Raw genomic sequence first — 144,179 nt, 5'->3', positions numbered from 1 at the left:
TCTATTCCGGTTGACTCGATTCCATTCCATTCCATTCCATTCCATTTCAGTTGATTCCATTTCATTCCAATCCATTCATGTTGATTCGACTCCATTCCATTCCATTGAATTCCATTCCATTCGAGTTGATTCCATTCCATTCCATTGCATTCCATTCAGGTTGATTCCATTCCATTCCATTCCATTCCATTCCATTCCATTCGGGTTGATTCCATTCTATTCCATTCCATTCCATTCCAATCTGGTTGATTCCATTCCATACCATTCCATTCCATTGCATTCCATACCATTCCATTCCATTCGGGTTCATTCCATTCCATTATTTTCCATTTCATTCCTTTCCATTCCATTCCAATCCATTACATTCTATTCCATTCCATTCCATTCCATTCCTTTCGGATTGACTCCAATCCATTCCATTCCATTCCATTCCATGCCATTCCATTCCATTCCATTCCATTCCATTCCATTCGGGTTGATTCCGTTCCACTCCATTCCGTTCCATTCCATTCCATTCGGGTTGATTCCATTTCGTTCCATTTCATTCCATTCCATTCAATTCCATTCAATTACATTCCATTCCACTTAGGTTGATTCCATTCCATTCCATTACATTACATTCCATTCCCTTCCATTCCATTCCATTCGTGTTGATTCCATTCCATTCCATTCCATTGCATTCCGGTTGATTCCATTCCATTCCATTCCATTCCATTCCATTCCATTCCATTCCATTCGGGTTGATTCCATTCCATTCCATTCAATTCCATTCCGTTCGGGTTGATTCCATTTCGTTCCATTTCATTCCTTTCCATTCCATTCAACTCAATTACATTCCATTCCATTCGGGTTGATTCCATTCCATTCCATTCTGTTCCATTCCATTCCATTCTGTTCCATTCCATTCCTTTCGGGTTGATTCGATTTTGTTCCATTTCATTGCATTCCATTCCATTCAATTACATTCCATTCCATTCGGGTTGATTCCATTCCATTCCCTTCCATTCCGTTCCATTCCATTCCATTCCATTTGGGTTGATTCCATTCCATTCCATTCCTTTCCATTCTATTCCATACCATTCCATTCCGGTTGATTCCATTCCATTCCATTCTTTTCCAATCCATTCCATTCAGGTTGAGTCCATTCCATTCAGGTTGATTCCATTCCGTTCCATTCCATTCCGTTCCAATCGGGTTGATTCCAGTCCATTCTGTTCCATTCCAATCCATTAGATTCATTTTGATTCCGTTCCATTCCAATCCATTCCATTCCATTCCTTTCCACTCCACTCCATTCGGGTTGATTCCATTCCCTTCCACTCCATTCCATTCCATTCCATTCCATTCCATTCCATTCCATTCCATTCGGGTTGATTCCATTCCGTTCCATTTCATTGCATTCCATTCCATTCCATTCCATGCCATTGCATTCCATTCCATTCGTGTTGATTCCATTCCATTAAATGCCATTCAATTCCATTCCATTCGGGTTGATTCCATTCCTTTCCGTTCCATTCCTTTCCATTCCATTCGAGTTGATTCCATTTCGATCCATTTCATTCCATTCCATTCCATTCCATTCAATTACATTCCATTCCTTTTGGGTTGATTCCATTCCATTCCATTCCATTCCATTCCACTCCCTTCCATTCCACTCCATTCGTGTTGATTCCTGTCCCTTCAATTCCATTCCATTCCATTCCATTCCATTCTGTTTGATTCCATTCCATTCCATTCCATTCCATTCGGTTTGATTCCATTCCATTCCATTCCATTCCATTCCATTCCATTCCATTCCATTCTATTCTGGTTGATTTCTTTCCAATCCATTCCATTCCATTCCTTTCCATTGCATTCCAGTCGGGTTGATTCCATTCCGTTCCATTCCACTGCATTTCATTAAATTCGTGTTGATTCCATTCCATTACATTCCATTCCGTTGCATTCCATTGCATTCCATTCCAAACCATTCGGGTTGATTCCATTCCATTCCATTCCATTCCATTCCATTCCATTCGGGTTGATTCCATTCCATACCATTCCTTTCCATTGCATTTGGGTTAATTCCGTTCCATTTCATTCCATTCCATTCCATTCGGGTTGATGCCATTCCATTCCATTCCATTCGGGTTGATTCCATTCCATCTCATTCCACTCCATGCCATTCCATTCCATTCCATTCCATTCGGGTGGATTCCATTCCATTCTATTCCATTCCGTTCCATTCCATTCCATTCGGGTTAATTCCATTCCATTCCATTCCTTTCCATTCTTTTCCATACCATTCCATTCCGGTTGATTCCATTCCATTCCATTCTTTTCCATTCCATTCCATTCAGGTTGAGTCCATTCCATTCAGGTTGATTCCATTCCATTCCATTCCATTCCATTCCATTCCATTCCGTTCGTGTTGATTCCATTCCACTCCATTCTATTCCATTCCATTCCTTTCCATTCGAGTTGATTCCGTTCCATTCCATTCCATTCCATTGCATTCCATTCCATTCGTGTTGATTCCATTCCATTCCATTCCATTCCATTCCATTCCGGTTGATTCCATTCCATTCCATTCCTTTCCATTCCATTTCATTCCATTCCATTCGGGTTGATTCCATTTTATTCCATTCCATTCCATTCCAATCCGGTTGATTCCATTCCATTCCATTCCATTCCATTGCATTCCATACCATTCCATTCCATTAGGTTTGATTCCATTCCATTATATTCCTTTTCATTCCTTTCCATTCCATTCCAATCCATTACATTCTATTCCATTCCATTCCATTCCATTCCATTCCTTTCGGATTGACTCCATTCCATTCCATTCCATTCCATGCCATTCCATTCCATTCCATTCGTGTTGATTCCATTTCATTCCATTCCATTCCATTCCATTCGGGTTGATTCCATTCCACTCCATTCCATTCCATTCCATTCCATTCCATTCGGGTTGATTCCATTTCGTTCCATTCCATTCCAGTCCATTCCATTCCATTCCATTCCATTCCATTCCATTCAATTATATTCCATTCCACTTAGGTTGATTCCATTCCATTCCATTCCATTCCATTCCATTTCATTCCATTCGGATTGATTCCATTCCATTCCATTCCATTCCATTCCATTCCATTCCATATCATTCCATTCGCGTTGATTCCATTCAATTCCATTCCATAACATTCCATTCCGTTCCATTCCATTCCATTCGGGGTGATTCCATTCCATTCCATTCCATCCCATTCCATTCCATTCCATTCCATTCGGGTTGATTCTATTCCACTCCAGTCCATTCCATTCCATTTCCTTCTGGGTGATTCCATTCCATTCCATTCCATCCCATTCCTTTCCATTCCATTCCATTCGGGTTGATTCTATTCCACTCCAGTCCATTCCATTCCATTCCATTCCACTCCATTCATGTTGTTTCCATTCCATTCCATTCCATTCCATTCCATTCCATTCCATTCCATTGCATTCTATTCCATTTCTTTCCATTCGGGTTGATTCCATTCCATTCCATTCCATTCCGTTCCATCCCATTCCATTCCATTGCATTCCATTCCTTTTCTTTCCATTCGGGTTGATTCCATTCCATTCCATTCCATTCCGTTCCCTCCCATTCCATTCCATTCTGGTCGATTCCATTCCATTTCATTCCATTCCATTCCATTCCGGTTGATTCCATTCGATTCCATTCCATCCCATTCCATTCCATTCCATTAGATTCGTGTTGAAACCATTCCATTCTTTTCCATTCCATTCCATTTTATTCCATTCCATTCTATTTCATTCTGTTTGATTCCATGCCATTCCATTCCATTCCATTCCATTCCATTGCATTCGGTTTGATTCCATTCCATTCCATTCCATTCAATTCGGGTTGATTCCATTCCACTCCATTCCATTCTGGTTGATTCCATTCCGTTCCATTCCATTCCATTCCAATCGGGTTGATTCCAGTCCATTCCATTCCATTCCATTAGATTCATTTTGATTCCGTTCCATTCCAATCCATTCCATTGCATTCCTTTCCACTCCACTTCTTTCGGGTTGATTCCATTCCATTCCATTCCATTCCATTCCTTTCCATTCCATTCGGGTTGATTCCATTCCGTTCCATTTCATTGCATTTCATTCCATTCCATTCCATTGCCTTCCATTAGGGTTGACTCCATTCCATTCCATTCCATTCAATTCCATTCCATTCCATTTCATTCGGGTTGATTCCTCTCCCTTCCATTCCATTCCATTACATTGCATTACATTACATTACATTCAGGTTGATTCCATTCTATTCCATTCCATTCCATTCCATTCCATTCCATTCCAATCGGGATGATTTCATTCCATTCCGTCCATTTCATAGCATTCCATTCCATTCCATTCGGGGTGATTCCATTCCATTCCATTCCATTCCGGTGGATTCCATTCGATTCCATTCAATCCCATTCCATTCCATTCCATTAGCTTCGTGTTGAAACCATTCCATTCCTTTCCTTTCCATTCCATTTTATTCCATTCCATTCTATTTCATTCTGGTTGATTCCATTCCATTCCATTCCATTCCATTCCTTTCCATTCCATTCCATTCCATTCGGGTTGATTCCATTCCATTCCATTCCATTCCATTCGGGTTGATTCCATTGCACTCCATTCCATTCTGGTTGATTCCATTACGTTCCATTCCATTCCGTTCCAATCGGGTTGATTCCAGTCCATTCCATTCCATTAGATTCATTTTGATTCCGTTCCATTCCAATCCATTCCATTCCATTCCTTTCCACTCCACTTCATTCGGGTTGATTCCATTCAATTCCATTCCATTCCATTCCATTCCATTGCTTTCCATTCCATTCGGGTTGATTCCATTCCGTTCCATTTCATTGCATTTCATTCCATTCCATTCCATTGCCTTCCATTAGGGTTGATTCCATTCCATTCCATTCTATTCCATTCCATTCCCTTGCATTCCATTCCTTTCTGGTTGATTCCATTCCATTCCATTCCATTCCATTCCATTTGGGTTGATTCCATTCCATTCCATTCCATTCCATTCGGTTTGTTTCCATTCTTTTCCATTCCATTCCATGCCAATCGGGTTGATTCCATTCCATTCCATTCCATTCCATTCCATTCCATTCCATTCCATTCTATTCCGGTTGATTCGATTCCATTCCATTCCATTCCATTCTATTTCAGTTGATTCCATTTCATTCCAATCCATTCATGTTGATTCGACTCCATTCTATTCCATTGAATTCCATTCCATTCGAGTTGATTCCATTCCATTCCATTGCATTCCATTCAGGTTGATTCCATTCCATTCCATTCCATTCCATTCCAATCGGGTTGATTCCATTCCACTCCATTCCATTCCATTCCATTCCATTCGGGTTGATTCCATTTCGTTCCATTTCATTCCATTCCATTCCATTCCATTCAATTACATTCCATTCCACTTAGGTTGATTCCATTCCATTCCATTCCATTACATTCCATTCCCTTCCATTCCATTCCATTCGGGTTGATTCCATTCCATTCCATTCCATTCCATTCCATTCCATTCCATTCCGGTTGATTCCATTCCATTCCGTTCCATTCCATTCCATTCGGGTTGATTCCATTCCATTCCATTCAATTCCATTCCGTTCGGGTTGATTCCATTTCCTTCCATTTCATTCCATTCCATTCCATTCAACTCAATTACATTCCATTCCATTCGGGTTGATTCCATTCCATTCCATTCTGTTCCATTCCATTCCATTCTATTCCATTCCATTCCATTCGGGTTGATTCGATTTTGTTCCATTTCATTGCATTCCATTCCATTCAATTGCATTCCATTCCATTCGGGTTGATTCCATTCCATTCCCTTCCATTCCGTTCCATTCCATTCCATTCCATTTGGGTTGATTCCATTCCATTCCATTCCTTTCCATTCTATTCCATACCATTCCATTCCGGTTGATTCCATTCCATTCCATTCTTTTCCAATCCATTCCATTCAGGTTGAGTCCATTCCATTCAGGTTGATTCCATTCCATTCCATTCCATTCCATACCATTCCATTCCATTCCATTCCATTTGGGTTGATTCCAATCCATTCGATTCCATTCCATTCCATTCCATTCTATTTGGGTCGATTCCATTCCATTCCATTTCATTCCATTCCATTCCATTCCAATGCATTCAGGTTGATTCCATTCCATTGCATTGCATTCCATTCAATTCCATTCCATTCGTGTTGATTCCATTCCGTTCCTTTGCATTCCATTCTCTTCCTTTCCATTCCATTCGGGTTGATTCCATACCATTCCATTCCATTCCATTCCATTCCATTCCATTCCTTTTCATTCCATTCGGATTGATTCCATTTCATTCCATTCCATTCCATTCCATTCCATTCCAGATCATTCCATTCGCGTTGATTCCATTCAATTCCATTCCATAACATTCCATTCCATTCCATTCCATTCCATTCCATTCGGGGTGATTCTATTCCATTCCATTCCATCCCGTTCCATTCCATTCCATTCGGGGTGATTCTATTCCATTCCATTCCATCCCATTCCATTCCATTCCATTCCATTCGGGTTGATTCTATTCCACTCCAGTCCATTCCATTCCATTCCATTCCATTCCATTCCAGATCATTCCATTCGCGTTGATTCCATTCAATTCCATTCCATAACATTCCATTCCATTCCATTCCAATCCATTCGGGGTGATTCTATTCCATTCCATTCCATCCCATTCCATTCCATTCCATTTCATTCGTGTTGATTCCATTCCATTCTACTCCACTCTATTCCATTCCACTTATTTCGGATTGATTCCATTGCATTCCATACCATTCCATTCCATTCCATTCCATTCCATTCCATTCTTTTCCGGTTGATTCGATTCCATTCCATTCCATTCCATTCTATTTCATTTGATTCCATTTCATTCCAATCCATTCATGTTGATTCGACTCCATTCTATTCCATTGAATTCCATTCCATTCGAGTTGATTCCATTCCATTCCATTGCATTCCATTCAGGTTGATTCCATTCCATTCCATTCCATTCCATTCCATTCCATTTCATTCGGGTTGATTCCATTCCATTCCATTCAATTCCATTCCATTCCATTCCATTCCATTCGGGTTGATTCCATTCTATTCCATTCCATTCCATTCCAATCGGGTTGATTCCATTCCATTCCAGTCCATTCCATTGCATTCCATACCATTCCATTCCATTCGGGTTGATTCCATTCCATTATATTCCATTTCATTCCTTTCCATTCCATTCCAATCCATTACATTCTATTCCATTCCATTCCATTCCATTCCATTCCTTTCGGATTGAATCCATTCCATTCCATTCCATTCCATTCCATTTCATTCCATTCGGATTGATTCCATTCCATTCCATTCCATTCCATTCCATTCCACTCCATTCCAGATCATTCCATTCGCGTTGATTCCATTCAATTCCATTCCATAACATTCCATTCCATTCCATTCCATTCCATTCCATTCGGGGTGATTCTATTCCATTCCATTCCATCCCATTCCATTCCATTCCATTCCATTCGGGTTGATTCTATTCCACTCCAGTCCATTCCATTCCATTCCTTTCTGGGTGATTCCATTCCTTTCCATTCCATCCCATTCCATTCCATTCCATTCCATTCGGGTTGATTCTATTCCTCTCCAGTCCATTCCATTCCATTCCCCTCCATTCATGTTGATTCCATTCCATTCCATTCCACTGCATTCCATTCCATTTCTTTCCATTCGGGTTGATTCCATTCCATTCCATTCCATTCCATTCCATTCCATCCCATTCCATTCCATTGCATTCCATTCCTTTTCTTTCCATTCGGGTTGATTCCATTCCATTCCATTCCATTCCGTTCCCTCCCATTCCATTCCATTCGGGTCGATTCCATTCCATTCCATTCCATTCCATTCCATTCCATTCCGGTTGATTCCATTCGATTTCATTCCATCCCATTCCATTCCATTCCATTAGATTCGTGTTGAAACCATTCCATTCTTTTCCATTCCATTCCATTCTATTTCATTCTGGTTGATTCCATGCCATTCCATTCCATTCCATTCCATTCCATTCCATTGCATTCGGGTTGATTCCATTCCATTCCATTCCATTCCATTCGGGTTGATTCTATTCCACTCCATTCCATTCTGGTTGATTCCATTCCGTTCCATTCCATTCCGTTCCAATCGGGTTGATTCCAATCCATTCCATTCCATTCCATTCCATTAGATTCATTTTGATTCCGTTCCATTCCAATCCATTCCATTCCATTCTTTTCCACTCCACTCCATTCGGGTTGATTCCATTCCATTCCATTCCATTCCATTCCATTCCATTCCATTACATTCAGGTTGATTCCATTCTATTCCATTCCATTCCATTCCATTCCATTCCATTCCAATCGGGTTGATTCCATTCCATTCCATTCCATTCCATAGCATTCCATTCCATTCCATTCCATTCGGGGTGATTCCTTTCCATTATATTCCATTCCATTCCATTCCATTCCATTCCAATCCATTCCATTCTATTCCCTGCCATTCCATTCCATTGCATTCCATTCCATTCCGTTAGTAGTGACTCCATTGCATTCCATTCCATTCCGTTAGTATTGACTCCATTGCATTCCATTCCATTCCTTTCCATGCCATTGCATTCCATTCCATTCGTGTTGATTCCATTCCATTCCATTCCATTAAATGCCATTCCATTCCATTCCATTCTGGTTGATTCCATTCCTTTCCGTTCCATTCCATTCCATTCCATTCGAGTTGATTCCATTTCGTTCCATTCCATTCCATTCCATTCCATTCCATTCCATTCCACTCCCTTCCATTCCATTCCATTCGGGTTGATTCCAGTCCGTTCAATTCCTTTCCATTCCATTCCGGTTGATTCCATTCCATTCCATTCCATTCCATTCGGGTTGATTCCATTCCATTTGGGTTGATTCCATTCCATTCCATTCCATTCCATTCCATTCGTGTTGATTCCATTCCATTGCATTCCATTCCACTCCATTCCATTCCATTCTATTCGGTTTGATTCCATTCAAATCCTTTCCATTCCATTCCATTCCATTCCATTACATTCCATTCCATTCCATTCTATTCTGGTTGATTCCATTCCAATCCATTCCATTCCATTCCATTCCATTGCATTCCATTCGGGTTGATTCCATTCCATTCCATTCCACTGCATTTCTTTAAATTCGTGTTGATTCCATTCCATTCCATTCCATTCCCTTCCATTCCATTGCATTCCATTCCAATCCATTCGGGTTGATTCCATTCCATTCCATTCCATTCCATTCGTGTTGATTCCATTCCATTCCATTCCATTCCATTCCATTCCATTCAATTCCATTCCGTTCCTTTCCATTCTATTCGGTTTGATTCCGTTCAAATCCATTCCATTGCATTCCATTCCATAGCATTCCATTCCATTCGTGTTGATTCCATTCCATTCCATTCCACTCCATTTCATTAAATTCGTGTTGATTCCATTCCATTCCATTCCACTCCATTTCATTAAATTCGTGTTGATTCCACTCCATTCCATTGCATTCCATTCCAATCCATTCGGGTTGATTCCATTCCATTCCATTCCATTCCATTCCATTCGGGTTGATTCCATTCCATACCATTCCTTTCCATTGCATTTGGGTTAATTCCATTCCGTTTCACTCCATTCCATTCCATTCGGTTTGATGCCATTCCATTCCATTCCATTCGGGTTGATTCCATTCGATTTCATTCCCTTCCATGCCATTCCATTCCATTCCATTCCATTCGGGTTGATTCCATTCCATTCCATTCCATTCTGTTCCATTCAATTCTTTCCATTTGTGTTGATTGCATTCCATTCCATTCCTTTCCATTCTATTCCATACCATTCCATTACATTCCATTTGGGTTGATTCCATTCCATTCCATTCCTTTCCATTCTATTCCATACCATTCCATTCCGGTTGATTCCATTCCATTCCATTCTTTTCCAATCCATTCCATACAGGTTGAGTCCATTCCATTCAGGTTGATTCCATTCCATTCCATTTCATTCCATTCCATTCCATTCCAATGCATTCGGGTTGATTCCATTCCATTGCATTGCATTCCATTCAATTCCATTCCATTCGCGTTGATTCCATTCCGTTCCTTTGCACTCCATTCTCTTCCCTTCCATTCAATTCGGGTTGATTCCATACCGTTCCATTCCATTCCATTCCATTCCATTTCATTCCATTCGGATTGATTCCATTCCATTCCATTCCATTCCATTCCAGATCATTCTATTGGCGTTGATTCCATTCAATTCCATTCCATAATATTCCATTCCATTCCATTCGCGATGATACCATTCCATTGCATTCCATCCCATTCCATTCCATTCCATTCCATTCGGGTTGATTCTATTCCACTCCAGTACATTCCATTCCATTCCTTTCGGGGTGATTCCATTCCATTCCATTCCATTCCATCCCATTCCATTCCATTCGGGTTGATTCTATTCCACTCCAGTCCATTCAATTCCATTCCATTCCATTCCACTCCATTCATGTTGATTCCATTCCATTCCATTCCATTGCATTCCATTCCATTTCTTTCCATTCGGGTTGATTCCATTCCATTCCATTCCATTCCGTTCCATCCCATTCCATTCCATTGCATTCCATTCATTTTCTTTCCATTCGGGTTGATTCCATTCCATTCCATTCCGTTCCATCCCATTCCATTCCATTCGGGTCGATACCATTCCATTCCATTCCATTCCTTTCGTGTTGATTCCATTCCATTCTATTCCATTCCATTCCATTCCTTTCCATGAGGGTAGGTTCCATTCCATTCCATCCCATTCCATTCATTTCGGTTTGATTCCATTCCATTCCATTACATTCCAGTTGATTCCATTCCATTCCATTCCGGTTGATTCCATCCCATTCCATTCCATTCCATTCCATTAGATTCGTGTTGAAACCATTCCATTCTTTTCCCTTCCATTCCATTTTATTCCATTCCATTCTATTTCACTCTGGATGATTCCATGCCTTTCCATTCCATTCCATTCCATTCCATTCCATTCGGGTTGATTCCATTCCATTCCATTCGGGTTGATTCCATTCCACTCCATTCCATTCTGGTTGATTCCATTCCGTTCCATTCCATTCCATTCCAATCGGGTTGATTCCAGTCCATTCCATTCCATTCCATTCCATTAGATTCATTTTGATTGCGTTCCGTTCAAATCCACTCCATTCCATTCCTTTCCACTCCACTCCATTCGGGTTGATTCCATTGCCTTCCATTCCATTCCATTCCATTCCATTCCATTCCATTCCATTCGGGTTGATTCCATTCCGTTCCATTTCATTTCATTCCATTCCATTCCATTCCATGCCATTGCATTCCATTCCATTCGTGTTGATTCCATTACATTCCATTCCATTAAATGCCATTCCATTCCATTCCATTCGGGTAGATTCCATTCCTTTCCGTTCCATTCCTTTCCATTTCATTCGAGTTGATACCATTTCGTTCCATTTCATTCCATTCCATTTCATTCCATTCAATTACATTCCATTCCATTTGGGTTGATTCCATTCCATTCCATTCCATTCCACTCCCTTCCATTCCATTCCATTCGGGTTGATTCCAGTCCGTTCAATTCCATTCCATTCCATTCCATTCCATTCCATTCCATTCCGGTTGATTCCATTCCATTCAACTCCATTCCATTCGGGTTGATTCCATTCCATTCGGGTTGATTCCATTCCATTCCATTCCATTCCATTCCATTCCATTCCATTCAATTCGGTTTGATTCCATTCAAATCCATTCCATTCCATTCCATTCCATTCCATTCCATTCCATTCCATTCCATTCCATTCTATTCTGGTTGATTTCATTCCAATCCATTCCATTCCGTTCCATTGCATTGCATTCCTGTCGGTTTGATTCCATTCCGTTCCATTCCACTCCATTTCATTAAATTCGTGTTGATTCCATTCCATTCCATTCCATTCTGTTCCATCCCATTGCATTCCATTCCAAACCATTCGGGTTGATTCCATTCCATTCCATTCCATTCCATTCCATTCCATTCCATTCCATTCGGGTTGATTCCATTCCATTCCATTCCTTTCCATTCCATTTCTGTTAATTCCGTTCCATTCCATTTCATTCCATTCCATTCCATTCGGGTTGATGCCATTCGATTCCATTCGGGTTGATTCCATTCCATTCTATTCCATTCTGTTCCATTCCATTCCATTCGGGTTGATTCCATTCCATTCCATTCCTTTCCATTCTATTCCATAACTTTCCATTCCGGTTGATTCCATTCCATTCCATTCTTTTCCATTCCATTCCATTCAGGTTGAATCCATTCCATTCAGGTTGATTCCATTCCATTCCATTCCATACCATTACTTTCCATTCTGGTTGATTGCTTTGCAATCTATTCCATTCAATTCCATTCCATTCTGGTTGACTGCTTTGCCTTCTATTCCATTCCATTCCATTCCATTCCATTCCATTCCATTCGGGTTGATTCCATTCCATTCCATTCCATTGCCATCCATTCCATTCGGGTTGATTCCTTTCCATTCCATTCCATTCCATTCCATTCCATTCCAATCAATACCATTCCATTCCATTCGGGTTGATTCCAATCCATTCCATTCCATTCGGGTTGACTCCATTCCATTCCATTCCATTCCATTCCATTCCATTCCATTATATTCCATTTGGGTTGATTGCATTCCATTCCATTCCATTCCATTCCATTCGGGTTGATTCCATTCCATTCCATTCCATTGCATTCCATTAAATTCGGGTTGATTATACTCCATTCCAATCCATTCCATTCCATTCCTTTCGGGTTCATTCCATACCATTCCATTCCATTCCATTCCGTGCCAATCGGGTTGATTCCAGTCCATTCCATTCCATTCCATTAGATTCATTTTGATTCCATTCCATTCCAATCCATTCCATTCCATTCCTTTCCACTCCATTCCATTCGGGTTGATTCCATTCCATTCCATTCCATTCCATTCCATTCCTTTCCATTCCTTTCGGGTTGATTCCTTTCCGTTCCATTTCATTGCATTTCATTCCATTCCATTCCATTGCCTTCCATTAGGGTTGATTCCATTCCATTCCATTCTATTCCATTCCAATCGGGATGATTTCATTCCATTCCGTCCATTTCATAGCATTCCATTCCATTCCATTCGGGGTGATTCCATTCCATTCCATTCCATTCCGGTGGATTCCATTCGATTCCATTCAATCCCATTCCATTCCATTCCATTAGATTCGTGTTGAAACCATTCCATTCCTTTCCTTTCCATTCCATTTTATTCCATTCCATTCTATTTCATTCTGGTTGATTCCATTCCATTCCATTCCATTCCATTCCTTTCCATTCCATTCCATTCCATTCGGGTTGATTCCATTCCATTCCATTCCATTCCATTCGGGTTGATTCCATTCCACTCCATTCCATTCTGGTTGATTCCATTACGTTCCATTCCATTCCGTTCCAATCGGGTTGATTCCAGTCCATTCCATTCCATTAGATTCATTTTGATTCCGTTCCATTCCAATCCATTCCATTCCATTCCTTTCCACTCCACTTCATTCGGGTTGATTCCATTCAATTCCATTCCATTCCATTCCATTCCATTGCTTTCCATTCCATTCGGGTTGATTCCATTCCGTTCCATTTCATTGCATTTCATTCCATTCCATTCCATTGCCTTCCATTAGGGTTGATTCCATTCCATTCCATTCTATTCCATTCCATTCCCTTGCATTCCATTCCTTTCTGGTTGATTCCATTCCATTCCATTCCATTCCATTCCATTCCATTCCATTTGGGTTGATTCCATTCCATTCCATTCCATTCCATTCGGTTTGTTTCCATTCTTTTCCATTCCATTCCATGCCAATCGGGTTGATTCCATTCCATTCCATTCCATTCCATTCCATTCCATTCCATTCCATTCTATTCCGGTTGATTCGATTCCATTCCATTCCATTCCATTCTATTTCAGTTGATTCCATTTCATTCCAATCCATTCATGTTGATTCGACTCCATTCTATTCCATTGAATTCCATTCCATTCGAGTTGATTCCATTCCATTCCATTGCATTCCATTCAGGTTGATTCCATTCCATTCCATTCCATTCCATTCCATTTCATTCGGGTTGATTCCATTCCATTCCATTCAATTCCATTCCATTCCATTCCATTCCATTCGGGTTGATTCCATTCTATTCCATTCCATTCCATTCCAATCGGGTTGATTCCATTCCATTCCATTCCATTAAATTGCATTCAATACCATTCCATTCCATTCGGGTTGATTCCATTCCATTATATTCCATGTCATTCCTTTCCATTCCATTCCAATCCATTACATTCTATTCCATTCCATTCCATCCCATTCCATTCCTTTCGGATTGACTCCATTCCATTTCATTCCATTCCATGCCATTCCATTCCATTCCATTCGTGTTGATTCCATTCCATTCCATTCCATTCCATTCCATTCCATTCGGGTTGATTCCATTCCACTCCATTCCATTCCATTCCATTCCATTCGGGTTGATTCCATTTCGTTCCATTTCATTCCATTCCATTCCATTCCATTCAATTACATTCCATTCCACTTAGGTTGATTCCATTCCATTCCATTCCATTACATTCCATTCCCTTCCATTCCATTCCATTCGGGTTGATTCCATTCCATTCCATTCCATTCCATTCCATTCCATTCCATTCCATTCCATTCCATTCCATTCCATTCCATTCCATTCCGGTTGATTCCATTCCATTCCGTTCCATTCCATTCCATTCGGGTTGATTCCATTCCATTCCATTCAATTCCATTCCGTTCGGGTTGATTCCATTTCCTTCCATTTCATTCCATTCCATTCCATTCAACTCAATTACATTCCATTCCATTCGGGTTGATTCCATTCCATTCCATTCTGTTCCATTCCATTCCATTCTATTCCATTCCATTCCATTCGGGTTGATTCGATTTTGTTCCATTTCATTGCATTCCATTCCATTCAATTACATTCCATTCCATTCGGGTTGATTCCATTCCATTCCCTTCCATTCCGTTCCATTCCATTCCATTCCATTTGGGTTGATTCCATTCCATTCCATTCCTTTCCATTCTATTCCATACCATTCCATTCCGGTTGATTCCATTCCATTCCATTCTTTTCCAATCCATTCCATTCAGGTTGAGTCCATTCCATTCAGGTTGATTCCATTCCATTCCATTCCATTCCATACCATTCCATTCCATTCCATTCCATTTGGGTTGATTCCAATCCATTCGATTCCATTCCATTCCATTCCATTCTATTTGGGTCGATTCCATTCCATTCCATTTCATTCCATTCCATTCCATTCCAATGCATTCAGGTTGATTCCATTCCATTGCATTGCATTCCATTCAATTCCATTCCATTCGTGTTGATTCCATTCCGTTCCTTTGCATTCCATTCTCTTCCTTTCCATTCCATTCGGGTTGATTCCATACCATTCCATTCCATTCCATTCCATTCCATTCCATTCCATTCCATTCCATTCCATTCCATTCCTTTTCATTCCATTCGGATTGATTCCATTTCATTCCATTCCATTCCATTCCATTCCATTCCAGATCATTCCATTCGCGTTGATTCCATTCAATTCCATTCCATAACATTCCATTCCATTCCATTCCATTCCATTCCATTCGGGGTGATTCTATTCCATTCCATTCCATCCCGTTCCATTCCATTCCATTCGGGGTGATTCTATTCCATTCCATTCCATCCCATTCCATTCCATTCCATTCCATTCGGGTTGATTCTATTCCACTCCAGTCCAGTCCATTCCATTCCATTCCATTCCATTCCATTCCAGATCATTCCATTCGCGTTGATTCCATTCAATTCCATTCCATAACATTCCATTCCATTCCATTCCAATCCATTCGGGGTGATTCTATTCCATTCCATTCCATCCCATTCCATTCCATTCCATTTCATTCGTGTTGATTCCATTCCATTCTATTCCACTCTATTCCATTCCACATATTTCGGATTGATTCCATTGCATTCCATACCATTCCATTCCATTCCATTCCATTCCATTCCATTCTTTTCCGGTTGATTCGATTCCATTCCATTCCATTCCATTCTATTTCATTTGATTCCATTTCATTCCAATCCATTCATGTTGATTCGACTCCATTCTATTCCATTGAATTCCATTCCATTCGAGTTGATTCCATTCCATTCCATTGCATTCCATTCAGGTTGATTCCATTCCATTCCATTCCATTCCATTCCATTTCATTCGGGTTGATTCCATTCCATTCCATTCAATTCCATTCCATTCCATTCCATTCCATTCGGGTTGATTCCATTCTATTCCATTCCATTCCATTCCAATCGGGTTGATTCCATTCCATTCCAGTCCATTCCATTGCATTCCATACCATTCCATTCCATTCGGGTTGATTCCATTCCATTATATTCCATTTCATTCCTTTCCATTCCATTCCAATCCATTACATTCTATTCCATTCCATTCCATTCCATTCCATTCCTTTCGGATTGAATCCATTCCATTCCATTCCATTCCATTCGATTTCATTCCATTCGGATTGATTCCATTCCATTCCATTCCATTCCATTCCATTCCAGATCATTCCATTCGCGTTGATTCCATTCAATTCCATTCCATAACATTCCATTCCATTCCATTCCATTCCATTCCATTCCATTCGGGGTGATTCTATTCCATTCCATTCCATCCCATTCCATTCCATTCCATTCCATTCGGGTTGATTCTATTCCACTCCAGTCCATTCCATTCCATTCCTTTCTGGGTGATTCCATTCCTTTCCATTCCATCCCATTCCATTCCATTCCATTCCATTCGGGTTGATTCTATTCCTCTCCAGTCCATTCCATTCCATTCCACTCCATTCATGTTGATTCCATTCCATTCCATTCCACTGCATTCCATTCCATTTCTTTCCATTCGGGTTGAGTCCATTCCATTCCATTGCATTCCATTCCATTCCATCCCATTCCATTCCATTGCATTCCATTCCTTTTCTTTCCATTCGGGTTGATTCCATTCCATTCCATTCCATTCCGTTCCCTCCCATTCAATTCCATTCGGGTCGATTCCATTCCATTCCATTCCATTCCATTCCATTCCATTCCGGTTGATTCCATTCGATTTCATTCCATCCCATTCCATTCCATTCCATTAGATTCGTGTTGAAACCATTCCATTCTTTTCCATTCCATTCCATTCTATTTCATTCTGGTTGATTCCATGCCATTCCATTCCATTCCATTCCATTCCATTCCATTGCATTCGGGTTGATTCCATTCCATTCCATTCCATTCCATTCGGGTTGATTCCATTCCACTCCATTCCATTCTGGTTGATCCCATTCCGTTCCATTCCATTCCGTTCCAATCGGGTTGATTCCAATCCATTCCATTCCATTCCATTCCATTAGATTCATTTTGATTCCGTTCCATTCCAATCCATTCCATTCCATTCTTTTCCACTCCACTCCATTCGGGTTGATTCCATTCCATTCCATTCCATTCCATTCCATTCCATTCCATTCCATTACATTCAGGTTGATTCCATTCTATTCCATTCCATTCCATTCCATTCCATTCCATTCCAATCGGGTTGATTCCATTCCATTCCATTCCATTCCATAGCATTCCATTCCATTCCATTCCATTCGGGGTGATTCCTTTCCATTATATTCCATTCCATTCCATTCCATTCCATTCCAATCCATTCCATTCTATTCCCTGCCATTCCATTCCATTGCATTCCATTCCATTCCGTTAGTAGTGACTCCATTGCATTCCATTCCATTCCGTTAGTATTGACTCCATTGCATTCCATTCCATTCCTTTCCATGCCATTGCATTCCATTCCATTCGTGTTGATTCCATTCCATTCCATTCCATTAAATGCCATTCCATTCCATTCCATTCTGGTTGATTCCATTCCTTTCCGTTCCATTCCATTCCATTCCATTCGAGTTGATTCCATTTCGTTCCATTCCATTCCATTCCATTCCATTCCATTCCATTCCACTCCCTTCCATTCCATTCCATTCGGGTTGATTCCAGTCCGTTCAATTCCTTTCCATTCCATTCCATTCCATTCCGGTTGATTCCATTCCATTCCATTCCATTCCATTCGGGTTGATTCCATTCCATTTGGGTTGATTCCATTCCATTCCATTCCATTCCATTCCATTCGTGTTGATTCCATTCCATTGCATTCCATTCCACTCCATTCCATTCCATTCTATTCGGTTTGATTCCATTCAAATCCTTTCCATTCCATTCCATTCCATTCCATTCCATTCCATTCCATTCCATTCTATTCTGGTTGATTCCATTCCAATCCATTCCATTCCATTCCATTCCATTGCATTCCATTCGGGTTGATTCCATTCCATTCCATTCCACTGCATTTCTTTAAATTCGTGTTGATTCCATTCCATTCCATTCCATTCCCTTCCATTCCATTGCATTCCATTCCAATCCATTCGGGTTGATTCCATTCCATTCCATTCCATTCCATTCGTGTTGATTCCATTCCATTCCATTCCATTCCATTCCATTCCATTCAATTCCATTCCGTTCCTTTCCATTCTATTCGGTTTGATTCCGTTCAAATCCATTCCATTGCATTCCATTCCATAGCATTCCATTCCATTCGTGTTGATTCCATTCCATTCCATTCCACTCCATTTCATTAAATTCGTGTTGATTCCATTCCATTCCATTCCACTCCATTTCATTAAATTCGTGTTGATTCCACTCCATTCCATTGCATTCCATTCCAATCCATTCGGGTTGATTCCATTCCATTCCATTCCATTCCATTCCATTCGTGTTGATTCCATTCCATACCATTCCTTTCCATTGCATTTGGGTTAATTCCATTCCGTTTCACTCCATTCCATTCCATTCGGTTTGATGCCATTCCATTCCATTCCATTCGGGTTGATTCCATTCGATTTCATTCCCTTCCATGCCATTCCATTCCATTCCATTCCATTCGGGTTGATTCCATTCCATTCCATTCCATTCTGTTCCATTCAATTCTTTCCATTTGTGTTGTTTGCATTCCATTCCATTCCTTTCCATTCTATTCCATACCATTCCATTACATTCCATTTGGGTTGATTCCATTCCATTCCATTCCTTTCCATTCTATTCCATACCATTCCATTCCGGTTGATTCCATTCCATTCCATTCTTTTCCAATCCATTCCATACAGGTTGAGTCCATTCCATTCAGGTTGATTCCATTCCATTCCATTTCATTCCATTCCATTCCATTCCAATGCATTCGGGTTGACTCCATTCCATTGCATTGCATTCCATTCAATTCCATTCCATTCGCGTTGATTCCATTCCGTTCCTTTGCACTCCATTCTCTTCCCTTCCATTCAATTCGGGTTGATTCCATACCGTTCCATTCCATTCCATTCCATTCCATTTCATTCCATTCGGATTGATTCCATTCCATTCCATTCCATTCCATTCCAGATCATTCTATTGGCGTTGATTCCATTCAATTCCATTCCATAATATTCCATTCCATTCCATTCGCGATGATTCCATTCCATTGCATTCCATCCCATTCCATTCCATTCCATTCCATTCGGGTTGATTCTATTCCACTCCAGTACATTCCATTCCATTCCTTTCGGGGTGATTCCATTCCATTCCATTCCATTCCATCCCATTCCATTCCATTCGGGTTGATTCTATTCCACTCCAGTCCATTCAATTCCATTCCATTCCATTCCACTCCATTCATGTTGATTCCATTCCATTCCATTCCATTGCATTCCATTCCATTTCTTTCCATTCGGGTTGATTCCATTCCATTCCATTCCATTCCGTTCCATCCCATTCCATTCCATTGCATTCCATTCATTTTCTTTCCATTCGGGTTGATTCCATTCCATTCCATTCCGTTCCATCCCATTCCATTCCATTCGGGTCGATACCATTCCATTCCATTCCATTCCTTTCGTGTTGATTCCATTCCATTCTATTCCATTCCATTCCATTCCTTTCCATGAGGGTAGGTTCCATTCCATTCCATCCCATTCCATTCATTTCGGTTTGATTCCATTCCATTCCATTACATTCCAGTTGATTCCATTCCATTCCATTCCGGTTGATTCCATCCCATTCCATTCCATTCCATTCCATTAGATTCGTGTTGAAACCATTCCATTCTTTTCCCTTCCATTCCATTTTATTCCATTCCATTCTATTTCACTCTGGATGATTCCATGCCTTTCCATTCCATTCCATTCCATTCCATTCTATTTCACTCTGGATGATTCCATGCCTTTCCATTCCATTCCATTCCATTCCATTCCATTCGGGTTGATTCCATTCCATTCCATTCGGGTTGATTCCATTCCACTCCATTCCATTCTGGTTGATTCCATTCCGTTCCATTCCATTCCATTCCAATCGGGTTGATTCCAGTCCATTCCATTCCATTCCATTCCATTAGATTCATTTTGATTGCGTTCCGTTCAAATCCACTCCATTCCATTCCTTTCCACTCCACTCCATTCGGGTTGATTCCATTGCCTTCCATTCCATTCCATTCCATTCCATTCCATTCGGGTTGATTCCATTCCGTTCCATTTCATTTCATTCCATTCCATTCCATTCCATGCCATTGCATTCCATTCCATTCGTGTTGATTCCATTACATTCCATTCCATTAAATGCCATTCCATTCCATTCCATTCGGGTAGATTCCATTCCTTTCCGTTCCATTCCTTTCCATTTCATTCGAGTTGATACCATTTCGTTCCATTTCATTCCATTCCATTTCATTCCATTCAATTACATTCCATTCCATTTGGGTTGATTCCATTCCATTCCATTCCATTCCACTCCCTTCCATTCCATTCCATTCGGGTTGATTCCAGTCCGTTCAATTCCATTCCATTCCATTCCATTCCATTCCATTCCGGTTGATTCCATTCCATTCAACTCCATTCCATTCGGGTTGATTCCATTCCATTCGGGTTGATTCCATTCCATTCCATTCCATTCCATTCCATTCCATTCCATTCAATTCGGTTTGATTCCATTCAAATCCATTCCATTCCATTCCATTCCATTCCATTCCATTCCATTCCATTCCATTCTATTCTGGTTGATTTCATTCCAATCCATTCCATTCCGTTCCATTGCATTGCATTCCTGTCGGTTTGATTCCATTCCGTTCCATTCCACTCCATTTCATTAAATTCGTGTTGATTCCATTCCATTCCATTCCATTCTGTTCCATCCCATTGCATTCCATTCCAAACCATTCGGGTTGATTCCATTCCATTCCATTCCATTCCATTCCATTCCATTCCATTCCATTCGGGTTGATTCCATTCCATTCCATTCCTTTCCATTCCATTTCTGTTAATTCCGTTCCATTCCATTTCATTCCATTCCATTCCATTCGGGTTGATGCCATTCGATTCCATTCGGGTTGATTCCATTCCATTCTATTCCATTCTGTTCCATTCCATTCCATTCGGGTTGATTCCATTCCATTCCATTCCTTTCCATTCTATTCCATAACTTTCCATTCCGGTTGATTCCATTCCATTCCATTCTTTTCCATTCCATTCCATTCAGGTTGAATCCATTCCATTCAGGTTGATTCCATTCCATTCCATTCCATACCATTACTTTCCATTCTGGTTGATTGCTTTGCAATCTATTCCATTCAATTCCATTCCATTCTGGTTGACTGCTTTGCCTTCTATTCCATTCCATTCCATTCCATTCCATTCCATTCCATTCGGGTTGATTCCATTCCATTCCATTCCATTGCCATCCATTCCATTCGGGTTGATTCCTTTCCATTCCATTCCATTCCATTCCATTCCATTCCAATCAATACCATTCCATTCCATTCGGGTTGATTCCAATCCATTCCATTCCATTCGGGTTGACTCCATTCCATTCCATTCCATTCCATTCCATTCCATTCCATTATATTCCATTTGGGTTGATTGCATTCCATTCCATTCCATTCCATTCCATTCGGGTTGATTCCATTCCATTCCATTCCATTGCATTCCATTAAATTCGGGTTGATTATACTCCATTCCAATCCATTCCATTCCATTCCTTTCGGGTTCATTCCATACCATTCCATTCCATTCCATTCCGTGCCAATCGGGTTGATTCCAGTCCATTCCATTCCATTCCATTAGATTCATTTTGATTCCATTCCATTCCAATCCATTCCATTCCATTCCTTTCCACTCCATTCCATTCGGGTTGATTCCATTCCATTCCATTCCATTCCATTCCATTCCTTTCCATTCCTTTCGGGTTGATTCCTTTCCGTTCCATTTCATTGCATTTCATTCCATTCCATTCCATTGCCTTCCATTAGGGTTGATTCCATTCCATTCCATTCTATTCCATTCCAATCGGGATGATTTCATTCCATTCCGTCCATTTCATAGCATTCCATTCCATTCCATTCGGGGTGATTTCATTCCATTCCATTCCATTCCGGTGGATTCCATTCGATTCCATTCAATCCCATTCCATTCCATTCCATTAGATTCGTGTTGAAACCATTCCATTCCTTTCCTTTCCATTCCATTTTATTCCATTCCATTCTATTTCATTCTGGTTGATTCCATTCCATTCCATTCCATTCCATTCCTTTCCATTCCATTCCATTCCATTCGGGTTGATTCCATTCCATTCCATTCCATTCCATTCGGGTTGATTCCATTCCACTCCATTCCATTCTGGTTGATTCCATTACGTTCCATTCCATTCCGTTCCAATCGGGTTGATTCCAGTCCATTCCATTCCATTAGATTCATTTTGATTCCGTTCCATTCCAATCCATTCCATTCCATTCCTTTCCACTCCACTTCATTCGGGTTGATTCCATTCAATTCCATTCCATTCCATTCCATTCCATTGCTTTCCATTCCATTCGGGTTGATTCCATTCCGTTCCATTTCATTGCATTTCATTCCATTCCATTCCATTGCCTTCCATTAGGGTTGATTCCATTCCATTCCATTCTATTCCATTCCATTCCCTTGCATTCCATTCCTTTCTGGTTGATTCCATTCCATTCCATTCCATTCCATTCCATTCCATTCCATTTGGGTTGATTCCATTCCATTCCATTCCATTCCATTCGGTTTGTTTCCATTCTTTTCCATTCCATTCCATGCCAATCGGGTTGATTCCATTCCATTCCATTCCATTCCATTCCATTCCATTCCATTCCATTCTATTCCGGTTGATTCGATTCCATTCCATTCCATTCCATTCTATTTCAGTTGATTCCATTTCATTCCAATCCATTCATGTTGATTCGACTCCATTCTATTCCATTGAATTCCATTCCATTCGAGTTGATTCCATTCCATTCCATTGCATTCCATTCAGGTTGATTCCATTCCATTCCATTCCATTCCATTCCATTTCATTCGGGTTGATTCCATTCCATTCCATTCAATTCCATTCCATTCCATTCCATTCCATTCGGGTTGATTCCATTCTATTCCATTCCATTCCATTCCAATCGGGTTGATTCCATTCCATTCCATTCCATTAAATTGCATTCAATACCATTCCATTCCATTCGGGTTGATTCCATTCCTTTCGGGTTCATTCCATACCATTCCATTCCATTCCATTCCATTCCATTCCGTGCCAATCGGGTTGATTCCAGTCCATTCCATTCCATTCCATTAGATTCATTTTGATTCCATTCCATTCCAATCCATTCCATTCCATTCCTTTCCACTCCATTCCATTCGGGTTGATTCCATTCCATTCCATTCCATTCCATTCCTTTCCATTCCTTTCGGGTTGATTCCTTTCCGTTCCATTTCATTGCATTTCATTCCATTCCATTCCATTGCCTTCCATTAGGGTTGATTCCATTCCATTCCATTCTATTCCATTCCATTCCCTTCCATTCCATTCCTTTCGGGTTGATTCCATTCCATTCCATTCCATTCAATTCCATTCCATTCCATTTCATTTGGGTTGATTCCTCTCCATTCCATTCCGTTCCATTACATTGCATTACATTACATTTCATTCAGGTTGATTCCATTCTATTCCATTCCATTCAATTCCATTCCATTCCATTCCAATCGGGTTGATTCCATTCCATTCCGTTCCATTCCATAGCATTCCATTCCATTCCATTCCATTCCATTCGGGGTGATTCCATTCCATTCCATCCCGTTGGATTCCATTGGATTCCATTCCATCCCATTCCATTCCATTCCATTAGATTCGTGTTGAAACCATTCCATTCTTTTCCATTCCATTCCATTTTATTCCATTCCATTCTATTTCATTCTGGTTGATTCCATGCCATTCCATTCCATTCCATTCCATTCCATTCCATTCCATTCCATTCCATTCCATTCCATTCGGGTTGATTCCATTCCATTCCATTCCATTCCATTCGGGTTGATTCCATTCCACTCCATTCCATTCTGGCTGATTCCATTCCGTACCATTCCATTCTGTTCCAATCGGGTTGATTCCAGTCCATTCCATTCCATTCCATTCCATTAGATTCATTTTGATTCCGTTCCATTCCAATCCATTCCATTCCATTCCTTTCCACTCCACTCCATTCGTGTTGATTCCATTCCCTTCCTTTCCATTCCATTCCATTCCATTCCTTTCCATTCCATTCGGGTTGATTCCATTCCGTTCCATTTCATTGCATTTCATTCCATTCCATTCCATTGCCTTTCATTAGGTTTGATTCCATTCCTTTCCATTCTATTCCATTCCATTCCCTTCCATTCCATTCTTTTCGGGTTGATGCCATTCCATTCCATTCCATTCGGGTTGATTCCATTCCATTTCATTCCATTCCATGCCATTCCATTCCATTCCATTCCATTCGGGTTGATTCCATTCCTTTCCATTCCAATCCGTTCCATTCCATTCCATTCCTTTTGGGTTGATTCCATTCCATTCCATTCCTTTCCATTCTATTCCATACCATTCCATTCCGGTTGATTCCATTCCATTCCATTCTTTTCCAATCCATTCCATTCAGTTTGAGTCTATTCCATTCAGGTTGATTCCATTCCATTCCATTCCATTCCATTCCATTCCTTTCGGATTGACTCCATTCCATTCCATTCCATTCCATGCCATTCCATTCCATTCCATTCGTGTTGATTCCATTCCATTCCATTCCATTCCGTTCCATTCGGGTTGATTCCATTCCATTGCATTGCATTCCATTCAATTCCATTCCATTCGCGTTGATTCCATTAAGTTCCTTTGCATTCCATTCTCTTCCTTTCCATTCAATTCGGGTTGATTCCATTCCATTCCATTCCATTCCATTCCATTCCATTTCATTCCATTCGGATTGATTCCATTCCATTCCATTCCATTCCATTCCAGATCATTCTATTCGCGTTGATTCCATTCAATTCCATTCCATAACATTCCATTCCAATCCATTCCATTCCATTCGGGGTGATTCCATTCCATTCCATTCCATCCCATTCCATTCCATTCCATTCCATTCGGGTTGATTCTATTCCACTCCAGTACATTCCATTCCATTCCTTTCGGGGTGATTCCATTCCATTCCATTCCATTCTATACCATTCCCTTCCATTCCATTCCATTCGGGTTGATTCCGTTCCATTCCATTCCATTGCATTCCATTCCATTCCATTCCGGTTGATTCCATTCCATTCCGTTCCATTCCATTCCATTCGGGTTGATTCCATTCCATTCGGGTTGATTCCATTGCATTCCATTCAATTCCATTCCGTTCGGGTTGATTACATTTCGTTCCATTCCATTCTATTCCATTCCATTCCATTCTATTCCATTTCATTCCATTTGGGTTGATTCGATTTTGTTCCATTTCATTCCATTCCATTCCATTCAATTACATTCCATTGAATTCGGGTTGATTCCATTCCATTCCCTTCCATTCAATTACATTCCATTGAATTCGGGTTGATTCCATTCCATTCCCTTCCATTCTATTCATTTCCATTCCATTCGATTCGGGTTGATTCCAGTCCGTTCCATTCCATTCCATTCGGGTTGATTCCATTTCATTCCACTCCATTACATTCCATTCCCTTCGGGTTGATTCCACTCCATTCCATTCCATTCCATTCCATTCCATTCCATTCGGGTTGATTCCATTCCATTCCATTCCTTTCCAATCAATTCCATTCCATTCCGTTCCGTTCCATTGCATTCCTTTCCATTCGGGTTGATTCCATTCCAATCCATTTCATTCTGGTTGATTCCATTCCATTCCATTCCATTCAGTTCCAATCGGGTTGATTCCAGTCCTTTCCATTACATTCCATTCCATTAGATTCATTTTGACTCCGTTCCATTCCAATCCATTCCATTCCATTGCATTCCACTCCACTCCATTCGGGTTGATTGCAATCCATTCCATTCCATTCCATTCCATACCATTCCTTTCCATTCCATTCCATTCCATTCCATTCCTTTCCATTCCATTCGCGTTGATTCCATTGCATTCCTTTCCATTCCACTCCATTCCATTCCATTCCATTCCATTCCATTCGGGTTGATTCCACTCCATTCCATTCCATTCCATTCCATTCCATTCCATTCGGGTTGATTCCATTCCATTCCATTACTTTCCATTCCAATCCATTCCATTTCATTCCATTCCATTACATTCCATTCTTTTCGGGTTTATTCCTTTCCATTCCATTCCATTCCTTTCCATTCGGGTTGATTCCATTCCATTGCCTTCCATTCCATTGCATTCCATTCCATTCGGGTTGATTCCATTCCATTTCACTCCATGCCATTCCATTCCATTCCATTCCATTCCATTCCATTCCATTCCATTCCATTCCATTCTATTCGCATTGATTCCATTCCTTTCCATTCCATTCCATTCCATTCCATTCCATTCGGGTTGATACCATTCCAATCCATTCCGTTGCATTCCATTCCTTTCAGGTTGTTTCCATTCCACTCCATTCCATTCCATTTGGGTTGATTCCGTTCCGTTTCATTCCATTCCATTCCCTTCCATTGCATTCCATTCGGGTTGATTCCATTCCATTACACTCCATGCCATTCCATTCCATTCCATTCCATTCTATTCCATTCCATTCCATTCCACTCGCATTGATTCCATTCCATTCCATTCCATTCCATTCCATTCCATTCCGGTTGATTCCATTCCATTCCATTGCATTCCATTCAATTCCATTCGGGTTGATTCTATTGCATTCCATTCCATTCCATTCCATTCGGTTTGATTCTATTCTTTTCCTTGCCATTCCATTCCATTCCATTCCATTTCATTCGGGTTGATTCCATTCCATTCCATTCAATTCCATTTCATTCCATTCCATTCCATTCGGGTTGATTCCATTCTATTCCATTCCATTCCATTCCATTCCATTCCATTCCAATCGGGTTGATTCCATTCCATTCCATTGCATTCCATACCATTCCATTCCATTCGGGTTGATTCCATTCCATTATATTCCATTTCATTCCATTCAATTCTACTCCAATCCATTACATTCTACTCCATTCCATTCCATATCATTCCATTCCTTTCGGATTGACTCCATTCCATTCCATTCCATTCCATGCCATTCCATTCCATTCCATTGGTGTTGATTCCATTCCCTTCCATTCCATTCCATTCCATTCCATTTGGGTTGATTCCATTCCATTTCATTCCATTCCATTCCATTCCATTCCATTCCATTCCATTCCATTCGGGTTGATTCCATTTCGTTCCATTTCATTCCATTCCATTCCATTCCATTCAATTACATTCCATTCCACTCGGGTTGATTCCATTCCATTCCATTCCATTCTATACCATTCCCTTCCTTTCCATTCCATTCGGGTTGATTCCATTCCATTCCATTCCATTGCATTCCATTCCATTCCATTCCGGTTGATACCATTCCATTCCGTTCCATTCCATTCCATTCCATTCGGGTTGATTCCATTCCATTCGTGTTGATTCCATTCCATTCCATTCAATTCCATTCCGTTCGGTTTGATTCCATTTCGTTGCATTCAATTCTATTCCATTCCATTCCATTCTATTCCATTCCATTCCATTTGGGTTGATTCGATTTTCTTCCATTTCATTCCATTCCATTCCATTCGATTACATTCCATTGAATTCGGGTTTATTCCATTCCATTCCCTTCCATTCTGTTCATTTCCATTCCATTCGATTCGGGTTGATTCCAGTCCGTTCCATTCCATTCCATTCGGATTGATTCCATTTCATTCCACTCCATTTCATTCCATTCCATTCGGGTTGATTCCATTCCATTCCATTCCATTCCATTCCATTCCATTCGGGTTGATTCCATTCCATTCCATTCCTTTCCATTCCATTCCATTCCATTCCGTTCCATTGCATTCCATTCCATTCGGGTTGACTCCATTCCACACCATTTCATTCTGGTTGATTCCATTCCGTTCCATTCCATTCAGTTCCAATCGGGTTGATTCCAGTCCGTTCCATTACATTCCATTCCATTAGATTCATTTGACTACGTTCCACTCCAATCCATTCCATTCCACTGCATTCCACTCCACTCCATTCGGGTTGATTGCATTCCATTCCATTCCATTCCATGCCATTCCTTTCCATTCCATTGGGGTTGATTCCATTCCGTTCCATTTCATTGCATTTCATTCCATACCATTGCATTCCATTCCATTAGGGTTGATTCCATTCCATTCCATTCCATTCCATTCCATTCCATTCCATTCCATTCCATTCGGGTTGATACCATTGCAATCCATTCCATTGCATTCCATTCCTTTCGGGTTGATTCCATTCCACTCCATTCCATTCCATTCGGGTTGATTCCGTTCCGTTCCATTCCATTCCATTCCCTTCCATTGCATTCCATTCTTGTTGATTCCATTCCATTACACTCCATGCCATTCCATTCCATTCCATTCCATTCCATTCCATTCGCATTGATTCCATTCCATTCCATTCCATTCCATTCCATTCTGGTTGATTCCATTCCATTCCATTGCATTCCATTCAATTCCATTCGGGTTGATTCTATTCCATTCCATTCCGTTCCATTCCATTCCAATCGATTCCATTGGGTTTGTTTCCATTCCATTCCATTCCATTCCATTCGGTTTGATTCCATTCTTTTCCATGCCATTCCATTCCATTCCATTCCATTCGGGTTGATTCCATTCCATTCCATTCCATTCCATTCCATTCCATTCCATTCCATTCCATTCGGGTTGATTCCATTCCAATCCATTCCATTCCATTCCTTTCCACTCCACTCCATTCGGGTTGATTCCATTCCATTCCATTCCATTCCATTCCATTCCATTCCTTTCCATTCCATTCGGGTTGATTCCATTCCGTTCCATTTTATTGCATTTCATTCCATTCCATTCCATTCCATTAGGGTTGATTCCATTCCATTCCATTCTATTCCATTCCATTCCCTTCCATTCCATTCCTTTCGGGTTGATTGCATTCCATTCCATTCCATTCAATTCCATTCCATTCCATTTCATTCGGGTTGATTCCACTCCATTCCATTCCATTCCATTACATTACATTACATTCAGATTGATTCCATTCTTACCCATTGATTCCATGCTATTCCATTCCATTCCAATCGGGTTGATTCCATTCCATTCCATTCCATTCCATAACATTCCATTCCATTCCATTCCATTTGGAGTGATTCCATTCCATTATATTCCATTCCATTCCATTCCATTCCATTCCATTCCAATCCATTCCATTCTATTCCCTTCCATTCCATTCCATTGCGTTCCATTCCATTCTGTTAGTATTGACTCCATTCCATTCCATTCCATTCCATTCCTTGCCATTGCATTCCATTCCATTCGTGTTTACTCCATTCCATTCCATTCCATTAAATGCCATTTCATTCCATTCCATTCCGGTTGATTCCATTCCTTTCCGTTCCATTCCATTCCATTCCATTCGGGTTGATTCCATTTCGTTCCGTTTCATTCCATTCCATTCCATTCCATTCAATTACATTCCATTCCATTCCGGTTGATTCCATTCCATTCCATTCCATTCCATTCCATTCCACTCCCTTCCATTCCATTCCATTCGGGTTGATTCCAGTCCGTTCTATTCCGTTCCATTCCATTCCATTCCATTCCGGTTGATTCCATTCCATTCCATTCCATTCCATTCGGGTTGATTCCGTTCCATTCGGGTTGATTCCATTCCATTCCATTCCATTACACTCCATTCGTGTTGATTCCATTCCGTTCGGGTTGATTCCATTCCATTCCATTCCATTCGGGTTGATTCCAATCCATTCCAATTAATTGCATTCCATTCCATTCCATTCCATTCCATTCCATTCCATTCCGGTTGATTCCATTCCATTTCATTCCATTCCATTCCCGTTGATTCCATTCCATTCCATTCCATTCCAATCCATTCCATTCGTGTTGATTCCATTCCATTCCTTTCCCTTCCATTCCTTTCCATTCCATTAGACTCGTGTTGATTCCATTCCATTCAATTCCATTCCATTCCATTCCTTTCCCTTCGGGTATGTTCCATTCCATTTCATCCCATTCCATTCCATTCGGGTTGATTCCATTCCATTCCGTTCCATTCCATTCCATTCCATTCCATTCCAGTTGATTCCATTCCATTCCATTCCATACCGGTTAATTCCATTCCATTCCATTCCATTCCATTCCAATATGGTTGATTCCAGCCCATTCCATTCCATTCCATTCCATTCCATTAGAATCGTGTTGATTCCATTCCATTCCATTCCATTCCTTTCCACTGCACTCCATTCCGGTTGATTTCATTCCATTGCATTCCATTCCGTGCCATTCCATTGCATTCCATTCGGGTTGATTCCACTCCATTCCATTCAATTCCATTCCATTCCATTCCATTCCATTCGGGTTGAGACCATTCCATTCCTTTCCAGTGCATTGCATTCCATTAGGGGTTATTCCATTCCATTCCTTTCCAGTGCATTCCATTCCATTCGGGGTGATTCCATTCCATTCCATTCCATTCCATTCCATTCCATTCCATTCCATTCGAGTTGATTCAACTCGATTCCATTCCATGCGGTTTGATTCCATTCAATTCCATTCCATTTCATTCCATTCTATTCCTTTCCTTTCCATTCCATTCCATTCGAAAATATTCCATTCCATTCCATTCCATTCCATTTCTTTCGGGTTGATTCCATTCCGTTCCATGCCATTCCATTCCCTTCCATTGCATTCCATTCGTGTTGATTCCATTCCATTCCTATTCATGGCATTCCATTCCATTCCATTCCATTCCATTCGCAATGATTGCATTCCATTCCATTCCATTCCATTCGTGTTGATTCCATTCCATTCCATTCCATTCCATTCCATTCCATTCCATTCAGGTTGATTCCATTCCATTCCTTTCCATTTCGGTTGATTCCATTCCATTCCATTCAATTACATTCGGTTTGATTCCATTCTTTTCCATTCCATTCCATTCCATTCCATTGCATTCGGGTTTATTCCGTTCCATTCCATGGCATTCCATTCCATTCCACTCCATTCCATTGCATTCGTGTTGTTTCCATTCCTTTCCATTCCATTCCATTCGGATATATTTCCTTCCATTCCATTCCATTCCATTCTTTTCGGGTTGATTCCATTCCGTTCCATTCCATTCCATTCCCTTCCATTGCATTCCATTCCCGATGATTCCATTCCGTTCCTCTCCATGGCATTCCATTCCATTCCATTCCATTCCATTCCATTCGCATTGATTCCATTCCATTCCATTCCATTCCATTCCATTCCATTCCATTCGTGTTGACTCCATTCCATTCCATTCCATTCCATTCGGGTTGATTCCATTCCATTCCATTCCATTTCGGTTGATTTCATTCCATTCGATTTGATTCCATTCTTTTCCATTCCATTCCATTCCATTCCTTTCCATTCCATTCGGGTTGATTCCATGCCATTCCATTGCATTCCCTGCATTCCACTCCAATCCATTCCATTCGTGTTTTTTTCATTCCATTCCATTCCATTCCATTCCATTTAGGTTGATTCGATCCCATTCCATTCCATTCCATTCCATTCGAGATGATTGCACACCGTTCCATTCCATTCGGCTTGATTCCATTCCATTCCATTCTATTCCATTCCATTTATTTCGGATTGATTCCATTGCATTCCATACCAATCCTTTCCATTCCATTCCATTCTATTCGGGTTGATTCGATTCCATTCCATTCCATTTGAGTTGACTCCGTTCCACTCCAATCCATTCGTGTTGATTTGATTCCTTTCCATTCCATTTAATTCACAGTCCTTTCGGGTTGATTCCATTCCATTTCATACCATTCCATACCATTCCATTGCATTCCATTCGTGTTGATTCCATTCCATTCCATTCCATTCCATTCCATTCCATTCGTGTTGATTCCATTCCATTCCATTTCATTCCATTCCAATCCGTTCCATTCCATTCCATTCGGGTTGATTCCATTCCATTCCATTCCATTGCATTCCATTCCAATCGGGTTGGTTATATTCCATTCCATTCCATTGCATTCCATTCCATTCGAGTTGATTCCATTCCATTCCATTCCATTCAGATAGATTCCATTCCTTTCCATTCCATTCCACTCCATTCCGTTCCATTCGGGTTGATTCCTTTGCATTCCATTCCATTGCATTCCAGTCCATTCGATTCGGGTTGCTTGCATTGCATTCCATTCCCTTCCATTCCATTCATTTCCATTCGATTCCATTCCATTCCATTTCTGTTCATTCCATTCCATTCCATTCCATTCCATTCCATTCCATTCGAGTTGATTCCAATCCGTTCCATTCCATTCGGTTTGATTCCATTCCATTCCATTCCATTCTGGTTGATTGCTTGGCATTGTATTCCGTTCAATTCCATTCCATTCCATTCCATTCTGGTTGACTGGTTTGCATTCTATTCCATTCCATTCCCTTCCTTTCGGGTTCATTCCATTCCATTCCATTCCATTGCAATCCATTCTATTCGTGTTGATTCCGTTCCATTCCATTCCATTCCATTCCATTCCATTCCATTCCATTCCATTCCTTTCCATTCCATTCGGGTTGATTCCATTGCATTCCTTTCCATTCCATTCCATTCCATTGCATTCCATTCCGTTCCATTCCACTCCCTTCCATTCCATTTCATTCCATTCGGGTTTATTACATTCCATTCCATTCCATTCCATTCCATTACATACACTTCGGATTTCTCCACTCCATTCCACTCCATTCCATTCCATGCCATTCCAATCCATTCCATTGCATTCTTTACCATTCCATTCCATTCCATTCCATTCGAGTTGATTCCAATCCATTCCACTCCATTCGGGTTGACTCCATTCCATTCCATTCCATTCCATTCTGGTTGATTGCTTTGCATTCTATTCCATTCCTTTCCATTGCATTTCATTCCATTCTGTTTGACTGCTTTGCATTCTATTCCATTCCCTTCCATTCCTTTCCATTCCCTTCCATTCGGGGTGATTCCATTCCATTCCATTCCATGGCATTCCATTCCATTCGGGTTGATTCCATTCCATTCCATTCCAATCCATTCCATTCGAGTTATTTCCATTCCATTCCATTCCATTCGGGTGGATTCCATTCCATTCAATTCCATTGCCTTCCATTCCTTTCGGGTTGATTCCATTCCATTCCATTCTATTCCATTCGGGTTGATTCCATTCCGTTCCATTCCATTGCATTCCATTCCAATCGGTTTGATTATATTCCATTCCATTCCATTGCCATTCCATTCCTTTCGAGCTGATTCCATTCCATTCCATTACATTCAGAGACATTCCATTCCTTTCTATTCCATTCCACTCCGTTCCGTTCCATTCGGGTTGATAACATTGCATTCCATTCCATTGCATTCCGGTCCATTCCATTCGGGTTGCTTCCATTGCATTCCATTCCATTCCATTCCATTCATTTCCATTCGATTCCATTCCATTCCATTTGTGTTGATTCCATTCCACTCCATTCCATTCCATTCCATTCAATTCCATTCGAGTTGACTCCAATCTATTCCATTCCATTCGGGTTGATTCCATTACATTAATTCCATTCTGGTTGATTGCTTTGCATTCTATTCCTTTCAATTCCATTCCATTCTGGTTGACTGCTTTGCATTCTATTCCATTCCATTCCATTCCATTCCCGTCCATTCGGTTTGATTTCTTTCCATTCCATTCCATTGCAATCCATTCTATTCGTGTTGATTCCTTTCCATTCCATTCCATTCCATTCAATTCCATTCGGTTTGATTCCATTCCCTTCCATTCCATTCCATTCCATTCCTTTCCATTCCATTCGGGTTGATTCCAATGCATTCCATTCCATTCGTGTTGATACCATTCCAATCCATTCCATTGCATTCCATTCCTTTCGGGTTGATTCCATTCCACTCCATTCCATTCCATTCGGGTTGATTCCGTTCCGTTCCATGCCATTCCATTCCCTTCCATTGCATTCCATTCTGGTTGATTCCATTCCATTACACTCCATGCCATTCCATTCCATTCCATTCCATTCCATTCCATTCCATTCCATTCCATTCCATTCGCATTGATTCCATTCCATTCCATTCCATTCCATTCCATTCTGGTTGATTCCATTCCATTCCATTGCATTCCATTCAATTCCATTCGGGTTGATTCTATTCCATTCCATGCCGTTCCATTCCATCCCAATCGATTCCATTGGGTTTGTTTCCATTCCATTCCATTCCATTCCATTCGGTTTGATTCCATTCTTTTCCATGCCATTCCATTCCATTCCATTCCATTCCATTCGGGTTGATTCCATTCCATTCCATTCCATTCCATTCCATTCCATTCCATTCCATTCGGGTTGATTCCATTCCAGTCCATTCCATTCCATTCCTTTCCACTCCACTCCATTCGGGTTGATTCCATTCCGTTCCATTTCATTGCATTTCATTCCATTCCATTCCATTCCATTAGGGTTGATTACATTCCATTCCATTCTATTCCATTCCATTCCCTTCCATTCCATTCCTTTCGGGTTGATTACATTCCATTCCATTCCATTCAATTCCATTCCATTCCATTTCATTCGGGTTGATTCCACTCCACTCCATTCCATTACATTCCATTCCATTCCATTACATTACATTCAGATTGATTCCATTCTTATCCATTAATTCCATGCTATTCCATTCCATTCCAATCGGGTTGATTCCATTCCATTCCATTCCATTCCATAACATTCCATTCCATTCCATTCCATTTGGAGTGATTCCATTCCATTATGTTCCATTCCATTCCATTCCATTCCATTCCATTCCAATCCATTCCATTCTATTCCCTTCCATTCCATTCCATTGCATTCCATTCCATTCCTTTAGTATTGACTCCATTCCATTCCATTCCATTCCATTCCTTGCCATTGCATTCCATTCCATTCGTGTTAATTCCATTCCATTCCATTCCATTAAATGCCATTTCATTCCATTCCATTCGGGTTGATTCCATTCCTTTCCGTTCCATTCCATTCCATTCCATTCGGGTTGATTCCATTTCGTTCCATTTCATTCCATTCCATTCAACTCCATTCAATTAAATTCCATTCCATTCCGGTTGATTCCATTCCATTCCATTCCATTCCATTCCACTCCCTTCCATTCCATTCCATTCGGGTTGATTCCAGTCCGTTCTATTCCATTCCATTCCATTCAATTCCATTCCATTCCGGTTGATTCCATTCCATTCCATTCCATTCCATTCGGGTTGATTCCATTCCATTCGGGTTGATTCCATTCCATTCCATTCCATTACACTCCATTCGTGTTGATTCCATTCCGTTCGGGTTGATTCCATTCCATTCCATTCCATTTGGGTTGATTCCAATCCATTCCAATTAATTTCATTCCATTCCATTCCATTCCATTCCATTCCATTCCATTCCATTCCATTCCATTCCATTCCATTCCGGTTGATTCCATTACATTCCATTCCATTCCATTCCGGTTGATTCCATTCCATTCCATTCCATTCCATTCCATTCGTGTTGATTCCATTCCATTCCTTTCCCTTCCATTCCTTTCCATTCCATTAGACTCGTGTTGATTCCATTCCATTCAATTCCATTCCATTCCATTCCTTTCCATTCGGGTATGTTCCATTCCATTTCATCCCATTCCATTCCATTCGGGTTGATTGCATTCCATTCCGTTCCATTCCATTCCATTCCATTCCATTCCATTCCAGCTGATTCCATTCCATTCCATTCCATACCGGTTAATTCCATTCCATTCCATTCCATTCCATTCCATTCCATTCCATTCCATTCCATACCGGTTAATTCCATTCCATTCCATTCCATTCCATTCCATTCCATTCCATTCCATTCCATTCCATTCCAATGGGGTTGATTCCAGCCCATTCCATTCCATTCCATTCCATTCCATTAGAATCGTGTTGATTCCATTCCATTCCATTCCATTCCTTTCCACTCCACTCCATTCCGTTTGATTACATTCCACTGCATTCCATTCCGTGCCATTCCTTTCCATTCGGGTTGATTCCACTCCATTCCATTCCATTCCATTCCATTCCATTCGGGTTGAGACCATTCCATTCCTTTCCAGTGCATTCCATTCCATTAGGGGTGATTCCATTCCATTCCTTTCCAGTGCATTCCATTCCATTCGGGGTGATTCCATTCCATTCCATTCCATTCCATTCCATTCCATTCCATTCCATTCGAGTTGATTCCACTCGATTCCATTCCATGCGGTTTGATTCCATTCAATTCCATTCCATTTCATTCGATTCTATTCCTTTCCTTTCCATTCCATTCCATTCGAAAATATTCCATTCCATTCCATTCCATTCCATTTCTTTCGGGTTGATTCCATTCCGTTCCATTCCATTCCATTCCCTTCCATTGCATTCCATTCATGTTGATTCCATTCCATTCCTATTCATGGCATTCCATTCCATTCCATTCCATTCCATTCCATTCGCAGTGATTCCATTCCATTCCATTCCATTCCATTCGTGTTGATTCCATTCCATTCCATTCCATTCCATTCCATTCAGGTTGATGCCATTCCATTCCATTCCTTTCCATTTCCGTTGATTCCATTCCATTCCATTCAATTACATTCGGTTTGATTCCATTCTTTTCCATTCCATTCCATTCCATTCCACTGCATTCGGGTTTATTCCATTCCATTCCATGGCATTCCATTCCATTCAACTCCCTTCCATTGCATTCGTGTTGTTTCCATTCCTTTCCATTCCATTCCATTCGGATATATTTCCTTCCATTCCATTCCATTCCATTCTTTTCGGGTTGATTCCATTCCGTTCCATTCCATTCCATTCCCTTCCATTGCATTCCATTCCCGATGATTCCATTCCGTTCCTCTCCATGGCATTCCATTCCATTCCATTCCATTCCATTCCATTCGCATTGATTCCATTCCATTCCATTCCATTCCATTCCATTCCATTCCATTCCATTCCATTCCATTCCATTCGTGTTGATTCCATTCCATTCCATTCCATTCCATTCCGTTCGGGTTGATTCCATTCCATTCCATTCCATTTTGGTTGATTTCATTCCATTCGATTTGATTCCATTCTTTTCCATTCCATTCCATTCCATTTCATTCCATTCCATTCCATTCGGGTTGATTCCATTCCATTCCATTGCATTCCCTGCATTCCACTCCAATCCATTCCATTCGTGTTTTTTTCATTCCATTCCATTCCATTCCATTCCATTTAGGTTGATTCGATCCCATTCCATTCCATTCCGTTCCATTCTAGATGATTGCACACCGTTCCATTCCATTCGGCTTGATTCCATTCCATTCCATTCTATTCCATTCCATTTATTTCGGATTGATTCCATTGCATTCCATACCAATCCTTTCCATTCCATTCCATTCTATTCGGGTTGATTCGATTCCATTCCATTCCATTTGAGTTGACTCCATTCCATTCCAATCCTTTCGTGTTGATTTGATTCCTTTCCATTCCATTGAACTCACAGTCCTTTCGGGTTGATTCCATTCCATTTCATTCCATTCCATACCATTCCATTGCATTCCATTCGTGTTGATTCCATTCCATTCAATTTCATTCCATTCCAATCCATTCCATTCCATTCCATTCGGGTTGATTCCATTCCATTCCATTCCATTGAATTCCATTCCAATCGGGTTGGTTATATTCCATTCCATTCCATTGCATTCCATTCCATTCGAGTTGATTCCATTCCATTCCATTCCATTCAGATAGATTCAATTCCTTTCCATTCCATTCCACTCCATTCCGTACCATTCGGGTTGATTCCTTTGCATTCCATTCCATTGCATTCCAGTCCATTCGATTCGGGTTGCTTGCATTGCATTCCATTCCATTCCATTCCATTCATTTCCATTCGATTCCATTCCATTCCATTTGTATTCATTCCATTCCATTCCATTCCATTCCATTCCATTCCATTCCATTCGAGTTGATTCCAATCCATTCCATTCCATTCGGTTTGATTCTATTCCATTCCATTCCATTCTGGTTGATTGCTTGGCATTGTATTCCGTTCAATTCCATTCCATTCTGGTTGACTGCTTTGCATTCTATTCCATTCCATTCCATTCCATTCCCTTCCATTCGGGTTGATTCCATTCCATTCCATTCCATTGCAATACATTCCATTCGGGTTGATTGCATTCCATTCCATTCCATTCCATTCCATTCCATTCCATTCCATTCCATTCCATTCCATTCCATTCGGTTTGATTCCATTCCATTCCATTCCATTCCATTCCATACCATTCCTTTCCATTCCATTCCATTCCATTCCATTCCTTTCCATTCCATTCGGGTTGATTCCATTGCATTCCTTTCCATTCCACTCCATTCCATTCCATTCCATTCCATTCCATTCCACTCGGGTTTATTCCATTCCATTCCATTCCATTCCATTCCATTCCATTACATACCCTTCAATTTTCTCCATTCCATTCCACACCATTCCATTCCATTCAATTCCATTCCACTCCATTCCTTTCCATTCCATTCGGGATGATTCCATTGCATTCCTTTCCATTCCATTCCATTCCACTCCGTTCCATTCCATTCCATTCCATTCCTTTCCATTCCATTCCATTCCGTTCCATACGAGTTGATTCCATTGCATTCCGTTCCATTCCATTCCAATCAATTCCATTCCATTCCATTCGAGTTGATTCCAATCCATTCCATTCCATTCGGGTTGACTCCATTCCATTCCATTCCATTCCATTCCCTTCCATTCCATTCCATTCCATTCGGGGTGATTCCATTCCATTCCTTTCCATTGCATTCCATTCCAATCAGGTTGATTATATTCCATTCCATTCCATTCCATTACATTCCATTCCATTCCATTCAAGTTGATTCCATTCCATTCCATTCCATTCGGGTTGATTCCTTTCCATTCCATTCCATTCCATTCCATTCCATTCCATTCCATTCGGGTTGCTTCCAGTGCATTCCATTCCATTCCATTCCATTCATTTCCATTCGATTCCATTCCATTCTATTTGTGTTGATTCCATTCCATTCCATTAGATTCCATTCCATTCCATTCCATTCCATTCGAGTTGATTCCAATCCATTCCATTCCACTCGGGTTGATTCCATTCCATTCCATTCCATTCCTTTCCATTCTGGTTGATTGCTTTGTATTCTATTCCAGTCCATTCCATTGCATTCCATTCCATTCTGGTTGACTGCTTTGCATTCTATTTCATTCCATTCCATTCCATTCCATTCCATTGCATTCCATTCGTGTTGATTCCATTCCATTCCATTCCATTGCATTCCATTCCATTCCATTCCATTCGGGTTGATTCCATTCCATTCCGTTCCATTCCGTTCCATCCCATTCCATTCCATTCGTGTTGATTCCATTCCATTCCATTCCATTCCATTCCGGTTGATTCCATTCCATTCCATTCCATTCCATTCCATTCCATTCCATTACATTCCATTCCGTTTCATTCCATTCGTGTTGATTCCATTCCATTCCATTCCATTCCATTCCATTCCGGTTGATTCCATTCCATTCCATTCCATTCCATTCCATTCCATTCCATTCCGTTTCATTCCATTCGTGTTGATTACATTCCATTCATTGCCATTCCATTCCATTCCATTCCTTTCCATTCGGGTTGGTTCCATTCTGTTCCATTCCATTCCATTCCATTCGGGTTGATTCCATTCCATTCCATTCCATTCCATTCCATTCCATTCCAGTTGACTGCATTCCATTCCATTCAATTCCGGTTGATTCCATTCCATTCCATTCCATTCCATTCATTTCCATTCCATTCCATTCCATTCCATTCCATTCTGATTGATTCCATTCCATTCCATTCCATTCCATTCCATTCCATTCGGGTTGATTCCATGGCATTCCATTCCATTCCGTTCCATTCCATTCCATTCGGGTTGATTCCATTCGATTCCATTCCATTGCATTCCGATTGATTCCATTCCATTCCTTTCCATTCCAGTCCATTCCATTCCATTCTGTTCCAATCGAGTTGACTCCATTCTATTCTATTCCATTCCATTCCATTCCATTCTATACTATTAGATTCGTGTTGATTCCATTACATTCCATTACATTCCACTCCACTCCATTCCGGTTGATTCCATTCCATTCCATTCCATTGCGTGCCATTCGTTTGCATTCCATTCGGTTTGATTCCATTCAATTCCATTCCATTCCATTCCATTCGGGTTGAATCCATTCCATTCCTTTCCATTGCATTCCATTCCATTCGGGGTGATTCCACTCCATTCCGTTCCATTCCATTCCATTCCATTCGTGTTGATTCCACTCGATTCCATTCCATGCGGTTTGTTTCCATTCCATTCCATTCTATTCTATTCCATTCCTTTCCATTCCATTCCAATCTGATATATTCCATTCCATTACATTCCTTTCGGGTTGATTCCATTCGGCTCCATTCCATTCCATTGACTTCCATTGCATTCTATTCGTGTTGATTCCATTCCATTCGACTCCATGGCATTCCATTCCATTGCATTCGCATTGATTCCATTCCATTACATTACATTACATTACATTACATTCGTGTTGATTTCATTCCATTCCATTCCATTCCGTTCGGGTTGATTCCATTCCATTCCTTTCCATTCCATTTCCGTTGATTCCATTCCATTCCATTCGGTTTGATTCCATTCTTTTCCATTCCATTCCATTCCATTCCATTCGGGTTGATTCCATTCCATTCCATTGCATTCCTTGCATTCCACTCCATTCCTTTCCATTCGTGTTCTTTCCATTCCATTCCATTCCATTCCATTCCATTCAGGTAGATTCGATTCCATTCCATTTCATTCCATTCGAGATGATTGCACAACGTTCCATTCCATTCTGGTTGATTCCATTCCATTCCATTCCATTCTATTCCATTCCATTTATTTCGGATTGATTCCATTCCATTCCATACCATTCCATTCCATTCCATTCCATTGTATTCGGGTTGATTCGATTCCATTCCATTCCTTTCCATTCCATTTGAGTTGACTCCATTCCCTTCCAATCCATTCGTGTTGATTCGATTCCATTCCATTCCATTGTATTCTACTCCTATCTAGTTGATTCCATTCCATTTCATTCCATTCCATACTATTCCATTCCATTCCATTCGGGTTGATTCCATTCCATTCCATTCCATTCCATTCCATTCCATTCCTTTCCATTCCATTTTGTTCCATTCCATTCGGGTTGATTCCTCTCCATTCCATTCCATTCCATTCGGTTTGATTCCTTTCCATTCCATTCGGGTTGATTCCATTCCATTCCATTTCATTGCATTCCATTCCTTTACATTCCATTCGGGTTTATTCCATTGCATTCCTTTCCATTCCATTCCACTGCATTCCATTCCAATCCATTGCTTTCCATTTCATTCCATTTGGGTTTATTCCATTCCATTCCATTCCATTCCATACCATTCCATTCCATTCCATTCGGGTTTCTCCATTCCATTCCTCTCCATTCCATTCCATTCCATTCCATTCCATTCCATTCCATTCCTTTCCATTCCATTCCATTCCTTTCCATTCCATTCCATTCCATTCCTTTCCATTCCATTCCATTCCATTCCATACGAGTTGATTCCAATGCATTCCATTGCATTCCATTCCAATCAATTCCATTCCACTCCATTCGGGTTGATTCCAAACCATTCCATTCCATTAGGGTTGACTCCATTCCATTCCTTTCCATACCATTCCATTCCGTTCGGGTTGATTCCATTCCATTCCATTCCATTGCATTCCATTCCAATCGGGTTGATTATATTCCATTCCATTCCATTCGATTCCATTCGAGTTGATTCCATTCTCTTCCATTCCATTCTGATAGATTCCATTCCATTCCACTCCATTCCGTTCCTTTCAGGTTGATTCCATTGCATTCCATTCCATTCCATTCCAGTCCATTCCATTCGTGTTGCTTGCATTGCATTCCATTCCATTCCATTCCATTCATTTCCATTCGATTCGATTCCATCCCAATTGTGTTGGTTCCATTCCACTCCATTCCATTCCATTCGAGTTTATTCCAATCCATTCCATTCCATTCGGGTTGATTCCTTTACATTCCATTTCATTCTGGTTGATTGCTTTGCATTCTATTCCGTTCAATTCCATTCCATTCCATTCCATTCTGGTTGACTGGTTTGCATTCTATTCCATTCCATTCCCTTCCATTCGGGTTCATTCCATTCCATTCCATTCCATTGCAATCCGTTCTATTCGTGTTGATTCCGTTCCATTCCATTCCATTCCATTCCATTCCATTCCATTCCATTCCATTCCATTCCTTTCCATTCCATTCGGGTTGATTCCATTGCATTCCTTTCCATTCCATTCCATTCCATTGCATTCCATTTCGTTCCATTCCACTCCCTTCCATTCCATTTCATTCCATTCGGGTTTATTCCATTCCATTCCATTCCATTCCATTACATACACTTCGGATTTCTCCACTCCATTCCATTCCATTCCATTCCATGCCATTCCAATCCATTCCATTGCATTCTTTACCATTCCATTCCATTCCATTCCATTCCATTCGAGTTGATTCCAATCCATTCCATTCCATTCGGGTTGATTCCAGTCCGTTCAATTCCATTCCATTCCATTCCATTCCATTCTGGTTGATTCCATTCCAATCCATTCCATTCCATTCGGGTTGATTCCATTCCATTCGGGTTGATTCCATTCCATTCCATTCCATTCCATTCTATTCGGATTGATTCCATTCAAATCCATTCCATTCCATTCCATTCCATTCCATTCCATTCTATTCTGGTTGATTTCATTCCAATCCATTCCATTCCATTCCTTTCCATTGCTTTCCAGTCGGGTTGATTCCATTCCATTCCATTCCACTCCATTTCATTAAATTCGTGTTGATTCCATTCCATTCCATTCCACTCCGTTCCATTCCATTGCATTCCATTCCAAACCATTTGGGTTGATTCCATTCCATTCCATTCCATTCCATTCCATTCCATTCCATTCCATTCGGGTTGATTCCATTCCATACCATTCCGTTCCATTGCATTTGGGTTAATTCCGTTCCATTCCATTCCATTCCATTCCATTCCATTCTATTCCATTTGGGTTGATTGCGTTCCATTCCATTCCATTCCATTCCATTCGGGTTGATTCCATTTCATTCCATTCCATTGCATTCCATTCCAATCGGGTTGATTATATTCCATTCCAATCCATTCCATTCCATTGCTTTCGGGTTGATTCCATTCCATTCCATTCCATTGCATTCCATTCCATTCCAAACGGGTTTATTATATTCCATTCCATTCCATTCCATTCCATTCCATTCCATTCCATTCGAGTTGATTCCATTCCATTCCATTCCATTCGGATAGATCCCATTCCTTTCCATTCAGTTCCACTCCATTCCGTTCCAATGGGGTTGATTCCATTGCATTCCATTCCATTGCATTCCAGTCAATTCCATTCGGGTTGCTTGCATTGCATTCCATTCCATTCCATTCCCTTCATTTCCATTCGATTCCATTCCATTCCATTTGTGCTGATTCCATTCCATTCCTTTCCATTCCATTCCATTCGAGTTGATTCCAATCTATTCCATTCCATTCGGGTTGGTTCCATTGCATTCCATTCCATTCTGTTTGATTGCTTTGCATTCTATTCCGTTCAATTCAATTCCATTCCATTCCATTCTGGTTGACTGCTTTGTATTCTATTCCATTCCATTCCATTCCATTCCCTTCCATTTGGGTTGATTCCATTCCATTCCATTCCATTGCAATCCATTCTATTCGGGTTGATTCCTTTCCATTCCATTCCATTCCATTCCATTCGGTTTGATTCCATTCCATTCCATTCCAATCCATTCCATTCCATTCCATTCCATTCGGCTTGATTCCATTGCATTCCATTCCATTCCATTCCATTCCATTCCATTCCATGCCATTCCATTCCATTTCATTCCCTTCGGGTTTATTCCATTCCATTCCATTCCATTCCATTCCATTCCATTCCATACACTTCGGTTTTCTCCACTCCATTCCACTCCATTCCATTCCATTCCATTCCATTGCATTCCATTCCATTCGGGTTGATTCCATTCCGTTCCATTGCAATCCATTCCATTCGAGTTGATTCCATTCCATTACATTCCATACGGGTGGATTCCATTCCATTCCATTCCATTGCCATCCATTTCCTTCGGTTTGATTGCCTTCCATTCCATTCCATTCCATTCGGGTTGATTCCATACCGTTCCATTCCATTCCATTCCATTCCATTGCATTCTAGTTTATTCCATTCCATTCCATTCCATTCGGGTTGATTCCATTCCATTCCATTCCATTCGGGTTCATTCCATTGCATTCCATTCCATTCCATTTCATTATATTCGTGTTGATTCCATTCCATTCCATTGCATTACATTCCAATCCATTCGGGTTGATTCCATTCCATACCATTCCATTCCATTCCATTCCATTCGGGTTGATTCCATTCCATACCATTCCATTCCATTGCATTTCGTTTGATCCCATTGCATTCCATTCCATTCCATTCCAATCCATTCCATTCAGTTTGATTCCGTTCCGTTCCATTCCATTCCATTCCCTTCCATTACAATCCATTCGGGTTGATTCCATTCCATTCCATTCCATTCCATTCCATTCCATTCCATTCGGGTTGATTCCATTCCATACCATTCCTTTCCATTGCATTTTGGTTAATTCCATTCCATTTCATTCCATTCCATTCCATTCGGTTTGATGCCATTCCATTCCATTCCATTCGGGTTGATTTCATTCCATTTCATTCCCTTCCATGCCATTCCATTCCATTCCATTCCATTCGGGTTGATTCCAATCCATTCCAATTAATTGCATTCCATTCCGTTCCATTCCATTCCATTCCATTCCATTCCGGTTGATTCCATTCCATTTCATTCCATTCCATTCCCGTTGATTCCATTCCATTCCATTCCATTCCAATCCATTCCATTCGTGTTGATTCCATTCCATTCCTTTCCCTTCCATTCCTTTCCATTCCATTAGACTCGTGTTGATTCCATTCCATTCAATTCCATTCCATTCCATTCCTTTCCCTTCGGGTATGTTCCATTCCATTTCATCCCATTCCATTCCATTCGGGTTGATTCCATTCCATTCCGTTCCATTCCATTCCATTCCATTCCATTCCAGTTGATTCCATTCCATTCCATTCCATACCGGTTAATTCCATTCCATTCCATTCCATTCCATTCCAATATGGTTGATTCCAGCCCATTCCATTCCATTCCATTCCATTCCATTAGAATCGTGTTGATTCCATTCCATTCCATTCCATTCCTTTCCACTGCACTCCATTCCGGTTGATTTCATTCCATTGCATTCCATTCCGTGCCATTCCATTGCATTCCATTCGGGTTGATTCCACTCCATTCCATTCAATTCCATTCCATTCCATTCCATTCCATTCGGGTTGAGACCATTCCATTCCTTTCCAGTGCATTGCATTCCATTAGGGGTTATTCCATTCCATTCCTTTCCAGTGCATTCCATTCCATTCGGGGTGATTCCATTCCATTCCATTCCATTCCATTCCATTCCATTCCATTCCATTCCATTCGAGTTGATTCAACTCGATTCCATTCCATGCGGTTTGATTCCATTCAATTCCATTCCATTTCATTCCATTCTATTCCTTTCCTTTCCATTCCATTCCATTCGAAAATATTCCATTCCATTCCATTCCATTCCATTTCTTTCGGGTTGATTCCATTCCGTTCCATGCCATTCCATTCCCTTCCATTGCATTCCATTCGTGTTGATTCCATTCCATTCCTATTCATGGCATTCCATTCCATTCCATTCCATTCCATTCGCAATGATTGCATTCCATTCCATTCCATTCCATTCGTGTTGATTCCATTCCATTCCATTCCATTCCATTCCATTCCATTCCATTCAGGTTGATTCCATTCCATTCCTTTCCATTTCGGTTGATTCCATTCCATTCCATTCAATTACATTCGGTTTGATTCCATTCTTTTCCATTCCATTCCATTCCATTCCATTGCATTCGGGTTTATTCCGTTCCATTCCATGGCATTCCATTCCATTCCACTCCATTCCATTGCATTCGTGTTGTTTCCATTCCTTTCCATTCCATTCCATTCGGATATATTTCCTTCCATTCCATTCCATTCCATTCTTTTCGGGTTGATTCCATTCCGTTCCATTCCATTCCATTCCCTTCCATTGCATTCCATTCCCGATGATTCCATTCCGTTCCTCTCCATGGCATTCCATTCCATTCCATTCCATTCCATTCCATTCGCATTGATTCCATTCCATTCCATTCCATTCCATTCCATTCCATTCCATTCGTGTTGACTCCATTCCATTCCATTCCATTCCATTCGGGTTGATTCCATTCCATTCCATTCCATTTCGGTTGATTTCATTCCATTCGATTTGATTCCATTCTTTTCCATTCCATTCCATTCCATTCCTTTCCATTCCATTCGGGTTGATTCCATGCCATTCCATTGCATTCCCTGCATTCCACTCCAATCCATTCCATTCGTGTTTTTTTCATTCCATTCCATTCCATTCCATTCCATTTAGGTTGATTCGATCCCATTCCATTCCATTCCATTCCATTCGAGATGATTGCACACCGTTCCATTCCATTCGGCTTGATTCCATTCCATTCCATTCTATTCCATTCCATTTATTTCGGATTGATTCCATTGCATTCCATACCAATCCTTTCCATTCCATTCCATTCTATTCGGGTTGATTCGATTCCATTCCATTCCATTTGAGTTGACTCCGTTCCACTCCAATCCATTCGTGTTGATTTGATTCCTTTCCATTCCATTTAATTCACAGTCCTTTCGGGTTGATTCCATTCCATTTCATACCATTCCATACCATTCCATTGCATTCCATTCGTGTTGATTCCATTCCATTCCATTCCATTCCATTCCATTCCATTCGTGTTGATTCCATTCCATTCCATTTCATTCCATTCCAATCCGTTCCATTCCATTCCATTCGGGTTGATTCCATTCCATTCCATTCCATTGCATTCCATTCCAATCGGGTTGGTTATATTCCATTCCATTCCATTGCATTCCATTCCATTCGAGTTGATTCCATTCCATTCCATTCCATTCAGATAGATTCCATTCCTTTCCATTCCATTCCACTCCATTCCGTTCCATTCGGGTTGATTCCTTTGCATTCCATTCCATTGCATTCCAGTCCATTCGATTCGGGTTGCTTGCATTGCATTCCATTCCCTTCCATTCCATTCATTTCCATTCGATTCCATTCCATTCCATTTCTGTTCATTCCATTCCATTCCATTCCATTCCATTCCATTCCATTCGAGTTGATTCCAATCCGTTCCATTCCATTCGGTTTGATTCCATTCCATTCCATTCCATTCTGGTTGATTGCTTGGCATTGTATTCCGTTCAATTCCATTCCATTCCATTCCATTCTGGTTGACTGGTTTGCATTCTATTCCATTCCATTCCCTTCCTTTCGGGTTCATTCCATTCCATTCCATTCCATTGCAATCCATTCTATTCGTGTTGATTCCGTTCCATTCCATTCCATTCCATTCCATTCCATTCCATTCCATTCCATTCCTTTCCATTCCATTCGGGTTGATTCCATTGCATTCCTTTCCATTCCATTCCATTCCATTGCATTCCATTCCGTTCCATTCCACTCCCTTCCATTCCATTTCATTCCATTCGGGTTTATTACATTCCATTCCATTCCATTCCATTCCATTACATACACTTCGGATTTCTCCACTCCATTCCACTCCATTCCATTCCATGCCATTCCAATCCATTCCATTGCATTCTTTACCATTCCATTCCATTCCATTCCATTCGAGTTGATTCCAATCCATTCCACTCCATTCGGGTTGACTCCATTCCATTCCATTCCATTCCATTCTGGTTGATTGCTTTGCATTCTATTCCATTCCTTTCCATTGCATTTCATTCCATTCTGTTTGACTGCTTTGCATTCTATTCCATTCCCTTCCATTCCTTTCCATTCCCTTCCATTCGGGGTGATTCCATTCCATTCCATTCCATGGCATTCCATTCCATTCGGGTTGATTCCATTCCATTCCATTCCAATCCATTCCATTCGAGTTATTTCCATTCCATTCCATTCCATTCGGGTGGATTCCATTCCATTCAATTCCATTGCCTTCCATTCCTTTCGGGTTGATTCCATTCCATTCCATTCTATTCCATTCGGGTTGATTCCATTCCGTTCCATTCCATTGCATTCCATTCCAATCGGTTTGATTATATTCCATTCCATTCCATTGCCATTCCATTCCTTTCGAGCTGATTCCATTCCATTCCATTACATTCAGAGACATTCCATTCCTTTCTATTCCATTCCACTCCGTTCCGTTCCATTCGGGTTGATAACATTGCATTCCATTCCATTGCATTCCGGTCCATTCCATTCGGGTTGCTTCCATTGCATTCCATTCCATTCCATTCCATTCATTTCCATTCGATTCCATTCCATTCCATTTGTGTTGATTCCATTCCACTCCATTCCATTCCATTCCATTCAATTCCATTCGAGTTGACTCCAATCTATTCCATTCCATTCGGGTTGATTCCATTACATTAATTCCATTCTGGTTGATTGCTTTGCATTCTATTCCTTTCAATTCCATTCCATTCTGGTTGACTGCTTTGCATTCTATTCCATTCCATTCCATTCCATTCCCGTCCATTCGGTTTGATTTCTTTCCATTCCATTCCATTGCAATCCATTCTATTCGTGTTGATTCCTTTCCATTCCATTCCATTCCATTCAATTCCATTCGGTTTGATTCCATTCCCTTCCATTCCATTCCATTCCATTCCTTTCCATTCCATTCGGGTTGATTCCAATGCATTCCTTTCCATTCCATTCCATTCCATTCCATTCCATTCCATTCCATTCCATTCCATTTCATTTCATTCGGGTTTATTCCATTCCATTCCATTCCATTCGTGTTGATACCATTCCAATCCATTCCATTGCATTCCATTCCTTTCGGGTTGATTCCATTCCACTCCATTCCATTCCATTCGGGTTGATTCCGTTCCGTTCCATGCCATTCCATTCCCTTCCATTGCATTCCATTCTGGTTGATTCCATTCCATTACACTCCATGCCATTCCATTCCATTCCATTCCATTCCATTCCATTCCATTCCATTCCATTCGCATTGATTCCATTCCATTCCATTCCATTCCATTCCATTCTGGTTGATTCCATTCCATTCCATTGCATTCCATTCAATTCCATTCGGGTTGATTCTATTCCATTCCATGCCGTTCCATTCCATCCCAATCGATTCCATTGGGTTTGTTTCCATTCCATTCCATTCCATTCCATTCGGTTTGATTCCATTCTTTTCCATGCCATTCCATTCCATTCCATTCCATTCCATTCGGGTTGATTCCATTCCATTCCATTCCATTCCATTCCATTCCATTCCATTCCATTCGGGTTGATTCCATTCCAGTCCATTCCATTCCATTCCTTTCCACTCCACTCCATTCGGGTTGATTCCATTCCGTTCCATTTCATTGCATTTCATTCCATTCCATTCCATTCCATTAGGGTTGATTACATTCCATTCCATTCTATTCCATTCCATTCCCTTCCATTCCATTCCTTTCGGGTTGATTACATTCCATTCCATTCCATTCAATTCCATTCCATTCCATTTCATTCGGGTTGATTCCACTCCACTCCATTCCATTACATTCCATTCCATTCCATTACATTACATTCAGATTGATTCCATTCTTATCCATTAATTCCATGCTATTCCATTCCATTCCAATCGGGTTGATTCCATTCCATTCCATTCCATTCCATAACATTCCATTCCATTCCATTCCATTTGGAGTGATTCCATTCCATTATGTTCCATTCCATTCCATTCCATTCCATTCCATTCCAATCCATTCCATTCTATTCCCTTCCATTCCATTCCATTGCATTCCATTCCATTCCTTTAGTATTGACTCCATTCCATTCCATTCCATTCCATTCCTTGCCATTGCATTCCATTCCATTCGTGTTAATTCCATTCCATTCCATTCCATTAAATGCCATTTCATTCCATTCCATTCGGGTTGATTCCATTCCTTTCCGTTCCATTCCATTCCATTCCATTCGGGTTGATTCCATTTCGTTCCATTTCATTCCATTCCATTCAACTCCATTCAATTAAATTCCATTCCATTCCGGTTGATTCCATTCCATTCCATTCCATTCCATTCCACTCCCTTCCATTCCATTCCATTCGGGTTGATTCCAGTCCGTTCTATTCCATTCCATTCCATTCAATTCCATTCCATTCCGGTTGATTCCATTCCATTCCATTCCATTCCATTCGGGTTGATTCCATTCCATTCGGGTTGATTCCATTCCATTCCATTCCATTACACTCCATTCGTGTTGATTCCATTCCGTTCGGGTTGATTCCATTCCATTCCATTCCATTTGGGTTGATTCCAATCCATTCCAATTAATTTCATTCCATTCCATTCCATTCCATTCCATTCCATTCCATTCCATTCCATTCCATTCCATTCCATTCCATTCCGGTTGATTCCATTACATTCCATTCCATTCCATTCCGGTTGATTCCATTCCATTCCATTCCATTCCATTCCATTCGTGTTGATTCCATTCCATTCCTTTCCCTTCCATTCCTTTCCATTCCATTAGACTCGTGTTGATTCCATTCCATTCAATTCCATTCCATTCCATTCCTTTCCATTCGGGTATGTTCCATTCCATTTCATCCCATTCCATTCCATTCGGGTTGATTGCATTCCATTCCGTTCCATTCCATTCCATTCCATTCCATTCCATTCCAGCTGATTCCATTCCATTCCATTCCATACCGGTTAATTCCATTCCATTCCATTCCATTCCATTCCATTCCATTCCATTCCATTCCATACCGGTTAATTCCATTCCATTCCATTCCATTCCATTCCATTCCATTCCATTCCATTCCATTCCATTCCAATGGGGTTGATTCCAGCCCATTCCATTCCATTCCATTCCATTCCATTAGAATCGTGTTGATTCCATTCCATTCCATTCCATTCCTTTCCACTCCACTCCATTCCGTTTGATTACATTCCACTGCATTCCATTCCGTGCCATTCCTTTCCATTCGGGTTGATTCCACTCCATTCCATTCCATTCCATTCCATTCCATTCGGGTTGAGACCATTCCATTCCTTTCCAGTGCATTCCATTCCATTAGGGGTGATTCCATTCCATTCCTTTCCAGTGCATTCCATTCCATTCGGGGTGATTCCATTCCATTCCATTCCATTCCATTCCATTCCATTCCATTCCATTCGAGTTGATTCCACTCGATTCCATTCCATGCGGTTTGATTCCATTCAATTCCATTCCATTTCATTCGATTCTATTCCTTTCCTTTCCATTCCATTCCATTCGAAAATATTCCATTCCATTCCATTCCATTCCATTTCTTTCGGGTTGATTCCATTCCGTTCCATTCCATTCCATTCCCTTCCATTGCATTCCATTCATGTTGATTCCATTCCATTCCTATTCATGGCATTCCATTCCATTCCATTCCATTCCATTCCATTCGCAGTGATTCCATTCCATTCCATTCCATTCCATTCGTGTTGATTCCATTCCATTCCATTCCATTCCATTCCATTCAGGTTGATGCCATTCCATTCCATTCCTTTCCATTTCCGTTGATTCCATTCCATTCCATTCAATTACATTCGGTTTGATTCCATTCTTTTCCATTCCATTCCATTCCATTCCACTGCATTCGGGTTTATTCCATTCCATTCCATGGCATTCCATTCCATTCAACTCCCTTCCATTGCATTCGTGTTGTTTCCATTCCTTTCCATTCCATTCCATTCGGATATATTTCCTTCCATTCCATTCCATTCCATTCTTTTCGGGTTGATTCCATTCCGTTCCATTCCATTCCATTCCCTTCCATTGCATTCCATTCCCGATGATTCCATTCCGTTCCTCTCCATGGCATTCCATTCCATTCCATTCCATTCCATTCCATTCGCATTGATTCCATTCCATTCCATTCCATTCCATTCCATTCCATTCCATTCCATTCCATTCCATTCCATTCGTGTTGATTCCATTCCATTCCATTCCATTCCATTCCGTTCGGGTTGATTCCATTCCATTCCATTCCATTTTGGTTGATTTCATTCCATTCGATTTGATTCCATTCTTTTCCATTCCATTCCATTCCATTTCATTCCATTCCATTCCATTCGGGTTGATTCCATTCCATTCCATTGCATTCCCTGCATTCCACTCCAATCCATTCCATTCGTGTTTTTTTCATTCCATTCCATTCCATTCCATTCCATTTAGGTTGATTCGATCCCATTCCATTCCATTCCGTTCCATTCTAGATGATTGCACACCGTTCCATTCCATTCGGCTTGATTCCATTCCATTCCATTCTATTCCATTCCATTTATTTCGGATTGATTCCATTGCATTCCATACCAATCCTTTCCATTCCATTCCATTCTATTCGGGTTGATTCGATTCCATTCCATTCCATTTGAGTTGACTCCATTCCATTCCAATCCTTTCGTGTTGATTTGATTCCTTTCCATTCCATTGAACTCACAGTCCTTTCGGGTTGATTCCATTCCATTTCATTCCATTCCATACCATTCCATTGCATTCCATTCGTGTTGATTCCATTCCATTCAATTTCATTCCATTCCAATCCATTCCATTCCATTCCATTCGGGTTGATTCCATTCCATTCCATTCCATTGAATTCCATTCCAATCGGGTTGGTTATATTCCATTCCATTCCATTGCATTCCATTCCATTCGAGTTGATTCCATTCCATTCCATTCCATTCAGATAGATTCAATTCCTTTCCATTCCATTCCACTCCATTCCGTACCATTCGGGTTGATTCCTTTGCATTCCATTCCATTGCATTCCAGTCCATTCGATTCGGGTTGCTTGCATTGCATTCCATTCCATTCCATTCCATTCATTTCCATTCGATTCCATTCCATTCCATTTGTATTCATTCCATTCCATTCCATTCCATTCCATTCCATTCCATTCCATTCGAGTTGATTCCAATCCATTCCATTCCATTCGGTTTGATTCTATTCCATTCCATTCCATTCTGGTTGATTGCTTGGCATTGTATTCCGTTCAATTCCATTCCATTCTGGTTGACTGCTTTGCATTCTATTCCATTCCATTCCATTCCATTCCCTTCCATTCGGGTTGATTCCATTCCATTCCATTCCATTGCAATACATTCCATTCGGGTTGATTGCATTCCATTCCATTCCATTCCATTCCATTCCATTCCATTCCATTCCATTCCATTCCATTCCATTCGGTTTGATTCCATTCCATTCCATTCCATTCCATTCCATACCATTCCTTTCCATTCCATTCCATTCCATTCCATTCCTTTCCATTCCATTCGGGTTGATTCCATTGCATTCCTTTCCATTCCACTCCATTCCATTCCATTCCATTCCATTCCATTCCACTCGGGTTTATTCCATTCCATTCCATTCCATTCCATTCCATTCCATTACATACCCTTCAATTTTCTCCATTCCATTCCACACCATTCCATTCCATTCAATTCCATTCCACTCCATTCCTTTCCATTCCATTCGGGATGATTCCATTGCATTCCTTTCCATTCCATTCCATTCCACTCCGTTCCATTCCATTCCATTCCATTCCTTTCCATTCCATTCCATTCCGTTCCATACGAGTTGATTCCATTGCATTCCGTTCCATTCCATTCCAATCAATTCCATTCCATTCCATTCGAGTTGATTCCAATCCATTCCATTCCATTCGGGTTGACTCCATTCCATTCCATTCCATTCCATTCCCTTCCATTCCATTCCATTCCATTCGGGGTGATTCCATTCCATTCCTTTCCATTGCATTCCATTCCAATCAGGTTGATTATATTCCATTCCATTCCATTCCATTACATTCCATTCCATTCCATTCAAGTTGATTCCATTCCATTCCATTCCATTCGGGTTGATTCCTTTCCATTCCATTCCATTCCATTCCATTCCATTCCATTCCATTCGGGTTGCTTCCAGTGCATTCCATTCCATTCCATTCCATTCATTTCCATTCGATTCCATTCCATTCTATTTGTGTTGATTCCATTCCATTCCATTAGATTCCATTCCATTCCATTCCATTCCATTCGAGTTGATTCCAATCCATTCCATTCCACTCGGGTTGATTCCATTCCATTCCATTCCATTCCTTTCCATTCTGGTTGATTGCTTTGTATTCTATTCCAGTCCATTCCATTGCATTCCATTCCATTCTGGTTGACTGCTTTGCATTCTATTTCATTCCATTCCATTCCATTCCATTCCATTGCATTCCATTCGTGTTGATTCCATTCCATTCCATTCCATTGCATTCCATTCCATTCCATTCCATTCGGGTTGATTCCATTCCATTCCGTTCCATTCCGTTCCATCCCATTCCATTCCATTCGTGTTGATTCCATTCCATTCCATTCCATTCCATTCCGGTTGATTCCATTCCATTCCATTCCATTCCATTCCATTCCATTCCATTACATTCCATTCCGTTTCATTCCATTCGTGTTGATTCCATTCCATTCCATTCCATTCCATTCCATTCCGGTTGATTCCATTCCATTCCATTCCATTCCATTCCATTCCATTCCATTCCGTTTCATTCCATTCGTGTTGATTACATTCCATTCATTGCCATTCCATTCCATTCCATTCCTTTCCATTCGGGTTGGTTCCATTCTGTTCCATTCCATTCCATTCCATTCGGGTTGATTCCATTCCATTCCATTCCATTCCATTCCATTCCATTCCAGTTGACTGCATTCCATTCCATTCAATTCCGGTTGATTCCATTCCATTCCATTCCATTCCATTCATTTCCATTCCATTCCATTCCATTCCATTCCATTCTGATTGATTCCATTCCATTCCATTCCATTCCATTCCATTCCATTCGGGTTGATTCCATGGCATTCCATTCCATTCCGTTCCATTCCATTCCATTCGGGTTGATTCCATTCGATTCCATTCCATTGCATTCCGATTGATTCCATTCCATTCCTTTCCATTCCAGTCCATTCCATTCCATTCTGTTCCAATCGAGTTGACTCCATTCTATTCTATTCCATTCCATTCCATTCCATTCTATACTATTAGATTCGTGTTGATTCCATTACATTCCATTACATTCCACTCCACTCCATTCCGGTTGATTCCATTCCATTCCATTCCATTGCGTGCCATTCGTTTGCATTCCATTCGGTTTGATTCCATTCAATTCCATTCCATTCCATTCCATTCGGGTTGAATCCATTCCATTCCTTTCCATTGCATTCCATTCCATTCGGGGTGATTCCACTCCATTCCGTTCCATTCCATTCCATTCCATTCGTGTTGATTCCACTCGATTCCATTCCATGCGGTTTGTTTCCATTCCATTCCATTCTATTCTATTCCATTCCTTTCCATTCCATTCCAATCTGATATATTCCATTCCATTACATTCCTTTCGGGTTGATTCCATTCGGCTCCATTCCATTCCATTGACTTCCATTGCATTCTATTCGTGTTGATTCCATTCCATTCGACTCCATGGCATTCCATTCCATTGCATTCGCATTGATTCCATTCCATTACATTACATTACATTACATTACATTCGTGTTGATTTCATTCCATTCCATTCCATTCCGTTCGGGTTGATTCCATTCCATTCCTTTCCATTCCATTTCCGTTGATTCCATTCCATTCCATTCGGTTTGATTCCATTCTTTTCCATTCCATTCCATTCCATTCCATTCGGGTTGATTCCATTCCATTCCATTGCATTCCTTGCATTCCACTCCATTCCTTTCCATTCGTGTTCTTTCCATTCCATTCCATTCCATTCCATTCCATTCAGGTAGATTCGATTCCATTCCATTTCATTCCATTCGAGATGATTGCACAACGTTCCATTCCATTCTGGTTGATTCCATTCCATTCCATTCCATTCTATTCCATTCCATTTATTTCGGATTGATTCCATTCCATTCCATACCATTCCATTCCATTCCATTCCATTGTATTCGGGTTGATTCGATTCCATTCCATTCCTTTCCATTCCATTTGAGTTGACTCCATTCCCTTCCAATCCATTCGTGTTGATTCGATTCCATTCCATTCCATTGTATTCTACTCCTATCTAGTTGATTCCATTCCATTTCATTCCATTCCATACTATTCCATTCCATTCCATTCGGGTTGATTCCATTCCATTCCATTCCATTCCATTCCATTCCATTCCTTTCCATTCCATTTTGTTCCATTCCATTCGGGTTGATTCCTCTCCATTCCATTCCATTCCATTCGGTTTGATTCCTTTCCATTCCATTCGGGTTGATTCCATTCCATTCCATTTCATTGCATTCCATTCCTTTACATTCCATTCGGGTTTATTCCATTGCATTCCTTTCCATTCCATTCCACTGCATTCCATTCCAATCCATTGCTTTCCATTTCATTCCATTTGGGTTTATTCCATTCCATTCCATTCCATTCCATACCATTCCATTCCATTCCATTCGGGTTTCTCCATTCCATTCCTCTCCATTCCATTCCATTCCATTCCATTCCATTCCATTCCATTCCTTTCCATTCCATTCCATTCCTTTCCATTCCATTCCATTCCATTCCTTTCCTTTCCATTCCATTCCATTCCATACGAGTTGATTCCAATGCATTCCATTGCATTCCATTCCAATCAATTCCATTCCACTCCATTCGGGTTGATTCCAAACCATTCCATTCCATTAGGGTTGACTCCATTCCATTCCTTTCCATACCATTCCATTCCGTTCGGGTTGATTCCATTCCATTCCATTCCATTGCATTCCATTCCAATCGGGTTGATTATATTCCATTCCATTCCATTCGATTCCATTCGAGTTGATTCCATTCTCTTCCATTCCATTCTGATAGATTCCATTCCATTCCACTCCATTCCGTTCCTTTCAGGTTGATTCCATTGCATTCCATTCCATTCCATTCCAGTCCATTCCATTCGTGTTGCTTGCATTGCATTCCATTCCATTCCATTCCATTCATTTCCATTCGATTCGATTCCATCCCAATTGTGTTGGTTCCATTCCACTCCATTCCATTCCATTCGAGTTTATTCCAATCCATTCCATTCCATTCGGGTTGATTCCTTTACATTCCATTTCATTCTGGTTGATTGCTTTGCATTCTATTCCGTTCAATTCCATTCCATTCCATTCCATTCTGGTTGACTGGTTTGCATTCTATTCCATTCCATTCCCTTCCATTCGGGTTCATTCCATTCCATTCCATTCCATTGCAATCCGTTCTATTCGTGTTGATTCCGTTCCATTCCATTCCATTCCATTCCATTCCATTCCATTCCATTCCATTCCTTTCCATTCCATTCGGGTTGATTCCATTGCATTCCTTTCCATTCCATTCCATTCCATTGCATTCCATTTCGTTCCATTCCACTCCCTTCCATTCCATTTCATTCCATTCGGGTTTATTCCATTCCATTCCATTCCATTCCATTACATACACTTCGGATTTCTCCACTCCATTCCATTCCATTCCATTCCATGCCATTCCAATCCATTCCATTGCATTCTTTACCATTCCATTCCATTCCATTCCATTCCATTCGAGTTGATTCCAATCCATTCCATTCCATTCGGGTTGATTCCAGTCCGTTCAATTCCATTCCATTCCATTCCATTCCATTCTGGTTGATTCCATTCCAATCCATTCCATTCCATTCGGGTTGATTCCATTCCATTCGGGTTGATTCCATTCCATTCCATTCCATTCCATTCTATTCGGATTGATTCCATTCAAATCCATTCCATTCCATTCCATTCCATTCCATTCCATTCTATTCTGGTTGATTTCATTCCAATCCATTCCATTCCATTCCTTTCCATTGCTTTCCAGTCGGGTTGATTCCATTCCATTCCATTCCACTCCATTTCATTAAATTCGTGTTGATTCCATTCCATTCCATTCCACTCCGTTCCATTCCATTGCATTCCATTCCAAACCATTTGGGTTGATTCCATTCCATTCCATTCCATTCCATTCCATTCCATTCCATTCCATTCGGGTTGATTCCATTCCATACCATTCCGTTCCATTGCATTTGGGTTAATTCCGTTCCATTCCATTCCATTCCATTCCATTCCATTCTATTCCATTTGGGTTGATTGCGTTCCATTCCATTCCATTCCATTCCATTCGGGTTGATTCCATTTCATTCCATTCCATTGCATTCCATTCCAATCGGGTTGATTATATTCCATTCCAATCCATTCCATTCCATTGCTTTCGGGTTGATTCCATTCCATTCCATTCCATTGCATTCCATTCCATTCCAAACGGGTTTATTATATTCCATTCCATTCCATTCCATTCCATTCCATTCCATTCCATTCGAGTTGATTCCATTCCATTCCATTCCATTCGGATAGATCCCATTCCTTTCCATTCAGTTCCACTCCATTCCGTTCCAATGGGGTTGATTCCATTGCATTCCATTCCATTGCATTCCAGTCAATTCCATTCGGGTTGCTTGCATTGCATTCCATTCCATTCCATTCCCTTCATTTCCATTCGATTCCATTCCATTCCATTTGTGCTGATTCCATTCCATTCCTTTCCATTCCATTCCATTCGAGTTGATTCCAATCTATTCCATTCCATTCGGGTTGGTTCCATTGCATTCCATTCCATTCTGTTTGATTGCTTTGCATTCTATTCCGTTCAATTCAATTCCATTCCATTCCATTCTGGTTGACTGCTTTGTATTCTATTCCATTCCATTCCATTCCATTCCCTTCCATTTGGGTTGATTCCATTCCATTCCATTCCATTGCAATCCATTCTATTCGGGTTGATTCCTTTCCATTCCATTCCATTCCATTCCATTCGGTTTGATTCCATTCCATTCCATTCCAATCCATTCCATTCCATTCCATTCCATTCGGCTTGATTCCATTGCATTCCATTCCATTCCATTCCATTCCATTCCATTCCATGCCATTCCATTCCATTTCATTCCCTTCGGGTTTATTCCATTCCATTCCATTCCATTCCATTCCATTCCATTCCATACACTTCGGTTTTCTCCACTCCATTCCACTCCATTCCATTCCATTCCATTCCATTGCATTCCATTCCATTCGGGTTGATTCCATTCCGTTCCATTGCAATCCATTCCATTCGAGTTGATTCCATTCCATTACATTCCATACGGGTGGATTCCATTCCATTCCATTCCATTGCCATCCATTTCCTTCGGTTTGATTGCCTTCCATTCCATTCCATTCCATTCGGGTTGATTCCATACCGTTCCATTCCATTCCATTCCATTCCATTGCATTCTAGTTTATTCCATTCCATTCCATTCCATTCGGGTTGATTCCATTCCATTCCATTCCATTCGGGTTCATTCCATTGCATTCCATTCCATTCCATTTCATTATATTCGTGTTGATTCCATTCCATTCCATTGCATTACATTCCAATCCATTCGGGTTGATTCCATTCCATACCATTCCATTCCATTCCATTCCATTCGGGTTGATTCCATTCCATACCATTCCATTCCATTGCATTTCGTTTGATCCCATTGCATTCCATTCCATTCCATTCCAATCCATTCCATTCAGTTTGATTCCGTTCCGTTCCATTCCATTCCATTCCCTTCCATTACAATCCATTCGGGTTGATTCCATTCCATTCCATTCCATTCCATTCCATTCCATTCCATTCGGGTTGATTCCATTCCATACCATTCCTTTCCATTGCATTTTGGTTAATTCCATTCCATTTCATTCCATTCCATTCCATTCGGTTTGATGCCATTCCATTCCATTCCATTCGGGTTGATTTCATTCCATTTCATTCCCTTCCATGCCATTCCATTCCATTCCATTCCATTCGGGTTGATTCCATTCCATTCCATTCCATTCCATTCCGTTCCATTCCATTCCATTCTTTTGGGTTGATTCCATTCCATTCCATTCCTTTCCATTCTATTCCATACCATTCCATTCCATTCCATTTGGGTTGATTCCATTCCATTCCATTCCTTTCCATTCTATTCCATACCATTCCATTCCGGTTGATTCCATTCCATTCCATTCTTTTCCAGTCCATTCCATTCAGGTTGAGTCAATTCCATTCAGGTTGATTCCATTCCATTCCATTCCATACCATTCCATTCCATTCCATTCTATTTGGGTCGATTACATTCCATTCCATTTCATTCCATTCCATTCCATTCCATTCCAATGCATTCGGGTAGATTCCATTCCATTGCATTGCATTCCATTCAATTCCATTCCATTCGCGTTGATTCCATTCCGTTCCTTTGCATTCCATACTCTTCCATTCCATTCAATTCGGGTTGATACCATACCATTCCATTCCATTCCATTCCATTCCAGATCATTCTATTCGCGTTGATTCCATTCAATTCCATTCCATAACATTCCATTCCATTCCATTCCATTCCATTCGGGATGATTCCATTCCATTCCATTCCATCCCATTCCATTCCATTTCATTCCATTCGGGTTGATTCTATTCCACTCCAGTACATTCATTCCATTCCTTTCTGGGTGATTCCATTCCATTCCATTCCATTCCATCCCATTCCATTCCATTCGGGTTGATTCTATCCACTCCAGTCCATTCCATTCCATTCCATTCCACTCCATTCATGTTGATTCCATTCCATTCCATTCCATTGCATTCCATTCCATTTCTTTCCATTCGGGTTGATTCCAGTCCATTCCATTCCATTCCATTCCATTAGATTCATTTTGATTCCGTTCCATTCCAATCCATTCCATTCCATTCCTTTCCACTCCACTCCATTCGGGTTGATTCCATTCCCTTCCATTCCATTCCATTCCATTCCATTCCATTCCATTCCATTCCATTCCCTTCAATTCCGTTCCATTCCATTCGGGTTGAATCCATTCCGTTCCATTTCATTGCATTCCATTCCATTCCATTCCATGCCATTGCATTCCATTCCATTCGTGTTGATTCCATTCCATTCCATTCCATTAAATGCCATTGCATTCCATTCCATTCGGGTTGATTCCATTCCTTTCCGTTCCATTCCTTTCCATTCCATTCGAGTTGTTTCCATTTCGTTCCCTTCCATTCCATTCCATTCCATTCCACTCCCTTCCATTCCATTCCATTCGGGTTGATTCCAGTCCGTTCAATTCCATTCCATTCCATTCCATTCCATTCCGGTTGATTCCATTCCATTCCATTCCATTCCATTCGGGTTGATTCCATTCCATTCGGGTTGATTCCATTCCATTCCATTCCATTCCATTCCATTCCATTCCATTCCATTCCATTCGGTTTGGTTCCATTCAAATCCATTCCATTCCATTCCATTCCATTCCATTCCATTCCATTCCATTCTATTCTGGTTGATTTCATTCCAATCCATTCCATTCCACTCCATTCCATTGCATTCCTGTCGGGTTGATTCCATTCCATTCCATTCCACTCCATTTCATTAAATTCGTGTTGATTCCATTCCATTCCATTCCATTCCGTTCCATACCATTGCATTCCATTCCAAACCATTCGGGTTGATTCCATTCCATTCCATTCCATTCCATTCCATTCCATTCGGGTTGATTCCATTCCATACCATTCCTTTCCATTGCATTTGGGTTAATTCCGTTCCATTTCATTCCATTCCATTCCATTCGGGTTGATGCCTTTCCATTCCATTCCATTCGGGTTGATTCCATTCCATCTCATTCCAATCCATGCCATTCCATTCCATTCCATTCCATTCGGGTTGATTCCATTTCATTCTATTCCATTCCGTTCCATTCCATTCCATTCGGGTTGATTCCATTCCATTCCATTCCTTTCCATTCTATTCCATACCATTCCATTCCGGTTGATTCCATTCCATTCCATTCTTTTCCATTCCATTCCATTCAGGTTGAGTCCATTCCATTCAGGTTGATTCCATTCCATTCCATTCCATACCATTCCATTCCATTCCATTCTGGTTGAATCCATTCCAATCCATTCCATTCCATTATATTCCTTTCTGGTTGATTGCTTTGCATTCTATTCCATTCAATTCCATTCCATTCTCCTTGACTGCTTTGCATTCTATTCCATTCCATTCCATTCCATTCGGGTTGATTCCATTCAATTCCATTCCATTGCCATCCATTCCATTCGGGTTGATTCCTTTCCATTCCATTCCATTCCATTCCATTCCAATCAATACCATTCCATTCCATTCGGGTTGATTCCAATCCAATCCATTCCATTCGGTTTGACTCCATTCCATTCCATTCCATTCCATTCCATTCCATTCCATTCTATTCCATTTGGGTTGATTGCATTCCATTCCATTCCATTCCATTCCATTCGGGTTGATTCCATTCCATTCCATTCCATTGCATTAAATTAAAATCGGGTTGATTATATTCCATTCCAATCCATTCCATTCCATTCCTTTCGGGTTGATTCCATTCCATTCCATTCCATTGCATTCCATTCCATTCCAAACGGGTTTATTATATTCCATTCCGTTCCACTCCATTCCATTCCATTCCATTCGAGTTGATTCCGTTCCATTCCATTCCATTCGGATAGATTCCATTCCTTTCCATTCAGTTCCACTCCATTCCGTTCCATTGGGGTTGATTCCATTGCATTCCATTCCATTGCATTCCAGTCCATTCCATTCGAGTTGCTTGCATTGCATTCCATTCCATTCCATTCCATTCATTTCCATTCGATTCCATTCCATTCCATTTGTGTTTATTCCATTCCATTCCATTCCATTCCATTCGAGTTGATTCCAATCTATTCCATTCCATTCGGGTTGATTCCATTCCATTCCATTCCATTCTGGTTGATTGCTTTACATTCTATTCCGTTCAATTCCATTCCATTCCATTCCATTCTGGTTGACTGCTTTGGATTCTATTCCATTCCATTCCATTCCATTCCCTTCCATTTGGGTTGATTCCATTCTATTCCATTCCATTCCATTCCATTCCATTCCATTCGGGTTGATTCCATTCCATTCCATTCCATTGCCATCCATTACATTCGGGTTGATTCCTTTCCATTCCATTCCATTCCATTCCATTCCAATCAATACCATTCCATTCCATTCGGGTTGATTCCAATCCATTCCTTTCCATTCGGGTTGACTCCATTCCATTCCATTCCATTCCATTCGATTCCATTCTATTCCATTTGGGTTGATTGCATTCCATTCCATTCCATTCCATTCCATTCGGGTTGATTCAATTCCATTCCATTCCATTGCATTCCATTAAAATCGGGTTGATTATATTCCATTCCAATCCATTCCATTGCATTCCTTTCGGGTTGATTCCATTCCATTCCATTCCATTGCATTCCATTCCATTCCAAACGGGTTTATTATATTCCATTCCATTCCATTCCATTCCATTCGAGTTGATTCCATTCCATTCCATTCCATTCGGATAGATTCCATTCCTTTCCATTCAGTTCCACTCCATTCCGTTCCGTTGGGGTTGATTCCATTTCATTCCATTCCATTGCATTCCAGTCCATTCCAAACGGGTTGCTTGCATTGCATTCCATTCCATTCCATTCCATTCATTTCCATTCGATTCCATTCCATTCCTTTCCATTCCATTCGAGTTGATTCCAATCTATTCCATTCCATTCGGGTTGATTCCATTCCATTCCATTCCATTGTGGTTGATTGCTTTACATTCTATTCCGTTCAATTCAATTCCATTCCATTCCATTCTGGTTGACTGCTTTGGATTCTATTCCATTCCATTCCATTCCATTCCCTTCCATTTGGGTTGATTCCATTCCATTCCATTCCATTGCAAACCATTCTATTCGGGTTGATTCCTTTCCATTCCATTCCATTCCATTCCATTCCATTCCATTCGGTTTGATTCCATTCCATTCCATTCCATTCCCTTCCATTCGGCTTGATTCCATTGCATTCCATTCCATTCCATTCCATTCCATTCCATTCCATTCCATTCCATTCCATGCCATTCCATTCCATTTCATTCCATTCGGGATTATTCCATTCCATTCCATTCCATTCCATTCCATACACTTCGGTTTTCTCCACTCCATTCCACTCCATTTCATTCCATTCCATTCCATTCCATTCCATTCCTTTCCATTCCAATCAATTCAATTGCATTCCATTCCATTCGAGTTGATTCCAATCCATTCCATTTCATTCGGGTTGACTCCATTCCATGCCATTCCATTCCATTCCATTCCATTCCATTCCATTCCATTCGAGTTGATTCCAATCCATTCCATTCCATTCGGGTTGATTCCATTCCATTCCATTTCATTCCATTCCATTGCATTCCATTCTGGTAGATTGCTTTGCGTTCTATTCCATTCCATTCCATTGCATTCCATTCCAATCTGGTTGACTGCTTTGCATTCTATTCCATTCCCTTCCATTCCTTTCCATTCCCTTCCATTCGTGTTGTTTCCGTTCCATTCCATTCCATTGCATTCCATTCCATTCGGGTTGATTCCATTCCGTTCCATTGCAATCCATTCCATTCGAGTTGATTCCATTCCATTACATTCCATACGGGTGGATTCCATTCCATTCCATCCCATTGCCATCCATTGCTTTCGGGTTAATTCCCTTCCATTCCATTCGATTTCATTCGAGTTGATTCCATTCCATTCCATCCCATTCGGGTTGATTCCATTCCATTCCATTCCTTTCGGGGTGATTCCATTGCATTGCATTCCATTCCATTCCATTCCCCTCCATTCTATTCCATTCGTGTTGATTTCATTCCATTCCATTCCCTTCCATTCCATTCCATTCCATTGCATTCGATTCCATTCCATTCCTTTCCATTCCATTCCATTCCATTCGGATAGATTCCATTCCATTCCATTCCATTCCATTCCATTCGGGTTGATACCATTCCAATCCATTCCATTGCATTCCATTCCTTTCGGGTTGTTTCCATTCCATTCCATTCCATTCATTCGGTTTGATTCCGTTCCGTTCCATTCCATTCCATTCCCTTCCATTGCATTCCATTCTGGTTGATTCCATTCCATTCCACTTCATGCCATTCCATTCCATTCCATTCCATTCCATTCCATTCCATTCCATTCCATTCCATTCCATTCGCATTGATTCCTTTGCATTCCATTCCATTCCATTCCAATCCGGTTGATTCCATTCCATTCCATTGCATTCCATTGAATTCCCTTCGGGTTGATTCTATTCCATTCCATTCCATTCCATTCCATTACAATCGATTCCATTCGGGTTTTTTCCATTCCTTTCCATTCCATTCCATTCGGTTTGATTCCATTCTTTTCCATTCCATTTCATTCCATTCCATTCCATTCCATTCCATTCGGGTTGATTCAATTCCATTCCATTGCATTCCATTCTATTCCCTTCGCGTTGATTCTATTCCATTCCATTCCATTCCATTCCATTCCAATCGATTCCATTCGGGTTGATACCAATCCATTCCATTCCATTCGGGTTGACTCCATTTCATTGCATTCCATTCCATTCCATTCCATTCCATTCTGGTTGATTCCATTCCATTCCATTCCATTCCATTCCATTCCACTCCATTCCATTCCATTCGTGTTGTTTCCATTCCATTGCATTCCATTCCATTCCTTTCGTGTTGATTCCATTCCATTCCACTCCATTCCATTCCATTCCATTCCATTCCATTCCATTCCATTCTGGTTGATTCCATTCCACTCCATTCTATTCCATTCCATTCCTTTCCATTCAAGTTGATTCCGTTCCTTACCATTCCATTTCATTGCATTCCATTCCATTCGTGTTGATTCCATTCCATTCCATTCCATTCCATTCCGGTTGATTCCATTCCATTCCATTCCTTTCCATTCCATTTCATGCCATTCCATTCGGGTTGATTCCTTTCCATTCAATTCCCTTCCACTCCATTCGCGTTTATTCCATTCCATTCCGTTTTATTCCATTCCATTCTCATTGATTCAATTCCATTCCATTCCATTCGTGCTGATTCCATTCCATTCCTTTCCATTCCATTTCATTCGGGCTGATTCCATTCCATTCCATTCCATTCCATTCCATTCCATTCCATTCCATTCCATTCCATTCCATTTGGGTTGATTCCATTCCATTCCATTCCATTCCATTCGGTTTGATTCCATTCTTTTCCATTCCATTCGGGTTGATTCCATTCCACTCCATTCCATTCTGGTTTATTCCATTCCGTTCCATTCCATTCCGTTCCAGTCAGGTTGATTCCAGTACATTCCATTCCATTCCATTCCATTAGATTCATTTTGGGTCCGTTCCATTCCAATCCATTCCATTCCATTCCTTTCCACTCCACTCCATTCGGGTTGATTCCATTCCATTCCATTCCACTCCATTTCATTAAATTCGTGTTGATTCCATTCCATTCCATTCCATTCCGTTCCATTCCATTGCATTCCATTCCAAACCATTTGGGTTGATTCCATTTCATTCCATTCCATTCCATTCCACTCCATTCCATTCCATTCCATTCCATTCCATTCCATTCGGGTTGATTCCATTCCATACCATTCCGTTCCATTGCATTTGGGTTAATTCCGTTCCATTTCATTCCATTCCATTCCATTCGGGTTGATGCCATTCCATTGCATTCCATTCGGGTTGATTCCATTCCATCTCATTCCATTCCATGCCATTCCATTCCATTCCATTCCATTCAGGTTGATTCCATTCCATTCTATTCCATTCCGTTCCATTCCATTCCATTCGGGTTTATTCCATTCCATTCAATTCCTTTCCATTCTATTCCATACCATTCCATTCCGGTTGATTCCATTCCATTCCATTCTTTTCCATTCCATTCCATTCAGGTTGAGTCCATTCCATTCAGGTTGATTCAATTCCATTCCATTCCATACCATTCCATTCCATGAAATTCAGGTTGATTCCATTCCAATCCATTCCATTCCATTTCATTCCATTCTGGTTGATTGCTTTGCATTCTATTCCACTCAATTCCATTCCATTCTGGTTGACTGCTTTGCATTGTATTCCATTCCATTCCATTCCATTCCATTCCATTCCATTCCATTCCATTCCATTCCATTCCATTCGGGTTGATTCCATTCCATTCCATTCCATTGCCGTCCATTCCATTCGGGTTGATTCCTTTCCATTCCATTGCATTCCATTCCATTCCAATCAATACCATTCCATTCCATTCGGGTTGATTCCTTTCCATTCCATTGCATTCCATTCCATTCCAATCAATACCATTCCATTCCATTCGGGTTGATTCCAATCCATTCCATTCCATTCTTGTTGACTCCATTCCATTCCATTCCATTCCATTCCATTCCATTCCATTCCATTCCATTCTATTCCATTTGGGTTGATTGCGTTCCATTCCATTCCATTCCATTCCATTCGGGTTGATTCCATTCCATTCCATTCCATTGCATTCCATTCCAATCGGGTTGATTATATTCCATTCCAATCCATTCCATTCCATTCCTTTCGGGTTGATTCCATTCCATTCCATTGCATTCCATTCCATTCCAAACGGGTTTATTATATTCCATTCCATTCCATTCCATTCCATTCCATTCCATTCCATTCCATTCGGATAGATTCCATTCCTTTCCATTCAGTTCCACTCCATTCCGTTCCATTGGGGTTGATTCCATTGCATTCCATTCCATTGCATTCCAGTCCATTCCATTCGGGTTGCTTGCATTGCATTCCATTCCATTCCATTCCATTCATTTCCATTCGATTCCATTCCATTCCATTTGTGCTGATTCCATTCCATTCCATTCCATTCGAGTTGATTCCAATCTATTCCATTCCATTCGGGTTGATTCCATTCAATTCCATTCCATTCTGTTTGATTGCTTTGCATTCTATTCCGTTCAATTCAATTCCATTCCATTCCATTCTGGTTGACTGCTTTGGATTCCATTCCATTCCATTCCATTCCATTCCCTTCCATTTGGGTTGATTCCATTCCATTCCATTCCATTGCAATCCATTCTATTCGGGTTGATTCCTTTCCATTCCATTCCATTCCATTCCATTCGGTTTGATTCCATTCCATTCCATTCCATTCCATTCGGCTTGATTCCATTGCATTCCATTCCATTCCATTCCATTCCATTGCATTCCATTCCATGCCATTCCATTCCATTTCATTCCATTCGGGTTTATTCCATTAAATTCCATTCCATTCCATTCCATACATTTCGGTTTTCTCCACTCCTTTCCACTCCATTCCATTCCATTCCATTCCATTCCATTCCATTCCATTCCTTTCCATTCCAATCAATTCCATTGCATTCCATTTCATTCGAGTTGATTGCAATCCATTCCATTCCATTTGGGTTGACTCCATTCCATTCCATTCCATTCCATTCCATTCCATTCCATTCGAGTTCATTCCAATCCATTTCATTCCATTCGGTTTGATTCCATTCCATTCCATTCCATTGCATTCCATTCTGGTAGATTGCTTTGCGTTCTATTCCATTCAATTCCATTGCATTCCTTTCCAATCTGGTTGAGTGCTTTGCATTCTATTCCATTCCCTTCCATTCCTTTCCATTCCCTTCCATTCGGGTTGATTCCATTCCATTCCATTCCATTGCATTCCATTCCATTCGGGTTGATTCCATTCCATTCCATTGCAATCCATTCCATTCGAGTTGATTCCATTCCATTACATTCCATACGGGTGGATTCCATTCCATTCCATTCCATTGCCATCCATTTCTTTCGTGTTGATTCCCTTCCATTCCATTCCATTCCATTCGGGTTGATACCATTCCGTTCCATTCCATTCCATTCCATTCCATTCTAGTTGATTCCATTCCATTCCATTCCATTCGGGTTGATTCCATTCCATGCCATTCCATTCGGGTTGATTCCATTGCATTGCATTCCATTCCATTCCATTCCCCTCCATTCTATTCCATTCGTGTTGATTCCATTCCATTCCATTCCATTCCATTCCATTCCATTCCATTCGGCTTGATTCCATTGCATTCCATTCCATTCCATTCCATTCCATTCCATTCCATTCCATGCCATTCCATTCCATTTCATTCCATTCGGGTTTATTCCATTAAATTCCATTCCATTCCATTCCATACATTTCGGTTTTCTCCACTCCTTTCCACTCCATTCCATTCCATTCCATTCCATTCCATTCCATTCCATTCCTTTCCATTCCAATCAATTCCATTGCATTCCATTTCATTCGAGTTGATTGCAATCCATTCCATTCCATTCGGGTTGACTCCATTCCATTCCATTCCATTCCATTCCATTCCATTCCATTCGAGTTCATTCCAATCCATTTCATTCCATTCGGTTTGATTCCATTCCATTCCATTCCATTGCATTCCATTCTGGTAGATTGCTTTGCGTTCTATTCCATTCAATTCCATTGCATTCCTTTCCAATCTGGTTGAGTGCTTTGCATTCTATTCCATTCCCTTCCATTCCTTTCCATTCCCTTCCATTCGGGTTGATTCCATTCCATTCCATTCCATTGCATTCCATTCCATTCGGGTTGATTCCATTCCATTCCATTGCAATCCATTCCATTCGAGTTGATTCCATTCCATTACATTCCATACGGGTGGATTCCATTCCATTCCATTCCATTGCCATCCATTTCTTTCGTGTTGATTCCCTTCCATTCCATTCCATTCCATTCGGGTTGATACCATTCCGTTCCATTCCATTCCATTCCATTCCATTCTAGTTGATTCCATTCCATTCCATTCCATTCGGGTTGATTCCATTCCATGCCATTCCATTCGGGTTGATTCCATTGCATTGCATTCCATTCCATTCCATTCCCCTCCATTCTATTCCATTCGTGTTGATTCCATTCCATTCCATTCCATGCCATTCCATTGCATTCGCTTCCATTCAATTCCTTTCCATTCCATTCCATCCCATTCGGATAGATTCCATTCCATTCTAGTCCATTCCATTCCATTCGGGTTGATACTATTCCAATCCATTCCATTGCATTCCATTCCTTTCGGGTTGATTCCATTCCATTCCAATCCATTCCAATCGGTTTGATTCCGTTCCGTTCCATTCCATTCCATTCCCTTCCATTGCATTCCATTCGGGTTGATTCCATTCCATTCCACTTCATGCCATTCCATTCCATTCCATTCCTTTCCATTCGCATTGATTCCTTTCCATTCCATTCCATTCCATTCCAATCCGGTTGATTCCATTCCATTCCATTGCATTCCATTGAATTCCCTTCGGGTTGATTCTATTCCATTCCATTCCATTCCATTCCATTACAATCGATTCCATTCGGGTTTTTTCCATTCCTTTCCATTCCATTCCATTCGGTTTGATTCCATTCTTTTCCATTTCATTTCATTCCATTCCATTCCATTCCATTCCATTCGTGTTGTTTCCATTCCATTGCATTCCATTCCATTCCACTCCATTCCATTCCATTCGTGTTGTTTCCATTCCATTGCGTTCCATTCCATTCCAATCCATTCCATTCGGGTTGATTCCATTCCACTCCATTCTATTCCATTCCATTCGTTTCCATTCGAGTTGATTCCGTTCCATTCCATTCCATTCCATTGCATGCCATTCCATTCGTGTTGATTCCATTCCATTCCATTCTGGTTCATTCCATTCCATTCCATTCCTTTCCATTCCATTTCATGCCATTCCATTCGGGTTGATTCCATTCCACTCCATTCCATTCTGGTTGATTCCATTCCTTTCCATTCCATTGCGTTCCAATCAGGTTGATTCCAGTCCATTCCATTCCATTCCATTAGATTCATTTTGGTTCCGTTCCATTCCAATCCATTCCATTCCATTCCTTTCCACTCCACTCCATTCGGGTTGATTCCATTCCATTCCATTCCACTCCATTTCATTAAATTCGTGTTGACTCCATTCCATTCCGTTCCATTCCATTGCATTCCATTCCAAACCATTTGGGTTGATTCCATTCCATTCCATTCCATTCCATTCCATTCCGTTCCATTCCATTCGGGTTGATACCATTCCATTCCATTCCACTCCATTTCATTAAATTCGTGTTGATTCCATTCCATTCCATTCCATTCCGTTCCATTCCATTCCATTCCACTCCATTCCATTCGTGTTGATACCATTCCATACCATTCCGTTCCATTGCATTTGGGTTAATTCCGTTCCATTTCATTCCATTCCATTCCATTCGGTTTGATGCCATTCCATTGCATTCCATTCGGGTTGATTCCATTCCATCTCATTCCACTCCATGCCATTCCATTCCATTCCATTCAGGTTGATTTCATTCCATTCTATTCCATTCCGTTCCATTCCATTCCATTCTGGTTGATTCCATTCCATTCCATTCCTTTCCATTCTATTCCATACCGTTCCATTCCGGTTGATTCCATTCCATTCCATTCTTTTCCATTCCATTCCATTCAGGTTGAGTCCATTCCATTCAGGTTGATTCTATTCCATTCCATTCCATACCATTCCATTCCATTCCATTCAGGTTGATTCCATTCCAATCCATACCATTCCATTACATTCCATTCTGGTTGACTGCTTTGCATTCTATTCCATTCCATTCCATTCCATTCCATTCCATTCCATTCCATTCGTGTTGATTCCATTCCATTCCATTCCATTGCCGTCCATTCCATTCGGGTTGATTCCTTTCCATTCCATTGCATTCCATTCCATTCCAATCAATACCATTCCATTCCATTCGGGTTGATTCCAATCCATTCCATTCCATTCTGGTTGACTCCATTCCATTCCATTCCATTCCATTCCATTCCATTCCATTCCATTCCATTCCATTCCATTCCATTCTATTCCATTTGGGTTGATTGCGTTCCATTCCATTCCATTCCATTCCATTCGGGTTGATTCCATTCCATTCCATTCCATTGCATTCCATTCCAATCCGGTTGATTATATTCCATTGCAATCCATTCCATTCCATTCCTTTCGGGTTGATTCCATTCCATTCCATTCCATTGCATTCCATTCCATTCCAAACGGGTTTATTATATTCCATTGCATTCCATTCCATTCCATTCAATTCCATTCGGCTATATTCCATTCCTTTCCATTCTGTTCCACTCCATTCCGTTCCATTGGGGTTGATTCTATTGCATTCCATTCCATTGCATTCCAGTCCATTCCATTCGGGTTGCTTGCATTGCATTCCATTCCATTCCATTCCATTCATTTCCATTCGATTCCATTCCATTCCATTTGTGCTGATTCCATTCCATTCCATTCCATTCCATTCGAGTTGATTCCAATCTATTCCATTCCATTCGGGTTGATTCCATTCCATTCCATTCCATTCTGTTTGATTGCTTTGCATTCTATTCCGTTCAATTCAATTCCATTCCATTCCATTCTGGTTGACTGCTTTGGATTCCATTCCATTCCATACCATTCCATCCCATTCCCTTCCATTTGGGTTGATTCCATTCCATTCCATTCAATTGCAATCCATTCTATTCGGGTTGATTCCTTTCCATTCCATTCCATTCCATTCCATTCGGTTTGATTCCATTCCATTCCATTCCATTCCATTCGGCTTGATTCCATTGCATTCCATTCCATTCCATTCCATTCCATTCCATTCCATGCCATTCCATTCCATTTCATTCCATTCGGTTTTATTCCTTTCCATTCCATTCCATTCCATTCCTTTCCATTCCAATCTATTCCATTATATTCCATTCCATTCGAGTTGATTCCAATTCATTCCATTCCGTTCGGGTTGACCCCATTCCATTCCATTCAATTCCATTCCATTCCATTCGAGTTGATTCCAATCCATTCCATTCCATTCGGGTTGATTCCATTCCATTGCATTCCATTCTGGTAGATTGCTTTGCGTTCTATTCCATTCCATTCCATTGCATTCCTTTCCAATCTGGTTGAGTGCTTTGCATTCTATTCCATTCCCTTCCATTCCTTTCCATTCCCTTCCATTCTGGTTGATTCCATTCCATTCCATTCCATTCCATTGCGTTCCATTGCATTCGGGTTGATTCCATTCCGTTCCATTGCAATCCATTCCATTCGAGTTGATTCCATTCCATTACATTCCATACGGGTGGATTCCATTCCATTCCATTACATTGCCATCCATTTCTTTCGGGTTGATTCCCTTCCATTCCATTCCATTTAATTCGGGTTGATTCCATTCCATTCCATTCCATTCCATTCCATTCCATTCCATTCCATTCCATTCCATTCCATTCCATTCTAGTTGATTCCATTCCATTCCATTCCATTCGGGGTGATTCCATTCCATTCTATTCCATTCGGGTTGATTCCATTGCATTGCATTCCATTCCATTCCATTCTCCTCCATTCTATTCCATTCGTGTTGATTCCATTCCATTCCATTCCATTCCATTGCATTCCATTCCATTCGGGTTGATTCCATTCAATTACACTCCATGCCATTCCATTCCATTCCATTCCATTCCATTCCATTCCATTCCATTCGTGTTGATTCTATTCCATTCCATTCCATTCCATTCCATTCCATTCCATTCCATTCCATTCGGGTTGATACCTTTCCAATCCATTCCATTGCATCCATTCCTTTCAGGTTTATTCCATTCCAATCCATTCCATTCCATTCGGGTTGATTCCGTTCCGTTCCATTCCATTCCATTCCCTTCCATTGCATTCCATTCGGGTTGATTCCATTCCATTACACTCCATGCCATTCCATTCCATTCCATTCCATTCCATTCGCATTGATTCCATTCCATTCCATTCCATTCCATTCCATTCCATTCCATTCTATTCAATTCAATTCCATTGCATTCCACTCCATTCCATTCGGGTTGATTCCATTCTATTCCATTCCATTCCATTCCATTCCATTCCAATCGGGTTGATTCCATCCCATTCCATTCCATTCCATTGCATTCCATACCATTCCATTTCATTCGGGTTGATTCCATTCCATTATATTCCATTTCATTCCATTCCATTCTATTCCAATCCATTACATTCTATTCCATTCCATTCCATTCCATTCCATTCCATTCCATTCCATTCCTTTCGGATTGACTCCATTCAATTCCATTCCATTCCATGCCATTCCATTCCATTCCATTCTTGTTGATTCCATTCCATCCCATTCCATTCCATTCCATTCCATTCGGGTTGATTCCATTCCATTTCATTCCATTCCATTCCATTCTATTCCATTCCATTCCATTCCATTCCATTCCATTCGGGTTGATTCCATTTCGTTCCATTTCATTCCATTCCATTCCATTCCATTCAATTACATCCCATTCCACTCGGGTTGATTCCATTCCATTCCATTCCTTTCTATACCATTCCCTTCCATTCCATTCCATTCGGGTTGATTCCATTCCATTTCATTCCATTGCATTCCATTCCATTCCATTCCGGTTGATTCCATTCCATTCCGTTCCATTCCATTCCATTCGGGTTGATTCCATTCCCTTCGGGTTGATTCCATTCCATTCCATTCAATTCCATTCCGTTCGGGTTGATTCCATTTCGTTCCATTCCATTCTATTCCATTCCATTCCATTCTATTCCATTCCATTCCATTTGGGTTGATTCGATTTTGTTCCATTTCATTCCATTCCATTCCATTCAATTACATTCCATTGAATTCGTGTTGATTCCATTCCATTCCCTTCCATTCTATTCATTTCCATTCCATTTGATTCGGGTTGATTACAGTCCATTCCATTCCATTCCATTCGGGTTGATTCCATTTCATTCCACTCCATTACATTCCATTCCCTTCGGGTTGATTCCACTCCATTCCATTCCATTCCATTCCATTCCATTCGGGTTGATTCCATTCCATTCCATTCCTTTCCATTCCATTCCATTCCATTCCGTTCCGTTCCATTGCATTCCATTCCATTCGGGTTGATTCCATTCCAATCCATTTCATTCTGGTTGATTCCATTCCATTCCATTCCATTCAGTTCCAATCGGGTTGATTCCAGTACATTCCATTACATTCCATTCCATTAGATTCATTTTGACTCCGTTCCATTCCAATCCATTCCATTCCATTGTATTCCACTCCACTCCATTCGGGTTGATTGCATTCCATTCCATTCCATTCCATGCCATTCCTTTCCATTCCATTGGGGTTGATTCCATTCCGTTCCATTTCACTGCATTTCATTCCATACCATTCCATACCTTTCCATTAGGGTTGATTCAATTCCATTACATTCTACTCCATTCCATTCCCTTCCATTCCATTCCTTTCGGGTTGATTCCATTCCATTCCATTCCATTCATTTCCATTCCATTCCATTTCATTCGGGTTGATTCCAATCCATTCCATTTCATTCCATTCCATTACATTCCATTCTTTTCGGGTTTATTCCTTTCCATTCCATTCCATTCCTTTCCATTCGGGTTGATTCCATTCCATTGCATTCCATTACATTGCATTCCATTCCATTCGGGTTGATTCCATTCCATTACACCCCATGCCATTCCATTCCATTCCATTCCATTCCATTCCATTCCATTCCATTCGCATTGATTCCCTTCCATTCCACTCCATTCCATTCCATTCCATTCCATTCCATTCGTGTTGATTCCATTTCGTTCCATTTCATTCCATTCCATTCCATTCCATTCAATTACATTCCATTCCACTCGGGTTGATTCCATTCCATTCCATTCCATTCTATACCATTCCCTTCCATTCCATTCCATTCGGGTTGATTCCATTCCATTCCATTCCATTGCATTCCATTCCATTCCATTCCGGTTGATTCCATTCCATTCCGTTCCATTCCATTCCATTCCATTCGGGTTGATTCCATTCCATTCGGGTTGATTCCATTCCATTCCATTCAATTCCATTCCGTTCGGTTTGATTCCATTTCGTTCCATTCCATTCTATTCCATTCCATTCCATTCTATTCCATTCCATTCCATTTGGGTTGATTCGATTTTGTTCCATTTCATTCCATTCCATTCCATTCGATTACATTCCATTGAATTCGGGTTGATTCCATTCCATTCCCTTCCATTCTGTTCATTTCCATTCCGTTCGATTCGGGTTGATTCCAGTCCGTTCCATTCCATTCCATTCGGGTTGATTCCACTCCATTCCATTCCATTCCATTCCATTCCATTCGGGTTGATTCCATTCCATTCCATTACTTTCCATTCCATTCCATTCCATTCCATTCGCATTGATTCCATTCCATTCCATTCCATTCCATTCCATTCCATTCAATTCAATTCCATTCCATTCCATTCCATTCGGGTTGATTCCATTCTATTCCATTCCATTCCAATCGGGTTGATTGCATTCCATTCCATTCCATTCCATTCCACTGCATTCCATACCATTCCATTTCATTCGGGTTGATTCCATTCCATTATATTCCATTTCATTCCATTCCATTCTATTCCAATCCATTAAATTCTATTCCATTCCATTCCATTCCATTCCATTCCTTTCGGATTCACTCCATTCCATTCCATTCCATTCCATGCCATTCCATTCCATTCCATTCGTGTTGATTCCATTCCATCCCATTCCATTCCATTCCATTCCATTCCATTCGGGTTGATTCCATTCCATTTCATTCCAATCCATTCCATTCCATTCCATTCCATTCCATTCCATTCGGGTTGATTCCATTTCGTTCCATTTCATTCCATTCCATTCCATTCCATTCAATTACATTCCAGTCCACTCGGGTTTATTCCATTCCATTCCATTCCATTCTATACCATTCCCTTCCATTCCATTCCATTCGGGTTGATTCCATTCCATTTCATTCCATTGCATTCCATTCCATTCCATTCCGGTTGATTCCATTCCATTCCGTTCCATTCCATTCCATTCGGGTTGATTCCATTCCATTCGGGTTGATTCCATTCCATTCCATTCAATTCCATTCCGTTCGGGTTGATTCCATTTCGTTCCATTCCATTCTATTCCATTCCATTCCATTCTATTCCATTCCATTCCATTTGGGTTGATTCGATTTTGTTCCATTTCATTCCATTCCATTCCATTCAATTACATTCCATTGAATTCGGGTTGATTCCATTCCATTCCCTTCCATTCTATTCATTTCCATTCCATTCGATTCGGGTTGATTACAGTCCATTCCATTCCATTCCATTCGGGTTGATTCCATTTCATTCCACTCCATTACATTCCGTTCCCTTCGGGTTGATTCCACTCCACTCCATTCCATTCCATTCCATTCCATTCGGGTTGATTCCATTCCATTTCATTCCTTTCCATTCCATTCCATTCCATTCCGTTCCGTTCCATTGCATTCCATTCCATTCGTGTTGATTCCATTCCAATCCATTTCATTCTGGTTGATTCCATTCAATTCCATTCCATTCAGTTCCAATCGGGTTGATTCCAGTCCATTCCATTACATTCCATTCCATTAGATTCATTTTGACTCCGTTCCATTCCAATCCATTCCATTCCATTGTATTCCACTCCACTCCATTCGGGTTGATTGCATTCCATTCCATTCCATTCCATGCCATTCCTTTCCATTCCATTGGGGTTGAATCCATTCCGTTCCATTTCACTGCATTTCATTCCATACCATTCCATTCCATTCCATTAGGGTTGATTCAATTCCATTACATTCTACTCCATTCCATTCCCTTCCATTCCATTTCATTCGGGTTGATTCCAATCCATTCCATTTCATTCCATTCCATTACATTCCATTCTTTTCGGGTTTATTCCTTTCCATTCCATTCCATTCCTTTCCATTCGGGTTGATTCCATTCCATTGCATTCCATTACATTGCATTCCATTCCATTCGGGTTGATTCCATTCCATTACACCCCATGCCATTCCATTCCATTCCATTCCATTCCATTCCATTCCATTCCATTCGCATTGATTCCCTTCCATTCCACTCCATTCCATTCCATTCCATTCCATTCCATTCGTGTTGATTCCATTTCGTTCCATTTCATTCCATTCCATTCCATTCCATTCAATTACATTCCATTCCACTCGGGTTGATTCCATTCCATTCCATTCCATTCTATACCATTCCCTTCCATTCCATTCCATTCGGGTTGATTCCATTCCATTCCATTCCATTGCATTCCATTCCATTCCATTCCGGTTGATTCCATTCCATTCCGTTCCATTCCATTCCATTCCATTCGGGTTGATTCCATTCCATTCCATTCAATTCCATTCCGTTCGGTTTGATTCCATTTCGTTCCATTCCATTCTAGTCCATTCCATTCCATTCTATTCCATTCCATTCCATTTGGGTTGATTCGATTTTGTTCCATTTCATTCCATTCCATTCCATTCGATTACATTCCATTGAATTCGGGTTGATTCCATTCCATTCCCTTCCATTCTGTTCATTTCCATTCCGTTCGATTCGGGTTGATTCCAGTCCGTTCCATTCCATTCCATTCGGGTTGATTCCACTCCATTCCATTCCATTCCATTCCATTCCATTCGGGTTGATTCCATTCCATTCCATTACTTTCCATTCCATTCCATTCCATTCCATTCGCATTGATTCCATTCCATTCCATTCCATTCCATTCCATTCAATTCCATTCCATTCCATTCCATTCCATTCGGGTTGATTCCATTCTATTCCATTCCATTCCAATCGGGTTGATTCCATTCCATTCCATTCCATTCCATTCCACTGCATTCCATACCATTCCATTTCATTCGGGTTGATTCCATTCCATTATATTCCATTTCATTCCATTCCATTCTATTCCAATCCATTAAATTCTATTCCATTCCATTCCATTCCATTCCATTCCTTTCGGATTGACTCCATTCCATTCCATTCCATTCCATGCCATTCCATTCCATTCCATTCGTGTTGATTCCATTCCATCCCATTCCATTCCATTCCATTCCATTCCATTCGGGTTGATTCCATTCCATTTCATTCCAATCCATTCCATTCCATTCCATTCCATTCCATTCCATTCCATTCGGGTTGATTCCATTTCGTTCCATTTCATTCCATTCCATTCCATTCCATTCAATTACATTCCAGTCCACTCGGGTTTATTCCATTCCATTCCATTCCATTCTATACCATTCCCTTCCATTCCATTCCATTCGGGTTGATTCCATTCCATTTCATTCCATTGCATTCCATTCCATTCCATTCCGGTTGATTCCATTCCATTCCGTTCCATTCCATTCCATTCGGGTTGATTCCATTCCATTCGGGTTGATTCCATTCCATTCCATTCAATTCCATTCCGTTCGGGTTGATTCCATTTCGTTCCATTCCATTCTATTCCATTCCATTCCATTCTATTCCATTCCATTCCATTTGGGTTGATTCGATTTTGTTCCATTTCATTCCATTCCATTCCATTCAATTACATTCCATTGAATTCGGGTTGATTCCATTCCATTCCCTTCCATTCTATTCATTTCCATTCCATTCGATTCGGGTTGATTACAGTCCATTCCATTCCATTCCATTCGGGTTGATTCCATTTCATTCCACTCCATTACATTCCGTTCCCTTCGGGTTGATTCCACTCCACTCCATTCCATTCCATTCCATTCCATTCGGGTTGATTCCATTCCATTTCATTCCTTTCCATTCCATTCCATTCCATTCCGTTCCGTTCCATTGCATTCCATTCCATTCGTGTTGATTCCATTCCAATCCATTTCATTCTGGTTGATTCCATGCAATTCCATTCCATTCAGTTCCAATCGGGTTGATTCCAGTCCATTCCATTACATTCCATTCCATTAGATTCATTTTGACTCCGTTCCATTCCAATCCATTCCATTCCATTGTATCCCACTCCACTCCATTCGGGTTGATTGCATTCCATTCCATTCCATTCCATGCCATTCCTTTCCATTCCATTGGGGTTGAATCCATTCCGTTCCATTTCACTGCATTTCATTCCATACCATTCCATTCCATTCCATTAGGCTTGATTCAATTCCATTACATTCTACTCCATTCCATTCCCTTCCATTCCATTTCATTCGGGTTGATTCCAATCCATTCCATTTCATTCCATTCCATTACATTCCATTCTTTTCGGGTTTATTCCTTTCCATTCCATTCCATTCCTTTCCATTCGGGTTGATTCCATTCCATTGCATTCCATTACATTGCATTCCATTCCATTCGGGTTGATTCCATTCCATTACACCCCATGCCATTCCATTCCATTCCATTCCATTCCATTCCATTCCATTCCATTCCATTCCATTCGCATTGATTCCCTTCCATTCCACTCCATTCCATTCCATTCCATTCCATTCCTTTCGTGTTGATTCCATTTGGTTCCATTTCATTCCATTCCATTCCATTCCATTCAATTACATTCCATTCCACTCGGGTTGATTCCATTCCATTCCATTCCATTCTATACCATTCCCTTCCATTCCATTCCATTCGGGTTGATTCCATTCCATTCCATTCCATTGCATTCCATTCCATTCCATTCCGGTTGATTCCATTCCATTCCGTTCCATTCCATTCCATTCCATTCGGGTTGATTCCATTCCATTCGGGTTGATTCCATTCCATTCCATTCAATTCCATTCCGTTCGGTTTGATTCCATTTCGTTCCATTCCATTCTAGTCCATTCCATTCCATTCTATTCCATTCCATTCCATTTGGGTTGATTCGATTTTGTTCCATTTCATTCCTTTCCATTCCATTCGATTACATTCCATTGAATTCGGGTTGATTCCATTCCATTCCCTTCCATTCTGTTCATTTCCATTCCGTTCGATTCGGGTTGATTCCAGTCCGTTCCATTCCATTCCATTCGGGTTGATTCCACTCCATTCCATTCCATTCCATTCCATTCCATTCGGGTTGATTCCATTCCATTCCATTACTTTCCATTCCATTCCATTCCATTCCATTCGCATTGATTCCATTCCATTCCATTCCATTCCATTCCATTCAATTCAATTCCATTCCATTCCATTCCATTCGGGTTGATTCCATTCTATTCCATTCCATTCCAATCGGGTTGATTCCATTCCATTCCATTCCATTCCATTCCACTGCATTCCATACCATTCCATTTCATTCGGGTTGATTCCATTCCATTATATTCCATTTCATTCCATTCCATTCTATTCCAATCCATTAAATTCTATTCCATTCCATTCCATTCCATTCCATTCCTTTCGGATTGACTCCATTCCATTCCATTCCATTCCATGCCATTCCATTCCATTCCATTCGTGTTGATTCCATTCCATCCCATTCCATTCCATTCCATTCCATTCCATTCGGGTTGATTCCATTCCATTTCATTCCAATCCATTCCATTCCATTCCATTCCATTCCATTCCATTCCATTCGGGTTGATTCCATTTCGTTCCATTTCATTCCATTCCATTCCATTCCATTCAATTACATTCCAGTCCACTCGGGTTTATTCCATTCCATTCCATTCCATTCTATACCATTCCCTTCCATTCCATTCCATTCGGGTTGATTCCATTCCATTTCATTCCATTGCATTCCATTCCATTCCATTCCGGTTGATTCCATTCCATTCCGTTCCATTCCATTCCATTCGGGTTGATTCCATTCCATTCCGGTTGATTCCATTCCATTCCATTCAATTCCATTCCGTTCGGGTTGATTCCATTTCGTTCCATTCCATTCTATTCCATTCCATTCCATTCTATTCCATTCCATTCCATTTGGGTTGATTCGATTTTGTTCCATTTCATTCCATTCCATTCCATTCAATTACATTCCATTGAATTCGGGTTGATTCCATTCCATTCCCTTCCATTCTATTCATTTCCATTCCATTCGATTCGGGTTGATTACAGTCCATTCCATTCCATTCCATTCGGGTTGATTCCATTTCATTCCACTCCATTACATTCCGTTCCCTTCGGGTTGATTCCACTCCACTCCATTCCATTCCATTCCATTCCATTCGGGTTGATTCCATTCCATTTCATTCCTTTCCATTCCATTCCATTCCATTCCGTTCCGTTCCATTGCATTCCATTCCATTCGGGTTGATTCCATTCCAATCCATTTCATTCTGGTTGATTCCATTCAATTCCATTCCATTCAGTTCCAATCGGGTTGATTCCAGTCCATTACATTACATTCCATTCCATTAGATTCATTTTGACTCCGTTCCATTCCAATCCATTCCATTCCATTGTATTCCACTCCACTCCATTCGGGTTGATTGCATTCCATTCCATTCCATTCCATGCCATTCCTTTCCATTCCATTGGGGTTGAATCCATTCCGTTCCATTTCACTGCATTTCATTCCATACCATTCCATTCCATTCAATTAGGGTTGATTCAATTCCATTACATTCTACTCCATTCCATTCCCTTCCATTCCATTTCATTCGGGTTGATTCCAATCCATTCCATTTCATTCCATTCCATTACATTCCATTCTTTTCGGGTTTATTCCTTTCCATTCCATTCCATTCCTTTCCATTCGGTTTGATTCCATTCCATTGCATTCCATTACATTGCATTCCATTCCATTCGGGTTGATTCCATTCCATTACACTCCATGCCATTCCATTCCATTCCATTCCATTCCATTCCATTCCATTCCATTCCATTCCATTCGCATTGATTCCATTCCATTCCATTCCATTCCATTCCATTCCATTCCATTCCATTCGGGTTGATACCATTCCAATCCATTCCATTGCATTCCATTCCTTTCAGGTTGTTTCCATTCCACTCCATTCCATTGCATTCGGGTTGATTCCGTTCCGTTCCATTCCATTCCATTCCATTCCATTCCATTCCGGTTGATTCCATTCCATTCCATTGCATTCCATTCAATTCCATTCGGGTTGATTCTATTCCATTCCATTCCATTCCATTCCATTCGGTTTGATTCCATTCTTTTCCTTGCCATTCCATTCCATTCCATTCCATTTCATTCGGGTTGATTCCATTCCATTCCATTCAATGCCATTTCTTTCCATTCCATTCCATTCGGGTTGATTCCATTCTATTCCATTCCATTCCATTCCATTCCATTCCAATCGGGTTGATTCCATTCCATTCCATTCCATTGCATTCCATACCATTCCATTCCATTCGGGTTGATTCCATTCCATTATATTCCATTTCATTCCATTCCATTCTACTCCAATCCATTACATTCTACTCCATTCCATTCCTTTCCATTCCATTCCTTTCGGATTGACTCCATTCCATTCCATTCCATTCCATGCCATTCCATTCCATTCCATTCGTGTTGATTCCATTCCCTTCCATTCCATTCCATTCCATTCCATTTGGGTTGATTCCATTCCATTTCATTCCATTCCATTCCATTCCATTCCATTCCATTCCATTCGGGTTGATTCCATTTCGTTCCATTTCATTCCATTCCATTCCATTCCATTCAATTACATTCCATTCCACTCGGGTTGATTCCATTCCATTCCATTCCATTCTATACCATTCCCTTCCATTCCATTCCATTCGGGTTGATTCCATTCCATTCCATTCCATTGCATTCCATTCCATTCCATTCCGGTTGATTCCATTCCATTCCGTTCCATTCCATTCCATTCCATTCGGGTTGATTCCATTCCATTCGGGTTGATTCCATTCCATTCCATTCAATTCCATTCCGTTCGGTTTGATTCCATTTCGTTCCATTCCATTCTATTCCATTCCATTCCATTCTATTCCATTCCATTCCATTTGGGTTGATTCGATTTTGTTCCATTTCATTCCACTCCATTCCATTCGATTACATTCCATTGAATTCGGGTTGATTCCATTCCATTCCCTTCCATTCTGTTCATTTCCATTCCGTTCGATTCGGGTTGATTCCAGTCCGTTCCATTCCATTCCATTGGGGTTGATTCCATTTCATTCCACTCCATTACATTCCATTCCATTCGGGTTGATTCCACTCCATTCCATTCCATTCCATTCCTTTCCATTCGGGTTGATTCCATTCCATTCCGTTACTTTCCATTCCATTCCATTCCATTCCGTTCCGTTCCATTGCATTCCATTCCATTCGGGTTGACTCCATTCAACTCCATTTCATTCTGGTTGATTCCATTCCGTTCCATTCCTTTCAGTTCCAATCGGGTTGATTCCAGTCCGTTCCATTACATTCCATTCCATTAGATTCATTTGACTACGTTCCATTCCAATCCATTCCATTCCACTGCATTCCACTCCACTCCATTCGGGTTGATTGCATTCCATTCCATTCCATTCCATGCCATTGCTTTCCATTCCATTGGGGTTGATTCCATTCCGTTCCATTTCATTGCATTTCATTCCATACCATTCCATTCCATTCCATTAGGGTTGATTCCATTCCATTCCATTCTATTCCATTCCATTCCATTCCATTCGGGTTGATTCCATTCCATTCCATTCCTTTCCATTCCATTCCATTCCGTTCCGTTCCATTGCATTCCATTCCATTCGGGTTGATTCCATTCCAATCCATTTCATTCTGGTTGATTCCATTCCATTCCATTCCATTCAGTTCCAATCGGGTTGATTCCAGTACATTCCATTACATTCCATTCCATTAGATTCATTTTGACTCCGTTCCATTCCAATCCATTCCATTCCATTGTATTCCACTCCACTCCATTCGGGTTGCTTGCATTCCATTCCATTCCATTCCATGCCATTCCTTTCCATTCCATTGGGGTTGATTCCATTCCGTTCCATTTCACTGCATTTCATTCCATACCATTCCATTCCATTCCATTAGGGTTGATTCAATTCCATTACATTCTACTCCATTCCATTCCCTTCCATTCCATTCCTTTCGGGTTGATTCCATTCCATTCCATTCCATTCCATTCATTTCCATTCCATTCCATTTCATTCGGGTTGATTCCAATCCATTCCATTTCATTCCATTCCATTACATTCCATTCTTTTCGGGTTTATTCCTTTCCATTCCATTCCATTCCTTTCCATTCGGGTTGATTCCATTCCATTGCATTCCATTACATTGCCTTCCATTCCATTCGGGTTGATTCCATTCCATTACACTCCATGCCATTCCATTCCATTCCATTCCATTCCATTCCATTCCATTCCATTCCATTCCATTCCATTCCATTCGCATTGATTCCCTTCCATTCCATTCCATTCCATTCCATTCCATTCCATTCCATTCGGGTTGATTCCATTTCGTTCCATTTCATTCCATTCCATTCCATTCCATTCAATTACATTCCATTCCACTCGGGTTGATTCCATTCCATTCCATTCCATTCTATACCATTCCCTTCCATTCCATTCCATTCGGGTCGATTCCATTCCATTCCATTCCATTGCATTCCATTCCATTCCATTCCGGTTGATTCCATTCCATTCCGTTCCATTCCATTCCATTCCATTCGGGTTGATTCCATTCCATTCGGGTTGATTCCATTCCATTCCATTCAATTCCATTCCGTTCGGTTTGATTCCATTTCGTTCCATTCCATTCTATTCCATTCCATTCCATTCTATTCCATTCCATTCCATTTGGGTTGATTCGATTTTGTTCCATTTCATTCCATTCCATTCCATTCGATTACATTCCATTGAATTCGGGTTGATTCCATTCCATTCCCTTCCATTCTGTTCATTTCCATTCCGTTCGATTCGGGTTGATTCCAGTCCGTTCCATTCCATTCCATTCGGGTTGATTCCATTTCATTCCACTCCATTACATTCCATTCCATTCGGGTTGATTCCACTCCATTCCATTCCATTCCATTCCATTCCATTCGGGTTGATTCCATTCCTTTCCATTACTTTCCATTCCATTCCATTCGCATTGATTCCATTCCATTCCATTCCATTCCATTCCATTCCATTCCATTCCATTCCATTCCATTCAATTCCATTCCATTCCATTCCATTCGGGTTGATTCCATTCTATTCCATTCCATTCCATTCCATTCCATTCCATTCCAATCGGGTTGATTCCATTCCATTCCATTCCATTCCATTCCAATCGGGTTGATTCCATTCCATTCCATTCCATTCCACTGCATTCCATACCATTCCATTTCATTCGGGTTGATTCCATTCCATTATATTCCATTTCATTCCATTCCATTCTTTTCCAATCCATTAAATTCTATTCCATTCCATTCCATTCCATTCCATTCCTTTCGGATTGACTCCATTCCATTCCATTCCATTCCATGCCATTCCATTCCATTCCATTCGTGTTGGTTCCATTCCATCCCATTCCATTCCATTCCATTCCATTCGGGTTGATTCCATTCCATTTCATTCCAATCCATTCCATTCCATTCCATTCCATTCCATTCCATTCCATTCCATTCCATTCCATTCGGGTTGTTTCCATTTCGTTCGATTTCATTCCATTCCATTCCATTCCATTCAATTACATTCCATTCCACTCGGGTTTATTCCATTCCATTCCATTCCATTCTATACCATTCCCTTCCATTCCATTCCATTCGGGTTGATTCCATTCCATTTCATTCCATTGCATTCCATTCCATTCCATTCCGGTTGATTCCATTCCATTCCGTTCCATTCCATTCCATTCGGGTTGATTCCATTCCATTCGGGTTGATTCCATTCCATTCCATTCAATTCCATTCCGTTCGGGTTGATTCCATTTCGTTCCATTTCATTCTATTCCATTCCATTCCATTCTATTCCATTCCATTCCATTTGGGTTGATTCGATTTTGTTCCATTTCATTCCATTCCATTCCATTCAATTACATTCCATTGAATTCGGGTTGATTCCATTCCATTCCCTTCCATTCTATTCATTTGCATTCCATTCGATTCGGGTTGATTACAGTCCATTCCATTCCATTCCATTCGGGTTGATTCCATTTCATTCCACTCCATTACATTCCGTTCCCTTCGGGTTGATTCCACTCCACTCCATTCCATTCCATTCCATTCCATTCGGGTTGATTCCATTCCATTTCATTCCTTTCCATTCCATTCCATTCCATTCCGATCCGTTCCGTTCCATTGCATTCCATTCCATTCGGGTTGATTCCATTCCAATCCATTTCATTCTGGTTGATTCCATTCCATTCCATTCCATTCAGTTCCAATCGGGTTGATTCCAGTCCATTCCAATACATTCCATTCCATTAGATTCATTTTGACTCCGTTCCATTCCAATCCATTCCATTCCATTGTATTCCACTCCACTCCATTCGGGTTGATTGCATTCCATTCCATTCCATTCCATGCCATTCCTTTCCATTCCATTGGGGTTGATTCCATTCCATTCCATTTCACTGCATTTCATTCCATACCATTCCATTCCATTCCATTAGGGTTGATTCAATTCCATTACATTCTACTCCATTCCATTCCTTTCCATTCCATTCCTTTCGGGTTGATTCCATTCCATTCCATTGCATTCATTTCCATTCCATTCCATTTCATTCGGGTTGATTCCAATCCATTCCATTTCATTCCATTCCATTACATTCCATTCTTTTCGGGTTTATTCCTTTCCATTCCATTCCATTCCTTTCCATTCGGGTTGATTCCATTCCATTGCATTCGATTACATTGCATTCCATTCCATTCAGGTTGATTCCATTCCATTACACTCCATGCCATTCCATTCCATTCCATTCCATTCCATTCCATTCCATTCCATTCCATTCGCATTGATTCCATTCCATTCCATTCCATTCCATTCCATTCCATTCGGGTTGATACCATTCCAATCCATTCCATTGCATTCCATTCCTTTCAGGTTGATTCCATTCCACTCCATTCCATTGCATTCGGGTTGATTCCGTTCCGTTCCATTCCATTCCATTCCCTTCCATTGCATTCCATTCGGGTTGATTCCATTCCATTACACTCCATGCCATTCCATTCCATTCCATTCCATTCCATTCCACTCGCATTGATTCCATTCCATTCCATTCCATTCCATTCCATTCCATTCGGGTTGATTCCATTCCATTCGGGTTGATTCCATTCCATTCCATTCCATTACACTCCATTCGTGTTGATTCCATTCCTTTCGTGTTGATTCCATTCCATTCCATTCCATTCGGGTTGATTCCAATCCATTCCAACTAATTGCATTCCATTCCATTCCATTCCATTCCATGCCATTCCATTCCATTCCATTCCATTCCGGTTGATTCCATTCTATTCCATTCCATTCCATTCCGGTTGATTCCATTCCATTCCATTCGGGTTGATTCCATTCCATTCCTTTCCCTTCCATTCCTTTCCATTCCATTAGACTCGTGTTGATTCCATTCCATTCAATTCCATTCCATTCCATTCCTTTCCATTCGGGTATGTTCCATTCCATTTCATCCCATTCCATTCCATTCAGGTTGATTCCATTCCATTCCATTCCATTCCATTCCATTCCAGTTGATTCCATTCCATTCCATTCCATACCGGTTAATTCCATTCCATTGCATTCCATTCCATTCCCTTCCATTCCAATGCGGTTGTTTCCAGCCCATTCCATTCCATTCCATTCCATTCCATTAGTATCGTGTTGATTCCATTCCATTCCATTCCATTCCTTTCCACTCCACTCCATTCCGGTTGATTACATTCCATTGCATTCCATTCCGTGCCATTCCATTGCATTCCATTCGGGTTGATTCCACTCCATTCCATTCCATTCCATTCCATTCCATTCCATTCCATTCCATTCGGGTTGAGACCATTCCATTCCTTTCCAGTGCATTCCATTCCATTAGGGGTGATTCCATTCCATTCCTTTCCAGTGCATTCAATTCCATTCGGGGTTATTCCATTCCATTCCATTCCATTCCATTCCATTCCATTCCATTCGAGTTGATTCCACTCGATTCCATTCCATGCGGTTTGATTCCATTCAATTCCATTCCATTTCATTCCATTCTATTCCTTTCCTTTCCATTCAATTCCATTCGAAAATATTCCATTCCATTCCATTCCATTCCATTTCTTTCGGGTTGATTCCATTCCGTTCCATTCCATTCCATTCCCTTCCATTGCATTCCATTCGTGTTGATTCCATTCCATTCCTATTAATGGCATTCCATTCCATTCCATTCCATTCCATTCCATTCGCAATGATTCCATTCCATTCCATTCCATTCCATTCGTGTTGATTCCATTCCATTCCATTCCATTCCATTCCATTCCATTCCATTCCATTCCATTCAGGTTGATTCCATTCCATTCCATTCCTTTCCATTTCGGTTGATTCCATTCCATTCCATTCAATTACATTCGGTTTGATTCCATTCTTTTCCATTCCATTCCATTCCATTCCATTGCATTCGGGTTTATTCCATTCCATTCCATGGCATTCCATTCCATTCCACTCCATTCCATTGCATTCGTGTTGTTTCCAATCCTTTCCATTCCATTCCATTCGGATATATTTCCTTCCATTCCATTCCATTCCATTCTTTCCGGGTTGATTCCATTCCGTTCCATTCCATTCCATTCCCTTCCATTGCATTCCATTCCCGATGATTCCATTCCATTCCTCTCCATGGCATTCCATTCCATTCCATTCCATTCGCATTGATTCCATTCCATTCCATTCCATTCCATTCCACTCCATTCCATTCGTGTTGATTCCATTCCATTCCATTCCATTCCGTTCGGGTTGATTCCATTCCATTCCATTCCATTTCGGTTGATTTCATTCCATTCGATTTGATTCCATTCTTTTCCATTCCATTCCATTCCATTCCATTCCATTCCATTCGGGTTGATTCCATTCCATTCCATTGCATTCCCTGCATTCCACTCCAATCCATTCCATTCGTGTTTTTTTCATTCCATTCCATTCCATTCCATTCCATTTAGGTTGATTCGATCCCATTCCATTCCATTCCATTCCATTCGAGATGATTGCACACCGTTCCATTCCATTCGGCTTGATTCCATTCCATTCCATTCTATTCCATTCCATTCCATTCTATTCCATTCCATTTATTTCGGATTGATTCCATTGCATTCCATACCAATCCTTTCCATTCCATTCCATTCTATTCGGGTTGATTCGATTTCATTCCATTCCATTTGAGTTGACTCCGTTCCATTCCAATCCATTCGTGTTGATTTGATTCCTTTCCATTCCATTGAATTCACAGTCCTTTCGGGTTGATTCCATTCCATTTCATTCCATTCCATACCATTCTATTGCATTCCATTCGTGTTGATTCCATTCCATTCCATTCCATTCCATTCCATTCGTGTTGATTCCATTCCATTCCATTCCATTCCATTCCATTCCATTCCATTCCATTCCGTTCCATTCGGGTTGATTCCATTCCATTCCATTCCATTGCATTCCATTCCAATCGGGTTGGTTATATTCCATTCCATTCCATTGCATTCCCTTCCATTCGAGTTGATTCCATTCCATTCCATTCCATTCAGATAGATTCCATTCCTTTCCATTCCATTCCACTCCATTCCGTTCCATTCGGGTTGATTCCTTTGCACTCCATTCCATTGCATTCCAGTCCATGCGATTCGTGTTGCTTGCATTGCATTCCATTCCATTCCATTCCATTCATTTCCATTCGATTCCATTCCATTCCATTTTTGTTCATTCCATTCCATTCAATTCCATTCCATTCCATTCCATTCGAGTTGATTCCAATCCGTTCCATTCCATTCGGTTTGATTCCATTCCATTCCATTCCATTCTGGTTGATTGCTTGGCATTGTATTCCGTTCAATTCCATTCCATTCCATTCCATTCTGGTTGACTGCTTTGCATTCTATTCCATTCCATTCCAATCCATTCCCTTCCATTCGGGTTGATTCCATTCCATTCCATTCCATTCCATTCCATTCCATTCGGTTTGATTCCATTCCATTCCATACCATTCCTTTCCATTCCATTCCATTCCATTCCATTCCTTTCCATTCCATTCGGGTTGATTCCATTGCATTCCTTTCTATTCCACTCCATTCCATTCCATTCCATTCCATTCCATTCCATTCCATTCGGGTTGATTCCACTCCTTTCCATTCCATTCCATTCCATTCGATTCGGGTTGATTCCATTCCATTCCATTACTTTCCATTCCATTCCATTCCATTCCATTCCGTTCCATTCCATTCCATTCCATTCGGGTTGACTCCATTCCACTCCATTTCATTCTGGTTGATTCCATTCCGTTCCATTCCATTCAGTTCCAATCGGGTTGATTCCAGTCCGTTCCATTACATTCCATTCCATTAGATTCATTTGACTACGTTCCATTCCAATCCATTCCATTCCACTGCATTCCACTCCACTCCATTCGGGTTGATTGCATTCCATTCCATTCCATTCCATGCCATTCCTTTCCATTCCATTGGGGTTGATTCCATTCCGTTCCATTTCATTGCATTTCATTCCATACCATTCCATTCCATTCCATTAGGGTTGATTCCATTCCATTCCATTCCATTCCATTCCATTCCATTCCATTCCATTCCATTCGGGTTGATACCATTCCAATCCATTCCATTGCATTCCATTCCTTTCGGGTTGATTCCATTCCACTCCATTCCATTCCATTCGGGTTGATTCCGTTCCGTTCCATTCCATTCCATTCCCTTCCATTGCATTCCATTCTGGTTGATTCCATTCCATTACACTCCATGCCATTCCATTCCATTCCATTCCATTCCATTCCATTCCATTCCATTCGCATTGATTCCATTCCATTCCATTCCATTCCATTCCATTCCATTCTGGTTGATTCCATTCCATTCCATTGCATTCCATTCAATTCCATTCGGGTTGATTCTATTCCATTCCATTCCGTTCCATTCCATTCCAATCGATTCCATTGGGTTTGTTTCCATTCCATTCCATTCCATCTCTTTCGGTTTGATTCCATTCTTTTCCATGCCATTCCATTCCATTCCATTCCATTCCATTCCATTCGTGTTGATTCCATTCCATTCCATTCCATTCCATTCCATTCCATTCGGGTTGATTCCATTCCAATCCATTCCATTCCATTCCTTTCCACTCCACTCCATTCGGGTTGATTCCATTCCATTCCATTCCATTCCATTCCTTTCCATTCCATTTGGGTTGATTCCATTCCGTTCCATTTCATTGCATTTCATTCCCTTCCATTCCATTCCATTAGGGTTGATTCCATTCCATTCCATTCTATTCCATTCCATTCCCTTCCATTCCGTTCCTTTCGGGTTGATTACATTCCATTCCATTCCATTCAATTCCATTCCATTCCATTTCATTCGGGTTGATTCCACTCCATTCCATTCCATTCCATTCCATTCCATTCCATTCCATTCCATTCGGGTTTATTCCATTCCATTCCATTCCATTCCATTCCACTCCATTACATACCCTTCAATTTTCTCCATTCCATTCCACACCATTCCATTCCATTCAATTCCATTCCACTCCATTCCTTTCCATTCCATTCGGGATGATTCCATTGGATTCCTTTCCATTCCATTCCATTCCATTCCGTTCCATTCCATTCCATTCCATTCCATTCCGTTCCATTCCATTCCATTCCATTCCATTCCATTCCATTCCATTCCATTCCTTTCCACTCCATTCCATTCCGTTCCATACGAGTTCATTCCATTGCATTCCGTTCCATTCCATTCCAATCAATTCCATTCCATTCCAGTCGAGTTGATTCCAATCCATTCCATTCCATTCGGGTTGACTCCATTCCATTCCATTCCATTCCATTCTGGTTGATTGCTTTGCATTCTATTCCATTCCTTTCCATTGCATTTCATTCCATTCTGTTTGACTGCTTTGCATTCTATTCCATTCCCTTCCATTCCTTTCCATTCCCTTCCATTCGGGGTGATTCCATTCCATTCCATTCCATTGCATTCCATTCCATTCGGGGTGATTCCATTCCATTCCATTCCAATCCATTCCATTCGAGTTATTTCCATTCCATTCCATTCCATTCGGGTGGATTCCATTCCATTCAATTCCATTGCCTTCCATTCCTTTCGGGTTGATTCCATTCCATTGCATTCTATTCCATTCGGGTTGATTCCATTCCGTTCCATTCCATTCCATTCCATTCCATTCGAGTTGATTCCATTCCATACCATTCCATTGCATTCCATTCCAATCGGTTTGATTATATTCCATTCCATTCCATTGCCATTCCATTCCTTCCGAGCTGATTCCATTCCATTCCATTACATTCAGAGAGATTCCATTCCTTTCTATTCCATTCCACTCCGTTCCGTTCCATTCGGGTTGATAACATTGCATTCCATTCCATTGCATTCCGGTCCATTCCATTCGGGTTGCTTGCATTGCATTCCATTCCATTCCATTCCATTCATTTCCATTCGATTCCATTCCATTCCATTTGTGTTGATTCCATTCCACTCCATTCCATTCCGTTCCATTCCATTCCATTCGAGTTGACTCCAATCTATTCCATTCCATTCGGGTTGATTCCATTACATTAAATTCCATTCTGGTTGATTGCTTTGCATTCTATTCCTTTCAATTCCATTCCATTCTGGTTGACTGCTTTGCATTCTATTCCATTCCATTCCATTCCATTCCCGTCCATTCGGTTTGATTTCTTTCCATTCCATTCCATTGCAATCCATTCTATTCGTGTTGATTCCTTTCCATTCCATTCCATTCCATTCAATTCCATTCGGTTTGATTCCATTCCCTTCCATTCCATTCCATTCCATTCCTTTCCATTCCATTCGGGTTGATTCCAATGCATTCCTTTCCATTCCATTCCATTCCATTCCATTCCATTCCATTCCATTCTATTCCATTCCATTCCATTTCATTTCATTCGGGTTTATTCCATTCCATTCCATTCCATTACATAAACTTCGGATTTCTCCACTCCATTCCACTCCATTCCATTCCATGCCATTCCATTCCATTCCATTCCATTCCTTACATTCCATTCCATTCCATTCCATATGAGTTGATTCAATTGCATTCCATTCCTTTCCATTCCAATCAATTCCATTCCATTCCATTCGAGTTGATTCCAATCCATTCCATTCCATTCGGTTTGACTCCATTCCATTCCATTCCATTTGTGTTGATTGCATTCCATTCCATTCCACTCATTTCAGGTTGATTCCATTCCATTCCATTCCATTGCATTCCATTCCAATCGGGTTGATTATATTCCATTGCATTCCATTCCATTCCATTCCGTTCGAGTTCATTCCATTCCATTCCATTCCATTCCATTCGGGTTGATTCCATTCCATTCCATTCCATTCTATTCCATTCCATTCCATTCGGGTTGATTCCATTCCATTCCATTCCATTCCATTCGGGTTGCTACCATTGCATTCCATTCCATTCCATTCCATTCATTTCCATTCGACTCCATTCCATTCAATTTGTGTTGATTCCATTCCATTCCATTCCATTCCATTCCAGTCCATTCGAGTTGATTCCAATCCATTCCATTCCATTCGGGTTGATTCCATTCCATTCCATTCCAGTCTGGTTGATTGCTTTGCATTCTATTCCATTCCATTCCTTTGCATTCCATTCCATTCTGTTTGACCGCTTTGCATTCTATTCCATTCCCTTCCATTCCATTCCATTCCCTTCCATGCGGGTTGATTCCATTCCATTCCATTCCATTGCATTCCATTCCATTCGGGTTGATTCCATTCCATTGCATTCCATTCGGGTGCATTCCATTCCATTCAATTCCATTGCCTTCCATTCCTTTCGGGTTGATTCCGTTCCATTCCATTCCATTCCAAACGGGTTGATTCCATTCCGTTTCATTCCATTCCTTTACATTCCATTCGAGTTGATTCCATTCCATTCCATTCGGGTTGATTCCTTTCCATTCCATTGCATTCGATTCGGGTTGATTCCATTAAATTGCGTTTCGGTTGATTCGGTTCCATTCCATTTGGTTTGATTCCATTCTTTTCCATTCCATTCCATTCCATTCCATTCCATTCCATTCGGGTTGATTCCATTCCATTCCATTGCATTCCATTCCATTCCACTCCATTCCATTCCATTCCATGCCATTCCATTCCATTTCATTCCATTCCATTCCATTCGGGTTGATTCCACTCCTTTCCATTCCATTCCATTCCATTCGATTCGGGTTGATTCCATTCCATTCCATTACTTTCCATTCCATTCCATTCCATTCCATTCCGTTCCATTCCATTCCATTCCATTCGGGTTGACTCCATTCCACTCCATTTCATTCTGGTTGATTCCATTCCGTTCCATTCCATTCAGTTCCAATCGGGTTGATTCCAGTCCGTTCCATTACATTCCATTCCATTAGATTCATTTGACTACGTTCCATTCCAATCCATTCCATTCCACTGCATTCCACTCCACTCCATTCGGGTTGATTGCATTCCATTCCATTCCATTCCATGCCATTCCTTTCCATTCCATTGGGGTTGATTCCATTCCGTTCCATTTCATTGCATTTCATTCCATACCATTCCATTCCATTCCATTAGGGTTGATTCCATTCCATTCCATTCCATTCCATTCCATTCCATTCCATTCCATTCCATTCCATTCGGGTTGATACCATTCCAATCCATTCCATTGCATTCCATTCCTTTCGGGTTGATTCCATTCCACTCCATTCCATTCCATTCGGGTTGATTCCGTTCCGTTCCATTCCATTCCATTCCCTTCCATTGCATTCCATTCTGGTTGATTCCATTCCATTACACTCCATGCCATTCCATTCCATTCCATTCCATTCCATTCCATTCCATTCGCATTGATTCCATTCCATTCCATTCCATTCCATTCCATTCCATTCTGGTTGATTCCATTCCATTCCATTGCATTCCATTCAATTCCATTCGGGTTGATTCTATTCCATTCCATTCCGTTCCATTCCATTCCAATCGATTCCATTGGGTTTGTTTCCATTCCATTCCATTCCATCTCTTTCGGTTTGATTCCATTCTTTTCCATGCCATTCCATTCCATTCCATTCCATTCCATTCCATTCGGGTTGATTCCATTCCATTCCATTCCATTCCATTCCATTCCATTCGGGTTGATTCCATTCCAATCCATTCCATTCCATTCCTTTCCACTCCACTCCATTCGGGTTGATTCCATTCCATTCCATTCCATTCCATTCCTTTCCATTCCATTTGGGTTGATTCCATTCCGTTCCATTTCATTGCATTTCATTCCCTTCCATTCCATTCCATTAGGGTTGATTCCATTCCATTCCATTCTATTCCATTCCATTCCCTTCCATTCCGTTCCTTTCGGGTTGATTACATTCCATTCCATTCCATTCAATTCCATTCCATTCCATTTCATTCGGGTTGATTCCACTCCATTCCATTCCATTCCATTCCATTCCATTCCATTCCATTCCATTCGGGTTTATTCCATTCCATTCCATTCCATTCCATTCCACTCCATTACATACCCTTCAATTTTCTCCATTCCATTCCACACCATTCCATTCCATTCAATTCCATTCCACTCCATTCCTTTCCATTCCATTCGGGATGATTCCATTGGATTCCTTTCCATTCCATTCTATTCCATTCCGTTCCATTCCATTCCATTCCATTCCATTCCGTTCCATTCCATTCCATTCCATTCCATTCCATTCCATTCCATTCCTTTCCACTCCATTCCATTCCGTTCCATACGAGTTCATTCCATTGCATTCCGTTCCATTCCATTCCAATCAATTCCATTCCATTCCAGTCGAGTTGATTCCAATCCATTCCATTCCATTCGGGTTGACTCCATTCCATTCCATTCCATTCCATTCTGGTTGATTGCTTTGCATTCTATTCCATTCCTTTCCATTGCATTTCATTCCATTCTGTTTGACTGCTTTGCATTCTATTCCATTCCCTTCCATTCCTTTCCATTCCCTTCCATTCGGGGTGATTCCATTCCATTCCATTCCATTGCATTCCATTCCATTCGGGGTGATTCCATTCCATTCCATTCCAATCCATTCCATTCGAGTTATTTCCATTCCATTCCATTCCATTCGGGTGGATTCCATTCCATTCAATTCCATTGCCTTCCATTCCTTTCGGGTTGATTCCATTCCATTGCATTCTATTCCATTCGGGTTGATTCCATTCCGTTCCATTCCATTCCATTCCATTCCATTCGAGTTGATTCCATTCCATACCATTCCATTGCATTCCATTCCAATCGGTTTGATTATATTCCATTCCATTCCATTGCCATTCCATTCCTTCCGAGCTGATTCCATTCCATTCCATTACATTCAGAGAGTTTCCATTCCTTTCTATTCCATTCCACTCCGTTCCGTTCCATTCGGGTTGATAACATTGCATTCCATTCCATTGCATTCCGGTCCATTCCATTCGGGTTGCTTGCATTGCATTCCATTCCATTCCATTCCATTCATTTCCATTCGATTCCATTCCATTCCATTTGTGTTGATTCCATTCCACTCCATTCCATTCCGTTCCATTCCATTCCATTCGAGTTGACTCCAATCTATTCCATTCCATTCGGGTTGATTCCATTACATTAAATTCCATTCTGGTTGATTGCTTTGCATTCTATTCCTTTCAATTCCATTCCATTCTGGTTGACTGCTTTGCATTCTATTCCATTCCATTCCATTCCATTCCCGTCCATTCGGTTTGATTTCTTTCCATTCCATTCCATTGCAATCCATTCTATTCGTGTTGATTCCTTTCCATTCCATTCCATTCCATTCAATTCCATTCGGTTTGATTCCATTCCCTTCCATTCCATTCCATTCCATTCCTTTCCATTCCATTCGGGTTGATTCCAATGCATTCCTTTCCATTCCATTCCATTCCATTCCATTCCATTCCATTCCATTCTATTCCATTCCATTCCATTTCATTTCATTCGGGTTTATTCCATTCCATTCCATTCCATTACATAAACTTCGGATTTCTCCACTCCATTCCACTCCATTCCATTCCATGCCATTCCATTCCATTCCATTCCATTCCTTACATTCCATTCCATTCCATTCCATATGAGTTGATTCAATTGCATTCCATTCCTTTCCATTCCAATCAATTCCATTCCATTCCATTCGAGTTGATTCCAATCCATTCCATTCCATTCGGTTTGACTCCATTCCATTCCATTCCATTTGTGTTGATTGCATTCCATTCCATTCCACTCATTTCAGGTTGATTCCATTCCATTCCATTCCATTGCATTCCATTCCAATCGGGTTGATTATATTCCATTGCATTCCATTCCATTCCATTCCGTTCGAGTTCATTCCATTCCATTCCATTCCATTCCATTCGGGTTGATTCCATTCCATTCCATTCCATTCTATTCCATTCCATTCCATTCGGGTTGATTCCATTCCATTCCATTCCATTCCATTCGGGTTGCTACCATTGCATTCCATTCCATTCCATTCCATTCATTTCCATTCGACTCCATTCCATTCAATTTGTGTTGATTCCATTCCATTCCATTCCATTCCATTCCAGTCCATTCGAGTTGATTCCAATCCATTCCATTCCATTCGGGTTGATTCCATTCCATTCCATTCCAGTCTGGTTGATTGCTTTGCATTCTATTCCATTCCATTCCTTTGCATTCCATTCCATTCTGTTTGACCGCTTTGCATTCTATTCCATTCCCTTCCATTCCATTCCATTCCCTTCCATGCGGGTTGATTCCATTCCATTCCATTCCATTGCATTCCATTCCATTCGGGTTGATTCCATTCCATTGCATTCCATTCGGGTGCATTCCATTCCATTCAATTCCATTGCCTTCCATTCCTTTCGGGTTGATTCCGTTCCATTCCATTCCATTCCAAACGGGTTGATTCCATTCCGTTTCATTCCATTCCTTTACATTCCATTCGAGTTGATTCCATTCCATTCCATTCGGGTTGATTCCCTTCCATTCCATTGCATTCGATTCGGGTTGATTCCATTAAATTGCGTTTCGGTTGATTCGGTTCCATTCCATTTGGTTTGATTCCGTTCTTTTCCATTCCATTCCATTCCATTCCATTCCATTCCATTCGGGTTGATTCCATTCCATTCCATTGCATTCCATTCCATTCCACTCCATTCCATTCCATTCCATGCCATTCCATTCCATTTCATTCCATTCGGGTTTATTCCATTCCCTTCCATTCCATTCCATTCCATTACATACACTTCGGTTTTCTCCACTCCATTCCACTCCATTCCATTCCATTCCATTCCATTCCATTCCATTCCATTCCTTTCCATTCCAATCAATTCCATTCCATTCCATTCGAGTTGATTCCTACCCATTCCATTCCATTCGGGTTGACTCCATTCCATTCCATTCCATTCCATTCCATTCCATTCCATTCCATTCCATTCCATTCGAGTTGATTCCAATCCATTCCATTCCATTCGGGTTGATTCCATTCCATTCCATTCCATTCCATTCCATTCCATTCTAGTTGATTGCTTTGCATTCTATTCCATTCCATTCCATTGCATTCCATTCCATTCTGGTTGACTGCTTTGCATTCTATTCCATTCCCTTCCATTCCTTTCCATTCCCTTCCATTCGGGTTGATTCCATTCCATTCCATTCCATTGCATTCCATTCCATTCGGGTTGATTCCATTCCATTCCATTCTAATCCATTCCATTCCAGTTGATTCCATTCCATTACATTCAATACGGGTGGTTTCCATTCCATTCCATTCCATTGCCATCCATTGCTATCGGGTTGATTCCGTTCCATTCCATTCCATTCGGCTTGATTCCATTGCATTCCATTCCATTCCATTCCCCTCCATTCTATTCCATTCGTGTTGATTCCATTCCATTCCATTCCATTCCATTCCATTCAATTCCATTCGGGTTGATTCTATTCCATTCAATTCCATTCCATTCCATTCCATTCCATTCGACTTGATTCCTCTCCATTCCAATCCATGCGGGTTGATTCCCTTCCATTCCATTCCATTCCATTCCTTTCCATTGCATTCCATTCCATTCGGATAGATTCCATTCCATTCCATTCCATTCGGGTTGATACCATTCCAATCCATTCCATTGCATTCCATTCCTTTCGGGTCGATTCCAGTCCATTCCATTCCATTCCATTTGGTTTGATTCCGTTCCGTTCCATTCCATTCCATTCCTTTCCATTGCATTCCATTCGGGTTGATTCCATTCCATTCCACTTCATGCCATTCCATTCCATTCCATTCCATTCTCTTTGATTCCTTTCCATTCCATTCCATTCCATTGCATTCCATTCCATTCCATTCCAATCTGGTTGGTTCCATTCCATTCCATTGCATTTCATTCTATTCCCTTAGGGTTGATTCTATTCCATTCCATTCCATTCCATTCCATTCCAATCGATTCCATTCGGATTGTTTCCATTCATTTCCATTCCATTCCATTCGGTTTGATTCCATTCTTTTCCATTCCATTTCATTCCATTCCATTCCATTCCATTCCATTCCATTCCATTCCATTCCATTCTGGTTGATTCCATTCCATTCCATTCCATTCCATTCCATTCCATTCCACTCCACTCCATTCCATTCCATTCCTGTTGTTTCCTTTGCATTCCATTCCATTCCATTCCGTTCGTGTTGATTCCATTCCATTCCACTCCATTCCATTCCATTCCATTCCAATCCATTCCATTCGGGTTGATTCCATTCCACTCCATTCCATTCCATTCCATTCCTTTCCATTCGAGTTGATTCCGTTCCATTCCATTCCATTCCATTGCATTCCATTCCATTCAGGTTGATTCCATTCCATTCCATTCCATTCCATTCCATTCCGGTTGATTCCATTCCATTCCATTCCTTTCCATTCCATTTCATTCCATTCCATTCGGGTTGATTCCTTTCCATTCAATTCCCTTCCAATCCATTCGCGTTTATTCCATTCCATTCCGTTTTATTCCATTCCATTCTCACTGATTCCATTCCATTCCATTCCATTCGTGTTGATTCCATTCCATTCCGTTCCATTCCATTCCATTCGGGCTGATTCCATTCCATTCCATTCCATTCCATTCCATTCAATTCCATTTGGGTTGATTCCATTCCATTCCATTCGGTTTGATTCCATTCTTTTCCATTCCATTCCATGCCAATCGGGTTGATTCCATTCCATTCCATTCCATTCCATTCCATTTCATTCGGGTTGATTCCATTCCATTCTATTCCACTCTATTCCATTCCACTTATTTCGGATTGATTCCATTGCATTCCATTCCATTCCATTCCATTCCATTCCATTCCATTTTATTCGGGTTGATTCGATTCCATTCCATTCCATTCCATTCCATTTCAGTTGATTCCATTTCATTCCAATCCATTCGTGTTGATTCGACTCCATTCCATTCCATTGAATTCCATTCCATTCGAGTTGATTGCATTCCATTCCATTGCATTCCATTCGGGTTGATTCCATTACATTCCATTCCATTCTATTCCATTCCATTCAGGTTGATTCCATGCCATTCCATTCCATTCATTTCCATTCCATTTCATTCCATTCCATTCGGGTTGATTCCATTCCATTCCATTCTATTCCATTCCATTAAATTCGTGTTGATTCCATTCCATTCCATTGCATTCCATTCCAATGCATTCGGGTTAATTCCATTCCATTCCATTCCATTCCATTCCATTCCATTCCATTCCATTCCATTCGGGTTGATTCCATTTCATACCATTCCTTTCCGTTGCATTTGGGTTAATTCCATTCCATTTCATTCCATACCATTCCATTCGGGTTGATGCCATTCCATTCCATCCCATTCGGGTTGATTCCGTTACATTTCATTCCATTCCATGCCATTCCATTCCATTCCATTCCATTCGGGTTGATTCCATTCCATTCCGTTCCATTCCATTCCATACCATTTGGGTTGATTCCATTCCATTCCATTCCTTTCCATTCTATTCCATACCATTCCATTGCGGTTGATTCCATTCCATTCCATTCTTTTCCAATCCATTCCATTCAGGTTGAGTCCATTCCATTCAGGTTGATTCCATTCCATTCCATTCCATACCATTCCATTCCATTCCATTCCATTTGGGTTGATTCCATTCCATTCCATTCCATTCCATTCCATTCGGTTTGATTCCATTCTTTTCCATTCCATTCCATTCCATTCCATTCGGGTTGATTCCATTCCATTCCATTCGGGTTGATTCCATTCCACTCCATTCCATTCTGGTTTATTCCATTCCGTTCCATTCCATTCCGTTCCAGTCAGGTTGATTCCTGTACATTCCATTCCATTCCATTCAATTAGATTCATTTTGGTTCCGTTCCATTCCAATCCATTCCATTCCATTCCTTTCCACTCCACTCCATTCGGGTTGATTCCATTCCATTCCATTCCACTCCATTTCATTAAATTCGTGTTGATTCCTTTCCATTCCATTCCATTCCTTTCCATTCCATTGCATTCCATTCCAAACCATTTGGGTTGATTCCATTTCATTCCATTCCATTCCATTCCACTCCATTCCATTACATTCCATTCCATTCCATTCCATTCGGGTTGATTCCATTCCATACCATTCCGTTCCATTGCATTTGGGTTAATTCCGTTCCATTTCATTCCATTCCATTCCATTCGGGTTGATGCCATTCCATTGCATTCCATTCGGGTTGATTCCATTCCATCTCATTCCATTCCATGCCATTCCATTCCATTCCATTCCATTCAGGTTGATTCCATTCCATTCTATTCCATTCCGTTCCATTCCATTCCATTCGGGTTGATTCCATTCCATTCCATTCCTTTCCATTCTATTCCATACCATTCCATTCCGGTTGATTCCATTCCATTCCATTCTTTTCCATTCCATTCCATTCAGGTTGAGTCCATTCCATTCAGGTTGATTCAATTCCATTCCATTCCATACCATTCCATTCCATTAAATTCAGGTTGATTCCATTCCAATCCATTCCATTCCATTCCATTCCATTCTGGTTGATTGCTTTGCATTCTATTCCACTCAATTCCATTCCATTCTGGTTGACTGCTTTGCATTCTATTCCATTCCATTCCATTCCATTCCATTCCATTCCATTCCATTCGGGTTGATTCCATTCCATTCCATTCCATTGCCGTCCATTCCATTCGGGTTGATTCCTTTCCATTCCATTGCATTCCATTCCATTCCAATCAATACCATTCCATGCCATTCGGGTTGATTCCAATCCATTCCATTCCATTCTGGTTGACTCCATTCCATTCCATTCCATTCCATTCCATTCCATTCCATTCCATTCCATTCCATTCTATTCCATTTGGGTTGATTGCGTTCCATTCCATTCCAGTTCCATTCCATTCGGGTTGATTCCATTCCATTCCATGCCATTCCATTGCATTCCATTCCAATCGGGTTGATTATATTCCATTCCAATCCATTCCATTCCATTCCTTTCGGGTTGATTCCATTCCATTCCATTCCATTGCATTCCATTCCATTCCAAACGGGTTTATTATATTCCATTCCATTCCATTCCATTCCATTCCATTCCATTCCATTCCATTCGGATAGATTCCATTCCTTTCCATTCAGTTCCACTCCATTCCGTTCCATTGGGGTTGATTCCATTGCATTCCATTCCATTGCATTCCAGTCCATTCCATTCGGGTTGCTTGCTTTGCATTCCATTCCATTCCATTCCATTCATTTCCATTCGATTCCATTCCATTCCATTTGTGCTGATTCCATTCCATTCCATTCCATTCGAGTTGATTCCAATCTATTCCATTCCATTCGGGTTGATTCCATTCCATTCCATTCCATTCTGTTTGATTGCTTTGCATTCTATTCCGTTCAATTCAATTCCATTCCATTCCATTCTGGTTGACTGCTTTGGATTCCATTCCATTCCATTCCATTCCTTTCCCTTCCATTTGGGTTGATTCCATTCCATTCCATTCCATTGCAATCCATTCTATTCGGGTTGATTCCTTTCCATTCCATTCCATTCCATTCCATTCGGTTTGATTCCATTCCCTTCCATTCCATTCCATTCCATTCCATTCCATTCCATTCCATTCCATTCCATTCGGCTTGATTCCATTGCATTCCATTCCATTCCATTCCATTCCATTCCATTCCATTCCATTCCATTCCATGCCATTCCATTCCATTTCATTCCATTCGGGTTTATTCCATTCCATTCCATTCCATTCCATACATTTCGGTTTTCTCCACTCCTTTCCACTCCATTCCATTCCATTCCATTCCTTTCCATTGCATTCCATTCCATTCGGATAGATTCCATTCCATTCCATTCCATTCGGGTTGATACCATTCCAATCCATTCCATTGCATTCCATTCCTTTCGGGTCGATTCCAGTCCATTCCATTCCATTCCATTTGGTTTGATTCCGTTCCGTTCCATTCCATTCCATTCCTTTCCATTGCATTCCATTCGGGTTGATTCCATTCCATTCCACTTCATGCCATTCCATTCCATTCCATTCCATTCTCTTTGATTCCTTTCCATTCCATTCCATTCCATTGCATTCCATTCCATTCCATTCCAATCTGGTTGGTTCCATTCCATTCCATTGCATTTCATTCTATTCCCTTAGGGTTGATTCTATTCCATTCCATTCCATTCCATTCCATTCCAATCGATTCCATTCGGATTGTTTCCATTCATTTCCATTCCATTCCATTCGGTTTGATTCCATTCTTTTCCATTCCATTTCATTCCATTCCATTCCATTCCATTCCATTCCATTCCATTCCATTCCATTCTGGTTGATTCCATTCCATTCCATTCCATTCCATTCCATTCCATTCCACTCCACTCCATTCCATTCCATTCCTGTTGTTTCCTTTGCATTCCATTCCATTCCATTCCGTTCGTGTTGATTCCATTCCATTCCACTCCATTCCATTCCATTCCATTCCAATCCATTCCATTCGGGTTGATTCCATTCCACTCCATTCCATTCCATTCCATTCCTTTCCATTCGAGTTGATTCCGTTCCATTCCATTCCATTCCATTGCATTCCATTCCATTCAGGTTGATTCCATTCCATTCCATTCCATTCCATTCCATTCCGGTTGATTCCATTCCATTCCATTCCTTTCCATTCCATTTCATTCCATTCCATTCGGGTTGATTCCTTTCCATTCAATTCCCTTCCAATCCATTCGCGTTTATTCCATTCCATTCCGTTTTATTCCATTCCATTCTCACTGATTCCATTCCATTCCATTCCATTCGTGTTGATTCCATTCCATTCCGTTCCATTCCATTCCATTCGGGCTGATTCCATTCCATTCCATTCCATTCCATTCCATTCAATTCCATTTGGGTTGATTCCATTCCATTCCATTCGGTTTGATTCCATTCTTTTCCATTCCATTCCATGCCAATCGGGTTGATTCCATTCCATTCCATTCCATTCCATTCCATTTCATTCGGGTTGATTCCATTCCATTCTATTCCACTCTATTCCATTCCACTTATTTCGGATTGATTCCATTGCATTCCATTCCATTCCATTCCATTCCATTCCATTCCATTTTATTCGGGTTGATTCGATTCCATTCCATTCCATTCCATTCCATTTCAGTTGATTCCATTTCATTCCAATCCATTCGTGTTGATTCGACTCCATTCCATTCCATTGAATTCCATTCCATTCGAGTTGATTGCATTCCATTCCATTGCATTCCATTCGGGTTGATTCCATTACATTCCATTCCATTCTATTCCATTCCATTCAGGTTGATTCCATGCCATTCCATTCCATTCATTTCCATTCCATTTCATTCCATTCCATTCGGGTTGATTCCATTCCATTCCATTCTATTCCATTCCATTAAATTCGTGTTGATTCCATTCCATTCCATTGCATTCCATTCCAATGCATTCGGGTTAATTCCATTCCATTCCATTCCATTCCATTCCATTCCATTCCATTCCATTCCATTCGGGTTGATTCCATTTCATACCATTCCTTTCCGTTGCATTTGGGTTAATTCCATTCCATTTCATTCCATACCATTCCATTCGGGTTGATGCCATTCCATTCCATCCCATTCGGGTTGATTCCGTTACATTTCATTCCATTCCATGCCATTCCATTCCATTCCATTCCATTCGGGTTGATTCCATTCCATTCCGTTCCATTCCATTCCATACCATTTGGGTTGATTCCATTCCATTCCATTCCTTTCCATTCTATTCCATACCATTCCATTGCGGTTGATTCCATTCCATTCCATTCTTTTCCAATCCATTCCATTCAGGTTGAGTCCATTCCATTCAGGTTGATTCCATTCCATTCCATTCCATACCATTCCATTCCATTCCATTCCATTTGGGTTGATTCCATTCCATTCCATTCCATTCCATTCCATTCCATTCGGTTTGATTCCATTCTTTTCCATTCCATTCCATTCCATTCCATTCGGGTTGATTCCATTCCATTCCATTCGGGTTGATTCCATTCCACTCCATTCCATTCTGGTTTATTCCATTCCGTTCCATTCCATTCCGTTCCAGTCAGGTTGATTCCTGTACATTCCATTCCATTCCATTCAATTAGATTCATTTTGGTTCCGTTCCATTCCAATCCATTCCATTCCATTCCTTTCCACTCCACTCCATTCGGGTTGATTCCATTCCATTCCATTCCACTCCATTTCATTAAATTCGTGTTGATTCCTTTCCATTCCATTCCATTCCTTTCCATTCCATTGCATTCAATTCCAAACCATTTGGGTTGATTCCATTTCATTCCATTCCATTCCATTCCACTCCATTCCATTACATTCCATTCCATTCCATTCCATTCGGGTTGATTCCATTCCATACCATTCCGTTCCATTGCATTTGGGTTAATTCCGTTCCATTTCATTCCATTCCATTCCATTCGGGTTGATGCCATTCCATTGCATTCCATTCGGGTTGATTCCATTCCATCTCATTCCATTCCATGCCATTCCATTCCATTCCATTCCATTCAGGTTGATTCCATTCCATTCTATTCCATTCCGTTCCATTCCATTCCATTCGGGTTGATTCCATTCCATTCCATTCCTTTCCATTCTATTCCATACCATTCCATTCCGGTTGATTCCATTCCATTCCATTCTTTTCCATTCCATTCCATTCAGGTTGAGTCCATTCCATTCAGGTTGATTCAATTCCATTCCATTCCATTAAATTCAGGTTGATTCCATTCCAATCCATTCCATTCCATTCCATTCCATTCTGGTTGATTGCTTTGCATTCTATTCCACTCAATTCCATTCCATTCTGGTTGACTGCTTTGCATTCTATTCCATTCCATTCCATTCCATTCCATTCCATTCCATTCCATTCGGGTTGATTCCATTCCATTCCATTCCATTGCCGTCCATTCCATTCGGGTTGATTCCTTTCCATTCCATTGCATTCCATTCCATTCCAATCAATACCATTCCATGCCATTCGGGTTGATTCCAATCCATTCCATTCCATTCTGGTTGACTCCATTCCATTCCATTCCATTCCATTCCATTCCATTCCATTCCATTCCATTCCATTCTATTCCATTTGGGTTGATTGCGTTCCATTCCATTCCAGTTCCATTCCATTCGGGTTGATTCCATTCCATTCCATGCCATTCCATTGCATTCCATTCCAATCGGGTTGATTATATTCCATTCCAATCCATTCCATTCCATTCCTTTCGGGTTGATTCCATTCCATTCCATTCCATTGCATTCCATTCCATTCCAAACGGGTTTATTATATTCCATTCCATTCCATTCCATTCCATTCCATTCCATTCCATTCCATTCCATTCGGATAGATTCCATTCCTTTCCATTCAGTTCCACTCCATTCCGTTCCATTGGGGTTGATTCCATTGCATTCCATTCCATTGCATTCCAGTCCATTCCATTCGGGTTGCTTGCTTTGCATTCCATTCCATTCCATTCCATTCATTTCCATTCGATTCCATTCCATTCCATTTGTGCTGATTCCATTCCATTCCATTCCATTCGAGTTGATTCCAATCTATTCCATTCCATTCGGGTTGATTCCATTCCATTCCATTCCATTCTGTTTGATTGCTTTGCATTCTATTCCGTTCAATTCAATTCCATTCCATTCCATTCTGGTTGACTGCTTTGGATTCCATTCCATTCCATTCCATTCCTTTCCCTTCCATTTGGGTTGATTCCATTCCATTCCATTCCATTGCAATCCATTCTATTCGGGTTGATTCCTTTCCATTCCATTCCATTCCATTCCATTCGGTTTGATTCCATTCCCTTCCATTCCATTCCATTCCATTCCATTCCATTCCATTCCATTCCATTCGGCTTGATTCCATTGCATTCCATTCCATTCCATTCCATTCCATTCCATTCCATTCCATTCCATTCCATTCCATTCCATTCCATGCCATTCCATTCCATTTCATTCCATTCGGGTTTATTCCATTCCATTCCATTCCATTCCATTCCATTCCATACATTTCGGTTTTCTCCACTCCTTTCCACTCCATTCCATTCCATTCCATTCCTTTCCATTCCAATCAATTCCATTGCATTCCATTTCATTCGAGTTGATTGCAATCCATTCCATTCCATTCGGGTTGACTCCATTCCATTCCATTCCATTCCATTCCATTCCATTCCATTCCATTCCATTCGAGTTGATTCCAATCCATTTCATTCCATTCGGTTTGATTCCATTCCATTCCATTCCATTGCATTCCATTCTGGTAGATTGCTTTGCGTTCTATTCCATTCCATTCCATTGCATTCCTTTCCAATCTGGTTGAGTGCTTTGCATTCTATTCCATTCCCTTCCATTCCTTTCCATTCCCTTCCATTCGGGTTGATTCCATTCCATTCCATTCCATTGCATTCCATTCCATTCGGGTTGATTCCATTCCATTCCATTGCAATCCATTCCATTCGAGTTGATTCCATTCCATTACATTCCATACGGGTGGATTCCATTCCATTCCATTCCATTGCCATCCATTTCTTTCGTGTTGATTCCCTTCCATTCCATTCCATTCCATTCGGGTTGATACCATTCCGTTCCATTCCATTCCATTCCATTCCATTCTAGTTGATTCCATTCCATTCCATTCCATTCGGGTTGATTCCATTCCATTCCAATCCATTCGGGTTGATTCCATTGCATTGCATTCCATTCCATTCCATTCCCCTCCATTCTATTCCATTCGTGTTGATTCCATTCCATTCCATTCCCTTCCATTCCATTCCATTCCATTGCATTCGCTTCCATTCAATTCCTTTCCATTCCATTCCATCCCATTCGGATAGATTCCATTCCATTCTAGTCCATTCCATTCCATTCGGGTTGATACTATTCCAATCCATTCCATTGCATTCCATTCCTTTCGGGTTGATTCCATTCCATTCCAATCCATTCCATTCGGTTGGATTCCGTTCCGTTCCATTCCATTCCATTTCATTCCATTGCATTCCATTCCATTCCATTCCGGTTGATTCCATTCCATTCCATTCCATTCCATTCCATTCCATTCCATTCGCATTGATTCCTTTCCATTCCATTCCATTCCATTCCAATCCGGTTGATTCCATTCCATTCCATTGCATTCCATTGAATTCCCTTCGGGTTGATTCTATTCCATTCCATTCCATTCCATTCCATTACAATCGATTCCATTCGGGTTTTTTCCATTCCTTTCCATTCCATTCCATTCGGTTTGATTCCATTCTTTTCCATTTCATTTCATTCCATTCCATTCCATTCCATTCCATTCGTGTTGTTTCCATTCCATTGCATTCCATTCCTTTCCACTCCATTCCATTCCGTTCGTGTTGTTTCCATTCCATTGCGTTCCATTCCATTCCTTTCGTGTTGATTCCATTCTATTCCACTCCATTCCATTCCATTCCATTCCAATCCATTCCATTCGGGTTGATTCCGTTCCACTCCATTCTATTCCATTCCATTCGTTTCCATTCGAGTTGATTCCGTTCCATTCCATTCCATTCCATTGCATGCCATTCCATTCGTGTTGATTCCATTCCATTCCATTCCATTCCATTCTGGTTGATTCCATTCCATTCCATTCCTTTCCATTCCATTTCATGCCATTCCATTCGGGTTGATTCCATTCCACTCCATTCCATTCTGGTTGATTCCATTCCTTTCCATTCCATTGCGTTCCAATCAGGTTATTCCAGTCCATTCCATTCCATTCCATTAGATTCATTTTGGTTCCGTTCCATTCCAATCCATTCCATTCCATTCCTTTCCACTCCAATCCATTCGGGTTGATTCCATTCCATTCCATTCCACTCCATTTCATTAAATTCGTGTTGATTCCATTCCATTCCATTCCATTCCATTCCATTCAGGTTGATTCCATTCCATTCTATTCCATTCCGTTCCATTCCATTCCATTCGGGTTGATTCCATTCCATTCCATTCCTTTCCATTCTATTCCATACCATTCCATTCCGGTTGATTCCATTCCATTCCATTCTTTTCCATTCCATTCCATTCAGGTTGAGTCCATTCCATTCAGGTTGATTCAATTCCATTCCATTCCATACCATTCCATTCCATTAAATTCAGGTTGATTCCATTCCAATCCATTCCATTCCATTACATTCCATTCTGGTTGATTGCTTTGCATTCTATTCCACTCAATTCCATTCCATTCTGGTTGACTGCTTTGCATTCTATTCCATTCCATTCCATTCCATTCCATTCCATTCCATTCCATTCGGGTTGATTCCATTCCATTCCATTCCATTGCCGTCCATTCCATTCGGGTTGATTCCTTTCCATTCCATTGCATTCCATTCCATTCCAATCAATACCATTCCATGCCATTCGGGTTGATTCCAATCCATTCCATTCCATTCTGGTTGACTCCATTCCATTCCATTCCATTCCATTCCATTCCATTCCATTCCATTCCATTCCATTCCATTCCATTCTATTCCATTTGGGTTGATTGCGTTCCATTCCATTCCAGTTCCATTCCATTCGGGTTGATTCCATTCCATTCCATGCCATTCCATTGCATTCCATTCCAATCGGGTTGATTATATTCCATTCCAATCCATTCCATTCCATTCCTTTCGGGTTGATTCCATTCCATTCCATTCCATTGCATTCCATTCCATTCCAAACGGGTTTATTATATTCCATTCCATTCCATTCCATTCCATTCCATTCCATTCCATTCCATTCGGATAGATTCCATTCCTTTCCATTCAGTTCCACTCCATTCCGTTCCATTGGGGTTGATTCCATTGCATTCCATTCCATTGCATTCCAGTCCATTCCATTCGGGTTGCTTGCTTTGCATTCCATTCCATTCCATTCCATTCATTTCCATTCGATTCCATTCCATTCCATTTGTGCTGATTCCATTCCATTCCATTCCATTCGAGTTGATTCCAATCTATTCCATTCCATTCGGGTTGATTCCATTCCATTCCATTCCATTCTGTTTGATTGCTTTGCATTCTATTCCGTTCAATTCAATTCCATTCCATTCCATTCTGGTTGACTGCTTTGGATTCCATTCCATTCCATTCCATTCCTTTCCCTTCCATTTGGGTTGATTCCATTCCATTCCATTCCATTGCAATCCATTCTATTCGGGTTGATTCCTTTCCATTCCATTCCATTCCATTCCATTCGGTTTGATTCCATTCCCTTCCATTCCATTCCATTCCATTCCATTCCATTCCATTCCATTCCATTCGGCTTGATTCCATTGCATTCCATTCCATTCCATTCCATTCCATTCCATTCCATTCCATTCCATTCCATTCCATTCCATGCCATTCCATTCCATTTCATTCCATTCGGGTTTATTCCATTCCATTCCATTCCATTCCATTCCATTCCATACATTTCGGTTTTCTCCACTCCTTTCCACTCCATTCCATTCCATTCCATTCCTTTCCATTCCAATCAATTCCATTGCATTCCATTTCATTCGAGTTGATTGCAATCCATTCCATTCCATTCGGGTTGACTCCATTCCATTCCATTCCATTCCATTCCATTCCATTCCATTCCATTCGAGTTGATTCCAATCCATTTCATTCCATTCGGTTTGATTCCATTCCATTCCATTCCATTGCATTCCATTCTGGTAGATTGCTTTGCGTTCTATTCCATTCCATTCCATTGCATTCCTTTCCAATCTGGTTGAGTGCTTTGCATTCTATTCCATTCCCTTCCATTCCTTTCCATTCCCTTCCATTCGGGTTGATTCCATTCCATTCCATTCCATTGCATTCCATTCCATTCGGGTTGATTCCATTCCATTCCATTGCAATCCATTCCATTCGAGTTGATTCCATTCCATTACATTCCATACGGGTGGATTCCATTCCATTCCATTCCATTGCCATCCATTTCTTTCGTGTTGATTCCCTTCCATTCCATTCCATTCCATTCGGGTTGATACCATTCCGTTCCATTCCATTCCATTCCATTCCATTCTAGTTGATTCCATTCCATTCCATTCCATTCGGGTTGATTCCATTCCATTCCAATCCATTCGGATTGATTCCATTGCATTGCATTCCATTCCATTCCATTCCCCTCCATTCTATTCCATTCGTGTTGATTCCATTCCATTCCATTCCCTTCCATTCCATTCCATTCCATTGCATTCGCTTCCATTCAATTCCTTTCCATTCCATTCCATCCCATTCGGATAGATTCCATTCCATTCTAGTCCATTCCATTCCATTCGGGTTGATACTATTCCAATCCATTCCATTGCATTCCATTCCTTTCGGGTTGATTCCATTCCATTCCAATCCATTCCATTCGGTTGGATTCCGTTCCGTTCCATTCCATTCCATTTCATTCCATTGCATTCCATTCCATTCCATTCCGGTTGATTCCATTCCATTCCATTCCATTCCATTCGCATTGATTCCTTTCCATTCCATTCCATTCCATTCCAATCCGGTTGATTCCATTCCATTCCATTGCATTCCATTGAATTCCCTTCGGGTTGATTCTATTCCATTCCATTCCATTCCATTCCATTACAATCGATACCATTCGGGTTTTTTCCATTCCTTTCCATTCCATTCCATTCGGTTTGACTCCATTCTTTTCCATTTCATTTCATTCCATTCCATTCCATTCCATTCCATTCGTGTTGTTTCCATTCCATTGCATTCCATTCCTTTCCACTCCATTCCATTCCATTCGTGTTGTTTCCATTCCATTGCGTTCCATTCCATTCCTTTCGTGTTGATTCCATTCTATTCCACTCCATTCCATTCCATTCCATTCCAATCCATTCCATTCGGGTTGATTCCGTTCCACTCCATTCTATTCCATTCCATTCGTTTCCATTCGAGTTGATTCCGTTCCATTCCATTCCATTCCATTGCATGCCATTCCATTCGTGTTGATTCCATTCCATTCCATTCCATTCCATTCTGGTTGATTCCATTCCATTCCATTCCTTTCCATTCCATTTCATGCCATTCCATTCGGGTTGATTCCATTCCACTCCATTCCATTCTGGTTGATTCCATTCCTTTCCATTCCATTGCGTTCCAATCAGGTTATTCCAGTCCATTCCATTCCATTCCATTAGATTCATTTTGGTTCCGTTCCATTCCAATCCATTCCATTCCATTCCTTTCCACTCCAATCCATTCGGGTTGATTCCATTCCATTCCATTCCACTCCATTTCATTAAATTCGTGTTGATTCCATTCCATTCCATTCCATTCCGTTCCATTCCATTGCATTCCATTCCAAACCATTTGGGTTGATTCCATTCCATTCCATTCCATTCCATTCCATTCCGTTCCATTCCATTCGGGTTGATACCATTCCATTCCATTCCACTCCATTTCATTAAATTCGTGTTGATTCCATTCCATTCCATTCCATTCCGTTCCATTCCATTCCATTCCATTCCATTCCATTCGTGTTGATACCATTCCATACCATTCCGTTCCATTGCATTTGGGTTAATTCCGTTCCATTTCATTCCATTCCATTCCATTCGGGTTGATGCCATTCCATTGCATTCCATTCGGGTTGATTCCATTCCATCTCATTCCACTCCATGCCATTCCATTCCATTCCATTCCATTCAGGTTGATTCCATTCCATTCTATTCCATTCCGTTCCATTCCATTCCATTCCATTCTGGTTGATTCCATTCCATTCCATTCCTTTCCATTCTATTCCATACCGTTCCATTCCGGTTGATTCCATTCCATTCCATTCTTTTCCATTCCATTCCATTCAGGTTGAGTCCATTCCATTCAGGTTGATTCAATTCCATTCCATTCCATACCATTCCATTCCATTCCATTCAGGTTGATTCCATTCCAATCCATTCCATTCCATTACATTCCATTCTGGTTGATTGCTTTGCATTCTATTACACTCAATTCCATTCCATTCTGGTTGACTGCTTTGCATTCTATTCCATTCCATTCCATTCCATTACATTCCATTCCATTCGGGTTGATTCCATTCAATTCCATTCCATTGCCGTCCATTCCATTCGGGTTGATTCCTTTCCATTCCATTCCATTCCATTCCATTCCAATCAATACCATTCCATTCCATTCGGGTTGATTCCAATCCATTCCATTCCATTCGGGTTGACTCCATTCCATTCCATTCCATTCCATTCCATTCCATTCCATTCCATTCCATTCCATTCCATTCCATTCCATTCTATTCCATTTGGGTTGATTGCGTTCCATTCCATTCCATTCCATTCCATTCGGGTTGATTCCATTGCATTCCATTCCATTGCATTCCATTCCAATCGGGTTGATTATATTCCATTCCAATCCATTCCATTCCATTCCTTTCGGGTTGATTCCATTCCATTCCATTCCATTGCATTCCATTCCATTCCAAACGGGTTTATTATATTCCATTCCATTCCATTCCATTCCATTCAATTCCATTCGGCTAGATTCCATTCCTTTCCATTCAGTTCCACTCCATTCCGTTCCATTGGGGTTGATTCCATTGCATTCCATTCCATTGCATTCCAGTCCATTCCATTCGGGTTGCTTGCATTGCATTCCATTCCATTCCATTCCATTCATTTCCATTCGATTCCATTCCATTCCATTTGTGCTGATTCCATTCCATTCCATTCCATTCCATTCGAGTTGATTCCAATCTATTACATTCCATTCGGGTTGATTCCATTCCATTCCATTGCATTCTGTTTGATTGCTTTGCATTCTATTCCGTTCAATTCCATTCCATTCCATTCCAATCTGGTTGACTGCTTTGGATTCCATTCCATTCCATACCATTCCATTCCATTCCCTTCCATTTGGGTTTATTCCATTCCATTCCATTCCATTGCAATCGATTCTATTCGGGTTGATTCCTTTCCATTCCATTCCATTCCATTCCATTCGGTTTGATTCCATTCCATTCCATTCCATTCCATTCCATTCCATTCCATTCGGCTTGATTCCATTCCATTCCATTCCATTCCATTCCATTCCATGCCATTCCATTCCATTTCATTCCATTCGGTTTTATTCCATTCCATTCCATTCCATTCCATTCCATTCCTTTCCATTCCAATCTATTCCATTGCATTCCATTCCATTCGAGTTGATTCCAATTCATTCCATTCCGTTCGGTTTGACTCCATTCCATTCCATTCAATTCCATTCCATTGCATTCGAGTTGATTCCAATCCATTCGATTCCATTCGGGTTGATTCCATTCCATTGCATTCCATTCTGGTAGATTGCTTTGCGTTCTATTCCATTCCATTCCATTGCATTCCTTTCCAATCTGGTTGAGTGCTTTGTATTCTATTCCATTCCCTTCCATTCCTTTCCATTCCCTTCCATTCGGGTTGATTCCATTCCATTCCATTCCATTGCGTTCCATTGCATTCGGGTTGATTCCATTCCGTTCCATTGCAATCCATTCCATTCGAGTTGATTCCATTCCATTACATTCCATACGGGTGGATTCCATTCCATTCCATTACATTACCATCCATTTCTTTCGGGTTGATTCCCTTCCATTCCATTCCATTCCATTCGGGTTGATTCCATTCCATTCCATTCCATTCCATTCTAGTTGATTCCATTCCATTCCATTCCATTCGGGTTGATTCCATTCCATTCCATTCCATTCGGTTTGATTCCATTGCATTGCATTCCATTCCATTCCATTCTCCTCCATTCTATTCCATTCGTGTTGATTCCATTCCATTCCATTCCATTCCATTGCATTCCATTCCATTCGGGTTGATTCCATTCAATTACACTCCATGCCATTCCATTCCATTCCATTCCATTCGGGTTGATTCCTTTCCGTTCCATTCCATTCCACTCCCTTCCATTGCATTCCATTCGGGTTGATTCCATTCCATTACACTCCATGCCATTCCATTCCATTCCATTCCATTCCATTCCATTCCATTCCATTCCATTCCATTCGCATTGATTCCATTCCATTCCATTCCATTCCATTCCATTCCATTCCATTCAATTCCATTGCATTCCACTCCATTCCATTCGGGTTGATTCCATTCTATTCCATTCCATTCCATTCCATTCCATTCCAATCGGGTTGATTCCATCCCATTCCATTCCATTCCGTTGCATTCCATACCATTCCATTTCATTCGGGTTGATTCCATTCCATTATATTCCATTTCATTCCATTCCATTCTATTCCAATCCATTACATTCTATTCCATTCCATTCCATTCCATTCCATTCCTTTCGGATTGACTCCATTCCATTCCATTCCATTCCATGCCATTCCATTCCATTCCATTCGTGTTGATTCCATTCCATCCCATTCCATTCCATTCCATTCCATTCGGGTTGATTCCATTCCATTTCATTCCATTCCATTCCATTCTATTCCATTCCATTCCATTCCCTTCCATTCCATTCGGGTTGATTCCATTTCGTTCCATTTCATTCCATTCCATTCCATTCCATTCAATTACATTCCATTCCACTCGGGTTGATTCCATTCCATTCAATTCCATTCTATACCATTCCCTTCCATTCCATTCCATTCGGGTTGATTCCATTCCATTTCATTCCATTGCATTCCATTCCATTCCATTCCGGTTGATTCCATTCCATTCCGTTACATTCCATTCCATTCGGGTTGATTCCATTCCATTCGGGTTGATTCCATTCCATTCCATTCAATTCCATTCCGTTCGGGTTGATTCCATTTCGTTCCATTCCATTCTATTCCATTCCATTCCATTCTATTCCATTCCATTCCATTTGGGTTGATTCGATTTTGTTCCATTTCATTCCATTCCATTCCATTCAATTACATTCCATTGAATTCGGGTTGATTCCATTCCATTCCCTTCCATTCTATTCATTTCCATTCCATTCGATTCGGGTTGATTACTGTCCATTCCATTCCATTCCATTCGGGTTGATTCCATTTCATTCCACTCCATTACATTCCATTCCCTTCGGGTTGATTCCACTCCATTCCATTCCATTCCATTCCATTCGGGTTGATTCCATTCCATTCCATTCCTTTCCATTCCATTCCATTCCATTCCGTTCCGTTCCATTGCATTCCATTCCATTCGGGTTGATTCCATTCCAAACCATTTCATTCTTTTTGATTCCATTCCATTCCATTCCATTCAGTTCCAGTCGGGTTGATTCCAGTCCATTCCATTACATTCCATTCCACTAGATTCATTTTGACTCCGTTCCATTCCAATCCATTCCATTCCATTGTATTCCACTCCACTCCATTCGGGTTGATTGCATTCCATTCCATTCCATTCCATGCCATTCCTTTCCGTTCCATTGGGGTTGATTCCATTCCGTTCCATTTCACTGCATTTCATTCCATACCATTCCATTCCATTCCATTAGGGTTGATTCAATTCCATTACATTCTACTCCATTCCATTCCCTTCCATTCCATTCCTTTCGGGTTGATTCCATTCCATTCCATTCCATTCATTTCCATTCCATTCCATTTCATTCGGGTTGATTCCAATCCATTCCATTTCATTCCATTCCATTACATTCCATTCTTTTCGGGTTTATTCCTTTCCATTCCATTCCATTCCTTTCCATTCGGGTTGATTCCATTCCATTGCATTCCATTACATTGCATTCCATTCCATTCGGGTTGATTCCATTCCATTACACTCCATGCCATTCCATTCCATTCCATTCCATTCCATTCCATTCCATTCGCATTGATTACCTTCCATTCCATTCCATTCCATTCCATTCCATTCCATTCGGGTTGATTCCATTTCGTTCCATTTCATTCCATTCCATTCCATTCCATTCATTTACATTCCATTCCACTCGGGTTGATTCCATTCCATTCCATTCCATTCTATACCATTCCCTTCCATTCCATTCCATTCGGGTTGATTCCATTCCATTCCATTCCATTGCATTCCATTCCATTCCATTCCGGTTGATTCCATTCCATTCCGTTCCATTCCATTCCATTCCGTTTGATTCCATTCCATTCCGTTCCATTCCATTCCATTCCATTCGGGTTGATTCCATTCCATTCGGGTTGATTCCATTCCATTCCATTCAATTCCATTCCGTTCGGTTTGATTCCATTTCGTTCCATTCCATTCTATTCCATTCCTTTCCATTCTATTCCATTCCATTCCATTTGGGTTGATTCGATTTTGTTCCATTTCATTCCATTCCATTCCATTCGATAACATTCCATTGAATTCGGGTTGATTCCATTCCATCCCCTTCCATTCTGTTCATTTCCATTCCGTTCGATTCGGGTTGATTCCAGTCCGTTCCATTCCATTCCATTGGGGTTGATTCCATTTCATTCCACTGCATTACATTCCATTCCATTCGGGTTGATTCCACTCCATTCCATTCCATTCCATTCGGGTTGATTCCATTCCATTCCATTACTTTCCATTCCATTCCATTCCATTCCGTTCCGTTCCATTGCATTCCATTCCATTCGGGTTGACTGCATTCCACTCCATTTCATTCTGGTTGATTCCATTCCGTTCCATTCCTTTCAGTTCCAATCGGGTTGATTCCAGTCCGTTCCATTACATTCCATTCCATTAGATTCATTTGACTACGTTCCATTCCAATCCATTCCATTCCACTGCATTCCACTCCACTCCATTCGGGTTGATTGCATTCCATTCCATTCCATTCCATGCCATTCCTTTCCATTCCATTGGGGTTGATTCCATTCCGTTCCATTTCATTGCATTTCATTCCATACCATTCCATTCCATTCCATTAGGGTTGATTCCATTCCATTCCATTCCATTCCATTCCATTCCATTCCATTCGGGTTGATACCATTCCAATCCATTCCATTGCATTCCATTCCTTTCGGGTTGATTCCATTCCACTCCATTCCATTCCATTCGGGTTGATTCCGTTCCGTTCCATTCCATTCCATTCCCTTCCATTGCATTCCATTCTGGTTGATTCCATTCCATTACACTCCATGCCATTCCATTCCATTCCATTCCATTCCATTCCATTCCATTCCATTCCATTCGCATTGATTCCATTCCATTCCATTCCATTCCATTCCATTCCATTCCATTCTGGTTGATTCCATTCCATTCCATTGCATTCCATTCAATTCCATTCGGGTTGATTCTATTCCATTCCATTCCGTTCCATTCCATTCCAATCGATTCCATTGGGTTTGTTTCCATTCCATTCCATTCCATCTCTTTCGGTTTGATTCCATTCTTTTCCATGCCATTCCATTCCATTCCATTCCATTCCATTCCATTCGGGTTGATTCCATTCCATTCCATTCCATTCCATTCCATTCCATTCCATTCCATTCGGGTTGATTCCATTCCAATCCATTCCATTCCATTCCTTTCCACTCCACTCCATTCGGGTTGATTCCATTCCATTCCATTCCATTCCATTCCTTTCCATTCCATTCGGGTTGATTCCATTCCGTTCCATTTCATTGCATTTCATTCCATTCCATTCCATTCCATTAGGGTTGATTCCATTCCATTACATTCTATTCCATTCCATTCCATTCCATTAGGGTTGATTCCATTCCATTACATTCTATTCCATTCCATTCCCTTCCATTCCATTCCTTTCGGGTTGATTACATTCCATTCCATTCCATTCAATTCCATTCCATTCCATTTCATTCGGGTTGATTCCACTCCATTCCATTCCATTCCATTCCATTCCATTACATTCAGATTCATTCCATTCTTATCCATTGATTCCATGCTATTCCATTCCATTCCAATCGGGTTGATTCCATTCCATTCCATTCCATTCCATAACATTCCATTCCATTCCATTCCATTTGGAGTGATTCCATTCCATTATATTCCATTCCATTCCATTCCATTCCATCCCATTCCATTCCATTCCATTCTATTCCCTTCCATTCCATTCCATTGCATTCCATTCCATTCCGTTAGTATTGACTCCATTCCATTCCATTCCATTCCATTCCTTGCCATTGCATTCCATTCCATTCGTGTTGATTCCATTCCATTCCATTCCATTAAATGCCATTTCATTCCATTCCATTCGGGTTGATTCCATTCCTTTCCGTTCCATTCCATTCCTTTCCATTCGGGTTGATTCCATTTCGTTCCATTTCATTCCATTCCATTCAATTCCATTCAATTACATTCCATTCCATTCCGGTTGATTCCATTCCATTCCATTCCATTCCATTCCACTCCCTTCCATTCCATTCCATTCGGGTTGATTCCAGTCCGTTCTATTCCATTCCATTCCATTCCATTCCATTCCATTCCATTCCATTCCATTCCATTCCATTCCGGTTGATTCCATTCCATTCCATTCCATTCCATTCGGATTGATTCCACTCCATTCGGGTTGATTCCATTCCATTCCATTCCATTACACTCCATTCGTGTTGATTCCATTCCGTTCGTGTTGATTCCATTCCATTCCATTCCATTCGGGTTGATTCCAATCCATTCCAATTAATTGCATTCCATTCCATTCCATTCCATTCCATTCCATTCCATTCCATTCCATTCCGGTTGATTCCATTCCATTCCATTCCATTCCATTCCGGTTGATTCCATTCCATTCCATTCCATTCCATTCCATTCCGGTTGATTCCATTCCATTCCTTTCCCTTCCATTCCTTTCCATTCCATTAGACTCGTGTTGATTCCATTCCATTCAATTCCATTCCATTCCATTCCTTTCCATTCGGGTATGTTCCATTCCATTTCATCCCATTCCATTCCATTCAGGTTGATTCCATTCCATTCCATTCCATTCCATTCCATTCCATTCCAGTTGATTCCATTCCATTCCATTCCATACCGGTTAATTCCATTCCATTGCATTCCATTCCATTCCATTCCATTCCAATGGGGTTGATTCCAGCCCATTCCATTCCATTCCATTCCATTCCATTAGAATCGTGTTGATTCCATTCCATTCCATTCCATTCCTTTCCACTCCACTCCATTCCGGTTGATTACATTCCATTGCATTCCATTCCGTGCCATTCCATTGCATTCCATTCGGGTTGATTCCACTCCATTCCATTCCATTCCATTCCATTGAATTCCATTCCATTCGTGTTGAGACCATTCCATTCCTTTCCAGTGCATTCCATTCCATTAGGGGTGATTCCATTCCATTCCTTCACAGTGCATTCAATTCCATTCGGGGTGATTCCATTCCATTCCATTCCATTCCATTCCATTCCATTCCATTTGAGTTGATTCCACTCGATTCCATTCCATGCGGTTTGATTCCATTCAATTCCATTCCATTTCATTCCATTCTATTCCTTTCCTTTCCATTCAATTCCATTCGAAAATATTCCATTCCATTCCATTACATTCCATTTCTTTCGGGTTGATTCCATTCCGTTCCATTCCATTCCATTCCCTTCCATTGCATTCCATTCGTGTTGATTCCATTCCATTCCTATTCATGGCATTCCATTCCATTCCATTCCATTCCATTCCATTCCATTCCATTCGCAATGATTCCATTCCATTCCATTCCATTCCATTCGTGTTGATTCCATTCCATTCCATTCCATTCCATTCCATTCCATTCCATTCCATTCCATTCAGGTTGATTCCATTCCATTCCATTCCTTTCCATTTCTGTTGATTCCATTCCATTCCATTCAATTACATTCGGTTTGATTCCATTCTTTTCCATTCCATTCCATTCCATTCCATTGCATTCGGGTTTATTCCATTCCATTCCATGGCATTCCATTCCATTCCACTCCATTCCATTGCATTCGTGTTGTTTCCATTCCTTTCCATTCCATTCCATTCGGATATATTTCCTTCCATTCCATTCCATTCCATTCTTTCCGGGTTGATTCCATTCCGTTCCATTCCATTCCATTCCCTTCCATTGCATTCCATTCCCGATGATTCCATTCCATTCCTCTCCATGGCATTCCATTCCATTCCATTCCATTCCATTCCATTCCATTCGCATTGATTCCATTCCATTCCATTCCATTCCATTCCATTCCATTCCATTCCATTCCATTCCATTCCATTCGTGTTGATTCCATTCCATTCCATTCCATTCCATTCCGTTCGGGTTGATTCCATTCCATTCCATTCCATTTCGGTTGATTTCATTCCATTCGAATTGATTCCATTCTTTTCCATTCCATTCCATTCCATTCCATTCCATTCGGGTTGATTCCATTCCATTCCATTGCATTCCCTGCATTCCACTCCAATCCATTCCATTCGTGTTTTTTTCATTCCATTCCATTCCATTTCATTCCATTTAGGTTGATTCGATCCCATTCCATTCCATTCCATTCCATTCGAGATGATTGCACACCATTCTATTCCATTCGGCTTGATTCCATTCCATTCCATTCTATTCCATTCCATTTATTTCGGATTGATTCCATTGCATTCCATACCAATCCTTTCCATTCCATTCCATTCTATTCGGGTTGATTCGATTCCATTCCATTCCATTTGAGTTGACTCCGTTCCATTCCAATCCATTCGTGTTGATTTGATTCCTTTCCATTCCATTGAATTCACAGTCCTTTCGGGTTGATTCCATTCCATTTCATTCCATTCCATACCATTGTATTGCATTCCATTAGTGTTGATTCCATTCCATTCCATTCCATTCCATTCCATTCCATTCCATTCCATTCCATTCCATTCCATTCCATTCGTGTTGATTCCATTCCATTCCATTCCATTCCATTCCAATCCATTCCATTCCATTCCATTGGGGTTGATTCCATTCCATTCCATTCCATTGCATTCCATTCCAATCGGGTTGGTTATATTCCATTCCATTCCATTGCATTCCATTCCATTCGAGTTGATTCCATTCCATTCCATTCCATTCAGATAGATTCCATTCCTTTCCATTCCATTCCACTCCATTCCGTTCCATTCGGGTTGATTCCTTTGCACTCCATTCCATTGCATTCCAGTCCATGCGATTCGGGTTGCTTGCATTGCATTCCATTCCATTCCATTCCATTCATTTCCATTCGATTCCATTCCATTCCATTTGTGTTCATTCCATTCCATTCAATTCCATTCCATTCCATTCCATTCGAGTTGATTCCAATCCATTCCATTCCATTCGGTTTGATTCCATTCCATTCCATTCCATTCTGGTTGATTCCTTGGCATTGTATTCCGTTCAATTCCATTCCATTCCATTCCATTCTGGTTGACTGCTTTGCATTCTATTCCATTCCATTCCAATCCATTCCCTTCCATTCGGGTTGATTCCATTCCATTCCATTCCATTCCATTCCATTCCATTCCATTCCATTCCATGCGGTTTGATTCCATTCCATTCCATACCATTCCATACCATTCCTTTCCATTCCATACCATTCCATTCCATTCCATTCGGGTTGATTCCACTCCATTCCATTCCATTCCATTCCATTCCATTCGAGTTGATTCCATTCCATTCCATTACTTTCCATTCCATTCCATTCCATTCCGTTCCGTTCCATTGCATTCCATTCCATTCGGGTTGACTCCATTCCACTCCATTTCATTCTGGTTGATTCCATTCCGTTCCATTCCATTCAGTTCCAATCGGGTTGATTCCAGTCCGTTCCATTACATTCCATTCCATTAGATTCATTTGACTACGTTCCATTCCAATCCATTCCATTCCACTGCATTCCACTCCACTCCATTCGGGTTGATTGCATTCCATTCCATTCCATTCCATGCCATTCCTTTCCATTCCATTGGGGTTGATTCCATTCCGTTCCATTTCATTGCATTTCATTCCATACCATTCCATTCCATTCCATTAGGGTTGATTCCATTCCATTCCATTCCATTCCATTCCATTCCATTCCATTCCATTCGGGTTGATACCATTCCAATCCATTCCATTGCATTCCATTCCTTTCGGGTTGATTCCATTCCACTCCATTCCATTCCATTCGGGTTGATTCCGTTCCGTTCCATTCCATTCCATTCCCTTCCATTGCATTCCATTCTGGTTGATTCCATTCCATTACACTCCATGCCATTCCATTCCATTCCATTCCATACCATTCCATTCCATTCCATTCCATTCGCATTGATTCCATTCCATTTCATTCCATTCCATTCCATTCCATTCTGGTTGATTCCATTCCATGCCATTGCATTCCATTCAATTCCATTCGGGTTGATTCTATTCCATTCCATTCCGTTCCATTCCATTCCAATCGATTCCATTGGGTTTGTTTCCATTCCATTCCATTCCATCTCTTTCAGATTGATTCCATTCTTTTCCATGCCATTCCATTCCATTCCATTCCATTCCATTCGGGTTGATTCCATTCCATTCCATTCCATTCCATTCCATTCCATTCCATTCCATTCGGGTTGATTCCATTCCAATCCATTCCATTCCATTCCTTTCCACTCCACTGCATTCGGGTTGATTCCATTCCACTCCATTCCATTCCATTCCTTTCCATTCCATTCGGGTTGATTCCATTCCGTTCCATTTCATTGCATTTCATTCCATTCCATTCCATTCCATTAGGGTTGATTCCATTCCATTCCATTCTATTCCATTCCATTCCCTTCCATTCCATTCTATTCCATTCCATTCCCTTCCATTCCATTCCTTTCGGGTTGATTACATTCCATTCCATTCCATGCAATTCCATTCCATTCCATTTCATTCGGGTTGATTCCACTCCATTCCATTCCATTCCATTCCATTCCATTCAGATTGATTCCATTCTTATCCATTGATTCCATGCTATTCCATTCCATTCCAATCGGGTTGATTCCATTCCATTCCATTCCATTCCATAACATTCCATTCCATTCCATTCCATTTGGAGTGATTCCATTCCATTATATTCCATTCCATTCCATTCCATTCCATTCCATTCCATTCCATTCCAATCCATTCCATTCTATTCCCTTCCATTCCATTCCATTGCAATCCATTCCATTCCGTTAGTATTGACTCCATTCCATTCCATTCCATTCCATTCCTTGCCATTGCATTCCATTCCATTCGTGTTGATTCCATTCCATTCCATTCCATTAAATGCCATTTCATTCCATTCCATTCGGGTTGATTCCATTCCTTTCCGTTCCATTCCATTCCTTTCCATTCGTGTTGATTCCATTTCGTTCCATTTCATTCCATTCCATTCAATTCCATTCAATTACATTCCATTCCATTCCGGTTGATTCCGTTCCATTCCATTCCATTCCACTCCCTTCCATTCCATTCCATTCGGGTTGATTCCAGTCCGTTCTATTCCATTCCATTCCATTCCATTCCATTCCATTCCGGTTGATTCCATTCCATTCCATTCCATTCCATTCGGGTTGATTCCATTCCATTAGGGTTGATTCCATTCCATTCCATTCCATTACACTCCATTCGTGTTGATTCCATTTCTTTCGTGTTGATTCCATTCCATTCCATTCCATTCGGGTTGATTCCAATCCATTCCAATTAATTGCATTCCATTCCATTCCATTCCATTCCATTCCATTCCATTCCATTCCATTCCATTCCGGTTGATTCCATTCCATTCCATTCCATTCCATTCCGGTTGATTCCATTCCATTCCATTCCATTCCATTCCATTCCATTCCATTCCATTCCATTCCATTCCATTCGGGTTGATTCCATTCCATTCCTTTCCCTTCCATTCCTTTCCATTCCATTAGACTCGTGTTGATTCCATTCCATTCAATTCCATTCCATTCCATTCCTTTCCATTCGGGTATGTTCCATTCCATTTCATCCCATTCCATTCCATTCAGGTTGATTCCATTCCATTCCATTCCATTCCATTCCATTCCATTCCATTCCATTCCAGTTGATTCCATTCCATTCCATTTCATACCGGTTAATTCCATTCCATTGCATTCCATTCCATTCCATTCCATTCCAATGGGGTTGATTCCAGCCCATTCCATTCCATTCCATTCCATTCCATTAGAATCGTGTTGTTTCCATTCCATTCCATTCCATTCCTTTCCACTCCACTCCATTCCGGTTGATTACATTCCATTGCATTCCATTCCGTGCCATTCCATTGCATTCCATTCGGGGTGATTCCACTCCATTCCATTCTATTCCATTCCATTCCATTCCATTCCATTCGGGTTGAGACCATTCCATTCCTTTCCACTGCATTCCATTCCATTAGGGGTGATTCCATTCCATTCCTTCACAGTGCATTCAATTCCATTCGGGGTGATTCCATTCCACTCCATTCCATTCCATTCCATTCCATTCCATTCGAGTTGATTCCACTCGATTCCATTCCATGCGGTTTGATTCCATTCAATTCCATTCCATTTCATTCCATTCTATTCCTTTCCTTTCCATTCAATTCCATTCGAAAATATTCCATTCCATTCCATTCCATTCCATTTCTTTCGGGTTGATTCCATTCCGTTCCATTCCATTCCATTCCCTTCCATTGCATTCCATTCGTGTTGATTCCATTCCATTCCTATTCATGGCATTCCATTCCATTCCATTCCATTCCATTCCATTCGCAATGATTCCATTCCATTCCATTCCATTCCATTCGTGTTGATTCCATTCCATTCCATTCCATTCCATTCCATTCCATTCCATTCCATTCCATTCCATTCCATTCAGGTTGATTCCATTCCATTCCATTCCTTTCCATTTCGGTTGATTCCATTCCATTCCATTCAATTACATTCGGTTTGATTCCATTCTTTTCCATTCCATTCCATTCCATTCCATTGCATTCGGGTTTATTCCATTCCATTCCATGGCATTCCATTCCATTCCACTCCATTCCATTGCATTCGTGTTGTTTCCATTCCTTTCCATTCCATTCCATTCGGATATATTTCCTTCCATTCCATTCCATTCCATTCTTTCCGGGTTGATTCCATTCCGTTCCATTCCATTCCATTCCCTTCCATTGCATTCCATTCCCGATGATTCCATTCCATTCCTCTCCATGGCATTCCATTCCATTCCATTCCATTCCATTCCATCCGCATTGATTCCATTCCATTCCATTCCATTCCATTCCACTCCATTCCATTCGTGTTGATTCCATTCCATTCCATTCCATTCCGTTCGGGTTGATTCCATTCCATTCCATTCCATTTCGGTTGATTTCATTCCATTCGATTTGATTCCATTCTTTTCCATTCCATTCCATTCCATTCCATTCCATTCCATTCCATTCGGGTTGATTCCATTCCATTCCATTGCATTCCCTGCATTCCACTCCAATCCATTCCATTCGTGTTTTTTTCATTCCGTTCCATTCCATTCCATTCCATTTAGGTTGATTCGATCCCATTCCATTCCATTCCATTCCATTCGAGATGATTGCACACCGTTCCATTCCATTCGGCTTGATTCCATTCCATTCCATTCTATTCCATTCCATTCCATTCTATTCCATTCCATTTATTTCGGATTGATTCCATTGCATTCCATACCAATCCTTTCCATTCCATTCCATTCTATTCGGGTTGATTCGATTCCATTCCATTCCATTTGAGTTGACTCCGTTCCATTCCAATCCATTCGTGTTGATTTGATTCCTTTCCATTCCATTGAATTCACAGTCCTTTCGGGTTGATTCCATTCCATTTCATTCCATTCCATACCATTCTATTGCATTCCATTCGTGTTGATTCCATTCCATTCCATTCCATTCCATTCGTGTTGATTCCATTCCATTCCATTCCATTCCATTCCAATCCATTCCATTCCGTTCCATTCGGGTTGATTCCATTCCATTCCATTCCATTGCATTCCATTCCAATCGGGTTGGTTATATTCCATTCCATTCCATTGCATTCCCTTCCATTCGAGTTGATTCCATTCCATTCCATTCCATTCAGATAGATTCCATTCCTTTCCATTCCATTCCACTCCATTCCGTTCCATTCGGGTTGATTCCTTTGCACTCCATTCCATTGCATTCCAGTCCATGCGATTCGTGTTGCTTGCATTGCATTCCATTCCATTCCATTCCATTCATTTCCATTCGATTCCATTCCATTCCATTTTTGTTCATTCCATTCCATTCAATTCCATTCCATTCCATTCCATTCGAGTTGATTCCAATCCGTTCCATTCCATTCGGTTTGATTCCCTTCCATTCCATTCCATTCTGGTTGATTGCTTGGCATTGTATTCCGTTCAATTCCATTCCATTCCATTCCATTCTGGTTGACTGCTTTGCATTCTATTCCATTCCATTCCAATCCATTCCCTTCCATTCGGGTTGATTCCATTCCATTCCATTCCATTCCATTCCATTCCATTCCATTCGGTTTGATTCCATTCCATTCCATACCATTCCTTTCCATTCCATTCCATTCCATTCCATTCCTTTCCATTCCATTCGGGTTGATTCCATTGCATTCCTTTCTATTCCACTCCATTCCATTCCATTCCATTCCATTCCATTCCATTCGGGTTGATTCCACTCCATTCCATTCCATTCCATTCCATTCCATTCGGGTTGATTCCATTCCATTCCATTACTTTCCATTCCATTCCATTCCATTCCGTTCCGTTCCATTCCATTCCATTCCATTCGGGTTGACTCCATTCCACTCCATTTCATTCTGGTTGATTCCATTCCGTTCCATTCCATTCAGTTCCAATCGGGTTGATTCCAGTCCGTTCCATTACATTCCATTCCATTAAATTCATTTGACTACGTTCCATTCCAATCCATTCCATTCCACTGCATTCCACTCCACTCCATTCGGGTTGATTGCATTCCATTCCATTCCATTCCATGCCATTCCTTTCCATTCCATTGGGGTTGATTCCATTCCGTTCCATTTCATTGCATTTCATTCCATACCATTCCATTCCATTCCATTAGGGTTGATTCCATTCCATTCCATTCCATTCCATTCCATTCCATTCCATGCTATTCCATTCGGGTTGATACCATTCCAATCCATTCCATTGCATTCCATTCCTTTCGGGTTGATTCCATTCCACTCCATTCCATTCCATTCGGGTTGATTCCGTTCCGTTCCATTCCATTCCATTCCCTTCCATTGCATTCCATTCTGGTTGATTCCATTCCATTACACTCCATGCCATTCCATTCCATTCCATTCCATTCCATTCCATTCCATTCCATTCCATTCCATTCGCATTGATTCCATTCCATTCCATTCCATTCCATTCTGGTTGATTCCATTCCATTCCATTGCATTCCATTCAATTCCATTCGGGTTGATTCTATTCCATTCCATTCCGTTCCATTCCATTCCAATCGATTCCATTGGGTTTGTTTCCATTCCATTCCATTCCATCTCTTTCGGTTTGATTCCATTCTTTCCATGCCATTCCATTCCATTCCATTCCATTCCATTCGGGTTGATTCCATTCCATTCCATTCCATTCCATTCCATTCCATTCCTTTCCATTCCATTCGGGTTGATTCCATTCCAATCCATTCCATTCCATTCCTTTCCACTCCACTCCATTCGGGTTGATTCCATTCCATTCCATTCCATTCCATTCCTTTCCATTCCATTTGGGTTGATTCCATTCCGTTCCATTTCATTGCATTTCATTCCCTTCCATTCCATTCCATTAGGGTTGATTCCATTCCATTCCATTCTATTCCATTCCATTCCCTTCCATTCCGTTCCTTTCGGGTTGATTACATTCCATTCCATTCCATTCAATTCCATTCCATTCCATTTCATTCGGGTTGATTCCACTCCATTCCATTCCATTCCATTCCATTCCATTCCATTCCATTCGGGTTTATTCCATTCCATTCCATTCCATTCCATTCCACTCCATTACATACCCTTCAATTTTCTCCATTCCATTCCACACCATTCCATTGCATTCAATTCCATTCCACTCCATTCCTTTCCATTCCATTCGGGATGATTCCATTGGATTCCTTTCCATTCCATTCCATTCCATTCCGTTCCATTCCATTCCATTCCATTCCATTCCATTCCATTCCTTTCCATTCCATTCCATTCCGTTCCATACGAGTTCATTCCATTGCATTCCGTTCCATTCCATTCCAATCAATTCCATTCCATTCCAGTCGAGTTGATTCCAATCCATTCCATTCCATTCGGGTTGACTCCATTCCATTCCATTCCATTCCATTCTGGTTGATTGCTTTGCATTCTATTCCATTCCTTTCCATTGCATTTCATTCCATTCTGTTTGACTGCTTTGCATTCTATTCCATTCCCTTCCATTCCTTTCCATTCCCTTCCATTCGGGGTGATTCCATTCCATTCCATTCCATTGCATTCCATTCCATTCGGGGTGATTCCATTCCATTCCATTCCAATCCATTCCATTCGAGTTATTTCCATTCCATTCCATTCCATTCGGGTGGATTCCATTCCATTCAATTCCATTGCCTTCCATTCCTTTCGGGTTGATTCCATTCCATTGCATTCTATTCCATTCGGGTTGATTCCATTCCGTTCCATTCCATTCCATTCCATTCCATTCGAGTTGATTCCATTCCATACCATTCCATTGCATTCCATTCCAATCGGTTTGATTATATTCCATTCCATTCCATTGCCATTCCATTCCTTCCGAGCTGATTCCATTCCATTCCATTACATTCAGAGAGATTCCATTCCTTTCTATTCCATTCCACTCCGTTCCGTTCCATTCGGGTTGATAACATTGCATTCCATTCCATTGCATTCCGGTCCATTCCATTCGGGTTGCTGGCATTGCATTCCATTCCATTCCATTCCATTCATTTCCATTCGATTCCATTCCATTCCATTTGTGTTGATTCCATTCCACTCCATTCCATTCCATTCCATTCCATTCCATTCGAGTTGATTCCAATCTATTCCATTCCATTCGGGTTGATTCCATTACATTAAATTCCATTCTGGTTGATTGCTTTGCATTCTATTCCTTTCAATTCCATTCCATTCTGGTTGACTGCTTTGCATTCTATTCCATTCCATTCCATTCCATTCCCGTCCATTCGGTTTGATTTCTTTCCATTCCATTCCATTGCAATCCATTCTATTCGTGTTGATTCCTTTCCATTCCATTCCATTCCATTCAATTCCATTCGGTTTGATTCCATTCCCTTCCATTCCATTCCATTCCATTCCTTTCCATTCCATTCGGGTTGATTCCAATGCATTCCTTTCCATTCCATTCCATTCCATTCCATTCCATTCCATTCCATTCCATTCCATTCTATTCCATTCCATTCCATTTCATTTCATTCGGGTTTATTCCATTCCATTCCATTCCATTACATAAACTTCGGATTTCTCCACTCCATTCCACTCCATTCCATTCCATGCCATTCCATGCCATTCCATTCCATTCCTTACATTCCATTCCATTCCATTCCATATGAGTTGATTCAATTGCATTCCATTCCTTTCCATTCCAATCAATTCCATTCCATTCCATTCGAGTTGATTCCAATCCATTCCATTCCATTCGGTTTGACTCCATTCCATTCCATTCCATTTGTGTTGATTGCATTCCATTCCATTCCACTCATTTCAGGTTGATTCCATTCCATTCCATTCCATTGCATTCCATTCCAATCGGGTTGATTATATTCCATTGCATTCCATTCCATTCCATTCCGTTCGAGTTCAATCCATTCCATTCCATTCCATTCCATTCGGGTTGATTCCATTCCATTCCATTCCATTCTATTCCATTCCATTCCATTCGGGTTGATTCCATTCCATTCCATTCCATTCCATTCGGGTTGCTTCCATTGCATTCCATTCCATTCCATTCCATTCATTTCCATTCGACTCCATTCCATTCAATTTGTGTTGATTCCATTCCATTCCATTCCATTCCATTCCAGTCCATTCGAGTTGATTCCAATCCATTCCATTCCATTCGGGTTGATTCCATTCCATTCCATTCCAGTCTGGTTGATTGCTTTGCATTCTATTCCATTCCATTCCTTTGCATTCCATTCCATTCTGTTTGACTGCTTTGCATTCTATTCCATTCCCTTCCATTCCATTCCATTCCCTTCCATGCCGGTTGATTCCATTCCATTCCATTCCATTGCATTCCATTCCATTCGGGTTGATTCCATTCCATTGCATTCCATTCGGGTGCATTCCATTCCATTCAATTCCATTGCCTTCCATTCCTTTCGGGTTGATTCCGTTCCATTCCATTCCATTCCAAACGGGTTGATTCCATTCCGTTTCATTCCATTCCTTTACATTCCATTCGAGTTGATTCCATTCCATTCCATTCCATTCCATTCGGGTTGATTCCTTTCCATTCCATTGCATTCGATTCGGGTTGATTCCATTAAATTGCATTTCGGTTGATTCGGTTCCATTCCATTTGGTTTGATTCCATTCTTTTCCATTCCATTCCATTCCATTCCTTTCCATTCGGGTTGATTCCATTCCATTCCATTGCATTCCATTCCATTCCACTCCATTCCATTCCATTCCATGCCATTCCATTCCATTTCATTCCATTCGGGTTTATTCCATTCCCTTCCATTCCATTCCATTCCATTACATACACTTCGGTTTTCTCCACTCCATTCCACTCCATTCCATTCCATTCCATTCCATTCCATTCCATTCCATTCCTTTCCATTCCAATCAATTCCATTCCATTCCATTCGAGTTGATTCCTATCCATTCCATTCCATTCGGGTTGACTCCATTCCATTCCATTCCATTCCATTCCATTCCATTCCATTCCATTCCATTCCATTCGAGTTGATTCCAATCCATTCCATTCCATTCGGGTTGATTCCATTCCATTCCATTCCATTCCATTCCATTCTAGTTGATTGCTTTGCATTCTATTCCATTCCATTCCATTGCATTCCATTCCATTCTGGTTGACTGCTTTGCATTCTATTCCATTCCCTTCCATTCCTTTCCATTCCCTTCCATTCGGGTTGATTCCATTCCATTCCATTCCATTGCATTCCATTCCATTCGGGTTGATTCCATTCCATTCCATTCTAATCCATTCCATTCCAGTTGATTCCATTCCATTACATTCAATACGGGTGGTTTCCATTCCATTCCATTCCATTGCCATCCATTGCTATCGGGTTGATTCCGTTCCATTCCATTCCATTCGGCTTGATTCCATTGCATTCCATTCCATTCCATTCCCCTCCATTCTATTCCATTCGTGTTGATTCCATTCCATTCCATTCCATTCCATTCCATTCAATTCAATTCCATTCGGGTTGATTCTATTCCATTCAATTCCATTCCATTCCATTCCATTCCATTGGACTTGATTCCTCTCCATTCCAATCCATGCGGGTTGATTCCCTTCCATTCCATTCCATTCCATTCCATTCCATTCCTTTCCATTAAATTCCATTCCATTCGGATAGATTCCATTCCATTCCATTCCATTCGGGTTGATACCATTCCAATCCATTCCATTGCATTCCATTCCTTTCGGGTCGATTCCAGTCCATTCCATTCCATTCCATTCGGTTTGATTCCGTTCCGTTCCATTCCATTCCATTCCTTTCCATTGCATTCCATTCGGGTTGATTCCATTCCATTCCACTTCATGCCATTCCATTCCATTCCATTCCATTCGCTTTGATTCCTTTCCATTCCATTCCATTCCATTGCATTCCATTCCATTCCATTCCAATCCGGTTGGTTCCATTCCATTCCATTGCATTTCATTCTATTCCCTTAGGGTTGATTCTATTCCATTCCATTCCATTCCATTCCATTCCATTCCAATCGATTCCATTCGGATTTTTTCCATTCATTTCCATTCCATTCCATTCGGTTTGATTCCATTCTTTTCCATTCCATTTCATTACATTCCATTCCGTTTCATTCCATTCCATTCCATTCCATTCCATTCCATTCCATTCCATTCCATTCTGGTTGATTCCATTCCATTCCATTCCATTCCATTCCATTCCATTCCATTCCACTCCACTCCATTCCATTCCATTCCTGTTGTTTCCTTTCCATTCCATTCCATTCCATTCCGTTCGTTTTGATTCCATTCCACTCCACTCCATTCCATTCCATTCCATTCCAATCCATTCCATTCGGGTTGATTCCATTCCACTCCATTCCATTCCATTCCATTCCTTTCCATTCGAGTTGATTCCGTTCCATTCCATTCCATTCCATTGCATTCCATTCCATTCAGGTTGATTCCATTCCATTCCATTCCATTCCATTCCATTCCATTCCGGTTGATTCCATTCCATTCCATTCCTTTCCATTCCAATTCATTCCATTCCATTCGGGTTGATTCCTTTCCATTCAATTCCCTTCCAATCCATTCGCGTTTATTCCATTCCATTCCATTTTATTCCATTCCATTCTCACTGATTCCATTCCATTCCATTCCATTCGTGTTGATTCCATTCCATTCCGTTCCATTCCATTCCATTCGGGCTGATTCCATTCCATTCCATTCCATTCCATTCCATTCCATTCCATTTGGGTTGATTCCATTCCATTCCATTCCATTCCATTCGGTTTGATTCCATTCTTTTCCATTCCATTCCATGCCAATCGGGTTGATTCCATTCCATTCCATTCCATTCCATTCCATTTCATTCGGGTTGATTCCATTCCATTCTATTCCACTCTATTCCATTCCACTTATTTCGGATTGATTCCATTGCATTCCATTCCATTCCATTCCATTCCATTCCATTCCATTTGATTCGGGTTGATTCGATTCCATTCCATTCCATTCCATTCCATTTCAGTTGATTCCATTTCATTCCAATCCATTCGTGTTGATTCGACTCCATTCCATTCCATTGAATTCCATTCCATTCGAGTTGATTGCATTCCATTCCATTGCATTCCATTCGGGTTGATTCCATTCCATTCCATTCCATTCTATTCCATTCCATTCAGGTTGATTCCATGCCATTCCATTCCATTCATTTCCATTCCATTTCATTCCATTCCATTCGGGTTGATTCCATTCCATTCCATTCTATTCCATTCCATTAAATTCGTGTTGATTCCATTCCATTCCATTGCATTCCATTCCAATGCATTCGGGTTAATTCCATTCCATTCCATTCCATTCCATTCCATTCCATTCCATTCCATTCCATTCCATTCCATTCCATTCGGGTTGATTCCATTTCATACCATTCCTTTCCGTTGCATTTGGGTTAATTCCATTCCATTTCATTCCATTCCATTCCATTCGGGTTGATGCCATTCCATTCCATCCCATTCGGGTTGATTCCGTTACATTTCATTCCATTCCATGCCATTCCATTCCATTCCATTCCATTCGGGTTGATTCCATTCCATTCCGTTCCATTCCATTCCATACCATTTGGGTTGATTCCATTCCATTCCATTCCTTTCCATTCTATTCCATACCATTCCATTGCGGTTGATTCCATTCCATTCCATTCTTTTCCAATCCATTCCATTCAGGTTGAGTCCATTCCATTCAGGTTGATTCCATTCCATTCCATTCCATACCATTCCATTCCATTCCATTCCATTTGGGTTGATTCCATTCCATTCCATTCCATTCCATTCGGTTTGATTCCATTCTTTTCCATTCCATTCCATTCCATTCGGGTTGATTCCATTCCATTCCATTCGGGTTGATTCCATTCCACTCCATTCCATTCTGGTTTATTCCATTCCGTTCCATTCCATTCCGTTCCAGTCAGGTTGATTCCAGTACATTCCATTCCATTCCATTCAATTAGATTCATTTTGGTTCCGTTCCATTCCAATCCATTCCATTCCATTCCTTTCCACTCCACTCCATTCGGGTTGATTCCATTCCATTCCATTCCACTCCATTTCATTAAATTCGTGTTGATTCCTTTCCATTCCATTCCATTCCGTTCCATTCCATTGCATTCCATTCCAAACCATTTGGGTTGATTCCATTTCATTCCATTCCATTCCATTCCACTCCATTCCATTCCATTCCATTCCATTCCATTCCATTCGGGTTGATTCCATTCCATACCATTCCGTTCCATTGCATTTGGGTTAATTCCGTTCCATTTCATTCCGTTCCATTCCATTCGGGTTGATGCCATTCCATTGCATTCCATTCGGGTTGATTCCATTCCTTCTCATTCCATTCCATGCCATTCCATTCCATTCCATTCCATTCAGGTTGATTCCATTCCATTCTATTCCATTCCGTTCCATTCCATTCCATTCGGGTTGATTCCATTCCATTCCATTCCTTTCCATTCTATTCCATACCATTCCATTCCGGTTGATTCCATTCCATTCCATTCCATTCTTTTCCATTCCATTCCATTCAGGTTGAGTCCATTCCATTCAGGTTGATTCAATTCCATTCCATTCCATACCATTCCATTCCATTAAATTCAGGTTGATTCCATTCCAATCCATTCCATTCCATTACATTCCATTCTGGTTGATTGCTTTGCATTCTATTCCACTCAATTCCATTCCATTCTGGTTGACTGCTTTGCATTCTATTCCATTCCATTCCATTCCAGTCCATTCCATTCCATTCCATTCGGGTTGATTCCATTCCATTCCATTCCATTGCCGTCCATTCCATTCGGGTTGATTCCTTTCCATTCCATTGCATTCCATTCCATTCCAATCAATACCATTCCATTCCATTCGGGTTGATTCCAATCCATTCCATTCCATTCTGGTTGACTCCTTTCCATTCCATTCCATTCCATTCCATTCCATTCCATTCCATTCCATTCCATTCCATTCTATTCCATTTGGGTTGATTGCGTTCCATTCCATTCCATTCCATTCCATTCGGGTTGATTCCATTCCATTCCATGCCATTCCATTGCATTCCATTCCAATCGGGTTGATTATATTCCATTCCAATCCATTCCATTCCATTCCTTTCGGGTTGATTCCATTCCATTCCATTCCATTGCATTCCATTCCATTCCAAACGGGTTTATTATATTCCATTCCATTCCATTCCATTCCATTCCATTCCATTCCATTCCATTCCATTCCATTCGGATAGATTCCATTCCTTTCCATTCAGTTCCACTCCATTCCGTTCCATTGGGGTTGATTCCATTGCATTCCATTCCATTGCATTCCAGTCCATTCCATTCGGGTTGCTTGCTTTGCATTCCATTCCATTCCATTCCATTCATTTCCATTCGATTCCATTCCATTCCATTTGTGCTGATTCCATTCCATTCCATTCCATTCGAGTTGATTCCAATCTATTCCATTCCATTCGTGTTGATTCCATTCCATTCCATTCCATTCTGTTTGATTGCTTTGCATTCTATTCCGTTCAATTCAATTCCATTCCATTCCATTCTGGTTGACTGCTTTGGATTCCATTCCATTCCATTCCATTCCATTCCCTTCCATTTGGGTTGATTCCATTCCATTCCATTCCATTGCAATCCATTCTATTCGGGTTGATTCCTTTCCATTCCATTCCATTCCATTCCATTCGGTTTGATTCCATTCCATTCCATTCCATTCCATTCCATTCCATTCCATTCCATTCGGCTTGATTCCATTGCATTCCATTCCATTCCATTCCATTCCATTCCATGCCATTCCATTCCATTTCATTCCATTCGGGTTTATTCCATTCCATTCCATTCCATTCCATTCCATACATTTCGGTTTTCTCCACTCCTTTCCACTCCATTCCATTCCATTCCATTCCATTCCATTCCTTTCCATTCCAATCAATTCCATTGCATTCCATTTCATTCGAGTTGATTGCAATCCATTCCATTCCATTCGGGTTGACTCCATTCCATTCCATTCCATTCCATTCCATTCCATTCCATTCCATTCGAGTTGATTCCAATCCATTTCATTCCATTCGGTTTGATTCCATTCCATTCCATTCCATTGCATTCCATTCTGGTAGATTGCTTTGCGTTCTATTCCATTCCATTCCATTGCATTCCTTTCCAATCTGGTTGAGTGCTTTGCATTCTATTCCATTCCCTTCCATTCCTTTCCATTCCCTTCCATTCGGGTTGATTCCATTCCATTCCATTCCATTGCATTCCATTCCATTCGGGTTGATTCCATTCCATTCCATTGCAATCCATTCCATTCGAGTTGATTCCATTCCATTACATTCCATACGGGTGGATTCCATTCCATTCCATTCCATTGCCATCCATTTCTTTCGTGTTGATTCCCTTCCATTCCATTCCATTCCATTCGGGTTGATACCATTCCGTTCCATTCCATTCCATTCCATTCCATTCTAGTTGATTCCATTCCATTCCATTCCATTCGGGTTGATTCCATTCATTCCATTCCATTCGGGTTGATTCCATTGCATTGCATTCCATTCCATTCCATTCCCCTCCATTCTATTCCATTCGTGTTGATTCCATTCCATTCCATTCCCTTCCATTCCATTCCATTCCATTGCATTCGCTTCCATTCAATTCCTTTCCATTCCATTCCATCCCATTCGGATAGATTCCATTCCATTCTAGTCCATTCCATTCCATTCGGGTTGATACTATTCCAATCCATTCCATTGCATTCCATTCCTTTCGGGTTGATTCCATTCCATTCCAATCCATTCCATTCGGTTTGATTCCGTTCCGTTCCATGCCATTCCATTCCCTTCCATTGCATTCCATTCGGGTTGATTCCATTCCATTCCACTTCATGCCATTCCATTCCATTCCATTCCATTCCATTCCATTCCATTCCATTCCATTCGCATTGATTCCTTTCCATTCCATTCCATTCCATTCCAATCCGGTTGATTCCATTCCATTCCATTGCATTCCATTGAATTCCCTTCGGGTTGATTCTATTCCATTCCATTCCATTCCATTCCATTACAATCGATTCCATTCGGGTTTTTTCCATTCCTTTCCATTCCATTCCATTCGGTTTGATTCCATTCTTTTCCATTTCATTTCATTCCATTCCATTCCATTCCATTCCATTCGTGTTGTTTCCATTCCATTGCATTCCATTCCATTCCACTCCATTCCATTCCATTCGTGTTGTTTCCATTCCATTGCGTTCCATTCCATTCCCTTCGTGTTGATTCCATTCTATTCCACTCCATTCCATTCCATTCCATTCCAATCCATTCCATTCGGGTTGATTCCATTCCACTCCATTCTATTCCATTCCATTCGTTTCCATTCGAGTTGATTCCGTTCCATTCCATTCCATTCCATTGCATTCCATTCCATTCCAATCAATACCATTCCATTCCATTCGGGTTGATTCCAATCCATTCCATTCCATTCTGGTTGACTCCATTCCATTCCATTCCATTCCATTCCATTCCATTCCATTCTATTCCATTTGGGTTGATTGCGTTCCATTCCATTCCATTCCATTCCATTCGGGTTGATTCCATTCCATTCCATGCCATTCCATTGCATTCCATTCCAATCGGGTTGATTATATTCCATTCCAATCCATTCCATTCCATTCCTTTCGGGTTGATTCCATTCCATTCCATTCCATTGCATTCCATTCCATTCCAAACGGGTTTATTATATTCCATTCCATTCCATTCCATTCCATTCCATTCCATTCGGATAGATTCCATTCCTTTCCATTCAGTTCCACCCCATTCCGTTCCATTGGGGTTGATTCCATTGCATTCCATTCCATTGCATTCCAGTCCATTCCATTCGGGTTGCTTGCTTTGCATTCCATTCCATTCCATTCCATTCATTTCCATTCGATTCCATTCCATTCCATTTGTGCTGATTCCATTCCATTCCATTCCATTCGAGTTGATTCCAATCTATTCCATTCCATTCGGGTTGATTCCATTCCATTCCATTCCATTCTGTTTGATTGCTTTGCATTCTATTCCGTTCAATTCCATTCCATTCCATTCCATTCTGGTTGACTGCTTTGGATTCCATTCCATTCCATTCCATTCCATTCCATTCCCTTCCATTTGGGTTGATTCCATTCCATTCCATACCATTGCAATCCATTCTATTCGGGTTGATTCCTTTCCATTCCATTCCATTCCATTCCATTCGGTTTGATTCCATTCCATTCCATTCCATTCCATTCCATTCCATTCCATTCCATTCGGCTTGATTCCATTGCATTCCATTCCATTCCATTCCATTCCATTCCATTCCATTCCATGCCATTCCATTCCATTTCATTCCATTCGGGTTTATTCCATTCCATTCCATTCCATTCCATTCCATTCCATACATTTCGGTTTTCTCCACTCCTTTCCACTCCATTCCATTCCATTCCATTCCATTCCATTCCTTTCCATTCCAATCAATTCCATTGCATTCCATTTCATTCGAGTTGATTGCAATCCATTCCATTCCATTCGGGTTGACTCCATTCCATTCCATTCCATTCCATTCCATTCCATTCGAGTTGATTCCAATCCATTTCATTCCATTCGGTTTGATTCCATTCCATTCCATTCCATTGCATTCCATTCTGGTAGATTGCTTTGCGTTCTATTCCATTCCATTCCATTGCATTCCTTTCCAATCTGGTTGAGTGCTTTGCATTCTATTCCATTCCCTTCCATTCCTTTCCATTCCCTTCCATTCGGGTTGATTCCATTCCATTCCATTCCATTGCATTCCATTCCATTCGGGTTGATTCCATTCCATTCCATTGCAATCCATTCCATTCGAGTTGATTCCATTCCATTACATTCCATACGGGTGGATTCCATTCCATTCCATTCCATTGCCATCCATTTCTTTCGTGTTGATTCCCTTCCATTCCATTCCATTCCATTCGGGTTGATACCATTCCGTTCCATTCCATTCCATTCCATTCCATTCTAGTTGATTCCATTCCATTCCATTCCATTCGGGTTGATTCCATTCCATTCCATTCCATTCGGGTTGATTCCATTGCATTGCATTCCATTCCATTCCATTCCCCTCCATTCTATTCCATTCGTGTTGATTCCATTCCATTCCATTCCCTTCCATTCCATTCCATTCCATTGCATTCGCTTCCATTCAATTCCTTTCCATTCCATTCCATCCCATTCGGATAGATTCCATTCCATTCTAGTCCATTCCATTCCATTCGGGTTGATACTATTCCAATCCATTCCACTGCATTCCATTCCTTTCGGGTTGATTCCATTCCATTCCAATCCATTCCATTCGGTTGGATTCCGTTCCGTTCCATTCCATTCCATTCCCTTCCATTGCATTCCATTCGGGTTGATTCCATTCCATTCCACTTCATGCCATTCCATTCCATTCCATTCCATTATATTCCATTCCATTCCATTCGCATTGATTCCTTTCCATTCCATTCCATTCCATTCCAATCCGGTTGATTCCATTCCATTCCATTGCATTCCATTGAATTCCCTTCGGGTTGATTCTATTCCATTCCATTCCATTCCATTCCATTACAATCGATTCCATTCGGGTTTTTTCCATTCCTTTCCATTCCATTCCATTCGGTTTGATTCCATTCTTTTCCATTTCATTTCATTCCATTCCATTCCATTCCATTCCATTCGTGTTGTTTCCATTCCATTGCATTCCATTCCATTCCACTCCATTCCATTCCATTCGTGTTGTTTCCATTCCATTGCGTTCCATTCCATTCCTTTCGTGTTGATTCCATTCTATTCCACTCCATTCCATTCCATTCCATTCCAATCCATTCCATTCGGGTTGATTCCATTCCACTCCATTCTATTCCATTCCATTCGTTTCCATTCGAGTTGATTCCGTTCCATTCCATTCCATTCCATTGCATGCCATTCCATTCGTGTTGATTCCATTCCATTCCATTCCATTCCATTCTGGTTGATTCCATTCCATTCCATTCCTTTCCATTCCATTTCATGCCATTCCATTCGGGTTGATTCCATTCCACTCCATTCCATTCTGGTTGATTCCATTCCTTTCCATTCCATTGCGTTCCAATCAGGTTATTCCAGTCCATTCCATTCCATTCCATTAGATTCATTTTGGTTCCATTCCATTCCAATCCATTCCATTCCATTCCTTTCCACTCCACTCCATTCGGGTTGATTCCATTCCATTCCATTCCACTCCATTTCATTAAATTCGTGTTGATTCCATTCCATTCCATTCCATTCCGTTCCATTCCATTGCATTCCATTCCAAACCATTTGGGTTGATTCCATTCCATTCCATTCCATTCCATTCCATTCCGTTCCATTCCATTCGGGTTGATACCATTCCATTCCATTCCACTCCATTTCATTAAATTCGTGTTGATTCCATTCCATTCCATTCCATTCCGTTCCATTCCATTCCATTCCATTCCATTCCATTCGTGTTGATACCATTCCATACCATTCCGTTCCATTGCATTTGGGTTAATTCCGTTCCATTTCATTCCATTCCATTCCATTCGGGTTGATGCCATTCCATTGCATTCCATTCGGGTTGATTCCATTCCATCTCATTCCACTCCATGCCATTCCATTCCATTCCATTCCATTCAGGTTGATTCCATTCCATTCTATTCCATTCCGTTCCATTCCATTCCATTCCATTCTGGTTGATTCCATTCCATTCCATT

This window comes from Pan paniscus, chromosome 16 (genome assembly GCF_029289425.2).
Source record: "Pan paniscus chromosome 16, NHGRI_mPanPan1-v2.0_pri, whole genome shotgun sequence".
Taxonomy (NCBI): domain Eukaryota; kingdom Metazoa; phylum Chordata; class Mammalia; order Primates; family Hominidae; genus Pan; species Pan paniscus.
The sequence above is the reverse complement of the archived record's forward strand: the minus strand, read 5'-3'. Positions refer to the sequence as shown.